Source organism: Stegostoma tigrinum, chromosome 18 (genome assembly GCF_030684315.1).
Source record: "Stegostoma tigrinum isolate sSteTig4 chromosome 18, sSteTig4.hap1, whole genome shotgun sequence".
Taxonomy (NCBI): domain Eukaryota; kingdom Metazoa; phylum Chordata; class Chondrichthyes; order Orectolobiformes; family Stegostomatidae; genus Stegostoma; species Stegostoma tigrinum.
Window position 1 is genome coordinate 17,682,880 of NC_081371.1, and position 115,059 is coordinate 17,797,938.

General features: G+C 42.0%; 1 protein-coding gene across 4 annotated transcripts; it reads left to right on the plus strand.

Annotated features, from left to right (window-relative positions):
* The first annotated feature begins 36,620 nt into the window (after positions 1 to 36,620).
* On the plus strand, positions 36,621 to 114,736 carry LOC125460743 (rho GTPase-activating protein 8-like). 4 transcript variants are annotated; one of them, XM_048548568.2, is made up of 14 exons: positions 36,621 to 36,969; positions 47,417 to 47,548; positions 65,221 to 65,326; positions 66,121 to 66,264; positions 71,127 to 71,214; positions 72,668 to 72,799; positions 79,581 to 79,667; positions 84,257 to 84,355; positions 88,233 to 88,343; positions 90,350 to 90,423; positions 93,916 to 93,993; positions 97,194 to 97,322; positions 109,919 to 110,022; positions 113,142 to 114,736. In XM_048548568.2, the coding sequence occupies exons 3-14, from the start codon at positions 65,299 to 65,301 to the stop codon at positions 113,337 to 113,339; spliced, it is 1,272 nt and encodes a 423-aa protein (XP_048404525.2). In that variant the 5' UTR covers positions 36,621 to 36,969; positions 47,417 to 47,548; positions 65,221 to 65,298; the 3' UTR covers positions 113,340 to 114,736. The 4 variants fall into 4 exon arrangements, with proteins under 4 accessions (XP_048404525.2, XP_048404524.2, XP_048404523.2 ...); XM_048548567.2 differs by having other exon boundaries at positions 36,621 to 36,965; XM_048548566.2 differs by lacking the exon at positions 47,417 to 47,548.
* The last annotated feature ends 323 nt before the right edge of the window (positions 114,737 to 115,059 follow it).

Sequence of the window (115,059 nt, forward strand, 5' to 3'; positions counted from 1 at the left end):
TGAATGGACAGCCCAGTCGCCATGATCACGGAAGACCAATCCACTGAGCTTCATTTGGAATGTGGGAGAACCAAACAAGAAGTATATTGAGAGGATAAAGATTCCAGATGAGCTGCCTGTGCTTCATTTACTGAATTCTTCTGCTGTTGTAATGGGGCACCAGGCTATGGGTTAAGTTAGGATGGCCAACAGGACAGCGGCAAACCACACAATCAAAGGTGGGTACTGCTGATGTAAGTATGAGCCTCAAGATGGAGGTGCTCCTGGCAGAGCTTCTCAATTTTCTTTATTCATTGCTGTTACCCAAGCAGATGTTATTACTGGAAAGCCCGATCCCAGCCTGAAATCTGGCTTGATGGATTTTTTAAAAATTTAACAAGGTGGTGTTTCGCTTTCAAAAACACACAATGCTGTAGATTCAGTTTTAACCAGAAAACAGAAGTTTATTACACAAAAGTAAAAAAGATAAAATAGATAAAAATCAAGCTACTTGTTACAATTGAAAGATTTCAAAATACACAGTAAAAATTACCAGTTCCATCTCACCCAACAGTGTAATTTTACAGGTTCAAACATGTGATGCAGTTACAATTAAAAGACATTTGGACAGGTACCTGAACAGGAAACGTTTAGAGTGATATGCGTCTAACACAGGAAAGTGTGTCTGCTTTGGTTTGGGAAACTTGGTCAGCATAGATGAGTTGGACTGAAGGATCTGTTTCCTTGCCGTGTGATTCAATGACGCGATGAGAGATTGCTCCTCTATCACATCTATAGGTTTAACTTAATTGTTTCTTCCAATTCTTGGTCTCAAGAGTTTAATAGTTTTTTTTCCCTTGATTAGTCACGCATCTGTACTTAAAATTTTGGCTTCAAATAATCCCTTCAGGGCAGTACCCAAATACTTCTGGTCTGGAGGTTTCAAATAAAGCACTTGTGCTGAGGAACCCTATTTCCTAACTTTTCTGAACTAAATCCTTTCTCTGGGAGAAAATGTTTCATAGATTAATCTTCAAACAGAACTTCTACAAAATGAAAAACAAAAGCTTTCCAAATTCTAAGTTTTTTACCAAAGCAAACAAAACGAATTCCTATTTTCACATGAAGAACTCCCTCTTGCATCTTTTTTATTATATCATGGTTCAAGAAATACAGACAAGTTAATCATTAAACCCTCTCATACACAAAGAGCAAAAACCCACTTGTCACTGATTCAAAATCCAAACACTAAAACCATGGGATGTGGCATTCACTAAGCCAGTGTTTATTGCCTATCCATAATTGCCCTTGAAAAGGTGGTGAGCTACCTTCTTGAACCGTTGCAGTCCTTAGGGTAGACCACTGTGTTACTGGAGAGAATTTTCCAGGATTCTGACCCAGTGACAGTGAAGAAATGGTGATATAGTGCCATGTCAGAATGGTTTGTGGCTTGGAAGGGAGCTTATATGTGTGGTTCTTACTGGATATAACTTTTGCCCTTGTCCTTCTAAGTGGATGAGATCACAGGATTCAAAAATGCTGTTGGAGAAGCTAGATAGTTCTGGCAGTGCATCTTGTACCTGGTGTACACTGCTACCATTGTGTATCAGTGGGTATACGAATGAATGCTGAAGGTAGCATAAGTGATGTGAAGTCAAATGGACAGCTTTCTTTTGGATGGCATTAAACTTCTTGAGTGTTGCTGGAGCTGACCTATCCAGGCAAATGAAAAGTATTCCATCATGTTCTTGGTTTATACTTTGTTGGCGAGGGACCAGCAGTGGGAAGACAAGAAAATATGTTACACACTAAACATATGTGCTTCAAAAACTGATCTCATTGTCATAGTATTTACATTGCTGGTCCTGTTCAGTTTCTGGTCAATTGCAGCACCAGAATATCAATTGTTGGTGATAAAGCATAAGCTGTTATCTCGTACAAACCTAACTTAATTTAGTTTGTCAATGGCATTACACTGAAATCTATAGCTTGAAACTTGTATTTGCCAGCCAGAAGTGGGCTTTCCTTTTCAAGAGTTCCAGAAAAAGAACAATTTAATGAAGAACTAGTTGAAACGAAATCCCTATTGTGTGACTCTGACTTTTTGTATTGTGAGCATATGTAAGTAGCCAAGCTAGTGTAACTTAACCTTGAGGGCGCAACTTACAAAAGAATGCTGGAGTTGAGTGCATGAAAGACTTAAGCAGAGTAAGTAAAGGGGTGTGTGGTTTCTTTTGTATTTCTAGTCTTCAAAGTAAAAGAAAGGTCTTTAGTTTGTGCTAAGGTCTTTAGTTCTTTTTTCTTCTTTAAAAATAATTTCTTTTAATGAGGTAAAAGAATGATTACAATTGTGTAAAGAGTGAGGAATTCTTCACATGCCAGAGATACTACATAATTAATGAATGAAGGTGTGATAATGATGTCAGGCCAAGTGATGGATTGCTGCTGTAGGATGTAGGAGCTATTGAGAACCAAGGCGATCCAGAGCAAACCATCTGTAGTATATGTTTGTAGCTCAAGGAATCTTAGATCTGAGTGAGGAACAGGGTGCCAGGCAACAGACATTGCATCACACCAGGGAAGGGAACCGTTAGCTGGACAGTTAGCTCTAGGTGATTCCACTTTGGTTTGTGATCAGGGACAAGAAGGTGTGACTGCAGGTGAGGCAGGCATGCGGTCCTGAGGATAGTGTTCAGGGAGTTTTGACCCCTGCAGTTGTCCAACAGTCATGATGTTCCTGCAAGCTGTATAGATGAGAGCGAGGACAGCAGAGAGAATGAATGAATTGGCCTTGGCACATTAGTACAGTGAGCCATTCAAGTGGAGGGAAGAAATAGCAATGTTATAATAGCAGTAGGCCATATAATCAAGGTGGTCAATACTGTTCGCTGCATGAGTCACAATAGCTATGTGTTGGTCACCCACTACCAACGGCCGGAGAAGAAATTGTAATGGTAGGGGAGCGATCCACTACTGTCATCTACTTTGGTACCAATGGCAGTGATAAAGGAAGGAAGAAATTTCTGCTAAAAGATTTTCAACAGCTAGGAGCTAAATTAGAAAGCAATACCTCCAAGATAATAATCTCTGAATTATTTCCACATTATTCATGGGTGTGGTCTTGTGTAAATAAAGCTAAATTTGTGGGTTAATATTTGATGTGGGAGAAATGAATTTCAATGCATGGGGCACTGGCACCAGTACTAGGTTAGATGGGAGCAATTCCAATGGGATGGGTTTCACTTGAACATTATATAGCCTGTGTCCTCATGAATTAAACAAGTAGTAGAGGGGAGAAAATGAACTTTGTCTGTGTAATTGCTAGTAAGATAAAAGAAAAAGGACAGTTAAAGAAGGATCTTTTATATCTTTAAAGATATAAAAGGGGAGAAGTCAAAGTAAACAAAGGCTTCTTAGACAATGATATTGGGGGGAAAAAAAGGGAACCAGGAAATGTCCAAGAGTTAATACATTTTGTGCAGCAGTCTTCACGAAGGGACTAGTAACATTCCAAAAATACTAAATAATCAAGGGGGAAACGGTGACAGGGAATAAATAAGTACAGCAGATATCACTTGAGAAAAGGTACAAGTGAAATGAATGAATCTAAAGGCCAATAGGTGTTCTGGACCAAATGGGCTGCATCCTGGGATATTAAAGGAAGTAGCTACAGAGATAATAGATGCGCTAGTAGCTTTCTTTCAAGAATCCTTACATCAAGGGTTTTCCTTATTTATGTTGGCAATCTTTTAAGTTCCACAGTTGATGTTGAAGACTCCCAGGGTAACTCCCTCCCGACTGTAAAGAACTGTGCTGCCATTTCTTCTGGATCTGCCTGGCTGCTGAGCCAGGATCAACCACAGATGGTGACGAAGATGTCTGGGACATTGTAAGACATGATCCTTGAGCATCACTAGATCAGCGTCTTCCTTGACTATTCTGTGTGACAGTTCTCCTATTTTTGGCAGGGCCAGCGGAGGTGGGTTTTCCATTGTCATTTCCAGTGATTAAGTTGATGCCAGATGGTCCATCTGGTTTCTCTATTAAGTTCTGGATGGCTTGAAAATATTTTTGATGTAGGATCACACATAAAGACATAACAACTTAGCTGCTCGCGCCCATGGAAACCATCTCTCTAACTATAAGATCCTGAGAGAACGGGAAAAAAATTCAGAAGGATAAAAAATGATGTTCAAGTTTTAAGTGCTTCTAGTTTGAAGCCTGCACTTGCCATAAATGATTTAATTTTGAGTCTTTTGTCCCTGAAGCAAGAAGCAGCAAGTGTGACTTTTAGGCATAAAGCTCAATAACATGTTTGCGGCATCTCATTATGACGGCTGATAAATACATACTAACTGAGTCAGCATTGCAATTTAACAGAGCATGAGTTAAAATGAATGTGTAACCAGGATTGCAATTACGTTCTGGGAAGTGAGCCAATACCTAACTTCTCAGATGTTTTATGCCATGAATACTTAAACGAAATATTTCTCGACGTCATTAAAATTGTCTTACTGTATTTGCAAAAAAAACTCTCAATAAGCATGCATGCTACATGACCCTCAATTTCCTGTAGCTGATAAACTTAATCATAAAAAGGTAAGTTTTGAATAACATCAGGAACCTCCCATAAATTTTCCCATAATATAACACTTACATTTTTAGACTTTCATGTGTTCAAGTTGATATAATGTCTCTCTTGTTTGGTGCATAAATCTTGAGACATGGTTCTTTGGACCAGAAAATCTCATGTTTAATCTTTAACTTGTGGAGTTTAAGCTGATCTTAAATAAGGCAGTGATTAGGTTTCTACAATTGACTTCATTTCCCTTCAGTTGGCAAAACAGGGAAATCAGTAAGGGTCCCATTCCTGATTAATTTTTAGCCAACGCTACACTGACTTAAGTGAAATATTGGGTACAACAGTTAGCAGATGCAACGTTGATTACCCCAAAAAGCAGCACTATTAACCCTCGCCTGCTTGCAAAATACAAGCCTTGTGGGGCCCACTAATTCTAATGATGACGGTCTGGAGCTCAGAGCTAAACGGTGATTACGCATCAAGCAGAAGTTGAATGTTTATATGAATCAATTGCTTCTTAAAACTAGCCTGTAATACTTAAAGCTAGCCTGTGGTACTAAAAGCTAGCCTGTGGTACTAAAAGCGAGCTCATGGTACTTAAAGCTAGCCTCTGGTACTTAAAGCTAGCCTGTAGTACTTAAAGCTAGCCTGTGGTACTAAAAGCTAGCATGTACAACTTAAAGCTAGCCTATGATATGTAAAGCTAGCCTCTAGTACTTAAAGCTAGTCTGTAGTACTTAAAGCTAGCCTAAGGTACTTAAGCTAGCCTGTGGTACTTAAAGCTAGCCTATGATATGTAAAGCTAGCCTCTGGTACTTAAAGCTAGACTGTAGCACTTAAAGCTAGCCTATGGTACTTAAGCTAGCCTGTAGTACTTAAAGCTACCCTATGATATGTAAAGCTAGCCTCTGGTACTTAAAGCTAGTCTGTAGTACTTAAGCTAGCCGATGGTACTTAAAGCTAGCCTGTGTTACTTAAAGCTAGCCTGTAGTACTTAAAGTAGCCTGTAGTACTTAAAGCTTCCCTGTGGTACTTAAAGCTAGCCTGTGGTACTTAAAGCTAGCCTATTGTACTTAAAGCCTGCTTGCGGTACTTAAAGCATGCCTCTATTTTGTAAAGCTAGTCTGTAGTACTTAAAGCTAGTCTGTAGTACTTAAAGCAAGCTCATGGTACTTACCTCACCTTCCTGGACCTCTCAGTCTCCATCTCAGGCAACCAGCTTGTAACTGATGTCCATTTCAAGCCCACCGACTCCCACAGCTACCTAGAATACACCTCCTCCCACCCACCCTCCTGCAAAAATTCCATCCCCTATTCCCAATTTCTCCGCCTCCGCCGCATCTGCTCCCACGATGAGGCATTCCACTCCCGCACATCCCAGATGTCCAAGTTCTTCAAGGACCGCAGCTTTCCCCCACAGTGGTTGAGAACGCCCTTGACCGCGTCTTCTGCATTTCCCGCAACACATCCCTCACACCCCGCCCCCACCACAACCACCCAAAGAGGATCCCCCTCGTTCTCACACACCACCCCACCAACCTCCGGGTACAACTCATCATCCTCCGACACTTCCGCCATCTACAATCCGACCCCACCACCCAAGACATTTTTCCATCCCCACCCCTGTCTGCTTTCCAGAGAGACCACTCTCTCCGTGACTCCCTTGTTCGCTCCACACTGCCCTCCAACCCCACCACACCCGGCACCTTCCCCTGCAACCACAGGAAATGCTACACTTGCCCCCACACCTCCTCCCTCACCCCTATCCCAGGCCCCAAGATGACTTTCCACATTAAGCAGAGGTTCACCTGCACATCTGCCAATGTGGTATACTGCATCCGCTGTGGCTTCCTCTACATTGGGGAAACCAAGCGGAGGCTTGGGGACCACTTTGCAGAACACCTCCGCTCGGTTCGCAATAAACAACTGCACCTCCCAGTCGCAAACCATTTCCACTCCCCCTCCCATTCTTTAGATGACATGTCCATCATGGGCCTCCTGCAGTGCCACAATGATGCCACCCGAAGGTTGCAGGAATAGCAACTCATATTCCGCCTGGGAACCCTGCAGCCCAATGGTATCAATGTGGACTTCACCAGCTTCAAAATCTCCCCTTCCCCCACCGCATCCCAAAACCAGCCCAGTTCATCCCCTCCCCCCACTGCACCACACAACCAGCCCAGCTCTTCCCCTCCGCCCACTGCATCCCAAAACCAGTCCAACCTGTCTCTGCCTCCCTAACCTGTTCTTCCTCTCACCCATCCCTTCCTCCCACCCCAAGCCGCACCTCCACCTCCTACCTACCAACCTCATCCCACCTCCTTGACCTGTCCGTCTTCCCTGAACTGACCTATCCCCTCCCTACCTCACCACCTATACTCTCCTCTCCACCTATCTTTTTTTCTCTCCATCTTCGGTCCGCCTCCCACTCTCTCCCTATTTATTCCAGAACCCTCACCCCATCCCCCTCTCTGATGAAGGGTCTAGGCCTGAAAGGTCAGCTTTTGTGCTCCTGAGATGCTGCTGGGCCTGCTGTGTTCATCCAGCCTCACGTTTCATTCTCATGGTACTTAAAGCTAGTGTGTAGTACCTAAAGCTAGCTTATGGTACTTAAGGCTAGCCTGTGGGACATAAAACTGGCCTATAGTACTTAAAGCCAGCCTGTAGTACTCAAAGCTAGCCTATGGTGCTTAAAACTAGCCTGTAATACTTAAAGCTAGCCTATAGCACTTAAAGCTAGCCTGTAGTACTTAAAGCTAGCCTGTGGTACTTAAAGCTAGCCTGTAGCACTTAAAGCTAGCCTGTGGTACTTAAAGCTAGCCTATTGTACTTAAAGCCTGCCTGTGGTACTTAAAGCTTGCCTCTATTTTGTAAAGCTAGCCTGTAGTACTTAAAGCAAGCTCATGGTACTTAAAGCTAGTCTCTGGTACTTAAAGCTAGCCGGTAGTACCTAAAGCTAGCTTATGGTACTTAAAGCTAGCCTGTGGGACATAAAGTTGGCCTATAGTACTTAAAGCCAGCCTGTGGTACTTAAAGCTAGCCTGTGGTACATAAAGCCAGCCTGTAGTACTTAAAGCTAGCCTGTGGTACATAAAGCTAGCCTATGGTACTTAAAGCTTGCCTCTATTTCGTAAAGCTAGTCTGTAGTACTTAAAGCTAACCTATGGTACTTAAAGCTAGCCTGTAGCACTTAAAGCGAGCTCATGGTACTTAAAGCTTGCCTCTATTTTGTAAAGCTAGTCTGTAGTACTTAAAGCTAACGTATGGTATTTAAAGCTAGCCTGTATTACTTACAGCTAGCCTCTATTTTGTAAAGCTAGCCTGTGTACTAAAAGATAACCTGTAGCACATAAAGCTAGCCTGTGGGACATAAAGCTGGCCTATAGTACTTAAAGCTTGCCTCTATTTTGTAAAGCTAGCCTGTGTACTAAAAGATAGCTTGTAGTACTTAAAGCTAGCCTGTAGTACTTAAAGCTAGCCTGTGGTACTTAAAGCTAGCCTATTGTACTTAAAGCCTGCCTGTGGTACTTAAAGCTTGCCTCGATTTTGGAAAGCTAGCCTGTAGTACTTAAAACAAGCTCATGGTACTTAAAGCTAGCCTCTGGTACTTAAAGCTAGCCGGTAGTACCTAAAGCTAGCTTATGGTACTTAAAGCTAGCCTGTGGGACATAAAGCTGGCCTATAGTACTTAAAGCCAGCCTATGGTACTTAAAGCTAGCCTGTAGTACTTAAAGCTAGCCTGTGGTACTTAAAGCTAGCTTGCATGTCTCAAAGGCAAGGGGTGTTCTGGCTGCAGAAAGGGCTGGAAATGATGCAAGTGAAGTTAATGAGCAAGGTTAGCCTTGGAAAATTTTACAATAGGCCACAGTACTGGAGGCCTTGCAATATGAAATAGACAGGAGGAGATTGTCTTCCCTCAGAGGAAGTCTTCCAGGAAGAAACCACAAAGTCACTGAGGACAAAGTGCCAACATGGTGAACGCCAGCAGTCTAGTTGTGGGTAAGGTTGCTAAAGTTTTAACTGTTTCACATGAATTGTCAGGGTGAGTGATTTTCTGATACAGATAATAAGGTTGTACACAAATTCTGTTGAAGAAGACGCAGATGAGAACTTCAATTTGGCATAATATTGTAAAAGGCAAATGGGCATGTATATGTAGATGCTTGATACCTTGGCAGGCTTGCCATCTCTGTTAAGGATCCAGGTGGTCCATTCTTTTCTTCAAGCTCTATAGCAATCCAGTACAAGTGAGTAGCTGGACAGGTCATTTTAGAGATGATCACATTGGAGTGAATTTGGGGTTACATATCGGACAGACCATGTAAGGATGGCAGATTTCCATCCCTAAACCAAACAGATTTTTACAACAATGATTTCACAATTACATCACTGAGTCTATTTCATAATTGCAGGTTTATTAATCGAATTCAAGTTCTATCATGGGGTTTGAACACAGTCTGTTAGACTAGGCCTGTACATTTATCGGTCTAGTGGCATTACCACTGCCCAATCATACTCCTGCATAAATGAGGTGGAATTTCCATGCAAATGTTACTATAGTAACTCTTTCTGTGCACACACTGCCTAGTTTGGTGGCTTTACTATAGATGTGCTCCAAGTCCATGGTGGGGCTGGCATTGGGCGCTCAAAGTGGGGATTTGGAGTGGCAGTGGCATAGGGGAAAAGAGGTCAGAAACTCAAGTGGCACCTTATAAGGGATACCAAGACAATTAGAGGTGGTGGAGACATTGGGGTGAGTGGTCACATGTGGGAATAAATAATCTCTTTTGCTATCGTTTCTAGCATTTACAAAATCAGTTTGGGTGGCAAAAAAAGCCAACCATTGGCAGCACACACATGGCAATCAGAAAACGAGTCTGTTGTCAAATGACTGAGTGTATGTTATGTAGAATAAGATAAGACCAGAGACAGTGAAGGGGAAAAGTGGATAAAGTGATCACAATGTGTGATTAGCAAGGAGATGTGGCTGTAGTATCAAATTTGTCCGAGTATGTGGTGGAAGGGTTTCAGGACGGAGAAGATTACCAGTGGGCTGCAGTGGGAGAGGGATCCACTGAGGTCTTTGAGGAGGGAAAGGGACAACTTCTTCAAGGTGGGCATCCTTGGAAGAGATTTTGCAGTGGGGTTATAACTCACTCAGAGATAGCAAGAACTGCAGGTGCTGGAGTCAGGGAGTCAATACTATGTGGAACAGGAGGAGCAGAGCAGGACAGGCAGCATCAGAGGAGCAGGAAAGTTAACATATTGGGTCAGGACCCAAAATGTCAACTTCCCTGCTCTTCTGATGCTTTCAGATCCTCTAACCCTACACTGTGTTCTGAAGAAGGGTCAACAGACTTGAAACGTTAACTTGATTTTCTTTCCACAGGTGGCCCCAGACCTGCTGAGTTTCTACAGCAATCTCCATCCATCCTAGGACAATCCAAACAGAGACACGCATGAGAATTCCTAGAAGCAAGGCATTCCAACCGGAACTCCATCAACAAACACATTGATTTGGAGCCAATCTACCATCCTCTGAGAAAAAGAACAGGAAATGACATCACCAACACAGGAAATGACATCACCAACCCAAGGAAACCTAAACAGATAAATAGAAAGCAGGACATAACACCAGCGCTTCGTCAGAGGCTCACTGTTGATGTTACCTAGATGGTGATGAAACATCTGGGAACAAACCTTCAAGCTCAGTGAACCAGCTTACATCCGGAACAAAATAAAGACCCACTCTTTTGTGGACCGAGAGGAGGAGAGCGCTGTGTTGGAGGTGGAAGGAAGACGTCGGGTTGGCTGTGCACCCTTGCAACCAGTGGATCTTAATGCTGGCTTCGGCCTAACGCTGGTTCAGGGGAGCAGCCAACCTGCAACGATGGCTGCGGCACGTGCTCGTGCCCCAGGTCAGGGGGTCCGGAACACCATCCGTGTTTCCATGAAGAAGGTGGATGAAGGTGCACCTGTGGACCGCACCTTCTTCGTGAAGAGGGTCCTGTTGGACTGTTGTGGGTTCGCTGCTGTGGACATTTACTGCCTGCAGGATTTCCCTGAAGGAGGTTTTTACGATGTAACCTTCAGGAGTGCCAAGATTTGCGAGTGCTTCCTGGAGGTTCTCAAGGAGAAAGGAGGTGAGGGCCCCCTCTCTGTATTGACCGCTGTCCCGCTGTTCGTGATGCCAGCGCAGAGGAGCCGTATGGTGACTGTACACATGTACAACCCACATGTGCCAGCAGATGATGTCCTGACCTTCCTTGAAAGGTACGTGAAGGGGCAACATCATGGACCCCTTTGCCATCTGGACCAGTAAGAGGCAGGTCAACGTGACTCTGAGGACGGGCGCAGATGGGAACATCGTACACCCACCGTCCAGCTTCACGATCGGCGGGAGCAGGGGCTACCTGACCTACGCAGGGCAACCTAAAGTCTGCCATGCCTGTGGTAGGTCAGGTCACATGGCGGCCGACTGCAAAGCCACCATCTGCAGGAACTGCAGGGAGGAGGGACACCTTGCAAAGGATTGCCCACAAAGAAAAAAGCTGCAACCTTTGTTGGAAAGCGGGCCACATCTATAGGGCATGCCCGCAGTGGGGGACCACCTACGCCCAGGTCGCTGGCAGGGGCAATGCGGGGCCAGCCCCCCGGAGGAGAGGAAGGCACCAGGGCCTTGCAAGGACCCCCCTAATGTGCAGGAGGGCCAGGTCGTGCAGGAGGGCCCAGCCCCGCAGGATGGGCCCGAGGCCAGCAAAGCGCCCCTGCAGGCTCCGCTCCCCGCCGACAACCCGGAGTCGATGGAGGCGGCGACAGGCGACCCAGAGGAGTGGATGACGGTCTGGAAAGCGAGGAGGAAGGCGCGTCGACAGGCCCAGGAACCGCAACCATCAGGCGGGAAAAGGCAGCTACAGGGGGGGCTATAAGAGCTCCTCTGATGAGGGAGATTCGGAGGAGGCCCGCCCAAAGCAGAAGCTAAAGATCTCAAGGGATCTCTAAAGATCTCAAAGCAGCACCCCGCTTCCAGGTAACGGGAGGCATCCTGAGGCTCTCTCCAACACCCAGTCATGTGCCACTGCGGCCCTGGAGGGCCCCCCGGAACTTCCAGGCGGGAAGGAGGAAACAGCACGTCCCCAGCCTGACCCAGAGCCAGACTCTCCTGCCTCTGTACCCCCGACAGGGGAATGCCACCCGGAAGGCAGCATGGACGGTTTCCTGAGCCCAGAGAGCATTCAGCAGTTAGCCTGGGCAATGGGCATGAAGGGACAGATGGAGGGGCTGGACCTTGGACTTGGGGAGGGTACTGCGGTCACTGCCCACAATGGGGGTACAGGTTGCGAGCATTAATGTGCGCAGCGTCAAGTCCACCGCAAGATGTGTGTCCACGTTGGCCTACCTGACCACCGTCATGGCAGACCTCCTGTTTCCGCAGGAGTGCAGGATACTGCACCTCAGCAGATACGGGAAATGGTCCAGCGCCTGGACCTGTGGGCCTTCCATCTGGTCAGGGGGTAACGACTGTCGCTCCTCGGGCCTGGCTATTCTGCTGCAGGGGTGCAACTTCACCATCTCGCAAGTTCAGGAGGTGGTGCAGGGGGCGCCTCCTAGTGGCTGACGTCACCTGCAGGCACACTCCCCTGAGGCTGATCAATGTGTACGCCCCAGTGGTACGGAGTGAGCGGTTGGCCGTCCTGCAGCGGCTTCCACCCCTGCTGGCTACGTCCAGGCCGGTCATCCTAGGCGGAGACTTCAACTGCATCATCGATGCAGATGGAAGATCCAGCGTGGGGACAGCGGGTGGGGGGAGTCAACTGGACATCACGTCCAGATCCCTGATGGGCACGGTGAAGGACGCCAAGCTGCTTGACGTCTTCAGCACCCCTGCAGACGGAGCGCAGCGGAGGTACACCTGGTCGCGGCCAGACGGGTCGAACCACTCAAGGATAGACTTCCTGTTTGTGTCATGGGCGTTCTCAGTCAGGTCCACCGGCGTCAAGCCGGTGTTCTTCTCTGACCACTGCCTCCTGCTGGCCGACTGTCACTTACAGGATGACCAGCAGGCCGGCAAGGGGACGTGGAAGCTCAACTCGACTCTGTTGACCCCAGAGAACGTCGAGGAGCTTAAGAGGGAGTACGGCGGTTGGAGAACCGTGAAACCCCTCTTTGAGTCTCCGGGCGACTGGTGGGAGACGGTGAAGGAGAACATCAAGAGGTTCTTTGTCCTCAAGGGTGTTCGGAAGGTGAGAGAGAGGCGGGGAAAGCTGTCGCGACTCCAGAAAATGGTGCAGCACCTGCTCCTTCTGCAGTTGATGGGGGCCGATGTCATGGAGGACCTCCGTGAGGTGAGGGGCCAGCAAGCCTCGCTCTTCGCCGCAGAGGCCTCCAGGATAATCTCCCGGTACAGGTTCCGCTCCGTGGAGCAGGACGAGATCTGCTCATGTTTCTTCTTTCAGAAGGTGCACAAAGAGAGCTCTGTGCTTAGCCAGCTGAAGGAGGACAACGGCTCGGTGAGGTCGTCTCAGCCCGACATTTTGAGGATCAGCAGATCCTTCTATGCCAGACTGTACAACGTGAAGCCCACGGACAGCACGGCCTCCGAGTCATTCCTGTCATCTGTCACGGAGGCCTTAGATGAGGGCACGAGGGAGTAGCTGGACCGGCCGATATCCCTGGACGAGCTGACCAGAGCCCTCAAGTCCTTGGAGAGGAATAAGACTCCCGGGAGCGACAGCTTACCGGTCGAGCTGTATTCCACTCTGTGGGACCCGGTCGGCCAGGACCTGCTGGAGGTGTACGATAGTGCGCTTCGGGCAGAGGAAATGTGCAAGTCCATGAGGAAGGGCATCATCACCCTCATTTACAAGAGGAAGGGGGAGAGGGAAGAAATTAAGAATTGGCGTCCCATTTCACTATTGAACGTGGACTACAAAATCCTGACCAAAGTCATAGCCAACCGGGTCAGGTCTGTCCTGGAGTCGGTGATTCACCCTGACCAAACCTGTGCTGTGCCGGGCAGGAAGATCGCTGAGAGCCTCGTGCTCATCAGGGATACGATCGCCTACGTGCAGGACAGGCGGGTGGACACCTGCCTCGTCAGCCTGGACCAGGATAAGGCCTTCGACAGGGTCTCTCATGCTTACATGAGGGACGTCCTCTCCAAATTGGGGTTCGGGGAGGGCATCCGCAATTGGACCTGGCTGCTCTACACCAACATCGTTAGCGCAGTCTCGATCAACGGGTGGGAATCGGACAGTTTTCCTGTCAGATCTGGAGTCAGGCAGGGCTGCCCGCGCTCTCCTGCCTTGTTCGTGTGCTGTGTGGAGCCCTTCGCTGCATCCATCAGGAAGGACGTGAGCCTGAAGGGCGTGACTATCCCAGGCAGCGGAGGCCTTCCTGTACATGGATGACGTCACCGTCTTCTGCACCGATCGTCGGTCGGTGAGTAGGCTGTTGGGCCTCTGCGGCCAGTTTGAACTGGCCTCGGGTGCCAAAGTCAATAGGGGTAAGAGCGAGGCTATGTTCTTCGGGAACTGGGACGACCACTCCTTCATCCCCTTCACCGTCAGGTCAGACTACCTGAAGGTGCTGGGTGTTTGGTTTGGTGGAGCTGGGGCGTGCACTAAGACTTGGGAGGAGCGTATCACCAGACTGAAGCAGAAGCTGGGCAGGTGGACGCTCCGGTCCCTCTCCGTTGCGGGTAAGAACCTGGTTGTCAGGTGCGAGGGGCTTTCGGTACTGTTGTATGTGGCACAGGCCTGGCCTATTCCCTGGACCTGCGCCGCTGCAGTCACCCGGGCCATCTTCCACTTCATTTGGGGGTCGAGGATGGACCAGGGACACCATGTACAAAGACCTGGGAAATGGGGGAAAGGGTGTACCGAACGCCACCCTCGCCCTGATGGCTACCTTTGTGTGCGGCTGCATCAAGCTGTGCGTAGATCCTCAGTACGCAAACACCAAGTGTAACTACTTACTGAGGTTCTACCTGTCCCCGGTGTTGCGAAGGCCTGGCCTCGTTGCCCGGGAACGCTCCGAGTAGTTGGACCATCCCGTACCACCTGTCCTTTGTGGAGAAATTTTTGAAGGGAAACACCTTTGACCACAAGGCCGTCAGGCAGTGGTCAGCATGTAGTATCCTCGAGACCCTTCGGGAAAAGGAGAGGGTGGATCCCGTCGTGTGGTTCCCTACGCAGACTGCCAAAGTCGTTTGGCAGAATGCCTCATCGCCAGAGCTTTCAAACAAGCACAAGGACATTGCTTGGCTGGTGGTGAGAGGGGTTCTGCCAGTGAGATCCTTTATGCATGCCCGGAATCTCTGCGCCACCGCACGCTGCCCTCGAGGCGGCTGCGGGGGGGACGAGACTGTCAATCACCTCCTTCTGGAGTGTGCCTATGCGCAGGAGGTCTAGAGGGGGATGCAGTGGTATTTGTTGAGGTTCGTCCCGAGCAGCTCCGTGACGCAGGACTCCGTGCTCTACGGGCTGTTTCCCGGGACGCACACCGAGACCAACATCAACTGCACCTGGAGGACCATCAATGCGGTGAAAGATGCTCTTTGGTCTGCCCGCAACTTGCTGGTCTGCCAGCTGAAAGAACTGACCCCAACCGAGTGTTGCAGACTGGCGCACTCTAAGGTCCAGGACTATGTGCTGAGGGACGCGCTAAAGCTTGGGGCAGCCGCCACCAAGGCGCGGTGGGGAAAGACCACGGTATGAAACCCTTCGTCCAGAATAGAAAAAAGGGCCCTATCTGTTAACTGGGCCCAGCTGGCACCTTCCCCAACTGGTCAGGGGGCCAACGGGGACTGTGCGGGGAGATGACTGCCGGGGTATTTTCTTTGCTTTGTTTTTTTCTTCTTTGTTTGTTTTTTTTCCTTTAGTTGGTGTACGTACCCCCAGGTAGCCCGGAGCGGCTTGCATGACTGGGTAGGTGTATAAATATGGTTTTTTTTGTACGTCTTATGAATAAAGTATATTTTTTCAAATTAAAAAAAAAGGTGACAAAACGTCTGAGAACTAACCTTCCAGCTCAGCGAGCAAACTCACATCCAGAACCTCAACCTGAGCTACAAAGCTTCTCAAAACTCGCTAGCAATTTCCATTTTTGACCCAAGACCTGCTGCCTGGATAATCACTGAAACCTCAACTCAAAGGGCAAGAGCCAAATTACAGCTCTGAGTATAAAGACAAAACCGCATCTGCACAGTCATCAGGTCAGACACTTGGCAATGCATGAACTTTAGAGGGTGCACAGAGTCAAGGTCAGCATGTGGTGAGTCACTGAGCACAAGCAAGCCACAAAAGGAAAAGAGAGTTATTATGCCAGTTCACCAGAGGGCTTTGTTGCAGACATATTGTGCCACAGAGGACTCAGACTCTTTGATCGGGGGCCCTACACAAGAATGATGAAGAGCTGTGCACTGAAATGCATGCTGGCTTGACATTGCTGCCAGTCAGCCTCCTGCGAATGTCATGAAGCAGGGAGGAATCTGCTCCAGATCAACGCAAGTCTTCACTTTGGAATGCAAGAGAATGCAATGATGTAAAGATGGATTGAAAATGGGAAGTTGCGAAACAATTGTGTTACGGGAACCAGATTATGAGTATCAGTTCACAGGCAATTCAACTAAAGTGGAGGTGTCCTACTGCCTACCACTCCTCTTCCTTCCAAAGTGGCCTTGGAAGTCCTGAAAACGAGTTTTATGGCCTTCCTGCAGACCACCATACACTTGGAGATGTGTTCTGCCAAAAGTTCCAACAAATGGTCCATGAAGTAGAATATTGCCCCAGGATGCTCATAGTTTGCACCACAAGGATCCCAGTGGCAATATTGCTTTCATTTTAAGAACAATGTCCTTGAATGTTCTGGTGACAGGTTAGAATTGTGCATAAGGTGCATGGAGGGTGCTGGTTGGCACCCAGCATTTGGCTTGTTGTGATAGGCACCAGGATGGTGGGCATGACTGATTGCTGTTGTTCTATGGGTAAGTTCTTCCTAAACTGAAATCAGAGGTGACACGACAAACGCAAGACACAGTATATAGTTCCCTTACAAACTGTAGGGTGAAGATATAGTGGCTGCTGCCAGGATGAGGCATGGGCTCAACTTGAGAGAATCTTCTCTCTGAGCTGGACCTTGATCGAGTGGTAGCCTTTGTGGTTATAGAGTACCTTCTCAATAATAGACAGGGACTCTAGAGTCACATGCTTGTCATCAACTGAACAATTTAGTATCCTACCAGACTGACAATGCCTTCTCTTCTTTTCTCCAGCCATCTAAGGGTCAGTGAGAAGAAAATTAAGTTCTTTCTCCTGATCTAGAAAACGTCTGGCTACCTCCTTGGGATAGCGATTTGCACTAAAACATGAAGTGTCGCTAATGTTATCAAGAAAGGTTGACAGGAGTACGAATTAGTAACATTAACAACTGCTGACAGTGCCACCTTCACCCTAATGTGCAGCTTGCAGAATCAGTGACTACCTCTTGTTGAAATGCAGGAGCCTCAGTTGTAACTCTTGGTAGAGGTAAAGGTTTGAAACGTGCTTCTTACAGCCTTTAGCATGACCTTTTAATGAGAATCTTCATCCTCTGTACACCACTTTCCATCTTTGCTTCTTCCTGATTTCCAAATTGGGCTGCAGTCCAACAGAAACTGCATTATTACCCCTACCAGTGAAACATGACACACAGGCCAATCAACATATCTGATTTCCTTATTTGGATTCTTGGACATTGCCCCTTTAAAAATCCCAAAATTTAGTGAAGCCCCTTGAATAGCACAGAGCACAGCACTGTGACTGACTGCCAGAGCTCATCATCTGAAAATCGATGGAAGTCCTTGAATGCATGTTCAGTCCAAAGAAATTAAGAATCAGCACCAATTAGACCTGTTTGCTCTAAATGTTAGGTCATGCATTGAATCAGCTTTAAGAGTGTTTTCCAACCTGCTCAATCATCAAGTTTGCAAAACACAGGGCATGGTCACAATGGTGACTTGTCAGTCAGGAAGTTGCTAATTTCAAAGAAGCTTAATTTCAAACCTGGAGACCTGTTCTATTAGTCCAGGAAACTTGCCCTATAGGGGAATGTTCCAACATGCCTGCAAAGATGCAGAGGAAGTGAGTCACCAGACTCTTATTGCCATAGGCAGTGCCAGGTCTTGGTGCAAGGCAGATACAGCTTCCTTGCCTATGTGGCAGGGTGTAGGTAGATGGGCAGAGCTGTTCCTCGTCCGACTGGCATCCATCCCTGATTTATCCTCTTCATCCTACATAAAAAAATGAAGAATGATCCCAAAAGATAATTCACATAAAGGAACTGATTCTTTTTCCCCCCGGTATCATGGATAGATCAAGAAAGTGGAATACCTTAGTGGGAAAAGGGAAAAAAGGCAACATGTATAAGGCAGCCAGATAATACGGATAAGGGGTGATTATCAGTTAAATTGGCAGAGGCAAAGATAATTTTTACGTCCATTTTAATGTCATATTGGTGACCTAATGTTATTGCAAGTTTCACCACAAAACTGGAGAACATTAGACAGAACACACGATTTGATATAATGCATTATCATATTTCTTTTGCTGGTTTTCACCACCTGATTTCCACAAGTCAAGGATAACCACTTGAAAAATTTAAGCTAACGTCAGAATTATATATTTTAAGAAAATTGACCTTCAATGTACATCAGAAAAGATGATTCTTTTTGATTGGTTTTGATCGTTTAGCCAAATAAATGTTGGGTTCCTAAATGTGATTGTTCACACTGGAGAAAGACAATTCTTTGAGCTTTGTCAACTTCATTCCCTTTCATTTGAAGTAAAATCAAATAAAGGTGTCCCTTGTATCTGTTGATGCTTAATTTTGAAGATTGGAAAGATTTATTCACTTGAAATATTAGAAACAAAAGATATCATTCTTTGAATTGAGCCACAGCAGCATTAGTAGTGCCATGAGCAAGAGGAGAAAGCCTACTCAGGATCCTCATCTTTCAGTAAAGTAGGAAGAGGCCATTCAGCCTCTCCAGGTCCGTTCTATCATTCAAATAAATTATGGCTGATCTGTCCATCATTAACCTATGTTAGCTCCAAATCTCTTGATCCACTTACCGAGTAATAATCTATTAACATAGAAACAGAAAGTGCTCAAGAAACTCAACAGGTCTGGCAGCATTAGTAGAGAGAGAAACAGTTAACATTTCCAGTTCAATATGTCTCTTTCTGAAACTTTGTTCCGGAAATGAGTTCCAAAGAAGGGTCATACTGGAGTCTAAAAGTTAACTCAGTTTCTTTCTCCACAGATGCTATTGAGTTTCTCCAGCACTTCCAGTTTTTATTTCAAAATTCTGCCATCTGCCGTAATTTGCTTTAATAAGAATTTATTGATCTCAGTGTTGATAACACAATCTATACTATTCATCAGTCTTTTCATGCAAATAATTCTGGATTTCTACTAGCCTTTGCCTGAAAGGTGTTTTCTGGTTTTCCTCTATTTTATTATGTTCTTTCATTTCAATCAGCCTGTCAGAGAAAATAGTTTACCTACATCTACCCAAATCCTTTTAGCATTTTAATCCCCTCAATCAAATCTTCCATCAATCTTCTGTGTTCACAGAACTCTGTTGGAAAATACATTAGCACCTGGACAATAGATTATGGCCAACTGCCTAGTATTACCAGCAAAAAAGCTACATGGGCACAATTATGAAAAGGTTTACAATCCTGTGGGAATAGATTTTCAGTCATCAAATCTATAACATGACCAAGAAACAGAAAAATGGGAAGAAAACACATTAGGTTTCATCCACGTTTATTTGAGTAATTCAGTTGCTGTAACTGCTGACAGAGTGGCAGATCAACTACAGTGAGGCAATCTTTTTTAGAATACATACCCACATTTCAGAGCACCTGGCAACTAATTGTTTTCATGACTAAATGTGGCACTGTTAAACTAGCACTGAATTCCACAATCAATAACATGCAGCAAAATATGGCATCAGTCCCAGTGCACAGTGGAGACAATTCTTCTACTTTCCAAATGGCTGCTACATATATACAAACACACTCATGCTGTCACCTGGCCATACAGCGAGTTTCACGCATTTCAATCCATTCTGAGCAGTAGTAATTATTTATTTAACCATCACTCAGACTTTGAGGAAAAGAAAATACATAATGATTAACTTGTTTAGTTCCAATTCACAAAACTGATTTGTGTTGCTAGATAAAACAATTAGCTTTTGACAGTAACCTCTTGTGTCTTATGCCAATGACTGTGTATTGTTTAGTTCATATTCATTTAAACTTTAGCTATAGAGTTTCAAAGGTATCAAAGGAATCTCGAATACAGTCTAATTCAGGGAGGAAAAACATTTGATCGTATCAAAATACTAAAGAGAAAAGTAGGTCACTCAATAATCCAAAGGAGAGAATGAAGGCTTTGTGGAACTTGATTTGTGGTGGAGTCTGACCATGGAAAAACAGAATCTGGTGACAAGGAACAAAACATTCAGATAAAATACAAAATAAATTAAGTTGCTGGAAAATCTCAGCAGGTCTGGCAGCATCTGCGAAGGAAAAGCAGAGTTAACGTTTCAGGTCTGGTGATCCTTCCTCAGAACCAGTTGCTGCCAGTCCTGCTGAGCTTTTCCAGCAACTTTGTTTTTGTACTTGATTTACAGCGTCCGCAGTTCTTTCGGTTTTTACGACATAAATTAAGCCTGACAAACCTCAAAGAGGATAAAGAACTAGAAAAACTTTGGATAAAGCCCAATAATAAATGCTGGTGTCAGGATGGCAATTAACCTGTGTCTGGTCCATTACAGTGCAGGCAGCACGCAGGCTTTGTGCTGCTTGTTTTTGCCAATGATGCAATCTGATCTGAGAGAAGACATGCTGCTCTCTCCTGGCACAAAGAATATCAGTCACTTCTCTAGCTCAACAATGAATGGCAAACTGCTCCAGCCTGGAAGAATCCCAGTGCAAAGAATCTTAGGGCCATGGTCAGATTTACAACCACCTATAGGTTCATCCTCACTCTCCTCTGAGATTAAAGGTTTATCTTTTGTTTCATCAGTTACATGAAAGTCAGTTGAGCCCAGTTGGCTGCTTTCCAGTGTAGAGTGGCACTAGCAGAGTCGGTTCAATTCCTGCACTAGCTGAGGTTACCATTGAAGGACTATCCTCCTCAACCTCACCTGAAGTGTGGTGACCCTCAGGTTAGTGAGAGAACAGCCCTATGATCTAGTAAGCCTACAGTGACTTGGCTTTATGTGGAATCTCCCAAGTATTGCTTCTTAAATCCAAGGTGCTTTCTTAAAACTCTTCATTTACAAAATTATAGATGTACACATTCTCTTAGTCTGTGGTAGAGCTTATGGTTCCTTCTGGGTGTTTCTACATAACTGAACCAAAATACTGGGAATGCTGGAAATCTTAAATAAAAATAGAATGTGCCAGAAAAACTCAGCAGCTCTGGCTGCAGTCAGTGGAGAGATGAACAGAGTTAATGTTTCAAGTCCAATGTAACTCCTTAGAAACTTTGAAGAAGTGTGGTACTGATCAAAATGTTAATTGTTTTTTCCTCTCCATAGATGCTGACAGACATTCTGAGTTCCTCCAGCATTGTCTCTCACTTATTCATTTGTCCTTGACATCATCATTATACATCAGCATCATTCCACATTCTGCTGATGACTCATTCTTCTATATTTACAAGAGATGGCAGATTGCTGTGAGCACCACCTTTGTAAAATGGCATTGATGCACACGTCGCTCTGGGCTTATGTCGTGATAGGAGATGATCCTGTCTGAATAAGGCTTCTGCCTGTTGTAAGAATTCTTTCCTTTTCTCTTCTTCCCCTTTGGAAACTGTTCATTATCTTCGTGCTGCCTCAGTTCCACTTCTCTCTTGCCCTGTGAGTCAAGAATAATGGTGACTACATTGCTCATGCCTGGGAGCAAATGGTTTGACCAAAACTTTGAAGTCGAGAGCAAGGCCTCTCTGTGTGTTGCAGTATCCCCAGTCAACTTTACCAACTTTATCCTAATGTCCAAACCACCCTTACATATGAGTCTAAACCCAAAGCAATGTGGTTGCCTCTTAACTGCCCTCTGGGCAATTAGAGACAGGCAATAAATACTGTTCTAGCCAGCGATGCCCACATCCTGTGAATGAATTTAAGAATAGAAGAACCAGTAGAAGTGAATCAGCAGCTAACCTGACAGCACTGATTGGTGAGGGTGGAGCTGTTACTGCTGAACGCATGCTCAGCTGTGTGTGCTGAAGAGGCATCTGTTTTGTTTTTCCTGGTACCAAATCAGCTTTATACACTGATTGATGGCACTATCTACTAACTTTGCATTCTTCCAGTGTGCACTCATCGCCCACACTCTGATCTCCTCTAAATGTCATCCAGCATTTCTGTCATTAGATGATTGCATGTTTGTGTGTGTGCTACTTTGGGACCAAAATGGCACCCATAGCAGCAAAAGGCCAGGCAATACCAAACCAGCTCCCCTATATGGAAAGCACATTAAATTTTCATCACTTTGTGGCTTCACACTGAAGATAGCCTCCACTGTGTTGGAAAGTACTATCACCTTGATGAATAACAAATGGATTCAGAATAAACCTAGCAGCTCAAAATTGTCCATTCATGAGGCACTGTGGGCCTTCAATATCAGCTGAATTGTATTCAATCACCTGACATCTTCCTCATGTGTATTAATCCTGATTCCACGAGGAGATGAGAAGAGCATTTCAGGAGCCATTTCAGGCAAACCAAAAATGAAGAGCAAACAAGAATCCAATTGCAAGCTAAACAGTGGAAACTTCATGCTACAGATAGAACTAAGCAATCTTACCACCAACAAATTAGCTCTGAAGTCCTATCATATCCAGTTATTATGACAGTGGACAATAAAATAATTCACGGCTAGAGAAGGCTTCACAAACCTTCCCATTCTCAACGATGGAGGGCATAGCCGGCAAATACAAAAGACAATATTGGCAATTACTTTCAGTCAGAAGTACCACGTGGATGATTCATCTTGGCCTACTTCTGACGTCTCCAAAATCACAGATTGCAATTTAGTTCACTCTAAGTGATATAGGGAAACGATGGAAAGCATTGGATATGGAAAATGTTAACAACATCCCTAACAACAATCAAGCTGTAGTACAGAAGAATTGTGCTCCAGAACAAACTGTGTCCCTTCCAGTGCAACAACAACATTGGGATCTACCTGACATTGTGGAAAATCCACGGCCCAGCTGTGTCCTAGCCAAAAAAAAGCAGGACAAATCCAACCCAGCCAATTACTGCTACATCTGTCCTATTATTAAGACCACCACACTGAGGGAAAGTATTATCATCAGTACTGCCAAGAGGTACTTGCACAGCAATAACTTACTCAACCTGAGTTCAGTGAGGGACCCACAATGATACAAACAGTAAAAAATGATGAAAATTAGTGATGGTAGTGGTCTTCCAGAATCCAGGCCATGATCCAATTTGAAACCTTAGGAAATTTTCACAACTGGTTCCATCAGGACTCAGAGAGATGCACTGCTAAACCTAAACATAGCTCTATTGGTTTAAAATCGGATCTTGACTGAGGATTTTGAAATTGACGGGAATATCCTGACACAGCTACTTCATCTCAAGGCAATCCTTAGAAATCCTGGCATCCTGTGACCATGATCCAGAATGCCGGGTGAGATGCATTTCCACTCAAGTTAGTTGAAAATAATGGTGTTTCAACTAGGCTGTCGGAAAAGGGTTATTAACCCCCATCAAGGCTAGTACCTCATCCTCGTCACTCCAAATGCAGCCAACCTTGCTCGATTCCTGTGTTGCTGTATATGATTGATTCTTCTGGAGGACACAGTAATACTCCAAGAGGTTATTTGAAGCCAGCAAATGCATTCATTGCAATTTGATAGTTTCTGAATGCCCATAATTGTAAAAAAAGAGAATCTGTGCTTTTTTAAAGCAGTGTTTATTTTTCTGAATATAGTAATACTACTGTTGCAACAACATATCTACAATCTATAATGGGCTAGGTTTTGTGCTAGAAGTTAACTCAGTAATGTGCAAATTTGGCTGCAATTTCCAGCAACTGTACATGCATAGATAAATTCATAAATGAGGACCATTCTGCATGGCATAGTGCACAATGGTTATCACTGCTACCTCACAGCACCAGGATTCAATTCCAGCCTCGGGTGACTGTGTCGAGTTTGCATGTTCACCCCTTGTCTGTGTGTGTTTCCACCAGATGATCTGGTTTCTTCCCACAGTTCAAAGATGTGCTGGTTAGGTGGATTGGCCATGATAAAAGTGGGGTTATGGGGATAGGTTAGGGTCTGATTCCATTGGGATGCTCTTTAAAAAGTCAGTATGGGCTGAATGGCCTGTTTGCTATAGGAATTCCGTCTGGAATGCATTTGCCCCCCCAAGATCATGTGAAAAATGTATCTTACCAAGAGTCTGTCTTTTGAAATACAAGGAATGGCAGGAAGTTGTTATATTTAGCTGATAACTAAACACATGAAACTGAACAGAAAAGATGGACCTCTTCTATTCCATTTTCAGTATGTTTTTAACGGTGTGGTTATCATAACTAGCACCACATAACTTCTCTGGCACTGAAAATTAATGGGCAAATGTGGACACTCATCCCCTCAGAGTCTAATTATTATTGGAGGTTTAATTTGATTTATCTTCTATTTTATCTGTCATAATTTAAATGTTCTATCCTCTTTATTTCACACTCCATCATAATGTGACATTGAATTAATTTTGCTGACTGGCACTTCCTGGTTCTGACTACACAGTCAATAAATCTTGCTCCAATCTGATTGATTTAAGGCAATATCCTGTTAGTACAGATAGTAGATGATCTGCAGATGGTGCTGCTATCTCTATTAGAGAGCAGTTCAAAAACCTGTAAAATATTTTCATGGACAAGTGTGAATGTAACTTGTCAGTGTTTTTGTTCACTGCTCACTGCAAAATCCAGCTCATTGCTTTTAATTTATCACTAGCAGATGTAGTGTTGCATTTCTCACAGTGATCAGAGGATGTGCTGTTTCATAGTATTTTTACAGCAATTGAAACAAGAGTTTCATTTGGTAATGTGGCCAAAATAAGTCAAATTTAATTCTTATTAGGAAATATCCTGAGATTGCTACAGGGACTTTATTATGAATTCTGCCTCCTCGTCTATTTTTGTGTGTGATTTAGCAGTTTTAGTTTATATTTATGTTTTACTGCTTTTAAAACTACAGCAAAATGACAAGCAAGCTGTGTGTTGGAGGTGGATGCTTAGTATTTAGTAAGCTAGTGCCAGACAATGGATTTTCTTGGAAATAGTCTGAGCTGTGTGGCATAGGAAGCGATCCTGAATTTTCATTGCGATGTTTGGAACAATTTGGGGTTAGGTAGCACTGGGAAAATACTAGTGGGGAACCTGTAGTATTTAACTACAATCTAATTCAGTTTTATGATTAGTTTGCAACGTCTTACATTATCCTGGCCAATTTGTTGCCAGGTGATGATCTAATTACCAATCTACTCACTATCTACACCTGTCCTTTCTGTTTGAATATGTAAATGTCTGTACCTTGCTCTCTAAATGCATAACTCTTCCTTTGGATGATACTTATCAACCGATACTTATTGCACATGGCTTTTTCATTCATAAATATCCTCATATTACACTTCACAGAATCTATCTCCATAGCTCTTGATTGCTCCTTAATCTTCTCTCCTCTACCATCTTTTAGTTTAATTTTAGAAGAAGTCTGATTAGCTCTCTTGGATTTTATTTCTCTCTAATTCTCCCTTCTAAGTTTTTAATCCTACTCAGTGTTCCTTTTTAATTTGGCTTCTCCTACTGTTGCCTCCTTTGACCATCATTTCCTCTGAGGCTCTCTTTTGCAACTGGAGCTTCTCTCCCTTCTTAAAGTTAACCCTTTGCCACTGACTTATTTTGGGTACATTGCTTTAAATTTGTTGCTGACCACACCGTTCTCCCTTTTTAAAAGAATATATTAGGGACATTGATTTCCTTTGAAATTGATCTCGCCATTGAATTAATCTGGTTGCTGAGTTTTTAGGTCATTTGCAAAGTGTTGGAGAGTGAAGATCAGTGAAGTCTGCAGCTTTACTTCATCATCGCTGTTTCGTTTTGTTCCAATGCTCATATCTGCCAAGGAAATCTTTTATTCACCTTCGCTTACTTCACATGATTATTAGCACCTGAGGTAAGATTTTATTAAGATTGCGATGGACTTCTTGAAACTCAACAGCCATACAAGTTGATCATACATTAGAGCGACTTTTTGGGATCTCTTGAAAGTTATGGACTATGCAGGGCCTGCATCCAGCTGGACCAAGAGGTGTGCTGTCTACTGCAAAGTAGTTTACTTTTTGGTCAACCTGTTTGGGCATGTTATGATACACGTCTGCAGAAGGTGAGACTTGAAACTGGACCTGTAGCCCAGAGGTGGGACTACCACTACTATCACAAGACCCCAGAACAAATTGCAACTACTCATGTTAGTGAATAGTGAAAGACAGTATCAACAACACCCTACTGCATAGGCACTAAAACTGATTCATCCTGTGTTGCCCAAGTCAAGATATTATTGACTGCAGTCTACAAACTATTTGTTTACATTTGTTCTACCTCATCTAGAGGAGATCATTACAAATTCAGTCTGGTCAGTCTCTCAAATGCCTGGTACTGGTTACATTGAAATGGTCAAATGACTACGAATGCCATCAGTGTAAACTAAAATTAAACCTGATATTCCATGATAGAAGAAGAAAATAGCGGTGGTTGTGATGCTGATCAATGTTATTGAGTGATATGCCTGACCAATAACACCGTAGGGTTCCTTTTAGACTGGATTTGTTTACAACCAACACAGATATCTTCATGTTTCACATCAAGTTAATTAAATAGGACATTTCCTGTTTAATACAGAGGAAATCTCTGCTCTCAGTAACTCATTTGGTTCCTATCTGTAATTAAAATGCTTGTGATTGTAAGAACAGCTCAACAACAAGAAATAGCTATGCCAATGTTTCCAAACATCTTTTATTCCCTGGAGTCAATTTTGAAATTTGAAGTTTGTTTTGACCACCAGAATACAAGAGTTGTTCGAGGATGGGGCATGGAGACTTGCTGTGAGGGATAGGGACGGAATTATGAGAATGGCATCACTATTTGTAAGGCAGCGAGGATGGAGTGATGACAGTGAAGGGGCAAGGGGTGTTGTGAGGAAGGGAATGCATTATAAGGGTGAGGGGGAGGGAGTGATGTTATGAAAATGGGGGGTATTTGAAGGTGAAGGGTGATGTTAAGAGTGGAGGGACTATGAGGAGGAGGGGTAATGTTGTGATAGTGGGGGGGTTTAAAGGGGAGGAGTAATGTTATGAAAGTGGGGGAATGAGGGGGAGGGGCGACATTAAGAATGGAGGCTATGAGGGCAAGGAGTTGATACTGAGCGTGGTGGGAGGGTGTGCCAGGGAGGGGGAGATGTGATGAGAGTGGGAGGGTGTGAAGGGGAGGGTTGATGTTATGAGAGTGGGGCGATGAGGGGGAGGGGTGACATTGAAAGTGGGGGCTGTGAGGGGGTGGGAGTGATGTTGAGAGTTGGGGAAGGTGTGCTGGGGAGTGGGACGTATGATGGGGAGGGAGTGATGTTATGAGAGTTGGAGGATTGTGAGGGGGAGGTGGTGAAATTATGAGAGTTGGAAGGTTGTGAGGGAGTGGGGTGATGTTAAGAGTGTGGGGGCTGTATGGGGGAGGAGTGATGTTGTGAGTGTGGAGAGATGGGGGGTGAGTTGAGATTGGTGGGGTGTGAGGGGGAGGGATCGTTGCTATTATGATGGACGCTGGGAGGCTAAGGGGGCGGTGATGTTGAGAGTGAGTGTGCGTGTGAGGGGTTGGGCTTGATGCTGAGAGGAGGGTGGGGATGTGCCGGGGAGTTGTTATGAGGGTTGGGGGAGTGTGCATGGGAGGGGAGATGTTAAGAGAGTGCAGGGGTGTGGGGGAGACGGTTGATGTTATGAGAGTTAGGGAGGTGTGCAAGGGAGGGGGAGATTTTATGAGAGTGCGGGAGTGTGAGGGGGGTGATAATTTTAAGTTTCGGGGAGATGTTATGACAGTGCGGGGTTTGTGAAGAGGAGGTAGAGTTGTGTACATAGGAGAGAGAGGGATGTCTCTATTGCAAATGGCCTGGAGTCTATCAGTTGTGAGAGCAGAGAAAGGGAGGTTGGGAGAATGAGGAGGAAGTGGTACAATGGGACAGGTGGTGTCATTGTGCCAGTGGAACGGTTTTCATGAAAAGGGACATACAACATAGAACAGTACAGCACAGTACAGGCCCTTCAGCCCACGATGCTGTGCTGACCTATTCTCCTACTAGGATCAATCTACCCTGCATACGTTACATTTTAGAATCCTCCATTGGCCTATCCAAGAGTCGCTTCAAAGTCTCTAAAGTATCTGATTCCACTACCACTGCCGACAGCACATTCCACACGCCCAGCACTCTCTGTGTGAAAAAGCTACCTCTGACATCTCCCCAATACCCTCCTCCAATCACCTTAAAATTATGTCCCCTTGAAATAGAACATAGAACATAGAAAAGTACAGCACAGTACAGGCCCTTTGGCCCATGATGTTGTGCCGTGGAATAATCCTAATCCAAAATTAAAATAACCTAACCTACATTCCCCTCAATTCACTGCTGTCCATATGCACGTCCAGCTGTCGCTTAAATGTCACTAATGACTCCGCTTCCATGACTACCACTGGTAAACTATTCCATGCGCACACAACTCTCTGGGTGAAGAACCTCCCTCTGACGTCTCCTCTATACTTTCCTCCTGACACCTTAAAACAATGACCCCTCATGGCAGTCAATCCTGCCCTGGGGAAAAGTCTCTGGCTATTGACTCTATCCATGCCTCTCATTACCTTGTACACCTCGATCAGGTCACCTCTCTTCCTCCTTCTCTCCAGAGAAAAAAGTCCGAGCTCAGTCAACCTCTCCTCGTAAGACAAGCCCTCCAGTCCAGGCAGCATCCTGGTAAACCTCCTTTGCACCGTCTCCAAAGCCTCCACATCTTTCCTATAATACGACAACCAGAACTGGACACAATATTCCAAGTGTGGTCTCACCAGGGTTTTGTAGAGCTGCAGCATAACCTCACGGCTCTTAAACTCGATCCCCCTGTTAATGAAAGCCAAAACACCATATGCTTTCTTAACAACCTTATCCACCTGGGTGGCAACTGTGAGGGAGCTATGCACTTGAACACCAAGATCCCGCTGTTCCTCCACACTGCCAAGAATCCTGCCTTTAATCCTATATTCAGCATTTAAATTTGACCTTCCAAAATTCATCACTTCGCTTTTATCCTGGTTGAACTCCATCTGCCATTTCTCAGCCCAGCTCTGCATTCTGTCAATGTCTCGCTGAAGCCTGCAATAGCCCTCGATACTATCAACAGCACCTCCTACCTTTGTGTCATCAGCAAACATACTAACCTACCCCTCAACCTCCTCATCCAAGTCATTTATAAAAACTACAAAGAGCAGAGGCCCAAGAACAGAGCCCTGTGGGACACCACTCAGCACTGACCTCCAGGCAGAATACTTACCATCTACAACCACTCTCTGCCTCCTGTCAGCCAACCAAGTCTGAATCCAGACAGCCAAATCACCCTGTATCCCATACCTCCTGACTTCATGAATGATCCTGCCATGGGGAACCTTATCAAATGCCTTGCTGAAGTCCATGTACACCACATCCACTGCTCGACCCTCATCAACCTGTCTCGTGACTTCCTCACCACTGGGGGGAGACACTGTCTCCACCATGAGTGCCAAGATTTCTCTGTCTTTTTGTTGGTATCCACCTCTAGCTACCTGGTGAAACAGTTGGAGCAGACAGCGAGTGCATTTTGCTGTTACCCACGGCCTGCAAAGCCAATCTTCTAATTTCAATAAGATTCAGGGAAACCTCATCTTGGTTGACCACCGCCTCATTGGCAGGACTTGACGAAGGGTTCTGACCCAAAACGTTGACTTTCCTGCTCTTCTGATGGTGCCTGACCTGCTGTGTCTATTCAGCTCCACACTGTATTGACTGTGGAAATCCAACCACAGCTACATTGCTAAAGTACCTTTTGGTCTGACTGGCTCATTAGTAATTGCAAAGTGGGTGTTAATGGCAGCCCTGGCCAACATGGAACTGGACTCATGGGTAGCAGATTGTGAAGCTTTATGGATATCAAAAGCAGACTCCTGGAAGGAGCAGGGGATGAAGAGATTAAAGGTTGTGCGGACGTTGAGTACCTTTAGCAATCAGTGTTTATTCTGCTTCGATGTGCAGGAGATCTTCTTCAAGAGATGTCTGCAGCCTCCCACTGAGAAAGTCTTAGTTCAGTCATGTCCAGGAAGCTAGTATTCTCCCAGTAAACTGTATGCTGTAGGTATTACCTCCTGAGATCTGGCTATCGATGTTGATCATTTCTGTCCTTTGGTGTGAAGAGAAGGCTGCTCCTGCTGCCATCATTTTAAGGTTGTTATTTCTCTTATCCCTTATTGACGGGCCCAAGTAGAATTGTAGAAGATGCTTTTCTGCTGTTTGAAGGCAGAGAGCTGGGAAGTGCAGGCTACAGTTTAAAAAAAGTACAAAAGTAGAAGAAATTACTTCTAAAGTGTCAGAAATCCATTGCAAATCTGTAAAAGCGCACTTTCAAAACAAGTGCTGTGAGTAAGTGCATTCAAAGAAGCATCAGAGATAACAAGGTGTAGAGCTGGATGAACTCAGCAGGCCAGGCAGCATCAGAGGAGCAGGAGAGCTGACATTTCCGCTCTGGACCCTTCTTCAGAAATTCCAGACCTGAAACATCAGTTTTCCTGCTCCTCTGATGCTGCCTGCTGTTTCATCCAGCTCTACACCTTGCTATCTCAGATTTTATAGCATTGACAGTTCCTACTATCTTCCAAAGAAGCATCTGTCCTGATTCATTGTTTGAAGGCATTCCAGCCTGTTCGCCCTATAATTCCACTGTGTTGCACCTTTCTGCTTTTGGTGACTTTCACACAGTTGGGAAAACCTATACAGTGGTCAAATTGAAGGGTTAAACTGTCATTCAGCAATTATAAATCAATCATCATTCCATTCATGTCATCAATCGATCATTCATGTCCCAACTATCCTAAGAGTTTTCCTGCACACCTTCACAAAAAGCACTGGTTGATTGTGGTGTTGGAGGGTTTCTGAAGCAATGGCACTATTAGCTCTGTGTTTAATTGCTTGCATAGACCTCAGCACTAACCCTTTTGCAAGTTAAAGCAAAGCTACTTGAGTGAGACTCAGGAACTCATCCCGACAAAGCCAGGTAGATGGATTGTACCTTCAAGATAGGAAGAACAATACAGAATAAATGCATTTTGACATCTTTTCAAGATTCATCCGTTCTATTAAGAAGTTTTAAATATTTATTAATCATTGTAGCATAAGAGGAACAACAGCAAATGACATGTAGAAAACCTATTAAGAAACTATTAACACTTCATGCATCATCTGATCTGCTTTGTCCTCACTTTTCAGACTAAGATCTCCATTATGCAAACCATTTCCACTAGAAGAGATGTGATTCCATCCTGAAGACAATATTACACATGCAACATGGATTGAGATATAAAAACCAAAAGAACTGCAGATGCTGTAAAGCAAAAACAAAAACAGAAATTGCTGAAAAAGCTCAGCAGGTCTGGCCACATCACTAATGAGAAATCAGAGTTAACACTTGAGATCAAATGACCCCTCCTCAGAACTGAAATGAGATGTGCTAATTTTTGTGCATTTGTTCTTATTGAGCAAATGTTCTATGTGGTTTGTGTGTGTGTGTGTGTGTCAGATACTTTTGTAATAGATTGTCATAGATAGACTTTTTGTCATTTTTATCAATCCTCTTAAAAAGACAGCTCTCTGCTCTGTTATCACCTTTCCAAGGAGGGCTTCAGTATTGGCTCACCAGACCCAACATGATGAGTGGTTTCTGATCAGAAATGATACATCAGCACACTCAAGAGGCATAACTGATGGTGCAGTAGCCCACCGGTTTATGCTAATAGATTGACATCCTTCCAATCTTGCTAATTTTTTTTCAAGGATCACATATGAGGTTACAGATGAGCACATTCTGCTCCCTATGCCAAGAATGACATTGTCATTTGGGCTTGGGGATCTGAGTGTCTTCCAGCAGGTACATGCAAAATGACAAATCTGTTGCTTATTTTTGTTTTAAAAATATTTAAAAATAATTTAGCGCCAACAGATGAACATTTCAAGTATCATAACAAGGTGTACAGCTGGATGAACACAGGAGGCCAAGCAGCATCAGGGGAGCTGGAAAGCTGAGGTTTCTGGCCTAGACCCTTTTCTGAAGAAGGGTCTAGGCCCGAAACGTCAGCTTTCCTGCTCCTCTGCTGCTGCTTGGCTTGCTGTGTTCAGCTGGCTCTACACCTTGTTATCTCAGATTCTCCAGCATCTGCAGTTCCTACTATCTCTGAAACATTTCATGTGGTTTCTGTGGCCACCTCCCTGCTGTAATGTCACTACTCAGAATGTACAGACTTGCACATGCTGTGAAGGCTGGGACAAATGCAGGTTGGGCCTTGTGTTTATTCCTTGTTCTAGCAAGTCAACCACATCATCACAAAGCATTTCAAATGCCTCAGCAGTTCCTAAAGGAACTAGTAAAACAGGTTTATTGTGCATATCAATCATTCTCTTCCTCCCATTTTGTGCTGAAGTTGCAAATGCATGACTCAAATTGGTTTGCTCTCTGTATAGAATCCAAGAGAAGTCAATATATATTAAATAAATAAACACTTCAATTTATACAAGCCAACATATATTCTCTAAGTGTGAGGCTGGATGAACACAGCAGGCCCAGCAGCATCCCAGGAGCACAAAAGCTGACGTTTCGGGCCTAGACCCTTCATCAGAGAGCTCAGAGAAGGGTCTAGGCCCGAAACGTCGGCTTTTGTGCTCCTGGGATGCTGCTGGGCCTGCTGTGTTCATTCAGCCTCACATTTTGTTATCTTGGATTCTCCAGCATCTGCAGTTCCCATTATCACTCACACATATATTCTCTAAGTACCTTGCTATATCTCAAAGCACTTTACATGGTACGAGTGTTTCAAGGTATTTACACAGTTCTGTGTAGGCAAATTGAGCAGGCACTCTTTCCTACAAAACAGATAGATTAATGACTAAATTTGGTAATGTTGATGGTGAGAACAACGTTTATGTGGACAGCAGGTTTGCCTTTGTAACCTTTAATATCTACTTATGAAGCTCAGATTCATAAGGCAGCACCTTTTTCTCTGTACTGTACAGTTGTCATTGGATTGCATGCCCAGGGTTAGCAGTGGAGATTGAACATACCCATCCGCTTTCAAAGGCAACATTCTATCAATTGAGCAAACATACCATGGTCTACTATTTTCTTAAAACATGGAATGGAATTCAACGCCCTGTGCCCAAAGTATGTTTGGAGGTGGGTGAGGGATTTAATCAACTGGAAGGTGCTGGGTGAGGATCTCATCACCTTTCTGCTGCTGCCACAATAAAAGTTGCTCATGGAGGGCCTTCCCACCCCTTGTCAATTAAGGCCCTTGCGAATACAAAGATTTATAAAAATATTATATTTTAAACCATCTATTTAATTCAACACAAAATAGAAGGATGATAAGAGTCGTGTTGTCTGCATCAATTTTTGCCCATCAACAAGCTTGGGTGGCTGGATTAATAATGGGACAGGGAACGCAGGTTGAGATTTATTGGAAGTTAGGTACAAAACACTAATGTCTGAAAAAAAGGCAGGAGCAGCTGAGCTATGGACAGACTTTTGGTGTCCATACTCTTACACAGAAAGGGAGGAGAGAGGTCTCAGACAGGCAAAGACTGCAGTTGGTATGATCAATGGAGAGAAGGAGACTGTAAGTCTTTGTTGTTAAATAAATGTTTTACAATTAATACTGTAAGAAGGACTTAGGATCATAGAAAAGGGAATTTATTTCAAATTGTGTGGCTATTCCTGATGTGATTTCTTTAAAGATATCATTAAAAGGTCACTTTGTCACTGGAATGTATGTTTTGAACAAGGTTTTCTGTATATCACATGACTGCCTGCCTTGATAAACCCTGCTTGAGACTGTTATGAACAGCTGCTGGCTTGGAAAGGTTCTTGTTTTGTCTTGTCAACTTGGACAAAAGCTAAAAACAAGGTTGAGTCTGAGGAAACTTGCAATTAACAAGGTGTGGAGCTGATCTCTCTCATTTACTGAAAAGAAAATTCTTTAAATCGCTTCAGGGTGAAACCAATTTGTTCCTTTGAAACAGTGATTATGAACAGCTCGAGAATGTATTCCTGAGCAAGCTGTATCTGTAAGACTCCAGAGACAACTGTGCATGATCAGTGACTTGAGCACATGGGCAAGAACATCAGAGCAAGAGCCATTAGAACATCCTACACTTTATCCTTTTGTCTTCAAGAATAACTCATTGGTCATTTTTCTTCCCCAGAAAGCCAAGCTCTGCAGAGAAATCAGTTTTTTCCTCATTTCCTGATGCACGTCTGTAGGTGTTTGCCTGTTATGTTTGGACATATTTAGAGGGGCAAGCTGTACTTCTATATTAATGATGTATATTATTGCATCTCTATTGAATAAGTTTTGTTTTGATAATAAGCTATGACTGTGTCGACAATGTTACTTGTTATAGATAAGGCATTGAATTAGCAGATAAAAACCGAAAGAACTGTGGAAGCTGTGAATCAGGAACAAAAGCAAAGTTTCTGGAAAAGCTCAGCAGGTCTGGCAGCATCTGTGAAGGAAAAATCAGAGTCGACGTTTTGGACCCTTCCTCAGAACTGCTGAACTTTTCCATTGAATTATCCATCTTGGGAGGGGCAAAAACATTTATGGTGTGACCCATGACTAGTGGAATCAGTGATAGTGCACTCCTGAAGACTCAGTCATACGATTGTGAGCTATCATGCAGAATGTGGAGGGCAGTTTTTCTGGAGAATTAGATACATCCTGTGGCATTTTTAAGACCCTGGAAGATTTGTCCTTGCCTCATTGCTGATATTTAATTTGAAACACCTCCAAAAACAAAGTGAATCATTTTTCATTGGTCATTCAACACTACAACTTGGCCAAGCAAGAGATGTGGATCTGTTAGAAATCTGGACTTTTTCCTACAAAGACATCGATCCTATGCAATATGTGTTATATGCACGCTTGTGTGTGTGTGCCTGTGTATGTGCGTGATTATCTCTCATTTTATGGCATTAATGATACTTTTTTCAGTAGTTTTGTGTAATAGCTCCTATTAAATGATATTTGGTGGATGTTGCTTTTGGTTTTTATTATGGTAAAGGTGGTAAAACCTGAAATCTAGTTGTTGCAATTCCTTTAATTTGGCCACTGGGAATGCAAATTTTTTTAAGGTGCTAGTCTCTGTCGGGATATGAGAGAGGATCATTTCTTAGGCACCTAAACATTGTCAAGGCATTTGCTGAAACCCAGAAAATAGTCTGAACAAATTAAACAAAGATTGCTGGAAATCTGAAACATTCTTTCGGTTTTTACTGTGTATCTGTACCATTCTGAATAAGGCAGTGAGGAGCAAAAACAAGGCAGAGATGCTGTAAGCATCCAAGCGGGCATGAAGTGAATGAGTACGATATCAGCAATAAAGAGCCCTGAGATGCATCCCACTGTAGTACATGAGAATGATGCCCATCCCCATTAGATTACAAAGGAACCTAGTAGCAGCATTATGATGCAAGGCCTTGGTGCTCTCCAAAATGCAGCATTCAAGTGAAGAAATCTATTGTGAGTGTCTGAGATATGCCATGATGATATGGTAAGGTTGGTGCCCATTCATTGCTTAGTTAAGGAACTGTCAATTACAAAAGCAATTGCAAATTTCAGTATCCACGTCAATCACAAGCTTTGTGTGGTTGGAGAAATCATTTTTGAAGACTAGGAATTTGAAAAAGTGTAAGTAAAATTTAATAGTAACATAGTAGCACGGTAATGAAGAAAAATTTAAGACCTGTGGCCAGGATCACAGGAAACTTGAGGGGCAAGATTTTGAAACCAGAGTGGTAAGGGTGTGGAACACCCTGCCTGCCAATGTAGTTAACTCAGCCACATTAGGGGCATTTAAACAGTCCTTGAATAAGCATATGGATAATGATGGGATAGTGTAGGGAGGGGCTTAGATTAGTTCACAGGTCGGCGCAACATCGAGGGCCGAAGGGCCTGTTCTGCGCGGTATTGTTCTATTGTTCTATAAATGGAAACTGCTGAAGAAACTCAGTATGTCAGGTAGCATCCGTGGAATAGTCTGAACAATGTTTCATTTTTTCCACAGCTAATGTTTTAAATAGTCGTAATAGCTGTACAATGATGCACTTTGGCAAAGTAACTAACCGAAAGAATTGCAGATGATGCAAATCAGAGACAAAAATTGAAATTGCTGGAAAAGCAGGTCTGGTAGCATCCCTGGCTGAGTAAGGGTCACTCCACTGTAAACAGATGCTGCCAGGCCTGTTTTTCCAGCTATTTCTATTTTTGACAAAAGAAACTACTTTATTTCTGATGTTAGCAAAATAGAAAAGCCCCATCTCGTATGATTGATGATGACTACAAATTTAATATCCCAATTTCAAAGCATACATGAAAAGTGTTTACTCTTGACTTAATTTTTAAAGATATTTCACTTAAATCGTTTTAGTTTTAATTGCTTTAACTCGAAAGCATGACGGTCAGAAATGCTCACTCTCTCTGGTGAATTTCTGACAACGCTTCGATGTGAAATCAGCAAAGCAAATGCCGATTGGCTCAAATTGTTTTCTCTGTTACATCTACCGCCTCCCAGTGTGGAGGAATTCATTAAGGGCATTTTCAGTCGGCCAAAGAAAATCGAATTCGTTCCCTTTAAAAGAAAATAGCTGGAAGAATGCGTTGGAGGAGGTGTGTCGGAAATACTAGCTTCAGTACTGAACTGCTGTTACTCTCGGGGAAGAGTTTAGGAAAGTCCTCTCAGCAAGTCTGAAGTGGAGTTGGAGCATTGGCCAACTTGTGTTTGCCTGAATGCTGTCTCCTTGCCAACCGGGTGAGGTCGGCGACCACTTTTTGAAGAGCTGCTTTCGCCGAGGTCTGCGTTATTTACCTCCTTCTACAATCCTCGCATTTCAAAAGTCTTGCTGGAATTTGTTCCTGTGCAACTGAAAGGAAAACAACACACGTGCGTTGTCTAGGGGTTACCTGGACGGAAAGTCTGTGTAGGTAAAAGCGAGGCTTTATTACTGAGACTACCCTGTGCAAAGTCTGGGCCAGGGAGTTTAAATAGATACATTCTTATATTGCAGTAGATAAATACTGTTACCGGTGTGCTATTGTCTCCCAAAAATATTTTGATTAGGCAATATGAAATGTCTGTCTCTATAGTGCCTTGCAAACGAAATTTGCCAGCAAATATTTTTGGGAGTTGAAAGCCTATTTTCAGAAACAGCTTGTTTATTTTGCAACAATGTCGTTGATAACTTGAAGAGGTACATTTTGTATCCCACTCGTGAGCTGATTAGGCAAGTCACCGACTGTGTCCTTTTGCAGCACACATCGTGCCATTGTTAACAAGTATATCATATCTTAAAATACTCTGTTTTAAGCTGTGCCAAGTTCTTCAATAATTAACATTAGTTGCTTTGAGAGTGAGGCAAGAGTTTTCTTCCCCATTCCTGCAGTGGGCAGTGACGGTACGTAACACCACACAATATGACCAAAAGGCTTCTGGAGTTGACCTATGTCTTTATCTCCAATCAACATTTGCACAGTGCGGTTTCCACAATATTATATGAGCTAGCGATCAAGCACTAGAATCTTGGAGGTCACTGAGGAGCAAGTCAGATTCATCAGGACACTAGTCGAAATCACTGCGAAGTAGAGTGAAATAGATCAGCATTACTGACACAAGACAGGAGAGAGAGAGAGAGAGATCCCTGACGTCACAGGAAGGCCTGAGAGTTGATCATTTAGAAAGTATCTTAGCAATGATTCTCTTTCCCCAATGTTAGGGAATTAGTGTAAGGTGCTTGGTAATTAAAAGTTTGATTTACTTTTGATGATGAAGATTAAGGAAAGCACCATGGCAGCAATGTGTACCGTTTAGAGATGCTGCAACTCACCAAAACTTCTTTTCAGCACCTTCCAAAGTGATGGCCTGTGCTACCAAGAAGGACAAAAGAACTGGATGCTTGGCAATACCACTACCTACAAGTTCCTGTCTGAGCCCTAAACCATCTTGACCTGGAACTAAATTCCATTCCTCCATCGTGCTAGATCTAAATCCTGAAACTTCTTTCTTAGCAGCACTGTGAGTGTACCTACTGCTTGGGATAGCAGCTCCCCTGAAGGGTATTTAGGTTTGGGTAAGAAATGATGGCCTCGCCAGTGATACCCATATATCATGCAAAATTTAAAAAGAAATCAATTAACCTTTAAGTGTTTAACGACAACAGAAAATGTGAGTATTTGGTGAGTTTTTTTTATTAATTGACAGATGATCGGAAGGGCAGCTTTTGACCCTTAGAGTGCATAACCTGTTTCACGGGTGAACTCCGGGTAATTTCCTATGTGCTGGATAGTTATTTATATGTTTTTATCTGTCAAAATGTTGTGAGCTACTGCAGCCAAAGCTGTGGACTTTGCCGGCTGCAGCTCAAGCCGGGATGCAATGTGTCCATGAGCAGGTAGCAACTTTGTAGACCTGGTCACCCTGCAGCTTAAGCATATGCAAGGGGAGAGACAATGGGTGATCACCAGACATCAGGAAGAAATAGCCAGGTAGTGCAGCGAAGCATTTCATTCCCCAACTAGTATTTGGTCCTGAATAGTAATGCATGTGATGGCTCAGTTGTATAGGGAGCATGAGGAAGACTATAAGACTCATGGAGTCAAACAGTATGGAAATAGACCCTTTGGTCCAGTCAGTCCATACCAAACATAATCCCAAACTACACTAGTCCCACCTGCCTGCCCCTGGCCCAGATCCCACCAAACCTTTCCTATTCATGTACTTATCAAAATGTCTTTTGAACAATGGTAATAAGAAATTTGATAAACATTTGTGCAGACTAGAATCAGATTGGTTTATTTCCTTCCTGGTGCCAGGGTTGTGGATGTCCTTGAGTGACCGTAGAGCACACTGAGGGGGACAGTAGAGAGCCAGGAATCATGATTCACAGTGGTATCATCAAATTAGGTGGAAAGAGTGGTGTGGTGCTACAGTCTGAGTATAGGGTTTTTCAAAGTTAATTCTCAAAAGAAGACTGACTCCCATTAATTGGGGTGCATTCTGGTGACATCACCTCTGTTAAAATGTTTTAAAAATAAAAATTCTATGGTGATGGCATCATTTCTGATCAACCGAATAATGTGGTAGAGACATTGCAAGCTCCAACAAGTTCAAAACAAGTATGTGATTGTTGCACAGCGTAAGAGGTTACAAGTTTAATTTCTGTTATCCTAGTGGGGCAGAATATGTTATTGTGTAACATCTGCCACAGAATAAATATATCCAGTTGATGACATCAGATTTAAAGCATGGGAATACAGCTGTCACAAAATTGAGACAAAAAGAGAAGTTGCTGGAGATACTCAGCAGCTCTAGCAGTAACTATATGGAGAGAAAACAGAGTTAATGTTTTGGGTCCAGTGACCCTTCTTCAGAATTCATAGTAGCTAAGGAAGGGTGGTGTATATATGCCCAATACAACGGATTGGGAAATGGGTTAAGGAGTAAAAAATACATGGAGATGGATCCCAGATGGAGAGAAAACAAAGGGATGGATTTAATTTTGATTGTATTGTCAGGGGTATTTTACAGTAAGAATACAATAAAGTACAGTGGAAAAACTTTCACTTGTCACGATGAAATGGTGCCATTTTGAATAATTTAAGAACAAGGGGGGAAAAAAAAGCTTGAAGAGAGTCCATCAGTCCTGAACAGGCTCATCACCTTCAACAATGCCTGCACCACTATCCCTGCACTGTTGCTTCACCACCATCTACTGTAAACCTGACCAATATCAAAGTCGCTGATCCTCGGGCACCATCTTTGCTGCTGGGCTGATACTCCTCTAATGATACAACCAACCAATGTCAGCGTCACATCTGTCGCTGCTGCGCCCACCTCATTCATCCATGTTACCGTGATGTCCTCCTGCGGTTGCTTCACCGAAGACCCCTCTGGTGTAGCAGCTGCTGATTACGGTTTTTATGTTTGCCCTAGAAAACTAAATAGGCACTCACTGTCCTCCGCGCTGGGGAATCTCTGCATTTGTGGTCTGCACCCTGGGCTCAGCTCAAGACCACATGAGGTCTGTATCCTGGATCTGCTGGAGGACCACACACTGGGTTCTCGCCATTGACAATACCATTGCAAGCTCAGGACTAGTTAAGTAAATGGCAATAAAAGAAAAGAGATGGAAAGCAGTCAGAGTGGATTAGTTCTGGCACAGGAGTCCTACACCACCGCCGCCTTGGCTTACCATTTCCTCTAGTCCAAGGGGAAAGGAGAGCTGATGGGCACCATGCTTTGGCTGTGCTGAAAGCAGTCCATGTGATGACTGAGTCAGAGGTGAGGAAGAGGTTAAGGGACATGGGAGAAGGTGTTCGTGTTCTAAAATTATTGAACGTTTTTGGTGTCAACATTGCATCTTGTTGCGATGATTCTATGCATTATGATTGCTTGGAAGCAATTTTTTTGTTTCAAACTTCCCACCTCAACCATTTAGCTTGTTTATTATTTGCCAGCATTAATTACCCATCCCAAATTTTTCGGGAAAAGGTAGTGATGAGCTGTGTTCTAGTATCTCTGGAATCCGTATGCTGAGGGTCTCTCTCAATACATTTGGGAGGGAGTTCTTGGATTTTGTCCTTTTTGACAGTGAAGAAACATTATAATTCCACATTAGAATGAGGTATGACTTTGAAGGGAATTTGCAAGTTTGTATTCTTATGCCAGCATTGGCCTTGTTCTTTGAGGTGGTGGATATTGAGCTTTGGAAAATCTGTGTAAAAATAACAGAAATTAAACAGTTACTTCACATTTGGCTTTATGGAAGAAGATGCAGAGAATCTTCCCAGAAATGCTGGCTGACTAAGGACCTGTGTAACTGAAGAGCTAAAAGACATTAGTATTAATCAAAAGATGATACTTTGAAAAATTAGCTGACCTGAGAATTGATAAATCTTCTGGACCAGCTGAGCTTCAGCCAAGCGTGTTGAAGGAAGTGGTTTGAGACATATTGGATGCATTGGTGATTACCTCTCAATCCTGAAAGGTACCTGCAGACTGGAAGGTGAGAAATGTGACTAATATTTAAGAAGGGGTGGTAAGAACTACAGACCCAACGTTTCTGGCATTTTCCCTCATACTGATATCTAGATATTCATAAAGGACATGATAACTGAACACTTAGAAAAGAATGTCAAAAATTATGATATGGATATGTGAAAGGGAGCTCATATTTGACAAACTTATTTGGAGTTTTTTGAGGATCTTAATTGTAGTAGAGGCAAAGGAGAATCAATCAATGTTGTACATTTAGATTATCAGAAGGCTTTTGATACAGTCCCACAAGGAATGTTTGTGATTAAACTATAGAGCATGTGAGATTGCAGGGAATATACTATTACAGGTTAAAAGTTGGTGAGTAGGATAACAGAGTAAGAGTAAACAGATCATTCTCTTAATGGCTGTTTGTTCGTGGGTCAGAGTTAGATCCACAACAGTTCACAGCATGCAATGTAAATGATTGGATGTGGGATCCAGTTATAGTATTTTTACATTTGCAGATTACACCAAACTGCGTGGGAATATAAATTTGAGGGCAATGCAAGGAAGCTTCTATAAGACTTGGGCAGGCAACGTGAATGGGCTAGAACATGGCAAACAAAATAAACTGTACAGAAGTGCAAAGTTACCCACTTTTTAACAGAAAAAGCAGAAAGGCAAGATAATTTTTATATGGTGAAAGATTTGGGAGTTTTTGAAGGGGTTCGGGTGTCCTTGTCCACAAGTCACTGGAAGCCAACATTTATGTGCAGAAAACAATTAGGAAGGCAAATGGTATATTGGCATTCATTTCAAGTTGGGGGTTTGAGTAATAAAGCCTTGCTTCAGTTTTGTGTTCTCTTGGTGAGACCTGATCTAGAATGTTGTGCCCAGATTTGGTCTCCTTGAAGGAGGGATATATTTGCAATTTAGGGATTGTAGACGCTGTTCACCAAATTAATCCGGGGGGGGGGGTCTCAGGCTGATTTTGAGGGGAACGTCAGGAATTGGGTCCGATTTCCCAGAATTTCAAAAAATGAGTGGTGACCTAATTGAAACTTCAAAAGCTTCATACAGAGCACATCTGGGTGAATGTCTTATGTTTATTTCTTGCCTGGTGACACTAGAACAAGGGCGGCGTAATCTCAGGATAAGGGGTAAGACTTTTAAGAAGTGATGGAGTATTTGTTCATTCAGAGAGTGGTGACTTTTTGGAATTAGCAGGGCTGTGGAAGGTGAGTCCTTGGGCATGCTCAAGACAGAAATTGAGACATAACTGGAGACTAATGATATTAACGGATTCGAAGATTGTGTAGGAAATTAGCATTGAGCCATGAAGGCTAGCAGCAATCTAATTGAATGGTAAGGGTCTGGATCAGTGAGCAGAATAGGCTTCTCCTGTTATGAGTTGGTGCAGTCCATCTTTTTCATGAGCTGTAGTGATGGATGGAGTGAATTTTTATGGTGGTGGATGCAGGGCTGATCAAGCAGGATTTTTTTCTCTTGGATGGTGTAAACTTCATTCAGAGCTGAATTCAAAGAAGAAAGTAATGAATATTCCACCACCCTTATGACTTGTGATGTGTAACTGGTAGAAAGAGTTTAGGAAGACTCTGTGAGTTAGTCACTGCACAACATCCAGCCTCTGACCTGCTCTTGTAGCTGCAGGATTCATGTGGCTGGTCCAATTAAGTTGCTGGTCAATATTTTCAAAAGGATGTTGACGATGGACTTCAGTGGTAACTAAATGTCAAGGGAAGATGGAAATGCCCTTTTGTTGGAAATGGTCATTTCCTGAATGAGTGATATTTTCAACCAAATCTTTTATTATCAGTCCTTGTCTCTCCCTTCCCAACTTAATGCTAATTTATGTAGTGTACTTATTTGTAAAACATGCTTCGGGTATTATTTTTGTTAAAGGGACCTTTTATGTTCCTCTCTTTAATACCTTAGCATTGTGCTTCAGGTAAAACGTCAATGTTGGAAAGTCCAACCTTGTACCATTTTCTTGAGTTGAACTTGAGGACTTGTTTTTGCACAATTAACTGGAATTTTTTAAACAACAAAGACAAACGGTAATTGCCTTTAGTTGGAAGCTCCTCTTTTTCTCACCCAGAAATGCTGGAGTCTGATCAGCCCATTTTCATTCCAAATGCAGCATCTATTTCCAAATAGACTAAATATACATTTAAAACTGAGGGAATTTAAAATATCCCAGTAATAGAGCCAAAAGAGAGATTTTTTTTCTTTTTAAAGGAACTGGTGAATGGGCTTAAGAAGGAAATTCTCTTCAGATAGACCCAAGCATCTTGTAACCAGTAGTTGTTGGGTCAGGATGGGAATCCGGGAATTTACATAAGAACTAGGAGCAGGAGTAGGCTGTTTGGCCCTTCGAGTCTGCTCTGCCATTCAATAAGATCATGGCTGATCTTTTCGTGGACTCCGATCCACTTACCAATGTTCTCACCGTACCCCTTAATTCCTTTATTGTTCAAAAAAATCTACCTTGGCTTTAAAAACATTTACTGAAAGAGCATCAACTACTTCACTGGGCAAGGAATTCCATAGATTAATAGCCCTCTGAGTGAAGAAATTCCTTCTCAATTCAGTCCTAAATCTGCTCCCTCTAATCTTGAGGCTATGCCCTCTTGTCCTAGCTTCACCTGCCAGTGGGAACATCCTCTCCACTTCTATCTAATCTATTCTCTTCATAATTTTCTATGTTTCTATAAGATCCGCCCCCCCCCCCAATCTTCTGAATTCCAATGAATGTAATCCCAATCTTCTCAGTCTCTCCTCATAAGCCAAACCCTTCAACTCTGGAATCAACCAAGTGAACCTCATTTGCACCCCCTCCAGTGCCGGTGCATCCTTCCTCAAGTAAGGAGACCAAAACTGCACACAGTACTACAGGTGTGGCCTCACCAGCACCTTTTACAGCTGCAACATAACCTTTCTGCTTTTAAACTCAACCCCTTCAGCAATGAAGGACAAAATTCCATTTGCCTTCCTAATTATTTGTTGTATCTGCAGACCACCCTTCTGTGATTCTTGCACAAGGACACCCAGGTCCCTCTGCATAGCAGCATGCTGCAACTTTTTACCATTCAAGTAATAATCCTTTTTACTATTACTCCTACCAAACTGTATGACGTCACATTTATTTACATTGTGTTCCATCTATCAGACCTTTGCCCACTCACTCAACGTATCTATGTTCCTATGCAAAGTTTCACAGTTCTCTGCACACTTCCCTCTGCCACTCATCTTCGTGTCATCTGCAAACTTTGACACCCTACACGTGGCCTCCAACTCCAAATCATTTATATAAATTGTAAATAATTGTGGTCCCAACACTGAGCCCTGAGGCACACCACTAGTCACTGATTTGCCAGCCAGAATAGCACTCCATTTATCCTCCCTCTTTGCTTCCTGTTAGTCAACCAATCCTCTATCCGTTGCTAATACTTTACCCCTAACACCATGCGTCCTTATCTTATGCAGCAGCCGCTTGTGCTGCACCTTGTTGAAGGCCTTTTGGAAATCTAGGTACACCACATCCACGGGGTCCCCATTGTCCTCCTGGCGTAATTTTTTCATAAGTTAAATTATGTAAATAGAATAAGGTGTCTTTTCTTTTAAAGAATGGATGAGGATCTTGAATAGACTGGACTTATTATAAGTCATGATGGCAGTGTTTTAAAGTTTTTTTTTATTCGGGAGTGAAATATATTCCATTCCCCATCACTCTTACCACTTAACACCAATGCATGTGCAATAAAAAGCTTATGTTTGATATTCTTTGGAAACAGCTGATTGTTAAGAAATTGTGCGAAAGCTGATTTTTTTTTTAAGCATGTTGTCTTTTATTTTTGTAAGAAATGATTTGATGGTGCCTGCTTAGCACTTTCTTTTTTAGTTTATGAAATGTGAAGGTTTTGTCCAGAAATGAAACTTTCTGATAATTTTTTTTTTTAAACACCAGCCTGTTCTATTAGTGCAGCAGTCTCATAATTCAAGCCAGTCTTCCTGATTTGCTGTCCTACTTTTCCAGTTGGCTGAATATTGGATGAATTTATTGGTACAATTTACTTGCCGCAAAATTCTCACTAAGGCAGTTTTGCAGTTTGCTTCTTGAATGATATTGTGACCTCACCACCGCAAATTGCTGCTACTATTCTCACCACCGCTACTTAGCCCTCGTGTTTTTAAATTAATTGCGTTCTCCAGCAAATTTGAATGTTTATTTGGATGGAGAAAAGTAATAATTTCTGGATGTTTTCACGTAAGAGTTTCATGTGTCCAGCGTTGTGCTTTACTAAAACCAACATGGAGTCATCAATTGCCACATTAAAATGCTCAAAAACAAAATTATTTGAAGTGGTAAACCACGAAACAGTTGACAAGATGTTCAGCAATTGTTTCTACGATGTTGATATCATCCATCCTTTAAGCAGATCGAAGGAGCATTTTTCTTCCATCTGAAATAATGGGAACAGCAGATGCTGGAGAATCCAAGATAACAAAGTGTGACGCTGGACGAACACAGCAGGCCAAGCAGCATCTCAGGAGCACAAAAGCTGACGTTTCGGGCCTAGACCCTTCATCAGAAAAGGGGGAGAGGGAGAGGGGGAGGCGGATCTATCAGGTTCTGCCTGACCTGACTGAGCAACTTCATGGAATATTTTCTTCATGCTGCAAGCTGTTTGTAGTTTACAAAACAAGATTGCTGTGTGATGTGCTACATTTGGGAAATGTTAAAAAAAAATCAAGGTTGGCTGTTCAAAGATAAACTTTACTTATCTTTTTGAGTATTTTAATATTCTACGTGTTATATGTTAGCCAATGCTCAGATGATTAAATGAAAATTTCCTGTCCGCTTCAGACCTTGTTGACTTCCAACCCTTCGAACCAATCTCATCGTTGTCGCCTCAAAGTCATTTTTTTTTCTTTTTTTTTTTCCTTGGGCCATGAATCATGATGTTACCTTCCAACTTGTTATTTAACTTTGGCAAATTTACTGAAGGAGCCCTAACCAACATCAGGAAAGCTGTCTTCTATGATTATGGATTACGCAGTGTTTTCTGAAGAGGGGTCCCGACCTAAAACATCAGCTTTCCTGCTCCTCTGACACTGCCTGACCTCCTGTGCCCCTTGAGCTCCACACTGCATTATCTCTGACTCCAACATCAGGAGTTCTTACTATCTCTGTCCTGTATGGTTGATGCTTTCTGCCTCCTCAAACTCAACGTGTGAGCTCCTCAGCCAATGGCGCTCCTCCACTTGTCACTTCCAACAAATAATCCCAGTGTAGTTCCACTCCTCCTTACTGAAATGTAACTGAAACACGTTCAGTAATTGCTTCTCTTTCTTTGCTTCCATTCCATACTGCCCCTCCATGTTTCTCCAACACGTGATCCTTTAATTGCTTCCATGTTTATTCGGTCCCTTTCTCCTCCAGATGTTTGCTTTGTATGGGTTCTGCCTCACCCAGTCCTTCAAGTTTGAAACACTTATCCTTATCCTTTTTTAAAGCCTCTGGCTTTATACTGGCCTAACCCTGCATTTCCCTTCAGGAATCAGAAAAGCCTCTACCTCTCAGCATTTTGAGTTCTGTGCTATGCTATTTTTTTTCTACTTATCACCCCTCTGACAGTACAATCCTGTGATCCACTTTTAAAGTTCTTCTTTGTAAAATAACTAAATCTACTCATTCACTGACACTCCTGTCCAAGGAATGGAGGGGAAAATCCACATGGTCTGCTTAAAACATGGGAGCAAAAGACTGGGGGGAGCATGTTGGATGAGTGAGCCAAATCCTTTCTGTAGATGAGCCCAAATTGCTTAAGAAATTAAACTGATAAGTTTGAAGCATTAATTTAGCTTAGGCAGTATTATTATAGTAGCCATTACAGAACCTTTGCGATCTGCAGAGGTTTATATATTGAAGGCAATAGCCTCTTTTCCCTCTGCAAAATTTGTAGAGAGAATTTTTCTTCTTTGTATGAATTATTGAGCCATGTTGAGGGCGGCATGGTGGCTCAGTGGTGACTGCTGCTGCTGAACAGCACCAGGGATCCAGGTTCAATGCCATCCTTGGGCAACTGTCTGTGTGGAGTTTGCACTTTTTCTGTGCGGGTTCCGTCTGGGTGCTCTGGTTTCCTCCCACAGTCCAGAGATGTGCAGACTAGGCCGATTAGCCATGGGAAATGCAGGGTTACAAGGATAGGGTAGGGAATGGGTTCGTTCGACTCAATAGCCCAAATATCCTGCTTCCACATTGTCGGGATTCTTTGTACAGCTGTACTTGGGCGGGGGGCGGGGGGGGGGGGGTGCGGGTGGAGAAGGAGAAGAGATAAAAGACATAACTGCTGATACTGTAAATCTGAAACACAGAAATTGCTGGAGAAACGCATCTATGAAGAGAAAGCAAAGTCAAAGTTTCGATTCCAGTGATCCTTCTTCAGAACAGTCTTTATATGATAGAAGGACCTAAGCAGCATTTCTTAAAGGTCATCTACTTGAGAGGTCAGTATTCTTGTAACCCCTCCGTAAGGAATAGACAGAAAACTCTGGACAGTGCATAAATGCATTTATGGCTTAATGGAGCTCTTCAGGTGTGGTATTTTTCAGTGAGGGCAGTTATATTAACATTTTAGGGTGCACACAATTGAAGGTAGATTTGACTACGTTCTTTTGGCATTAAAATGAAAATCTTTCAGACATCTTTATGATGCGTCTTAGTTTTTTTTGTAGAATGGGTGCAAGTGAATTTGGGGGGGGAAAAAAGGTTATCTGTCAAAGTAGGAAAGAATTCAAAATTGGCAGTCAAGGCTCTGAAAATTTCAGCAAGGTGACTCAAATCTGATTTCATACTCAGCTAGATAATTGGTCTTTTAGTATACGCAAGAAAAGGATCTTCATCCTTCATCCCGATCGTTTAATATAGACTGTAAGTAGTTCAGGTCAGTTTTGCTGTCCTTTAAACTGATGCATTTATTCCAACACTTGTTTCCAGTGGGTTAGCTAGTCCTTTTTATGTGAATATGTTACGCTGAACATCATAAACTCTTACCTTGTATAGTAACTTATTTATGTGGGATCTTCTCAAGTGCGTTTTGCCTTGCTGTATATTTGTTATATTGTCAGTATTATTCCTTTTTAAGGTGCTCCATTTTCCTTTTATCCAAGTCTTGTTGAACACACTCCAAATGAATTTACTTTATCCGTTCTCTTGTTACTTTCAAGTTAACCTTTTTGAATAAAGTATATACCTGGTTCTATGTCCTTTTTAGACTTTTTTTTTGAAACACAATCTATTGACAAAAAGATCGTATGATTGCTGATTCCTTAGTTTGCCACAGCTTCTAGTTTCTGTAAATTGTCTAAGCCATTTATGAATTCCAATTCAAAATGAGTTCTTCATCTTGTTTCTTCTTTACAGAATTAGATCATGAACCAGTCATGCATTACACCTACCTCTTCATCTGATTCTGAACCATTACAGTCTCCCAGTTCCTATTAGCTTGAAAACCTCTGACCTTGCATATTTCTCCTATATCTTCAGAGAGCAAGCTATTTTCTTCCCCTCTGTTCACTAACATTTCACTATTTCACATTATGACCATATTAGTTCTGTGTAGCAATTTATTTCTCACATGCTCATCTCCATTTGCTTCCCAGATATCCATTGCATACTGAACTCTATTTGCTCCTTGCTCTTTTTTATGAACACATTATTCATTGTTGCTGCATTTATAAGTGTCTTTTTACTGTTTGAACTCTTTAAGATATTCCTTTTTTTTCTAATTCCCTATTGATACAGAACTTTTCAATTCTGGCATTTTATTGCTAATGCTTCCATGTATATAGATATTAATACACATTTCCAGCTTTATAAATGGTCTTTTATATGCTTGTTTCTATTCTCCAGTCGTATGTAAGTGAATTTCTGTCTTAACCTTTGTTCTTAGAACATAAAGAGAACAATCTTCAGTGCAAACTGGTTGCTAACCTTCTCTCCACATCTTCCAATTTTCACCCCCACACCTCAGGAACGACATACTGGCGCTGGAGTGTTGCCCAGCGGAGATTCACATGGATGATACTTGGAATGCTAGGTTTAACATACAGTGAACGGCTGAGGACCCTGGGATTGTATTCATTAGAGTTTAGAGGGTTGAGGGGAGATTAATAGAAACTTACAAGATAATGTATGGCTTGAAAAGGGTGGACGCTGGGAAATTGTTTCCGTTAGGCAGGGAGACTAGGACCCGTGGGCGCAGCCTTCGAATTAGAGGGGATAAATTTAAAACTGAAATGAGGAGACATTTCTTCAGTCAGAGAGTGGTGGGCTTGTGGAACTCATTACCACGGAGCGCAGTGGAGACCAGGACATTAAATGTCTTCAAGGCAGAGATTGATAAATTCTTGATCTCACAAGGAATCAAGGGCTACGGGGAGAGTGCAGGGAAGTGGAGTTGAAATGCCCATCAGCCATGATCAAATGGTGGAGTGGACTCGATGGGCTGAATGGCCTTACTTCCACTCCTGTGTCTTATGGTCTGAAGATAGTTTACATGATTCTTAATTGTTGCCTTTAATGTTATGTGTAGATTTTTGACTCAAATTTGGTTTAGATGTGGCCTGTATCTCTTGTACTGATTATTTTTATTTCCGTGTTATTAAGTTAGCATTGGATTTTTATTCAGCTACACTTTTGCAGTTTTCTGGAAGAAATAGCCTGTGAAGTGCTAGCTGTGACCAGACAAGCACGTGGAATTAAGACACCTGCTCAACTGAATGATAAACCCTAATAGTCACACAGCTGTCTTCTGGCTCAGGCTAGGCTATTTCTATGTTGTAACTTCTGTTTATCCCTGGCCTTTTTTTTTAAAATTAATGTGTAATTTTGGTTCTTCCTTACCTGTTTGAACACTAACTTCAGACCTTTCTGGGAAAAAGGTGAGACCAGACTTGTATATCATAAGATAAATATTGTTTTTTTCAGTAGTAGCAGAGTGTTTATAAGTACTTTTAAGTCATGTCTGAACAGCTCGTAGAGCTTGAACTGTAGGGGAGCTAGCAGTTTTCAACATTGCCAACATGTAGAAAATGATGCTTAAAATTTCCGGTGATTGCCAGTATTTAAATAAATTGCAAACTAACAATCACAAGACTTGAGCAATGCCTCGAATGTTAATAGCTGAAGGGATTTTCTGGTAAATAATCAAACAGGCAAACAGAAATGTTTGTACATGTGCGGAGGAAGCTGCTTTAGATCAGAACATTTATAACTGCATAAGTTCTGAAAGCTTCATGGAGCAGGACACAGCTGTTAAATTTTCATTGACAGTTTGTCATTCATTACTCGCAGCCTTATTGTGAGCCAAGCTTTGAAATGAAGTAAGAATTTGCAGAAAGTGACCTCATGTTGAATAGCAAAAAGTCTCTTGCAGATCCTTTGGTTTAAAATGTTTTGCCAAATTTCTATGCTCAGCAGGATACAATGATGAGACAACACAGCAACTATTCTAAAATGGAACCTTTGATAAAATCCAGTTTAGTAAAACGTATAGCTCATGCAAAGTTAGCAAGACCGTACCATGCAAGTACATAAAGCACTGAGCATGATTAAAACTGGGGTTTTGTCAGCATTAAGCAAACTAGCCACGAATGTAGGTTTAATTGAAGAACCATGGACAGCAGATGTCTGGTTAACTTATTCGGTGCAATGTTATGGACTGAATAATGAATCATTGATTAGTTTTTTTTTAGAAAGAGACTCAGTGACACTAGGGAGGCATAGTTACTGAAGTGTTTTCTCTCCATTTAATACCATGTAGAAGCTCAATCCTTCCACTGCAGAAATAGTAATTATATACTGCTGGACTTGGTCCAACTCCCTTTTGTGAATTGTTCCCTATTGATCACCAATACTGTGCTTGTGTCGGAGCTGTCACTACTGGAAGTCAGCCTTTAATGTTGCAGAATAAATAAGACAGCTGTATCTTGCTTCCATTGCCACAGAGTACCTGTGGAAAAATTTTCCTGCCCTGAACTAGAAAATTAAATGGCTATTATTGGTTGCATGGACGACATTTTCTTTTTTGATCCGTACCAAGCGTCAGGAAAAGTTCAGGGCTTGAAATGACAACTGTCATTTGAACTTCTGAAGCATTTAGTGCACACAATATTATTCTTGTATTTCTGTTGATTCTCTGGAATCAATCAAGAGTATAAACGCTGATTTTTTTTTAATGGCTTGTAACTGAGATGCATACACAAGCTGATCTGTGTTGGGATAGTATATTTCTTTCATAGTGTTACAAGTACGAAATAGCAATACGGTTTGCACTCAGTCTCTCCATCAAATGGCTGTGTGTGTGTGTGCGTGCGCGCGCGCGTGTGGTACAACCCTCTCCCAAAGAATTGTTTTCTCATGCCTGTGCCCAGTAATGCCACTAGTTTTAACAGTAAATATGTTGGTTGAAGTGACCTGTCAACTGTTCTTAAAAATAAAAAGCCTACTTTTTAAGATTTAGTTAAACAGGTTGTAGGACTGTACTGTAGTGTATATGTCAACATCCCCTCCCTTCTGTTAAGAAATGTTAAGCTTTCACTAAAATTGGTCTCAATTTTTCTCAGAAATGCACATTTTAATCGCTTAAGTCAGCACATAGGATCAAACTTGTGAAATGGGATGTGTTGTCAAGATGACGTGTGATTTAAGGCATGCTCACCCCACACCACAGGGTGGCCGATGAACACACGAGTCCTTCGGAAATAAGAATAAAGAATAAACCTGATTTGAATTAAAAGTCATAACTGTAGTGAGATTGCGTTAAATGGCTAAAGCAAGGTTAATCTGACCTCATACTAATGAACAACCTCTATTAGCTACTGTATAGACAGGAGTGGGTGGAAAGTGTTCCTGAAACTCTCCCTCTCAGCAGTCATCACTGACTTATGATGTTCATTAGAGTAATCTTTACTTGTTATGCTATATCTTCCACCCCCCCCCCACCAACCCCAGTCTTTTGTTCTATCATTTCTTTTAAGTCTGTTCATGTTTAACTAATATTTGATTAAACTTTAACACTCCTCTCACTCCATGACGACATGTTTTGAGACTAAGACTGTTTCTGAATGTGTTCTCAGTCCGTTTTGGGAAGGATGGGCCATAAGTGATACATTTCCTACCAGTAAGAAGGTACATAATCCAATGCAAGCAGTGTCACCCTGGGCATACCCAACAAGGTGACCTGTAGGTAACCGCTTTGGAAGGTAAATGAGCAACGGATTTGGGTAAAACCATCGGCACCTGGACTGCAGAGCGCAAGAAACTGTGAAAGGTGTTCATAGTTTTCACCTTCTAGGTGTTGTCCCTCTCTGAGACCATAGTGCATCATAGATGAAAATACTGTGGAGATACTTAAAGCTCTATCAAATGCAATTAACTTATTAAGTACTTAAGTGAATAACACACACTTCTAACTACTGGGGATATCATAATCACTGTCTTTCACTCCCCTGATTTCTGTAACTAACCCCAAACATCATTACCCCAGAGAGTTGGCAGCTGGCCAGGCTGAAACTCTACTCGACACCTTCACCACGCCTCGTAGGGTACTTCTTGCAGTGCGAATCTTTGAAGTTCTACTGAACAGTCAGGAGCTTTTTGGCTACCTTTTTATAAATGCCAAATAAAAGATAACATAGTTATCTTTTGGAGGTTGAGGAACACAGAGGAGCAGGAGAGTTGACATTTTGGGTCGGGGCCCTTCTTCAGCTTTCCTGCTCCTGATGCTGCCTGGCCTGCTGTGCTCCTCTAGCTCCACTCTGTGTTATCTCTGACTCCAGCATCTGCAGTTCTTGGTATCTCTTTACCAAGTATATGGCTTATTTGGAATTATCTGTGCATGTGACCAATCCTGAGTATTTTATCCAAATGTATGCCTAATTTGGTAGAAACAGCAGCTGCTGAATTACTGCAATCTTAGCCCTTAGTAGACTTGAATGACTCAGCATAATTTCCACTCATATATCAACTCATTGTAAAGCCTCATCAGTTCCTATTATCTTCAGCATTCTCCTACCTCAGCGTCTGGAGAAAGTGAACCTTGTTTGAACCCCTCAATTGGGAGGATGATCAGAGGAGAGTGGTTTTGCATAGCCTGAGTTCTAGATTCAAGGTAGAAATACCAAGGCTGTATCTAGAGGTGTAATGTTGCTTGAATTTCAAATGGAACTGTGCACCTTGGATGGATGTTCAAAGAACTCCAAAAGATTTGACTCATCGTGGCATCTCTTCAGCACAGCACCTCTTGATGAAAAGAATGGAGCATCTGACTGTACCTGCTGTTATACTTGATGTGGAAGTGCTGGGGTGGGCATGGTAAAAAAATTGCATCTGAAGAAGGAGCAAGATGCTGAAAGCCTGTGCTTCCAAACATACCTGTTGGACTATAACCTGGTGGCATGTGATTTTTGACCTGCTGTTGTACAACAGTGGAGCATCAGTGGGACTGGGGTAGAGGTGCAGCTCTATCAGTGAGTTAGTGAAAAGAGACCAGAGAGGGGGATCACACAGAAACTTATAAAATTCTAACAGGACAGGTAATGTTGAGGAAGTGGGGAGGCTGCAGACACGCTTGGACAGGCTAGGACGGTGGGCAACGAAGTGGCAGATTAAAAATGCCTGCTGTGAAAATCTGAGTTTATGTGCTTTGTTGGTAGAGGCATAACTTATTTTCTAAAGGGGAAGAAACTTCAGAAGCACAGAGGGGCTTTTTTTTAAAAAAAAGTCCTTCGTAGGATGAAGGCATCACTGGCAAAGCCAGAATTTATTGTCCATCCCTAATTACCCACAGGGTGATTAAGGGCTAACCAACTTGGGCTTCCTAGTTCAGGATTTGCTTAACATGCAGGTTCACTTGGCAGTTAGGAAGTTAAATACAACATTTTAGCATTCATTTCAAGAGGACTATAATACAAAAGCAGAGATGTACTGCTGAGGCTGTATAAGGCGCTGGTCAGATCACATTTAGAATATTGTGAGCACTTTTAGATCCCTTATCCATGGAGTGATGTGCTCTCATTGAAGGGGGTCTAGAGGATGTTTACAAGAATGATCCCAGGAATGTAGAGTTTGTCATATGTTGAGCGGTTGAGGACTCTGGGTGTATACTCAATGGAGTTGAGAAGGTTGAGGGGGGAATCTTATTGAAACTTCAAGTATGCAGATTGTCAGTTTCTCTGCTGTGTTGAAAGATCGTGGCTAGACCCAAAGTCACTACCTTCCAAAAAATCGTCAGTAATAGTGACATCATCTTTCTTGTCCGCTGTGTCATCAAAGAGCAAATGCAGATCTAACGTGGTATCCTGTGGCTGGTCACCATGGTGTCGACATGGGAAAAGAATGGAAGGTCTGGAAAATTTACTTGTGGTCCTAAAGGTGGAGTCAATGAAGGATAGGTTGTAGTTGTGAGTAAAGAAAGTTTAATGGCAAGATGACCTTCTCCATTCACTAAAGAATATGGTGAATTGGAAATGATATATAGAATGCTGTAATGAATGTGAATTTATAGACAAAGTGTAGTATGCAGCGGCCTGCTAATTTTGACTGAAGTACCTCCTAGACTTTGTAGTCACAGGTTAGAGGGTTGAAGAAAGTGAGGTTTGGGCCCAGAACATTGTTGGAAGTAACAGACACACTCGCCCTCTGTCTAAACAAAACGTATGGTCTGGCCATTATCAAAAATGTTAGAAGCTCAGGAGCTGTTTCAAAGTCCTATAATTTTTCCGAGGGAAAATAATTTATCTTGATTTTAGTCAGTGTGTTTCTTGGAATGGGAAAATACAGTTGAGATTTTGTTTTTTGCTGTAGTTCTGAGCTGATGTTTTATTTTGAAAGAGTGATACTCAGTATTCATCACTGAGATATTTTCTCACCAGTTGGGGATGTTTTCTGTTGCACTGTGAGCAAGGAACAATGGTGGTGACTGTGCTATCGTCCCATTATCTGTGATTTCTATGTGGGCTGGCTGGGTTGCAGTTAAATTGGACAGCCTCAGCTGTAGACCCCAGGGGAAATCTCTCTTTCCCCAGAGAAGCGACTTGTGTTGCTTATGGATTTCAGCTTGCCAAGTTATTTTAACAGCTTTGTACCTTCTCAGGATCTCTCTGATCTGTAAGAGATCAGAGAGTCTCATCCAAGACAATGCGGTTTAAGATAAGCTCATCTAATCGGATTATGGTATTCTGCTAAGTGCTGGATGTCAGTTACAAAAAACTCCACACTCATTCCTGGTTCCTGACCGTGCAAATAAACCCTATGCAGTCAATAACTCTTATACCTTTAGTCTAAAAGAGGTATTGAGAGCTTTTAATAAAAGCAGCATGTATTTAGAATGTTTCTGCATTTATCTCGAATTGGGCAAGAATTGTATCAGCAACATTAGTAATAGTGCATATATGACAGTAACTTGGGCTTTATCAAGTTTGGGGGAGAGACCTGAAGTGTTACAGTATAAGGTAAACTGCCCTCTGAGACACCTAGTCTCGGCAAACTCCATGGTCCAAAGGTAGGTAGGGATTTGGGGAGTTTTATTGAGCAAGAGATCAGTTGCCACTGATATGCGACATGGTGAGATCACGTGTTCCTAAACATTGAGAGTTTAATTAGTTTGCATTCCGTCATGGAGTAATAACTGTTTTCAGCCATGCTGCCTAGTGTGGCCTATGTTGGAAGGCTTCTAGTTGTTCTCCTGCTGCACACAGCCTGCTCAGTTGCAGAGCTTGTCTCCACCAGTATCAACAAAGCTAGTGAGCGTGCCTCCACTTCGGCTTCAGGTCATCCTCAAGAATTCATCTTCTGCTGCTAACTGCTTTTGAAGGTTTGCACTTCAGCCACTGAGTGAGGAGTCCACTACCACTGTCACCATGTAGTGAGATCATACTGAGATGGTAGAGTGAGTGGGTCTGTCATGTTTGTTGAGCAACAATTTTTTTTATCAACTATTTACATAAGTGAGTAGGAGCGAGTATCCCTAGAATTTTATAGGCTCAGTCCGAAGTTGAGCTTTGGCTCTTGTCAACAGGCAACACTGCATACCTTATCAAAGTGAAGTCACCCATCATTCCACAGGAGCATTTAGTAACTCATTAAATAGTTGTTCTACAGAGGGGGATCTCAGTATTAGTGATAAACTGGCATGAGAATGGAAGCAGGAGGAATCTGTTCCAAAGGAGACCAAATGCATCATGAGGTCTGGGACCAGCTATTGGTCATAAGACCATAAGACATAGGAGTAGAAGTCAGGCCATTCAGCCCATCATGTCCACTCCACCATTTAATCATGGTTGATGGGCATTTCAACTCCGCTTCCCTGCACTCTCCCCGTAGCCCTTGATTCCTTGCGAGATCAAGAATTTGTCGATCTCTGCCTTGAAGACACTAAATGTCCCGGCCTCGACTGCACTCAGTGGCAATGAATTCCACAGGCCCACCGCTCTCTGGCTGAAGAAATGTATCCTCATTTCCATTTTAAATTTACCCCCTCTAATTTTAAGGCTGTGCCCGCGGGACCTAGTCTCCCAGCATCCACCCTTGCTAAGACATATCTTGTAAGTTTATATTAGATCTCCCCTCAACCTTCTAAACTCTAATGAATACAATCCCAGAATCCTCAGCTGTTCATCGTATGTTAAACGTACCATTCCAGGGATCATCCATGTGAGTCTCTGCTGGACACGCTCCAGCGCCAGTATGTCGTTCCTGAGGTGTGGGGCCCAAAATTGGACACGGTATTCTAAATGGGGCCTAACTAGAGCTTTATAAAAAGTCTCAGAAGCACATCGCTACTTCTATATTCCAACACTCTTGAGATAAACGACAACATTACATTCACTTTCTTAATCACGGACTCTACCTGCAAGTTAACCTTTAGAGAATCCTGGACCAACACCCCCAGATCCCTTTGTACTTCTACGTTACAAATTTTCTCACCGTTTAGAAAATAGTCCATGCCTGTATTCTTTTTTCCAAAGTGCAAAACCTCGCATTTGCTCATCTTGAATTTCATCAGCCATTTCCTGGACCACTCTCCTAAACTGTCTAAATCTTTCTGCAGCCTCTCCACCTCCTCAGTACTACCTGCCTGTCCACCTGTTTTCATATCATCAACAAACTTCGCCAGAACGCCCCCACTTCCTTCATCCAGATCATTAATATATAAAGTGAACAACTGCAGTCCCAACACTGAACCCCATGGGACACCACTCGTCACCGGTTGCCATTCCGAAAAAGAGCCTTTTATCCCAACTCTCTGCCTTCTGTCAGACAGCCTCAATCCAAGCCAGTAGCTCGAACACCATAGGCCCTCACCTTACTCAGCAACCTCCCGTGAGGCACCTTATTCAAAGGCCTTTTGGAAGTCTAGATAGATTACATCTACTGGGTTTCCCTGGTCTAATCTACTTGTTACCTCTTCAAAGAATTCTAACAGGTTTGTCAGGCACTACATACCCTTACTAAATCCACGCTGACTTGTTCTAATCCGACCCTGCACTTCCAAGAATTTAGAAATCTCATCCTTAACAGTGGATTCTCGAATTTTACCAACAACCGAGGTTAGGCTAGTCGGCCTATAATTTTCCATCTTTTGTCTTGATCCCTTCTTAAACAAGGGGGTTACAACAGCGATTTTTTTTTTCCAATCACCTGAGACTTTCCCTGACTCCAGTGACTTTTGAAAGATCACAACCAAAGCCTCCTCTATTTCCTCAGCCACCTCCCCTCAGAACTCGAGGATGTAGCCCATCGGGGCCAGGAGATTTATCAATTTTTAGACCTTTTTAGCTTTTCTAGCACTTTCTCTTTTGTAATGCCTATCACACTCTACTCTGCCCCCGACTCTCCTTAATTGTTGGGATACTACTCATGTCTTCCACTGTGAAGACTGACGCAAAGTACTTATTAAGTTCTTCAGCTATTTCCTTATCTCCCATCACTAGCCTTCCAGCATCAATTCAGAGTGGCCCAATATCTACTTTTGCCTCTCGTTTGTTTCTTATGTATTGAAAGAAGCTTTTACTATCATTTCTAATATTACTAGCTAGCCTACCTTCATATTTGATCCTCTCCTTCCTTATTGCTCTCTTTGTTATCCTCTGTTTGTTTGTTTTTGTAGCCTTCCTAATCTTCTGATTTCCCTGTGCTTTTGGCCACTTTATAGGCTCTCTCTTTTTCATATATTTCCTGACTTCCTTTGTCAGCCATGGCTGTCTAATCCCACCCCGGATAATCTTTCTTTTCTTTGGGATGAACCTCTGTGCTGTGTCCTCAATAACACCCAGAAACTCCTGCCATTGTTGCTCTACTGTCTTCCCCACTAGGCTCTGCTTCCAGCTGATTTTCGTCAATTCCTCTTTCATGCCCCTGTAATTACTTTTATTTAACTGTAACACCATTACATCCGATTTTTGCCTTCTCTCTTTCAAACTGCAGACTGAACTCTACCATATTATGATCGCTGCCTCCTAAGTGTTCCCTTACTTCAAGATCTTTTATAAAGTCTGGCTCATTACATAGCACTCAGTCCAGAATAGCCTGCTCCCTTGTGGATTCCATCACAAGCTGTTCCAAAAAGCCATCCTGCAAACATTCCATGAATTCCCTTTCTTTGGATCCACCAGCAACATTATACACCCAGTCCACCTGCATATTGAGGGCCCCCACGATCACCGTGACCTTGCCTTTCTGACATGCCCTGTCTATTTCCCAGTGCATCTTGCGCCCTTGGTCCTGACTGTTAGGAGATCTGTACATAATGGGAGTTATGGTTTTTTTGCCTTTGTGGTTCCTCAACTCCACCCACACAGACTCCACATCCTCTGACCCTATGTCATTCAGTGGTCTGAACTTGAGTAACATGTATTGGAGTGGTTTCACCACTAATTGCATTTCTGGTATGCGTGTATGTCACCAGTGTAGATTTACACACCTGAGTGGGTCAAATCAAACCCTGAATCCAGCAAAGATTTTAGAGCAACAGTTAATTGGTTTGGTCACTGCCATTCCCGTAAAAAAAATGTCTAGCGTTGCAGCAGAAGACCAGAATCGCTCTGAGACTATCAAAAATCAGTGATGTCAGAATTCCCAGCAGTTTCTCATCAGGCAGCAGTAAGCACACACGAGGATCCGTGCCGCCACATCAGTAATGGGGATGACCTGGTCAACAGCTGAACAGTGGATGGGAAAACATTCCAAAACTACTCTCGCGAAAGAAGCGAGGAGAGGAGAATCTTGGTGGTATTAGTCTGCATGACCAACAGAATAAGATTAAAGATTATTGTCCTCCTCAAATGGAAAATCATGCTGAAAGTCAAGTTCCTTGCAATAGGAAAATTTTGTACAAGTCCATGACAACAGTTGAGTTGATGAGGATGGATTGGAATTGCAGATCAATAAAGTTCAACATAGACATTTAATGACCTTGACACAGAACATAGTTTATTTTTGTGGGATATGTTCAAGTCCAATTGAACTGATGAGGTAAACAAAAGCCTGCAAAGAGGTGATACTTGATTGTAATTATACCAGGAGGGTCAAACATTTGTTTGTCACCCTGTTTTTAGAAGTGTGCTTCAACAGATTATTCAAGGATTAGGTTTGTCGTGGATTTTTCTTGCAGAAAATGCATTCACATATCCTGGAAATACATTCCCTACCCTCCTTGACATTTTCTGTTGTTTTGTCGTCAAATCTTGGGATCCCTTGTAATGCACAAACTGGTCATTCACAAAACATGGAATGTCCAGTTCAGTGGGTGGAGAGGAAGATGGTTCTGAAATCAGAAATCAGATCTAGAGTGGGATCTTTATGCCAACGTGAATCAAAAATGAACTTTGCAACAGTTGCCAAAGACGATGATTTTGATGCTTAAAAAGTTTGATAGGGATTTAAAGGTATCCTTGTGTTCGGGCCAATTATGTTCTCGTTGATTTAATTTGAATTACCTCTTTATTTTCACACTTCAAAGGATCAGTTTTGCAGATATTACTGATCTTGACAGAAGTAATAGCGGAGTTGCAATCAATATTATAAGATTTGTTTTTTTTTCCTCCTAGCGGTTGATGTTCTAAACTTCCCAAATAACTAGGCACAGCCACTGTTTCTGCAAAACTAGCTTAATCCAAATATATCATTAGTGTTTAATGTTTTCAATGAAAATATTATTTTTAGATTGGAGCTATATGGTAATATCCTTTCCCAGGACTCCACATTGATAAGTGAACTATCCTGTTCAGATTAAATGATGCTAGACCCTACAACTGACCTGTCAAAATTTCTGTGCTCTGCAACATCCCTTGGGGCTGTTTATTAGTTTCATTAAAAAACTCTGTTACGGATACTGTCTGAGGACAGTATTAGGCTTTGTTGCGATTTCCCCTGCAGTCAAATAGCTTCATATGAAAAAGAATCACCTTGCTGGTGTAAGGTAAATTCACCCTAGTCTACCCAGACCATAGGGCAGCTCCCTCATTAGAGGGAGAACCTGCTGGTGGCCTAACAGATGAAGCGAGAGGTTGAAGTGAAGGGTCATTCATGGTGGCCTCTGCTATCGCGGAAATAAAACCCATGCCGTTGGCATCACTGTGCATCATAAACCAACCATCCAGGCAACTGAGCTAACTGAGCCCTGCAGGTGTGGTGAGTAGCTGGAATAGCTTGATTCATGGAGCAGTAAAGTGGAATGTGACTGAGCTGGTAAGCATTGAGGGACTGTTTAATTTAATTGAAAAGATAGAGAGTAAAGGTTCTTTGTGGATTTTAAAATCTCTCGATTATGTTTATTTTTAATAAGCAAATTGGAAAAAGAAATAAGCGACAGTACTGAAAAGTACTGTTTGCATTATTGAATACTGCAAAAAGCCTAATGCAAGTGTCTTCATAGAATGGTTGCATTATACCAAATAATTGTGGCAGATTAAGTATTGTCACTGAAATATTAATACTTCTTTTCTCACATCTCTGGTGACAGGCAATTTATTTATCTTCTATTATGCTTCATGAAATCCATTTGAGAAGTAATCAAGTTGCGAGTGAACTGCATTTTATCACTCTGGCAACTGGTTTTAAAAGGAATCCTTCAATTTAAAAACCAAAAGAGGTTCACTGTTGTGAAAGGGTACATGCTGTGCTGTACATTTCATTTCAATTCTGTTCAGCCAAGTAAACTTAATGAAAGCTTATGATCTGGTAAATATATCATAAGTGAGACGCAGCATTATCGTGGAGGAACAGAAAATGTACCTTCTTAAAAAGCCGTCAATTTCCAGTATCTGCTGGAACAAAATGTTTGTAGCCTTCAAACATACTGATTACTTTTACTAATATTTTGCATCTTTCAAAACTTTTTTTTCTATAAAGTAATTGAAAATCTACAATTATTTAAATATTTAGTGGTATTTTAAACAGTATTGGAACCAGCTTATGGTTTTATTTGTCCCTTCTTGCCCCATGTGTCGGAAATTGAGTTTTGAATTTGTCATAACTTTTGTTATCATTGTGTAGCCCTTGTGTAGCTAGATCAGATGTAGGATATTGAATTCTCCTCCTGAGTAGGCTCCTGGTGGAGTGGGGATACCACCCACTGAATTCATCTGCCACTAACCCATTGCTTTCACTTCCTGATAGATAGATCCATCATTAGCGCAAATTATCTGCGATGGTGCTAGCTTTCAGCAAAACTGGAGCCACTTAAAGGTTCTGCATGGCTTTCAGAGCTGCAGAAAAGGTTTGACCCAGTAAATAGATGAACCACAGAAATTTAACTGCTCTGAAATTAAGTGCCCTGAGAAGGGCACTGAGCCTGTTTTGAATGAGGACATAGAGGCTTTCATTGCAACTTGTATTGTGTAGTGTAGTGTAGTGTGGCAGTAATGGAACAGCTTCATTTCTTCTTCAGCATTCCCTTTGGATTGAGGATGACTTTATCTTCTACTCTGGTGTTGTGGATCCTGAGTGTCAAAGCAATCAACGCTGATTGGTACACCATGCTCTGGGTGGCACGGGTGGTAGTTGCTGAGGTGGGTGGGTAGGTAGCTGACTGTGGATTTTGCGCACGCCTTCTGCAGTTTGCTGTTGTTCTCAGTCTGTACTCAATGCTTGGCTCCTGTGTAGATACTTCTCTGAATCGGGTGGTCTTGGCAAGCGAGGCCCATGAATCCATGTGATGTTACAGTTTTATTTTTGTTCAGGAAAGACTTAAGGACATCCATGAAAAGCTCCCCTTCCTGACTTGGTAACCACTTGCTTGGAGCAGAGAGCTCGTATCGGAAGTAAATCATGTGCCTCTTTCCCCCAACAATGATTGACTGTAACCAGTACCTCAGTGCTGGGGATGTTGGCCTGGGACAGGACACTTGTACTGGAGTACCTATTCCTGCAGAGGCATGGCTGGTGATGTGTCAAGGAATCTGATGTGTTTGTACCTTGTTAAAGTTTCTGATGCATATAGGACAGCTCTAACTCTGCTGCCCTACAAACAGTGAGACTAGCGTCAGGTTTGAGATCTTTGCTAACAGACACTCAGCTTCCAGTGATCCTCAGACAGCCAAAGGCTGTGATATTGAATTTCATTGTCAATATCTACCCAAGGTATGGGAATTGATCCATATTTTCTAATGGTTTGCTGTAGACCCTGATGGCCAGGCAACAGGTTTGTGTGCTGGGAACTGGCTGGAAAAAGGCCACTTGTCTTCCAGTCCTGAAGCTCACTTCCTTGCACCTTGGTGAATGCATCAATGATTGTTTTGGAACTCGGCATCTTAGTCTCTGCACTAGCAAAGATTGTCTGTAAGCTGCAGCTCGATGAGCGGTGGGATGGAGTTGGTTCTGCACTGCAGGTAGAATAGATTCTCACTAGCCCTGTAGATAAGCTGCACTCCAGTTGGAAGCTTCGTGGATACGGGATGGAGTGTTGTGGCGAGAAAGATAGTGAAGGAAATTGGTGCGATTACCTAGCCTTGCTTGACTCCAGTTTTTCCACTCATTAGATCTGTTGGTGAGGACCATAGCTGCCTTACCATCATGCAGCAAGCAGAGAATGGAGATGGCTTTCCACGTGCAGCCAGATTTGAGGGCCTCACTCTATACTCCTTCTCATTTGACAGAGTCAAACAACTTAGTGAGGTCAAAGGCATCCATGTATAAAGCCTGTTGTTGCTCTCTACGTTCTTGCTGTGATGATCATGGTGAAATACTGAAAGTAAACAGAGAGACTGTCTCTTGATGGATGGAGCCTGCTTCATGACTGATGGGAGATTTCCAGCCATAGGCAGGAGGTAATTGAGGTGAATCTTTGCAACGACTTACCAGTAGGAGATAAGACTAAGTTTCAGTAATGACAGAATGGTGATCTTCTCTGTCTGCCACAGAGAAGGTCATCACAAAGCTTCTCGACTTGTGCCATCATGGGGAACAAGTGCTGTTTTTGACCGTCACCAGCTTCCTGCAGAGGTCTCGGAGCTGAGGTTACAGTCCTCAAACCAGCACAGTCATTTTCGGGCAACATCTGTTATTAGGAAAATGCTAATGTCTATCATAAAGGATGCAAAGCAGACGATTTTAGAAATATGTAATATAATGAAGCAGAGTCAACATGTCTTCAAGGAGGAGAAATCATGCCGGACATACGTACTAAAATTCTTTGAGGTGGTAACAAGCAGAATAGATAAAGGGGAAGCAGTGGATATACTGTATTTAGATTTTCAGACGGTATTGGAAAGGTACTACAAACTACTACTCCTTAATAAGAACCCATGGTGTTAAAAGTATATTAGCCAATCCTCTATCCGTGCTAACTAAAAGAAGATAGAGTTTGAAATGGGGGACATTTTCAGGATGACAACCTGTAATGGAGTGCTGGGGCTATAGCAATTCACAGTATGTATTAATAACTTGGATGAGGAAACTGATGCACTATAGCCATGTTAGTGGATACAGAAATAGACGAGAAAGCAAGTGGTGAGAATGACCTAGTCTGCAGAGGGATATAGACAGGTTATGCAAATTGTCACAAACTTGGCAGGTAGAGTAGAAGGTGGGAAAATGTGAGGTTATATACTTTGGCAGGAAGAATAGGGGCTTATTATTTTAAAATGGAGAATAACTGTAGCAAAAAACCCTTGAGTGTCTCAAACTAGTATCCAAGTTCAGTGGGAAATTGAGAAGGGATATGCAATGTTGGCCTTTATTTCAAAGGAAATGCAACGTGAAAGTAGCAGGTTTTTCTTAGAATTACAGGGCATTAGTTAGACCACACGTGAAGTTTTTGAATAGTTTTGAGCCCCATAATCTACGAAAAGATATACAGCTGTTGGAAGCAGTTGAGGGGATGTTTACCAAGCTGATACCAAGTTGGAGTGATTATCTGCCTTTTAAGGAGAGGTTGTTTAGGCTGGGCCTGCACTTGTTGGAATTTAAAAGAATGAAACATCTTGCACAAGACACACCAGGAGACTTCACAGGGTAGACGTGAAAAGGTTGTTGCCCCCGAGGGGGAGTCTAGGAGAGGGCATAATCTCAGAATACAGGGTCACATATTTTAAGATGGAGATGAGAAATTTCTTCTGTGCCAGTGAATCTATGGACTTCTTTAACACAGAGGACTGTAGAGGCTGAGTCATTTAAGTGTATTCAAGATTGAGATAGACAGTTGGTTTTTCTAAATCAATAAAGGAATCCAAAGTAATAGAGAAAATGCAGGAAAGTGGAGTTGAGAGTCGTCATGTCAGCCATCAGCTCATTAAATGGCAGAGCAGACTTGATGGGTTGAATGGCCTATTTCTGCTCCAGCATATTATGGTCTTATGCTAATAGGAGGATATTACTTTCCAGAGTGGTTTTTTTCTGATTTTGGATTTTCTGAAAGAGTCATAAATGGTACAGGAATAATTTTGAATTACTACCATTGTGAGCAACTGATTTTTCTATTTAGATTGAACTATGGTAATGATATGAGCCGTTATGAAACTAAATGTGTTTATGAATGACTCACTAACTTATTTGTGAGTCAGGCATGCGGTGAATTGTGACACAGCACACATACCCATTGTTAGAGAGGAGGGAAAATCATTGGTCATAGACTAACGTAATCTCCTTTTGTTTTTAAACAAAATATTTTTCTTTTCAGTTTCTAATTTAATCAAAAGCTATTTCTTCACTGGAAAAAGATAATTGAACGACATTCAGGGTGACTTAAGGAGCTGACATGAACCTGGAGCAGTTGGCTGAGAAAGGTAAGTGGAGATAGGGAGTAATGTTTAACTTTGCAAGTGAGTTCAGCTCTCTGGAATTTGACAGCAATGTCAGAAATGCCTACATGAAAGCCTGTGAGGTGTGAAATAATTGCATTTGGGGCTGTTGGTATCACCAGAGCTTTTTACAATAAAGATGTTAAAATGTAACTTGTGAACATCCTGAATAACGAGTCTAAAATGAAGGCCGAGTACAGCATTTTTCTTTCGTAGTTTTAATTTCTTTCTATTCGATAGTAAAGTTCACTATTTTCAAGCAATAACACAGCCCTTCATTAACTAATGCAGGATAGTGGATACAGATTAATGTTCTTTATTATGCTTAGTAAAGCCTAGCAGAAGCTCTGTGCACTGGGACGATAACATGATCCTATTTCTTAAAGTTGGTGTTGTTTCGTTGTGTATGTGAATATAAAATGCCCGTCCTGCAAATTTTAGCTTTAGTTCAAATTTTTTTTAAAAACTGTCGACTCCTACCTAAATCTAGGGGAATTATTGCTATCCCTAGACCAAACGTGTTAATAAGCAGCAACAGAAATAGTATGAGGAAGCTTTTTCCAAAAGGAAGATTACGTCAAACTGATGATTGACATACTGGGAGTGAAGTGTTCAGTGTTGTGGTGAAAACCTTTCAAAAACAAACATGAGTGTGGTGGGAAGACAAAAAGTCTCATATTCCTTCCCTGTTAAAACCTGCCCTGTTAAAACCTGAGTAACCTAAGTATAGTGATGGTACATAATAATCTAGATCCTTTTGTTTGTTTATTATTTAACAGAGCTTTGCAAAGATGAGGAAGAACAGAAAATTTTGAGTGGTGCAAGTTCAGTTTCAGTGCTTACTCCATTTGCTGCAGTCCCTCCCCCAGATCTCAGTCATCCATTTTTTGATGTTGCAAGGCATGGAATAGTGCAAGTAGCAGGTGGGTAAATAGAATTTAAATGTCCTCGCTGTTTTATGCATTATGGCACCAAGGATTTTTACCGAGATTCCTGTTTATGGAAAATGCAAAGAATATATATAATACGAGATAACAGCTGACATGGTATGAAACAATACAACAGAATTACACTACAAAGGTAATCAAGTTAGAATTGAAGAAACAATGAAATATGCCTCTTTAATGTGATTGACTTCAAATCCAAATTATATTGAATGTCGCAGTATTGCAACAGTAATAGAATGCAGGCCGTGGTGTGAGGTTAATTATTGTCAGATAATGTGGCCAACCAAAATAAAGATAAGTAACTACCCTTTAGAATCATGTACCACCCCTAAACCCCTCCCTTCACAGTTAAGTTTAAGGAAATATGGAGCATCTTTTATAAAGTCAGTGTGGAAGTCGATAACGTAAAACAGTGAAAAACACTATTAAAAAATAGCTGGAAAATCCCTTGTGGCTGACTCTAGCTGAGTGAGATCTTGAGAAGCTGTCATCGCAGAAGGCTGTGTCTTGTAAGAATTACTTACCTGTTAGACTGAAATGATTAGGAGAAAATAAATCCTCCTGTCCCAGTATGACCCACGGATAAATTGTGCAAATCCACCCTGTAACAAAAGTCATAAAGAAGATGAAATCATGCAGCTGTACAGGAATTATCAATGGAAGATGTGAAATTTTACTCATTCTGCTATTGCCTTTCTTTCAGTCCTTTCTCTACCATGTTGGTCCAGTTCTCTCCTATTCACCTAACTGGCTCTCGGACCAAAAATTTCCTTTGGCCTTGAAGGCAACATTCAGGAGATGAATTTACTTAAGTTTGCATGTACTTCTGGCAACTGTCCATTCTGAACTCCTTTGCTTACAATTTTGTGTGTATGCTACAAATGGATGGTGGTTGATTCCTGTCTCGCAGTCAGACTCGTTCTCAACAGAGAATTAAATTATTAGGTAATGCAATTGATATATTTAAAATCAAAGAAGGTTTTGGCAAACCAATCTGATTCTTATCTATAATTAAATAAAATGGCCAACGCAAATCACTCTGTTGGTTTATTCCATTAAAACCGATCATGCGCTGCAATTAGGAATTTATGTCCTGTCACTAGTTTTTGTAATTCTATTGAATGTGGTAGTGAGATCAAAAGGAACTGGATCACTTCCACTTCCTCTGAAAGTGAGTATGTAACTCTTTTGTCTCTACCCACTGACTGTGTGACATCAGTCATAGAGTTCTTGTAGTACACAAGGAGGCTGCTCAGCCCATCGAGTCTGCACCAACCCTCCGAAGAGCATCCAACTCAGACCCAGACACTCACCATATCCTCATCACCCCACACTTACCATGGATAATCCACCTCACCTGCACCTCCCTTAACACTACGGGCAATTTAGCCTGGCCAGTCCACTTAACATGCACATCTTTAGAGTGGGAGGAAACCGGAGCACCCGGGGAAACCCATGCAGGCACGGGGAGAATGTGCAAAAACACCACACAGACAGTCATACAGTCATGCAGCGTGAAAACAGATCCTTCAGTCCAACCAGTCCATGGCAAAGATATTCCCAAACTAAACCAGTCCCATCTGCCGTTCCTGGCCCATATCCTTCCAAACCTTTCCTATTCATGTATTTATCAGAATGTCTTTTAAATGTTGTAATTGTACTCCCATCCATCACTTCCTCAGGAGGTTCATTCCACGTGCAAACCACCCTCTGTAAAAAAAATTACCCCTTGTGTCTTTTTTAAAACCTCTCTCCTTAAAAATGTGCGTCCCCAGTCTTAAACTCCCATCCTAAGGAAAAGACAACTTTGATTGACTACATCCATACTTCTCATTATTTTATGAACTTCTATCAGGTTGCCTCTCAACCACCTAAACTTCACTGAGAAAAGTCCCAGCCTGTCCAGCCTTCTGTACCCTCTCCAGCTTAATAATATCGTCCTTATAACTTGGTAACCAGAACTGGACACAGTATTCCAAAGAGGCCTCACCAATGTCCTGTACAACATCAACATGACATCCCACCTCCTATACTCAAAGGACTGAGAAATGAAGGCAAGCAGACTGAACACCTATTTAACCCTCGAGGCTGGAATCAAACCGGTGACCTTGGTCCTGTGAGATTGCAGTGCCAACCCCTGTGCCACGTGCAGCCCAGTCAAGTGGGTGGAGTCACTGACCACTTCAGAACCATTACGTATACAACAGGTTGCTCCAAACACAAGTACATTGTGCACAGCAGTTGCTGTACAAAATTGGAATTGAGTATAGGAGTTGGGAAGTCGTGTTGAGATTGTACAGGACATTGGTGAGGCCTCTTTGGAATACTGTGTCCAGTTATAAGGAGGATATTATTAAGCTGGAGAGGGTTCAGAAGGCTGGATAGCTGGGACCGAGTATAAATTTGCAGATTACCAGTAACTTGACCCATTAGCTAATACAACCTAATCTGGGTATAAAATGATACCTCTGCAGCACAGATGTGTTTTGCATTAAGTCAAAGCAAGGATTTTTACAGAACAGGAATAGTAGCAGACAGTATCCTAACCTGTGATAATGGGAACTGCAGATGCTGGAGAATTCCAAGATAATAAAATGTGAGGCTGGATGAACACAGCAGGCCAAGCAGCATCTCAGGAGCACAAAAGCTGACGTTTCGGGCCTAGACCCTTCATCAGAGAGGGGGATGGGGAGAGGGAACTGAAATAAATAGGGAGAGAGGGGGAGGCGGTCCGAAGATGGAGAGTAAAGAACATAGGTGGAGAGAGTATAGGTGGGGAGGTAGGGAGGGGATAGGTCAGTCCAGGGAAGACGGACAGGTCAAGGAGGTGGGATGAGGTTAATAGGTAGATGGGGGTGCGGCTTGGGGTGGGAGGAAGGGATGGGTGAGAGGAAGAACCGGTTAGGGAGGCAGAGACAGGTTGGGCTGGTTTTGGGATGCAGTGGGTGGGGGGGAAGAGCTGGGCTGGTTGTGTGGTGCAGTGGGGGGAGGGGACAAACTGGGCTGGTTTAGGGATGCAGTTGGGGAAGGGGAGATTTTGAAACTGGTGAAGTCCACATTGATACTATTAGGCTGCAGGGTTCCCAGGTGGAATATGAGTTGCTGTTCCTGCAACCTTCGGGTGGCATCATTGTGGCACTGCAGGAGGCCCATGATGGACATGCCATCTAAAGAATGGGAGGGGGAGTGGAAATGGTTTGCGACTGGGAGGTGCAGTTGTTTGTTGCGAACTGAGCGGAGGTGTTCTGCAAAGCGGTCTCCAAGCCTCCACTTGGTTTCCCCAATGTAGAGGAAGCCACACCGGGTACAGTGGATGCAGTATACCACATTGGCAGATGTGCAGGTGAACCTCTGCTTAATGTGGAAAGTCATCTTGGGGCCTGGGATAGGGGTGAGGGAGGAGGTGTGGGGGCAAGTGTAGCATTTCCTGCGGTTGCAGGGGAAGGTGCCGGGTGTGGTGGGGTTGGAGGGCAGTGTGGAGCGAACAAGGGAGTCACGGAGAGAGTGGTCTCTCCGGAAAGCAGACAGGGGTGGGGATGGAAAAATGTCTTGGGTGGTCGGGTCGGATTGTAAATGGCGGAAGTGTCGGAGGATAATGCATTGTATCCGGAGGTTGGTAGGGGTGGTGTGTGACCAACCTCCAGCAACCTCCGGTTGGGTGGTACCAACCTCCGGATACAACGCATCATCCTCCGACACTTTCGCCATTTACAATCCGACCCCACCACCCAAGACATTTTTCCATCCCCACCCCTGTCTGCTTTCCGGAGAGACCACTCTCTCCGTGACTCCCTTGCTCGCTCCACACTGCCCTCCAACCCCACCACACCCGGCACCTTCCCCTGCAACCGCAGGAAATGCTACACTTGCCCCCACACCTCCTCCCTCACCCCCATCCCAGGCCCCAAGATGACTTTCCACATTAAGCAGAGGTTCACCTGCACATATGCCAATGTGGTATACTGCATCCACTGTACCCGGTGTGGCTCCTCTACATTGGGGAAACCAAGCGGAGGCTTGGAAACCACTTTGCAGAACACCTCCGCTCAGTTCGCAACAAACAACTGCACCTCCCAGTCGCAAACCATTTCCACTCCCCCTCCCATTCTTTAGATGACATGTCCATCATGGGCCTCCTGCACTGCCACAATGATGCCACCCGAAGGTTGCAGGAACAGCAACTCATATTCCGCCTGGGAACCCTGCAGCCTAATGGTATCAATGTGGACTTCACCAGTTTCAAAATCTCCCCTTCCCCCACCGCATCCCAAAACCAGCCCAGTTTGTCCCCTCCCCCCACTGCACCACACAACCAGCCCAGCTCTCCCCCCCCCCCCCCCCCCCCCCTCCCCACCCACTGCATCCCAAAACCAGTCCAACCTGTCTCTGCCTCCCTAACCGGTTCTTCCTCTCACCCATCCCTTCCTCCCACTCCAAGCCGCACCCCCATCTACCTATTAACCTCATCCCACCTCCTTGACCTGTCCGTCTTCCCTGGACTGACCTATCCCCTCCCTACCTCCCCACCTATACTCTCTCCACCTATGTTCTTTACTCTCCATCTTCGGACCGCCTCCCCCTCTCTCCCTATTTATTTCAGTTCCCTCTCCCCATCCCCCTCTCTGATGAAGGGTCTAGGCCCGAAACGTCAGCTTTTGTGCTCCTGAGATGCTGCTTGGCCTGCTGTGTTCATCCAGCCTCACATTTTATTATCTTAGTATCCTAACCTGTAATGTATTTTGGCTGAAAAATCCTATTGCTGTCTCTTCTGGATGTATCATCTCTTTTTAGCTTTATAATGTTGCAAATTGAATTTAGTCTGGTTTCTTTCCAATTAGGTGATGACAATTATGGAAGAAAACTGGTTATTTTTAGCAGTTGTCGAATGCCTCCTTCCCATCAGCTTAACCATCGGAAGTTGCTTGAGTAAGTTTCAAATAATCTTCTGTGGCAAAATCTTTCATTCATGATCCCAACAGTCCCATTGGTATTTCCGCACTACGGTTACTAAGGGTGATTATAGCAACTTCCTCTCTTGGGGGATTTGTTTGCTTTGAATTAAGCAACTTTTTAAACCTTAATTTAAGCACATTTCATGCTTAAAATTAATTTTCCACAATTTGTACTTCTGCAAAATAGGATTTTGTCAAATAGGTGATGAATAGGATTTTATTTAAAACAATTTTTAAATTTGCTTGACAGTATCCCAACAAGTTGAGCCCCGCTAGCATATTAGCTGTACTGGTAGACGTGACTATCGTACTGCCATGTACAAACCGGTTGGAATTTGCCAACCTTGACTTCGAATTTTTCATTCTGCATTTGAATTTAAAAATTGATCTGACAGTGCCACCTTGTGGTTTGTAGTACATGTGATATCGGTGTTCTGATGAATCTGTCTTGATTCTTATTTTCTTAGTAGTTCCTTTTCCATGCCCCATTATATGTATTCCCAGCTGAGTCATTGGGGAAAATTGAATTTGTTGTCACATTAGCCACACTGTGTACATTCAGGGTCCGCATGAAATCATATAGTTGTTCTTTCCCTTTGTTTAATCCTCCAGAAAAGCCATCAGAAATCATCTGGGTGAAGGAAAGGATTTTACTTTCATTCATTTATTCATTCATCAGGCAATCCATATTGTAAATAATTCATAAAACTAAATATCTTAAAATGTACTTCGCTGTACCTGAAGTTTGTTTTTTCCTATCATGAGTTAACTCTGATTTCTATCTTCAAGCAATAGATTGACCTTATATAACTGTACAGTTTCACAAAATTGGCTTGAAATTTGCTGCCTGAGCTCAGTAGTGTGAAAAACACTGATCTGGCTTTGTTTCATTTAGTGGTGTGAAAACTGCATTTGATAGCACTTGCTTTCAAATCCAATGTTCTGTCAGCTATAATGTTTGCTACTGTACCCATTGATAGCTACAGCAATCCCTTTAGAATTTACAGATAAAACTAGAGTTGGTCAGGACAAGGAATTGGTTGGGGTTGCAGACCTGGCTGTTATTGCCATGGTGCACGTGCAGATGTTAGATGAGTAAAAGGTTCAGTTGGACAATAATTCAAATGACATCCCTGCTGCAACCATTTAATATTTCCATTAAATAACAGTTTAGGCTTAATCACTAAAGTGAAGTGATTTGCTTGTTGGTGACTAAAATCTTATAATTGCTGCAAACATTCTGTGGGCAAAGTTTGCTCTTATTTTAGATTTGGGTGGCAACTTTCCAAGAATCCGTCTCTTGCAAATGTATTTTTTGAAATGTGCACTCTTCTCTATTCAAAAATCAGTCTCTGGCAAAATAGAAAAGTAGCATTGACATTTCATTGCTATTGCAGTAATATGCTTTGCTTTCCCCACTGATGCAGATACCTGAAGTACACTCTGGACCAGTATGTTGAGAGCGATTATATTCTTGTTTACTTTCATTACGGGCTCCGGAGTAGCAACAAACCATCTTTAAGTTGGTTGCAGCATGCCTACAAGGAATTTGACAGAAAGTAAGGCAGTTTGTTCCATATCGTTCAAAATGGATCTTTCTATGTTTTGCTTGTGAGTGGTGTAGGATGAAGGTACCACTTTCTTTGTAGTAAATGCCTGGGAAAACAAGCAACGAAAGGAGTGCTTGTTTTTTTCCCCTCATTTGCACCCAACAAGCGTTTTGTATCATTCTCCCACAATTACCTGGTTCTGATCTCCTTTTTCAGCTTGTTGAAGATCACTTCAATTGGTAGACTTGGAAGTGTGTGTGTGTGTGTGTGTGTCTGTGTGTGTACTTTTCACAGAGTTCATGGTGAGCGAGATGTGTGCATCATCAGTTCAAGCATACTGTCATATTAAACAGATTATGTAATGGTTTCAGCCGAGAAGGTGTGAAGGGCGTTATTCCTATAATGGGTCAGGAGCTCTGAAAGAAGGTGAGCTTTCACTTTTTTTAAGGCAAAGTAAATGCAGCTGGCAGCAAATATTAATACTAATGACATCTAAAGCTTTAAAAGTAAAATTGATAGTTGCCCAACGGAGACCAGCTTTATATTTCCTATTAATTGAGTTGATTTGCTATGGTGGGATTAGACCCCATGCCCCCAGAACATTAGCCTCAACAATGGATTACTAGTCTAGTCACACTGCCACTGCACCACCGTCCTTTCCATGCTGCTGATCAGAGAAAAGCCAAGATTAATTTTAAATGGTACTGATTGCATACGGTCTTTATAAAAAGGGAAAATGTTGAATTTATGTGCATCTTTTCCATCCACTTAGGAGAACAAAGACAGCAAATGTGTCAAAGCATCACTATAAGATGTAGGAGCAAAAGTAGGCCAGTCTATTATTGCTTAAATAAAGTGCCCAAAACTATTCGCAGCTTTCAACTATGGTCTGACTAGTGTAGTTTTCCAAGACCTCCCTTTTTTTAAAAATACTCCATTCCCTTTGAAATAAAGAGTAGCCTTTCATCCACAAGAGCACACAAATCCCTCTGCTCTCTAAATTTCTGCAGTCATCATCGATTTTTAAATATTATTCATTCCCTTTATGCTTCCTACTTCCCACATTTGCCAAGTTTTTGCCCAGTCGCCTAACTTACCTACATCGCCCTATATACTCTGAGTGATTCTCACCACTTCCCTTCTAAGCTGTTGTTATCACGTCTGCCAATTTCACTATAGTACATTCATTTTCCTGAAGCAAGTTTTATTGAAATAATATTATCAATAGTTGTACCCCTAGCAGTGATCCCTGGCCAACTCCATCTTGCCATCCTGAAAATGCCCTTATCCCAACTCTGTCTCCTATTAGTTAGCCCATCCTTCATACATGCTAATAATCCTTCAACATCATGGGGTCTTATTAAGTAGCCAAATGTGCATCGCCTTTCAAATGCCTTTTGAAAATCCAAATATATTACTTTCCCTTAATCTATCCTGCCTATCACCCCCTCGAACAATTCTAATAAATTTATCAGGCAGGATTTCCCTTCCATGAAGCCATGCTGACTATAATCGATCATATTATGCATTTTAAATACTCTGCTATTAATCCTTTATAATAGACTCTTAACGTTTTCTCAATTGCTGGCGTTTAACTAACTGTCTGTTTTTTGCCTCCTCCCCTTTTTAAATAAAGGTGTCACATTGGTAGTCTTCCAATCCACTGGTGCTTTTCCAGAACCTAAGGATTCTTAGAAGATTACCAGCAGTGCATCCTCTCTCTCTAGCTGTTTCTTTAAAATTCTAGAATACATCCATCAGGTCCGCGACTCTCGTCAGTCATTAGCCTTTCCCATTTTCCCAGCACCTTTTTCTCTCGTAGCAGTTAGTATAGATTTACTCCTCCCCCTCCTTTTGCTCCTTGATTATTTAGTAATTTTGATGTGCTATTTATATACTCTGTTGTGAAAACTGAAGCAAAACATTTAATCAGTTCCTCTGCCATTTCCTGATTTTGTTTTTTCATTTTTATTTCCCTAGCCTTGTTCTTTTAGCAGCCTGTGTTAACTTTAGCCCCTCTCTTCCTTTTTTGTTTATATATTTAAAGAAGCTATTGCTGCCCATCTTGATATTACTTGCAAGTGTACTCTCAATGTTTAGAGGTCTCTTGTGGTGCAGTAGTAACAGCCTTAGCTCCAGGTTTGGATCCAAGTTTCATCTGCTCCAAAGGTTCATAATAAAATGTCTGAACAACATAACATTAAAAAAAGTCTACCCCCAAAGTGTATCTTCACCCTATGCAACCAAAAAAGTTGCTTTTCAAATGCAGTCGCTGTGGTTTTGTAAGTGAACGCGGCAGCAAATTTGTACTTGGGTTACTCTTGTTTCTGTTTTCTATTTAGTCACTTGAGTCCAATTAGGCCTTCAGCCAGATCACAACTGATTTGTTACATAAATCATTGTCTTCTCCTTTGCCAAATATTCCTTAATATCTTTGGCTACAAAAGCATATCAATCATTTAAAGTGATACAAGTAAAAATTCATTGTATTCTAGAAAATAATTGCAAATTATATTCTAATGTGCAGTGAGAAAAGATTTAATGAACAATCTTGTTGTACTGGGTCTCTTGGGGAAGAGCGATCATAATGTGATTAAAATTCTTTGTTAGGCTTGAGAGTGAAGTAGTCAAATCTGAAACTGGAGTCCTAAGTCAAAATAGTAGCAACAACGACGCTGTAAGACGCGCTGGCCGGGATAGATTGGGGAACCTTGCTCAAGGGGTTGATGGTAGAAAGGCCATCATTTCATATCTAAAGAACACACACCCGAATTACAATTATTCATTCCTTTCTGGTACAAAACCAAAAGTGAAAGTAGTGAGCAGTGACTAGTGGGTACGGCAAGGATCAGTGCTTGGACTCCAACTATTTATGATTTATATCAATGGCCTGGTTGAGAGAACCAAGTGCAACATTTTGAAGTTTGCCAATGAAACCAGACTGGGCAAGATTGATCATTGTGAGGAGGATGCAAAGAGGCTTCAAGTTGATTTAAACAAGTTGTGTGTGGGCAGATGCAGTACAGTGTGGATAAATATGACGTTCTACCTTAGTATGAAAGACAGAAAGAAGGAGTATTAGTTACTTAGTGATCTATTGGGAAGTGTACATGTACAAAGGATTCTGGGTGTCTCCCTTTGTACACCAATCAATGCAAGTAGAAGGCAAATGGCAAATTGGCTTTCATTGCCAGACAATTTTAGTTCAAAAGGTAGGGATGTTTAATTGCAGGTATATGGAACCTTGAGACCACACCAGTCTCAAAGATCTCACTGGTACTGCATGCAGTTTTGGTCCCCCAACCCAAGGGAGAATATACCTGCCATTGAGGGAGTGCCATGCAGGTTCACTAGGCTGACACCGGGGACCATGGAGCTGTTGTACAATAAGAGATTAGTTTGAATAGGCCTTTATTAGAGTTCAGAAGGATGAGAGGGGATCAGATTGACATGTATAACATTCTAACAGGGCTGGAATACTAATGCAGGGAGGATGCTTCCCAGGTTGGCAAGTCTAGAACCAGGGGACACAGTGTCAGAATGTGGGGTAGATCATTTTGGACTGAAATGAAGAAACATTTATTCGCTCAAAGGATGGTCAACCTGTAGATTTTTCTACTGCAGGAGGCTGGAGACCTTGCCACTGAATATATTCAAGAAAGAGATTGCACATATTTTTAGATATGAAAGGTATCAAAGGTGTATGGAGAGAAGGCAGGAATATGGCATGGAAATAGGGAGCCAGCCATGATGACATTCACTGGCAGAGAAGACACCTGCTCCTAGTTTATATATTTCTACTTCAAATGTTCAGTCATGTAGGATGATTTGTAAATTTTGTAGGCTTTTTATTTCATTGTAATATGATCTGTTACCCATTTTAATGGTTCATGGATATTTTCCTTGACATCTAGAACTCCTATCCTTAGGATATGAACTAACTCCTCATCACACATTTGCTGTTGATCTTCCTAATGTTCTGAGACAACACAGTGTGGAGCCTTCTGGGGTCCCAAGCAGAAACATCAACTTTCCTGCTCCTCTGCTGCCTGATCTGCTGTGTTCATCCAGCTCCACACTGTGTGTTCTTTCGACTGTAACATCTGCAGTTCTTGCCATCTCCCTGATCTTCTGTTCTTTTTTCCATTTAGCCTAATGGTCCAATTCACTGTGGACAATCTTTGACATATTGCCTTGCATATATTTTTCACTTTGAAGCTAAGAGCTACTTGATAACCTTTTCGTGCAAAGTTTGGCTGTTAATTTAATCTGACTCGTGATTGATTTCTAAATCAAATAGTAACATCTCCAAACAGTAATGGCATCACTTGCAAGGCAGCTAATTTTTTTTTTTGTAGATGTAGATTGAGGGATTGAGAGACCCTGAGGAGCTCCCCTTTTTCTTCCTTGAATAGAGTTTCTGGATTTTCTTGTCCACTTGGAATAATAAGACAGGATCTCTGGTTAAATTTTTCACTTGCAAGGCAGCATGTCCTACTTTGGCATTCTCCCAGGGTCTTGTTGTGTCTGCCTAGACTAAATCCTCAATTTCTGGAATTGCATACACAGCAGAAATTTTATGACTTGGACAAGAGTTCCACCAATAGGCTTTCACTTGAAGCAATTGTAATGTGTCTGCCCAAAGTATCAACCAAGGGTCCTCTTTCAGTTGCAGAGTCTGTTATGAATTATTCTTTCTCTAATATTTCTTATAGGGCTTCAAAATAAAGTATGGTTAATGTGACTTGTATGAGAATTGTAGAGAAGGAAGAAAGATCTGTCAGTTGGCAAAGTCTACCATTTTTTAAAAATTGATAGAACAAATGTGTTCTTGAATGCCAAGTGCTTTGAATTATTTTGAGCAAAAGTACAGTTTGTACCATATCACTTTGGTTTGTAACTGGGGATATACTAAGAGTACTGCTGGTGTGCAATTTCTAACTTGTATTGGAAAATTCATTTTCTGCCAAAAGTTGACATTTTAAAGAAAGTAAAGTGATGTAAAATTATCTTGGAGGCTGAGAGTTTGAAGTAATGAGCCAGAGGAAGCTGCAAATAAGTTTGTGCTCTGAAAAAGGCTTTGAAAATTTTCTGGAGCTGTCTCCACTTGACAAAAAATTCAAGTATATTTTGTATTGATCTTTAGTTTCTGTGACTCCAACTATATTCAGCCCAAAATTAGTAACATCATTGAAGATGTTTGTATCCATGATGGACATGAAGATAAATCCGTGACTTTTTTGCTGTTTTGTGAATCAGAAGTTCACTGAAATATTTTCTTATCTCCTGAAGCCTTTTGTATCAATAACAGCCCGGAAGCATGAAACAGTTGACAGCTGACCATTCTCAGCTGAAAAATATGAACAATGAATGTCATGTCTTTTTTTTAATCTATTGGAAGTTGTTGAAGATAATGCTTGGAGTTTTGAGCAGGATCTTTTAATAAATAACTGAATACACAATAAATACATTGATGGAAACAAGAGTGAAGAACCTTGCATGGACAATTCTTAACTACACTGAAATGCCACTGTGTTTAGTTGTGTCCTATGATAACCGGGAGGTCGTAGTCACATTACATATTGATGACCAAAGTCCATCCCTGCGAACTCAACTTCGCAATGGTTGAGTTGGTAAACGCACTTGCTAATACGGAGCTAATTCAAAAAAAAAAATCCAGTTATAGAGTCCTAGACATAGAACATATACAACATAGAACATTACAGCACAGTACAGGCCCTTCAGCCCTCGATTGTTGTGCCGACCTGTCATACCGATCTCAAGCCCATCTAACCTACACTATTCCGTGTACGTCCATGTGCTTATCCAATGACGCCTTAAAAATGATAGACAGCACAAAAACAGGCCCTTTGGCCCAATTCACCCATAACAACCAGGTTTCCGAAATTGAGCTTGTCCCTTTTTGCCTGCGTTTGGCCCATATCCTTCTAAACCTTTCCTATACATGTACCTGTCCAAATGTCTTTTTTAAATGTTTTAATTATACCTGTCTGTACCGCTTCCTGTGGCAGCTCGTTCCATACGCTCACCAGTCTTGGGTTCCTTTTGAACCTTTCCCCTCATCTTAAACCTATGCCATATAGTTTTGGACTCCCTGGTGAAAATACCTTGGTTATTCCCCTTGCCTATACCCGTCATGATTTTAAAAACATCTGTTACTTCACCCCCTCAGTCTCCTGTGCTCCAGGGGAGAAGTCCCAGCCTCTCCTTGCAACGCAAACCTTCCTGCTGTAGTCGTGTCCTTTTGTACCCTTTTTCTGGTCTAACTACTTCTTTCCTACAGCAGGGTGACCGGAATTGTATGCAGCAGTCCAAATGTGGCCTTACCAATTGTTACACCTGTTCAAGACAAGATGTCCCATCTCCTGTACTCAACGCTCTGACCGATGAAAGCAAGCATACCAAATGTTGTGTTCACCACCCTGTCTACCTGCCGCTCTACCTTTTTAAGGAACAAATGTACCAGCACCCCTAGGTGTCTCTGTTCAACAACACACCCCAGAGCTCTACTATTAACGGTGTAAATCCTGCCCTGGTTTGTCTTACCAAAATGGAACACCTCGCATTTACCATTCCATCAATAACTTAGGTTGTTACCAAAATTTGGCTGTGATGCCTGTGATTAATTCTCGTTGCCTGGTGATTTCAAACGTGCTACTAAAATTTCATTTATTCCCAAGCCAGTATTAATGCAGTGATGTGAAACTACAATAAGATAACTTTTATTTTTACGCTCCTTTGTTTCAAAGATGGTTTTCCTTTATTCTAGATACAAGAAAAATCTCAAAGCCCTTTATGTTGTGCACCCGACAAATTTTATTCGAATCCTTTGGAATATTTTCAAGCCAATTATAAGGTATGTTTGGTGAACATGGTCTGTCATATCACTGGTTCACACCACCAAGAGCTCACATTCTACGCTGTAACAGTCTGAGATTCTGCAGTGAAAGACAGGAGGTTTAAGATTAGGGGGTTTCCGAGATTGCTGACAAAGGTGATGTAACAAAGCGCATTGCACTAACCAGGCGTACCTCAGGTTTCTTTTTGAAGCTGAATTGTTGATTTTCTGGCTGCATTACACTTGTCTCTGTCAATTATATGATGGAATTGGGCAATGATTGCTGACAGAATCAGAAGTACAAGTGGCAATATCCCTGATTTGGGTCTGACTATTCAAATGAGTGTGAATCGATACAGCAGTGTTCTAGTCGCAGGAGAAACCTCACAATTCACAAGCCCCTGAGCCTTTTAGTGATGTTTATAACGAAGCAGAGTCAGCTGACTGCAACTTCCTCTGTGTCCCTCCCTCTCTGTGTCCCTCCCTCCCTCGCTCGCGCTCGCTCTCGCTCTCGCTCTCCACTCCCAGTTCTTTTTATCTATAAACTCTGCAACCCAAGTCTCCGATCATGAGTTTGAAAGCTCCTAATTCCTCTTTGCCAACCCCAACCTCCATCTTAATTTTTACAAGCACTTATTCTCCCATTCTGTTTGCAATGCTGCAGACTTTTTTTCTTGTCAAATGATTGTAAACTGAGACAGGTGTTTGGCTGCTGCTTTACACCAACTCCAAAACAGACCCAAAGGTGGATGTGAATTTGTAACAGTTTGGTGTCAAGAAAATGGATGACTGTCAGAAAACAAGCTGCAACCAGTTGATGAGTAGCTTCTTATGTTGGCTGGTGCTAGGTGACTGACAATTTATATCTTTTTGATGACTGACTGACTCCTGCTGATGCGCTATTTGGTTTGGAGCCGCCTCCTGTCATTTTAATATAATTTGACCATAACAATTAAAGCCATTGCCATATCAAACCTGTCCTACCATTCAGTAGGCTGATAGGACTTTTTTTTTTCCTCCACTTCCTTGCCTTCCCACCATCTGTCTCCAACCCTCTGCCTCGTTCACCGCCGCAACTCTTGCTCATTGATCAAAAATCTGTCTAATTCAATCTTAAATATATTCAGGACCCGCCCTTCACTACTATTCAAGGAGGAGTGTTCCAAGTACTAATGATCCTCGGAAGAAACTCCTTCTCATCTTGGTCTTGACTGGCTGGTCCCATCTTTTAAATTATGCCCCCTAGTTTGAGGTTAGCCCGCAAGGAGAAATATCATCTCGGCATCAACTTTACCAAGCTCCTTCAGAATCTTGTATGTTTTTATAAGGATGCCTCTCAGTCATATTTAGTGAGAATTGGCACACTGTTCGATCTTTCCTCATTAGCCAACCCCTTAATCTTAAGAGTCATTCTAGTGACCTTCTTGGAACTGCTCCCAATGCAAGCGTGACCCGCCTTAAGTAAGGAGACTAAAACTGTACGCAGTACTCCCAGATGTCGTTTCACCTGTAACCTGTGTAGTTGTAGCAAAACCTATTTTCTTTTATACTTGAACTCCATTTTGTAGTTACGGCTGTCACTCTAGTTGCCTTCCTAGTCATTATTTTTTGTTCTTCATCCTGTCAAAGCGAAAAGGCTCATTCTCCCACAATACACTGCAAAAGTTATTTTGTCTGTTCCCAATTAATGTTTTTATGTTACTTTGTAAGTCTCTGAATCCACCTTACACCGTGCCTTCCTATCAGTCACCTGAAGGTTTTCTTCAATACTGTTAGTCTCTTCATCCAGCTCCTTTATAGAGCTGGTAATTGGTTGAGGCTCCAGCGCTCATCTCTGTGGTACTCCACTTTTATTACAGTTTTCCAACCTGAAAATAATCAATTCATTCTGTTTCCTGTTGGTTAGCTAAGCCTCCTACCAAGCTAATATATCACCTCTGGAGCCCTGAGCTCTTACCTTGTACAATAATCTTATGTCACCCTTGTTAAATGCTCTTTGAAAACCCCAAAACACTGAATCTACTAATTACTATGTATCCACGTGAGCTTGTTAAATCTTCTCAGAACTCTAATAGGTTGTCAAATACAATTACCCTTTCAGATAAACAGAGTCCATATTGTACTATGATGTCTAAGTGTCTTTTTACTTCCTCCTTAGTGACTCTAGTATTTTCCCAATGATACATGCTAAATTGGCCTATTATCTCCCTTCTTTCCTGAAGAGAGATGTTGTATATGTGGACTTCCAACCTGTTAGGACCTTTCCAGTACTTTGTAAATTTCCAAATTTACAAGCAGTGCAATCTCTATGCCTGCAGGCCATCAGGTCCAGCAGATGTCATAGCCTTCCTTACCTCCAAAGATCATTATCTAATTTTCTCGCTCTCGCTCTCTCACACACATTTTGTCTCTTCATTTTCCACTATTGTTGGGAGTCTTTCTGTGCCTTCTATTGTAAATAAATATACAAAATCTGTTATTTCCTTATTATTAAGGGAGGCAGTGGCCTCCTAGTATTATCGCTGGACTGTTAATCCAGAGACCCAGAAGTGTTCGAGGGATTGGGATTTGAATCCCGGAAATGGTGGAACCTGAATTCATTAAATATCTGAAATTAAGGATCTAATGATGACCATGAATCTATTGTCGATTGTCAGGAAAACCCATCTGGTTCGCTAATGCCCTTTAGGGAAGGAAACTGCCATCCTTAGCTGGTCTGGCCGACATGTGACTCCAGACCCACAGCAATGTGGTTGACTCTTACCTGCCCTCTGGGCAATCAGGGATGGGCAATAAATGCTGCTTGGTCAGTGATACCCTCATCCCGTGAATGAATAAAGATTAAAAAAGTGAAAGTCCCTTTTCACTCTCTGAAGGACCAGCTCCCACTAACAATTTTCTCTGTACTTGCACACAATTCTGCTATTTTCTCCCTTCCAGTTTCTCTTTTCCCTCTTGCTTTTCTTTCTTAAGTTGTCCTTTTTCTGATTTCAGAAATATGCCCAACCTTCTGAACTAGTCCTGATCTCTGCAACATTGTATGCATTTTCTTTCAATTTGATGTCATCCTGGCCTTTTATGGTTAGCTTTGGACTGTGAGCCCTTCTGACAATCATTCTTTCTCAACGCAGTATATCTGCATTGAGGGTTACAAAATATCTCCTTGTAAGTCTGCTATTGCTTCTCAACTATCTTGCATATTAAAGTATTTTGCCAGTCTGTCAATTATATATTTGTACCCATAGAATTGTACTCATTTGAGATTAAAATTCTGGTTTCAGAACAAGATTTCTCACCCTCCAGCTGAATGTGAAATTTAATCAGGTTCTGATCACTCTGAGATCCTTTTAATATGAGTTCATTTAATTGATTTTTGTCACACCACACATTACTAGATCTAAAGTAGCCTGGTTGGATCTGCAATGCATTGTTCTAAGAACCTTTCCTAGGAACCATACAGTCTTATGAACTCATTCTTCATCTAGCTTTGCTGATTTGATTTATTGAATTTGTGAAGATTAAAATTGAACATTATTATAGAAGTTTTCTTATAAACTACAAATATTTATTGGTTTATATCTGCAAAGTACTCCCAATTTCTTTCCTTTGCTGTTTCTAATCCAGATTATTTCTCAATGCTCTGCTGATCCAAGTCTCTGTTAGCAAAGCTTTCCTGCCTCCTTTTTCCATTATTCCTGACCTCCCAAATATCAGATTCCCTTAAATAATCATGCCCCGAGCATAGTCACTTTTTGCCATTACAGTGCATGCTTGCAGTTGTTTTGTGTTGGTTTTTCTGCTGGTCCACAGTGTGTTTCAGATGAAGTCATTCCATGCTACAGCTCTCTCTTTGCTGAGTACTTGTGCCTGTGACCTACAAATCAAAAACCTTTGCCTCCACAGTAATCTTTTGAGTTCAGCTCTCTGGGCTTCTTTTACTCAATTCCAAATTGCTTCTAGGTCAGGCTCTCCAGCCCTAAACTAAATGTCTCTAATGCGGGCAGGTGACACAGCCTTCAGGATATGCGTTCTTGCCTGTAGAGCACAATATCTCCTGTTTAATATACTACCCTCTCCAACAACTACATTCATTTTTTACTTTTTCTGCACCATGGTGCTGCAGCTGACTGGTATTAATTACTGGCTGGCTTCTGGTTTTCAATTTGCAGTAAGTTGGTCTAGCTGCTACTCACCAGATAAATTATCAGCGATCAAGAGTTTTATAATTCATTTTATTTTGTGCATAGTGAAACTGTAAATATACAACACATACAATGTCTGCAACTGTAAATCCAGTCTATTCAATTGCTGCAAATAGAAGAAATTAAATCTAAACAAAAAATATATATTTCAGGGTGTGGCAAACCTCAAAACACAACCAGCAAAGAAACCTTTTGCTTGATGTACAATGTTTCCACTTCCAAAATTAGTGAATCACAAGTATTTTGTGAGAATAAAATCATCCCCTTGTCCTAAAGCATTTTTCATAGAGCTGATCTGTATAACAAATTCAAAAATTGGTTGACAATTATATGTTTTAAAATAACAAGTAATTCTCAGAAATGGCACTTTTTAATGTCTTAATTCATTGTCTAATTTTCTTTCAGTCATAAATTTGGAAAGAAGGTAATATATGTAAATTACTTAAGTGATCTGAGAGAACATCTGAACTATGATCAGCTCATCATTCCTTCTGAAGTAATTAGGTATGTATTGAGATTTTTAAGGGCACTGATTTTGTTTTTATATCAAGCGGTGTGGGTGTCTTTTGTAACTTTGCATCTCGCACTGCTGCAAGGCATGAACTGTGGGAGGGTTTAATCTCATAGGTTTTCCTTTCCTCTCTTGCTGTTGTCACCTGTTCCCTGAAATTGAAATGCTCTGTTGCTGGAGGCATTTCATAAGGCCAGCTGTGAATAGATGGAATGCCTATGCAACACAGCTTGTTGAACTTAAATAAGGAAGAGCAATAACATTTGAGTTATTTTCCTTTTTTTTTAAACTGTTCTCCAATGGTAAATTGAACTCTTCCAGATTTTTATTTAATTACTATGACTTATCCCTTCACAGCTTTGGATTCCCTTTAAGTATTCTATCATAACTTCAAGTTATCTTGAAAGCCCCCTGCAAGACCTTGAATTTGGCAGTGTAGGATCAGCTATTCCTTGTATAATTGGCCAGATCATCCAATGATGTCTTGGAGATCAGAAGCAGAACCAGAAATTGCTGGAGAAACTTAGAAGCTCAGAACATTCTGAAAAAGGATCACTGGAGCCGAAACGTTAACTCTGCTTTCAGTCCACAGATGCTGCCTGACCTGCTGGATTTTTCGAGTAATTTCTGATTTTGACCAGATCAGTTTGAAAGCAGACTGTGTCATGGTTGGTCATTGTGCTCCTGATGGATTGAGATCCTTACCAAATGTTAACACTTGGTTGCAATATCACTGTTTCAGAGAACCTAAGTGAACAAGTATTAACGAACCAATGGCATTATATATCACAGGACACATCATATGATTGCTTAAGTTCAGTTTCCCTCTCCTCCAATTTCTATACTTTTCACATTCAAAAAATTACACTAAATCTGCCAACATGGTAACACAATTTTAGGTTTTAATAAAAAAAACTGAAAAGAGATTTTAAGTTTTAAAAAAATGACACAATCATTGGTGTTATGGATAGAACAATATAATACAAATGTAAGAAAGGCATGCTAAATCTCTGTACAGGCCTTGACTGGAGAATTGCTGATAAATTTAGGTAACCAGATTTTTGGAAGGCCTGAGGCAATTGAGAGGATGCAACGAAAGTTTACGATGGCTGTAGGGTTAGAGTTAGTTGAAGGATTTCAATGATGATAGGCTGCAGAAGCTCACATTGTTCTCTTTTTAAAGTAGGTTAAAGAAAGACTTGGTTGAGGGCTTTAAGAGAATATAAAAGGACAATGTGTTTCCACTGTCATAGGGATTCACTAACATAGAAATTTAGAGAATAGGCCATTCATTATGACCATGATTGATTCTGTTCTCTGTTCCTCCTTTCTCCCCATATTCTTTGGTCCCTTTTAGCCCTATGAATTATCTATAATTTGTTCTTGCAGACATGCAATGTTTTAGCCTCAACTGCTTTCTGTGGCAGAGAATTCCACAGGCTCACCGTGTTTTGAGTGAAGAAATTTTTCTTCATCTAAATTCTAAAATGGTCTACCCTGTAACCTTATGCTCTGACCACTGAGCCTGGACTCCACAGTCAACAGAAACATATCTCCTGCATCTAGCTTGTCTAGTCCTGTTAGAATTTTATTGGTTTCTATGAGACTCTTCCCACCACCATCCCCAACCGGCCCCCAACTCGTCATTCTACTAGACTTCAGTGGATATAGCCCTAACCAATCCAGTTTCACTTCATACGCCAGTCCCACCATCCCATGAATCAGTCTGGTAAACATTATATTCTCGCCATTGCCAGAACATCCTCCCTCGGATAAAGAGACCAAAACTGCATTCAGTACAACAATTGCGATCTCCTCAAACTGCCATATAATTGCAGCAAGCCATCCATGTTCCTAATATGCAAATCCCCTCGTTATGAAGGCCAACAAACAAATTGCTACCCTTCACTGTCTACCACCACTGAATGCTAACGTTCAGCGACCTGTGTACTAGGACTCTGCTGTCATTGCACCTCTCCCTTTCCCAACCTGTTGACATTCAGATAATACTCTGCCGTCCTATTCTAACTACTGAAGTGGATAACCTCACATTTATCCACAGTTTGTCATCAGCAATGCATTTGCTTACTCAAGTAACCGGAGGGTAAAGATTTAATAGAAGTAACAAGGAGTCCTTTTGAGCAATTTTTTTCTGACACATTACAAAAGGATGGTGGAAAGATACAAGTAATTATCACAATGAAATATACTTTTAAAGGAAATGAAATTGCAAGTCTGTGAAGAAAGACAAACGGAGTAGAATAAACTGGCAAACGCTTTCAAAGAATTGGCAGGCACAATGAGTTTCTGTGTTGTATGCTTCTGTGATAGGCTGTTCTCCCTTTTGTTGATGCTAAGCTATTGTAAAACCATTATATATAATTTGATTTAACTTTGTTCCTAAAGATCTCTGTTTCCTACATATTCTACCTTGAGGTTATCAAAACCAAACACAATATACTAACTACTGAGTGACATTTGAACGGATAACTATAAACATTTGATAGAATGTGGGAACACTTTTAATAAAGTGATAAATGCTGTTGTGTGATATGACATGAGCCAATAAAATCTATCTGCTGGACTTGCATCAGATTTATTGCTACTTTTACTGTACCTTTTTAGGAAGAGAAGAAAAAGGCAATAACTTGCTGTATACACAAAAACACTATACTTGCTGTGAATGGTACTAGATTTGGAATGATGAAAGCTTGATCGTTAGTCTGAACCATTGAATTGAGCAGCCGTTAATCACAGTGTTTGAAGAAAATCTGTCCCAGTTTACATTGAGATGGCTGTTGAAATAATATTTGTTTTTGTTTGAAATTGGAGTGTTTTCAAGATGACCATAGAAGCTATCCTGTGTATAATTGAAGCTCTGCTAGTTGATGTAGGTATAATTTTGCACTTTGTTTTTTTTTGCAGAAGGTTAAGTTGATTATATTTGCATTGGTTGAATTGTTTGTTTTAACAATTTGGAAACCAAGGTGTGAGTTAAGTTTTTGAAGTATGTGTAAGAGTATAATGTGATAAAATCAACCTGCTAGCTTTAGCTTCTAGATGCATTTCTGCATTTTTCCCAGCCCTGTGAGGAGGCGTGAGATGTGTGGAGTTGTTCTGCCAGCTAACTGGCCCCTTTTACTCGCATTAGGAAATATTTTGCTTGAGCTCGTGGTGGATTTATCTGATTCTTTCTTTGTCTCCCTTTATTCTTTGCTCTTCTGTCTCTTTTCCCTTTCTTCTCTCATTTTTTTTGGCTTTAACTTTTTTCTTCTGTATTTTTTAACACAAAAGTAAATCCGGCTTCCCAGGAATGTTAAATACAAGAATTTGAAAATGATGTTGAATTTCTAAAATACTTTGGACAGAACATTAGTTGTTCTGTACATGCAAAAGCAATGTTATTTTGTGTAAAAATTCATTGAGGTGGTAATGTGATAGAGCAATTGTAGTTACAAGCAAAGCTGTGAAAGATTTGGACATTTCCACAAGAGCAAGGCATGTAAAAGAACAGAAAATCTAACAGAAACTTTGAAGCTTTATGAAATGCTTTGGATGAACAGCTTTTTTTCTAATTTGTTAGCCAGGCACAGCAAGGTGTGCCTGAATTCACTGATTTTAAATTTTGGAGCAATTTTCAGAAATCGTTTTAAGTCTCCAGGTGTACAGTGAAGTTGGAGCTCACCATCCCCATAGAAGGAGGATGGCTGCTGTACAATTTAGAGGTACAGTTCCTGCTGGTTGAAATCACAGGATGGCACTGAATGAAATTCACTGTGTATCTTCCTCTCGACAAGTGTTCTGATGGGGATTTGAAGGAAAGATTGTGGTGGAGTAATAATTATTCCTGACTCTGTATCTTTCTATCAGGTATGATGAAAACCTCAGAGCATCTCAAAAGGGAGGACCACCTCAACCAGCAAAGTCACCCCCACCTCGACCTCCACTTCCCCAGCAACAATTTGGAGTCACTCTGCAATAGTAAGTTTTCATTTGTTTCATTCCTCTTTGACCGTGATTAACTTTACAATGTAATGTTAAGACCATGTTTCCTATGTGGAAAACATTGGGATGCGTTGCCAAGTCGACCAATTCTGAAAGAATATAATTGCAATATATTCAAGTTAAATTAACAAAAATGATTGCTCTTCTGCACGTTCCACTCTTCAAGATTCCGAGACCCTAATCTTTATGGAGGTGGCCATGGAGATTGTGTTGACCTGATTGGATCTAAGGATGGCAGAGCCTGTTGTGTAGATCTGCCTACCTGGTTGGGAAGAAGCCCATGATCAGAGGACTAGGAGCTGTGGCAGGGAAGTTTCTTTTTGTTTGGAAAGGCAGGGAAATGCTGAAGGCTGCAGAGGTGGAACATGCCTCTTGCCCTTGAAAACCCACTTTAGCCATGGAAACAAGTAGGTCCCACTTATTTCAATGTGTTTTCTAAACTGCAGCAGCAGTTGATTCCAAATTGGCGTCACAGTTGCACTTGCCCAGTTTGAGCATGTGTTGAATATCTACGTGGTGGAACTCCCCAAGCTGCTGGTTATCCCTCACCATAAAACGGTAGCAAGTGGGTGTTTGTCATGTTTGGGGTCAGGTTACATGCATTTCACATTTTCATCTCTTTCAATTATATCAAGTCCAGAGCCACTTTATCAAACACTGTAGTCTTGTTCTATTCACTTTTCTCCATTCCTGTGGTATATTCAGCGCAGTGTGACAAATTCTTATGGAAAGAAGGTTTTCTCGAATTCCTAGGGTGGATGATTTCTGATTCTTTCAAAGTTATTTAAAGCTCGTTAACAGTTGGGCATCTGTTATGTCAGTTCTATTGGAGCAGTAGTTCAAATAAATGAAAATGTAAAATAAAAGCCCAAAACAAACTTGAAGTGACACTTTCAGGAAATGCATATTTATTTGCAGCAAGAGCTTCCTTACAAAGCTTTTGTTGAAGGTAGGTTGCAAGATCATTTCAAAGGACTGTTAGAGGAGTTGCACACATTGCTGGGTCATTTAAGAACACGCCAGGTACGGACTGCAATTTTCCTTCCCTGCAGTACTTTAGTGAATTAGTTTTTAGTTCCAGATTCATTAGTGGATTTCAGTTTTCATTATCTGCCTGTACCTGCATCTTTTACTTCTGGGTGCCCCTTCAAGGGTCTGTCTTTGGCCACCGTGACTCTTCATCTGATGACTACCCTTTGCAACAGAATTCAAAAAGTTCCATCAACAACCAAGTGTCCTTGGCGTTACCTGTAGCACCACGAACTCCTGTGTGTCTGGCAGACTGCTTGTCTTTAGATGAGTCAAAATTTCCTGCAATTAAACATTGTGAGAAAGCTAAAACTATTACCTTTAGATCCATTGTGTTACTACTGATTCCAGGAAACTCCCAGTCCAGTGCCTAAAGTGAAGCAGGCTATTTAATTTGAAGTTGACTTTAATCGTGCCCATTACTCAGGCTGCTTTCTTCCACCTCTATTATATCATCTTGTTCTTCTCATTTGAGTCATCAACCATCCACAATTCTTCAACCCTCCAGTTCTGACGCCTTGTGCATTCCTCATTTCTTTTGCCCCAAGATGTCTGCATCATAAGCTGTCTCAGCCTTTCTATACTTGCCACTTAACAGTTTCTTCACAGTTCAAGGAGGCAGCTCAGCACTATTGTCTCAGTGGCAATTAGAGATAGGTAATAAATGGATTAAGTGGTTCTCTTTGCAGACCTCCCTCCCTTTAAGCTGGGGCAGAACCAGCTTCATCACCAAGGTTTTGTTCACTACATGTCTCCTTCATTGGCTTGTGGTCCAATTAACCTATTGTGAAATGCCTTGGGACGATTTACTATGATAACTACCTGAATCTAAATTCTTCTAAATTAAACTTTCCACAAACACTTTGCCTTTCGTAACATATCTTAGATTTTTAAACAATGTCCATGCAACTAACCTTATCGGATGTGCCTGTGTTACTTCTTTAAAATACCAGTCTCCGGGACAAGGGAAATGGAGATCTCATTCCTCTGGTGGTGAGACAGACTGTTCAGTTCCTGAAGCAAAAAGGTATGTTTTCTGCCTTGTTCCTCTGTATTAACAATGTTAAGAGTGTTGCCTTTTATGGTGATTTATCTTTGAAGCCTTACCCCTCTCCAAGAGTTTGAATTTGAAAACATTCACTTGAATCTCTCTTCTATGTTTGACCAGCTACTGTGTTGTGTCATTCCTCCATCTTTGTCCTTTAATTTATCAACTTCTGGCACCCACTCCTTACTCTTTCCTCACGTGGAAATTGTGTTGCAGTCCATGGTTTTAGCTGCACCAAGACAATTCATTTCATTTCTGAAGCATTTCAAGGGAAGTTAATCGCATGGTGCCTTGGTGAGACTACAGCTGGAGTAGTTTGTGCAGTGTTGACCTCCTTATCTAACATCGACATGCCGCTCACCGGAGAAGCTCACCAGACTAATTCTGAGGAAGGGTCACTGGACCCGAAATGTTAGCTCTGTTTTCTCCTTCACAGATGCTGCCAGACCTGCTGAGCTTTTCCAGCAACTTTGTTTTTGTTCCTGATTTACTGCATCCGCAGTTCTTTGGTTTTTGTTGGACTAATTGCTGGGATTGTTTTAGGAGGAATAATTGAGGAGACTGAGTCTGAGTCTGTGTTCCTTCGAAGAACAAGGGCTGACCTCATTGAAATGAACAAAATTCTTAGTGTGATAAGGTAGAATAGAAACAGCTGGTGCTGCACAAACACGGATCTGTCAGCATCTGTGCGATGTGAAACACCTAGCGTTTTGAGTCCAATGTGCCTCCTTGGGACGACAAGATGGATGTAGATACCATGTTTCCAAGTGTGCTCTAGATCCAGGGCCTGCAGACTGCAAACAAGGAGCGGCTCATTTGGGACCGAATTGGGGAATTTCTCACCCTGAGGGTATTTAAAATGTAGAATTGGCAGTTCCAGAGGGCTGTGGAATCTCAGTACGGAGTACATATGAAACCAAAGAAATCAGTAGATTTCTCGATATTAATGACATTGAAGGGTATAGAGATTAATTGGGAAAATGTGGGTAGGCGATCAGCTGTGACCTAGAATATCAAGGAGTTGAATGTCCTACTCTATACCAAGGTTAATTTTGTGTCAATATTACTTAGTTCTCAACGAACCTCCGGCCCATTATTATGTAGCTCCCCACCAAGTTGAGTGCCTTCTATCAAGTATGTAATCCTCCTTTGTTAGGAAGCAGGAGAAAGCTTGTAGACTGGGTGTTCCTGTCTTACTGTTGCTGCTGATCTTTCTAGCCTTTTTTAAAACATTATGGTGATTATAGAACAAAAGAGAACAAAGAAAATTACAGCACACGAACAGGCCCTTCGGCCCTCCAGGCCTGCACCAGTCGAGATCCTCTGTCTAACCTGTCATCTATTTTCTAAGGGTCTGTGTCCATTTGCTCCCTGCCCATCCATGTACCTGCCCAAATATATCTTAAAAGACGCTAATGTGTCTGCGTCTACCACCTCCGCTGGCAGCGCGTTCCAGGCACCCACCACCCTCTGCCTAAAGAACTTTCCTCCTCTCATTTTGAACTCATGACCTCTGGTAATTGAGTCCCCCACTCTGGGAGGTGGGTGTGGCGGGGGGGTGTAAAAAGCTTCTTGCTATCCACCCTGTCTATACCCCTCATGATTTTGTAGACCTCAATCAGGTCCCCCCTCAATCTCCGTCTTTCTAATGAAAATAATCCTTATCTATCTCTTCATAGCTAGTGCCCTCCATACCAGGCAACATCCTAGTAAACCTCCTCTGCACCAACTCCAAAGCGTACACGTCCTTTTGGTAATGTGGCGACCAGAACTGAACACAGTACTCTAAATGCGGCCAAACCGAAGTCTTATTCAACGTCTTGACCACCCTATTGACCTGCGTTGCCACCTTCAGGGAACAATGGACCTGAACACCCAGATCTCTGTGAACATCAGTTTTCCCTCGGACTTTTCCGTTTACTGTAAAGTTCGCCCTTGAACTAGATCTTCCAAAATGCATCACCTCACATTGGCCCGGATTGAACTCTATCTGCTCAACTCTCCAGTCTATCTATATTCTGCTGAAATATTATGCTCCTGAACTTTGTATATCCTTTTCAAGCATCAAAATAAACATTCAATATGCTTTTGATTGCATAGTCTTTTGTTGAAGCTAAGTAACTTTAAACACCTTAGACCTGTATAATTTATTACCTTTTTCTCCTCCTTGTTGAGGGGCATTTTGCTTTTAAATCATTGTTTGACGTCTTCTAATCATTTTAAGTATGATTTGTCTGGAAGTTAACCTAATCTTTCTTCTTTGTTTGACAAGTTTACTGATAGGGGCCAATTTTTACCTGAGCTAGGCAGCATGGTTGGGTTGATAGAGACATTATAAACAGATGTGCTGCCCCTAACACTATCTCATCCACTACTGTGTTTCCGAGAATGCTCTACTGTGTTTGCCTAGAGACTGCCTGAATTCAGTGGGAATGCTGGGATCCTATTCAAGTAGAACCTGGATTTGGTTTAGAAACAAACCTATGAATGCCATCTGTGGTAGAAATACAGATAACCATTTACAACCTGAAACTGTTCTCTGGGTCAATGTCAAGGACAGGTTTTTTTAATCTCAGTGCTGAGAATGGGTTCAGAATTGCATGACACATTATTTTCCTAGAATTTATGGCTACTTATTGACAGTTGCTTAAAGGTAGTTAGATCTTTGGTGTTTCTGATCATTCTTCCCCACCACAAGCCCACACCCTCACCCTCCCCCTCACCTTCTATTTCATACATCTTTCAACACCGTGTACTTCCAGATTGAGGGCCAAAGCTTCCAGGCATCACCCTTTAATATGATTGCAAAGAGAGTTACTTCGAGGCATTAAAAATATACAGCCTGAGATCACCTTTCGCTCTAACTTTCTCTCTCGGTTCCTCATTTCACAGTCCTGTTGAAAGTCTTTTGTTCGACTTCCCCAAGTGAGTAAGAAATGTTGCAGTAAATGGTGAATAACAGATGTTTCATGATTTCCAGGAAAAGCACTATGAGTAATGGCTGACAAGTGTAGTGCTGATGTTACTACTGTTCAGGGCTATAATCTCACTCAAACTTGGGGTTTAAAATATGTTTTAACACTTTTTTTAAAACTGTCTTCCACGGTTGATACTTAAACTGTCTAATCCCACTACCGTACCCATCATTCTCGATTTGAAGGAACATCAAATTTAACCAAACTCGTATTGCGTCTGTTTCCACAATATGCAACATGGCTACTATACACTGGTAGTTGTACAAATTGGCAAGATCCTGCATGATGTCTTGCTCATTTTCATGAATTCATGAAAAATTGTACTTCCAGCATCACATTAACCACACATGCCAGGCTGTTGACCAGTAGGAGGATTTTGAAGAACACTCCCATATTTATCTTTTTTCAAAAATGTATTTAGCAGATTTATGATGTAGTAATATTGTTGCTGTAAGAGAGCACAACTTGCTGAAAACTTCTAATATTTTATTTACAGCACTTAAAACTGAAGGTTTATTCAGAAGATCGGCCAATATCCAGGTCATCAAGGAAATCCAGAAACAATACAATCTGGGTAAGTGTCCAGCTGGCCATCTGTGTCACTGTAATTGTCAAAGCATTAGTTTACAATACTGGAAGAGAAATAAATAAGATGTGGAATGCCTAGCATTCTGTGACCTTCCTTTTCTGTTCCATGTATGCATTTGGTAGTTTACTAGAGCTGGTTGTAACTTTGCATGGTAATTTTTTTCAGTTCACCATTTATTGGAACGGTATTGATCAGGTGATGAGGGTTTCACAAGTGTGGAATATTGATTTGATTCTCCATGTTGCAACAATGTTAAAACATGCTTTTTATACTGGTGCACAGTTAGATGACGTTCTGGATGACCAGACAGAGTGAACTGGTTCCTGAGTGCTTTTTATACAAATAAATTTGAACATTTCCTTCTTAACCCCATTTCAGCTGAATCAGACATAAGTGACGCTTTCAGCGTCTGAGCAGGATAACAAGAAGACTCGTGTCTATAAACATTGGAAGAGCTAGCTTGGATGCCAATCACTCAGAAGCTGAGTTGAATTAAAGACACTGGGACATGAAATTGTAATACCTCAAAAAAAAATTTTGATTTGGACTTCAACTTTAAATATTGAAATTTAGCATTTAATAAATAATCCACATGTAATCCATTTCTGGCATTCTGTGAGAATGTAAAATTTACAGAACACAGTTGTGTGATGTAAGTTTGTGAGTTAAGTATTATTATTGTTTATTTTATAGTTTGGATTTTGAACTAGTGGCATGTGGGTTTTGCTCTGTGTTAGAAGAAGTTGAATAATTAACTTGTCAATCTCTTTTTGAAATCATGATTTTATGCTAATATGTGTCCTCAAGCAGCTGACTGGAATCATTCTGGAGTGATAATAGTTAGTTTGTGTTGTTTACAATGAAGAACAAACCTTGAAAAGCATTAGCTCACTTTTGGTTTAGACAGATCACTAATTTTATATTTGCCTTGTCTGGAATAAAATCTATAGTTTGAAGCAATTCACAGAAAACCTGACTGGAATCAAATGTAACAATGGGCTTTTCTGGAGAAGGGAGTCATTTAGGAGATCGATTACATGAGTGTAAAGCTTTTAGTTTCTTCATTTTGCATAAAAATGTTTGGTTGCAAACATGAAAAGGTTATTTGAATGTAATGAAGTTTAAACTCAGCTGTGTAAATAATCAAGACAAAAGCTATCAAATTCTCAAGACCATCTAAAGAAACGGTTAAATCAAACATATAGATGTGATAGAGAAGGGATTTCTCATTAGTAGTTGAGTACTGTAAGGGGATGAGTTGGGATAGATGTCTGTTTCAAAATCTTTTGAATTGTCATATATAAATAGTTTGATTTTGTTTTGGTTTATCTTCATTACTGTGATAAACATCTGTTTTATTGTTAAAAACAAATCTGCCAAAAGACCATCCCTCTATATTAACTTAAGAAAATGATCTGTCAAGCCAGGTTTCAGCCTGAGAGCAAACTTGTCCAATGATAACATCAGCTGAGGTTGTACCAGTTCCAAGAGTAGTTAGGGAGGAACTTTTAGGAAGGCTTTCAATAGGTCACTTGGTACAGTTCAGAGGTCACTGAAAAGCAGTTCCAGGGGCACAGCTAGACAGAAATGAGGCTGAATCCTGGGTTTGGAATGCTGGATTTTAGCTGTCCTGCAAGGAAGAAGGTGGGAACGATTGACTAGCTGTGTAGCCAGGGCTCGTAACAAGTGCTGGGGAGCTAGGAAAGTGGGAAGGTCGCTGGTTCCCTGGTAGAAACTCAGGGCCTGGGAAGAAGCTTGTGGCCATTAATACTTTAGTACACCTGAAAGAGTAGGGGTTGAAAAACCCATAGGCAACATCTGCTTCATACAACTCAACAAGTTTAGGGAAAAATCCAGGGACATATCTAGCTTGGTGAAGCTAGCTGCTGGTGAAAACTTGCTGCTGTGCCAATGAATAAGTACCAACGGGTAGATTGAGTCAAAGGGAACATGACCCAGGATCCAAGGCTGATTGACCTAAACAGGAGCAGGCATTGTGGCTGTCCATGTCAGAGCAGTTCTTCAAATGGAGTTTCAAGGCCAAATCAGCAAGGTCAAAGAGTTATGATCTATTAAACCATCACATTTGCATGTGAGGATATTGAATTGATTGAACAAGTTTGAATTTGGTCTACTCCCTCGCACAAGTTCATAATTCTTGAGGAATGGACAAACCAGATGGTGTGTTATTATCATCTAGCAATTCCTAACTTCCCACTAATTGACAGAGATTAAAAATATAATGGGAAAGGATGAATGTTGAGGATTGGAGCAATAAGTCCAGAAACAGCAGGGAGCAACACAACTGAGGCATTGGGAGTGGTAGGGAAAAAGTGAGCATAGAGGGTGAGAACAATCAAAACCGTTATAAAAATATAGGAATGTTAAGTTTCACATTTGGAATGTGAAGTGATAACAGGGAGTGGTGGAAAGGAATGTGCATTCCACTACAGGAATAACAAAACTGGTGCTTGGGATACTCTGATCTGGGAGTATTGCAGGGGGGATAGCAAAAAACATGAGCACTGGGGGAAGGAATCATGGTTGGAAGGAGATGAAGAATTGTGGCATCCAGGTCAGTGGTTCTAATGTTTGATAGAAGCCAGAATGTGATAGGACTGGAATTGGGTGGGGGATAAAAGTAGAATGGCAGGGTGTGGGATTAGGGAAGGGTGTTGAGAGTTTCCGTTGAGGAATGAGCACTGAGGGTTTTGTTAGGTATGGATTAACTTGAACAAATGTAGAGAACATCTGGGTGACCAGCATTGAGTAGGGGTGGGCACTGATGAGGAACCAAAAGGAATGGACAGTGGGGTTGGGATGGAGGTAGAAGCAGGAGAAAGGCAGCAATGCTGGTTGGATTAACATACTTCGGGTGAGGATGCTCACAGTTTAAGCAGCATTGCTGATGATACAAGAGGGTGGCCAACTCACTCCGGTAAGTTTGTAGTATATTGGAGATTATAGTCAGGAGAATACAATTCAGCATCTGCGAGGATGCCAATCAATCAAAAAAACGTTCAACAGAAACTAAAAGTTAAGTATTTATGGTAAGAACAGATAGATAAACACAAAAGGTAATTAGGAATGGCAAAATATAAAGTATGCATTATACGTAAAATTTGTGCTGGAAGTCTTCTGTCACTCTAATCTTTTCACAGCATCATCAATTGCCTCTTTTCCAGGAAAACTGATTAAATTTGAGGAGTATGGGGATGAACATATTCCAGCGGTCATCTTGAAAACTTTCTTCCGCGAGCTTCCGCAACCACTTCTGACCTCTCAGGTTTATGACCAGGTCCAAAGCATTGGAAGTAAGCTAAAGTCGTCTTCTCTCTCACTCTACACCTTAATTCAAGTGCACAGTCTGAAACTGGGGTGTTATTTTTGCTCCATCTGATTAATGTTTGTAAATATAGTGTGCAGCTGTCTGTCTGGAAGGTCTGTCACATGATTCTTTTGTGTAACCACAGTTGTTTAATTTTACCTCCAGCCTTTGGTTTGTTGATGTGATGTGAAGCCAGTTAGAAATCTGTCCATGCTATATGGTAATGTAATCTCATGTCACAGATGTGGTTGTTTATTTGACATTATTTAGTCACATGAACTGACGTACAGAAAAAGTATTGTATTGTGTGCTAACCAGACAAATCATGCCTAAGTACACCAGTGGAGAACGATTACAAATATGTGAGGGTATGAGCTACTTAGGAGAGTTCATAAAGAGTTACCACATTCTTGATTTGAGCAAAGATATGTCAAGTTTAGGGTGCCAATGAGCCTAAATTACTTTCTGCATGCAGATTGAATTCTAGAGATCGGTGAAAATACATTTTTTTTTGAGGGCTAGTTGTATATTAACAGTATGGATGCTTTTGTAGCACTGTCTATAATTCAGGGAATTTTGCTTACGTTTAGACCCGAAGCTCCGCCAACGTTATTTTCTCAACCATGAGATGTCCAGGAGGTTCTCTGATTGGTGAGACTTGTGACGTTGATACTGCAGACAAATTAGTGAAAAGATAGCAGATTGAGCTCCCCACTCCCCGTGGAGGAGAAATAATTATGTTATTGTCTCATCAGTTCAGTGACACTATTCTGTAAATGTGTGCTCCGTTTGTTGTTAGGAATTCAGTCGCCTTGGAGAAAATTGCCTGTGTTGCTTTCCTCCACGATGGCAAGCTACGGGGTTCCAGTCTGTGGAACTGGATACTCTCAACCTTTGGTGTGTGAGGTATAACTCATTCAAGCAGGAGTTGGCTGTGCCAAATGATCTATTGTAGACACCAAAACGTGTAATACACAGAGGAGGAATGGGCAGTCAGGAAGGCATCAGTACACCCTGAAGTAAAGTTTAAAGTCACGTGCTATGGAAAAGCCATTGAACCTCTGTGTGAGGTGTTAAATTGATGTGTTCACTTCACACCTCATTTGATAGAGTAAATTCTGGAATTCAACGATCAAGCAATTATAAAGTTTACCATCCTCTCAGTATTTTGCAGCACCTCCTTCAAGTTGGTCAGGATGCTACTGACAGTAGTGCCTTGCTCATGTGTACGCAGTGCACGCACATTACATTGGGAACAGTCGCATTGACTGCTTACCTCATCAATAGCTGCAGACACTATTAGGTACTCTACTATGGTATGAAGTCCACCTGACTTTCAAAAGGTCTGAAGCTTCCTGAGCCATAATGTTACAACTTCTATTGAGATCAATAACATTTTTTTAAAATTGAATTTCCATTGACCAACTCGAAAGAGTCAGATGGCAAGGTTTCAGGTTTTTAAGACATTTATTGTAACAGACGAATTAAAAGCAATTTCGATCAAACCCTACTAGTAAGCAACCAAAACTCTAAACTGTAGAAATGATTTTAAAAAAAAAAAGAACCACAGATTCTGGAAATCTGAAACAAAAATAGAAATTGCTGTAGAAATTCAGGTCTGGCAGCATCTAGGGAGAAAAAAGCAGAATTAACCTTCAAGCTCTGTGACCCTTCATTAGAACACTGAACTCAAAACATTAACTTTGGTTTTCCCTGCCCAGACGTTGCCAGCCCTGCTGTGTTTTTCTGGCACCTTGTGTTATTGAAATGGTGGCCCTTCCCAATAGCCTCATGTGACATACATAAATGTCACAAAACACACTTCACTGGATTAAAGTCTTCGTAGGAAATAGCCCACTCCCAGATTCTAAAGGGTTCATGTCTTGCTGCTTAACTGAGTTGTAGTAGTAAGGTACTGTCAAAAAGCAATGCCTACATTTTTTGGAGAATTTCCAAACCAAATACCAGAAGTAAGGGCTGCCACTATGATTTTTCACCCTGCCTTTATTAGACTAAATCTTCCAGGGATTTTAGATTGCTACAGGATGCATCTCTTCCACTAGACACCATTCTCCATTCTACATTTCGGCCTCACAGCTCACCGAGAATTCCTGGCCTTCTCCCACTGCCAACCCCACTAGCTGTAACCATTTCTCATTCTCTGTCTGTCTGTCTCCCTTACTCATGTTCTCCCTCTGTCATAAATATCAGAGACTCTGTGTCTTTCCAGAGTTAGCCTGGCTGTTCCTGCCTTTTCCTTTTAGCGAGGTGTGCTTTGCACTTTGCTCTCAGTAAGTCTTTCTCATCCTGGGTCTGCTGTTTCTGTAGTAACCAAGCCATTGATAGCCTAAGTTCACAGCTGATAACACAATTTTTTCTATTTATGCATTTTATTTTGAACATGGCAAACTGTTGAGAGCATCATCACCTTACAAAACCTTGGATTCATAACAATTTTGTTGTCAGTAGCAGTGGGTGCACAAAACTGCCTCACTCATAGACAGTCTGGGCCTGCTCTGTTTAATAAACAGTGACAGTTTGTCCTTGTTTATTTTGTGCTTTAATGTAAGTGTCTATGTACAAGAGATGGGCTAGAATGATACGGTTCAGAAGACATAAGAACGGAAGAACACTCTTCTTTAATGCACCGCTGTTTAGTTACATCATGTCTGATCTGATAATCCACAACTCCACTTTCCTGCTTTTATTTAAATCATCTTTAATCCCCTTAATGGTTAAAAAAATCTGTATGTCTCAGCCTTGAATATACGTAACCCAATGTTGACAGCACTCTGTGTAGTAAAGAATTCCACTGATTCATTGCGTCTGAGAAAAGAAACTCCTCTTTATCTCTGTCGTAAATTGGTAATCCCTTACTCTGAGTTTATTCTTCTGGTCTTAGACTCTTAGACAAGGAGAATCAACCTTTCTGCATCTATCCTGTCAAATCCCCTCAGAACCTTCGATGTTTCTAAGAGGTTTCCTCTTATTTTTCTAAATTCCAACCTACTCAACCTCTCCTCATCAGAAAATCCTTCAATACCTGGTATCCGCTTAGTGACCGTTCTCTGGACTGCCTCCGATGTCAATATATCTTTCCTTAGATAAGGAATCCAACACATTCACAGTATTCGAGCTGTTGATTGACTAGTACCTTGTATTATTTTTGTAAAACCTCCCTCCTTATTTTGTTATTCCGTTCCCTTTGAAATAAAGACCAATATTCTATTTACCTTCCCTATTACCTGATGAACTTGGATAACTTTGATTTGTGAAGGAGGAACCCACGCCCGCCCACCTCCCCCACTTGAATCCCTTTATGCTGCACCTTCACACAATCTTTCCCTGTATAAATCATATTCAGCTCTTCTATTCTTTCTGCCAAGTGCATAACTTCACATTTTCCCAGGTTATGTTCCAACTACCGTGTTTTTGCTCACTTAACCCATCAGTAGACTTTGTTTTTCTCGCTGCCTGCCTTCTCCTCTCTCTTTATGCCATCTGCAAATGCAGTGATTGTACATTCACTCACTTTCCTCTTCCAAGTCACTTAATATGTATTTGAAATAATTGTGGCTCAAACACTGATGCCTGTGTTACTCGACTAGTTATAAGTTGTGAGCTGAAATTGTCTCCTTTATCCCAACTCTCTTCTATTAGTTAGCCAGTCCTCAATTTGTGCTAATATATTACTCCAAATGCTATGGTATCTTATTAAAGCCTTTTGAAAATCCAAATACATTGTATTTATTGGTTCCCAATTATCTACCTGCCTGTTGCCTTCTCAGAGAATTCTGATGAGTTTGTCAGGCATATTTCCCTTTTGTATATCCACGCTGACGCTGCTCGATGGTATTACATATATTTCTAAATGCTCTGCTATTATGTTATTTATACTAGACTCTTTTCCCAGTGACATGTGTTAAGCTAACTGGCCTGTAGTGACCACTTTTATTTTTAATTTAACCTTCCTTTTTGAATAAGAGTGATACTTTGTCCGTTTTCTGTTCCCCGGGATTTCTTGAAAGATTACTTACAACCAGTGCCCCCACAATCACTGAAGCGACTTCCTTCTAAAACCCTCGGATACAGCCCATCAGCTTTTAGCCCTGTTAGTTTCCCTAGTGTTGGATATTGAGCTTATTCTGTCTTCTCACCTCCACCCTCCACTTTAACCCCTTAGTTTTGTATTTTTGGAATGTTATTAAGTGTTCTTTCTCATAAAGATTATTCCAAAGTATTTATTCAAATCCTGTGCTGTTTCCCCACTTATCATTTCCCCAGCCTAGTTCTCAAAGGTGCCTATGTTTGCTTTGGCCTCAATCTTCCTTTTTATTAGATTTAAAGAAGGTCGTACTCTCTGTTTTTGTTATTTGCTAGTTTGCCTTTTAGATTTAATTTCCTGCTTCTATATTTGGTCGTCTGGCGAAGTTTGCCGATGATATGAAAACAGGTGGACAGGCAGGTAGTACTGAGGAGGTGGGGAAGCTGCAGAAAGATTTAGACAGTTTAGGAGGGTGGTCCAGGAAATGGCTGATGAAATTCAACGTGAGCAAATGCAAGGTTTTGCACTTTGGAAACCAGAAAATAGTCCATGCCTGTATTCTTAACGGTGTGAAAATTCATAAAGTAGAAATACAAAGGGATCTGGGAGTGTTGGTCTAGGATTCTCTAAAGGTTAACTTGCAGGTAGAGTCTGTGATTAAGAAAGCGACTGTAATGTTGTCGTTTATCTCAAGAGGGTTGGAATCTAAAAGCAGTGATGTGCTTCTGAGGCTTTATAAAGCTCTAGTTAGGCCCCATTTAGAATACTGTGTCCAATTTTGGGCCCCACACCTCAGGAAGGACATACTAGCCCTGGAGCGTGTCCAGCAGAGATTCACACGGATGATCCCTGGAATGGTAGGTTTAACGTACGATGAACAGGTGAGGATCCGGGGATTGTATTCATTAGAGTTTAGAAGGTTGAGGGGAGATCTAATAGAAACTTACAAGATAATGTATGGTTTAGAAAGGGTGGACGCTGGGAAGTTGTTTCCGTTAGGCGGGGAGACTAGGACCCGTGGGCACAGCCTTAGAATTAGAGGGGGTGAATTTAAAACGGAAATGAGGAGACATTTCTTCAGCCAGAGAGTGGTGGGCTTGTGGAATTCATTGTCATGGAGCGCAGTGGAGGCCGGCACATTAAATGTCTTCAAGGCAGAGATTGATAAATTCTTGATCTCACAAGGAATCAAAGGCTACGGGGAGAGTGCAGGGAAGTGGAGTTGAAATGCCCATCAGCCATGATTAAATGGTGGAGTGGACTCGATGGGCTGAATGGCCTCACTTCCACTCCTATGTCTTATGGCCTCATCTCTTGTTAGCTTCTAAAACTTGCCCAGACCACCGGTTTACCACTAATCTTTGTCATGTTGTTCCAAGTACTATGTGTATTTAAGTTAAGGGCTGTGAATTTTACCTTCTCCTCCTTACTCTATTTGCTGCTTTCTTTAAATTTCTCTACATTTTGTCCCTTCCCTTTCCTCTGGGTACACTTTCAAAATAGTTGCCCTGCAATGCTGCCATATCCTTTTGTTTTCTAGGCAAACATAATCTGCGTCCTGAAGTCTCCTATGCTCTGGTTAGTTCAAAGATGGTCCTGTGTTGACTGGTTTGAAGGTGGGGTGAGGGTTTGTGAAATGTAATGTGTGTGACCTGCCCACTTTGACCAGCCTTCCAGCCGAAGCAGTGGAGGAATGGCATCGGGCTGTGGGGCACTGTTGTCCAATTTGAAGCCATTAAGTGCCCTATTCTGCCCTATGGTTAGTTACCTGGCGCAAGAGGAGGCCCACTCCAGGAGGCTAATCCGTCATGGACAGCATGACAGACAAGAGTGTGAGGTGGGGAAAAAGGGTTAATCTTTTGTAATTTGCCTGGGCAGTAAGCCCTCCCATCAGAAAAAAAATCTATCATCATATCATAGAATCCCTACAGTATGGAAACACTTTGGCCCAAAAATTCCACTCTGACGATCCGAGCACCCACCAGACCCATCCCCATCCCCCACCTAATCTACACATCCCCCAACACTACAGGCAATTTAGCATGGCCAATCCACCTAACCTGCACATCTTTGGACTGTGGGAGGAAACTGGAGCACCCGGAGGAAACCCACACAGACACGGGGAGAATGTGCAAACTCCACACAGACAGTTGCCCGAGGCTGGAATCGAACCCAGGTCCCTGGCGCTGTGAGGCAGCAGTGCTGACCACTGAGACACCGTGCCACCCCAAGTACCTGCTCCTAGTTCTTGGGTTCAGCTGAAATCATAGGACTTCACTGCCTAACACACACTGCACTTCACAATATTCACTGGCTCTGGTCCAAATGAATCCCGCTCCAGCGTATGTTTTGTCATGATTAGATTCCACACAGTGTGGAAACAGGCCTTTCGGCCCAACAAGTCCACACTGCCGCTTTGAGCATCCCCCTATAACCCACACACCCCTGAACACTACAGGCAATTTAGCACAGCCGATCCACCTAGCCTGCACATCTTTGGACTGTGGGAGGAAACCGGAGCATCCGGAGGAAACCCACACAGACACGGGGAGAATGTACAAGCTCCACACAGACAGTCACCCGAGGCTGGAATCGAACCCGGGTCCCTGGCACTGTGAGGCAGCAGTGCTAACCACTGAGCCGCTGTGCCACCCCCATCATATTTATGTCTCTGTAGACCCTGTTTTGTTTCTTGTGTCAGCAATTTGCTTCACAGCCTGGGATTTGCATCTCGGTTCAGTAGTTGTCTCCCTAGCAATGTTAACTGGTTCTGGTGTGACAAATTCATTACCATGCTCCTTGACATTGATAATTTTGGTGTTTTCTTAATGTTATCTGCCTTTAACTGTGTGTTGATTTTTCATGGCCACAGCATGGCAAATGTGCAAACACAACTGGGGAGGGACAAAAAAGTTCCTGACTCTGTTCTGAGTTCAGTTTGTTTGGAAAATTGTTGGGCAACTGAAGCCCCAGTGTACTGTATAGTGAGCAGAGGTGAGGGCTGTGTATGATGTGTTAATTGTGTTTCTGTATACTTATCAGTGTATCCTGATTTAATGAACTACTTTATATAACACTCCCACAGTTTCAGGACTTTGAGAAGTTTGTTACAAACATACACAAAATAAACAAAGTCCTCCCACAGATAATTGTTCCTCTGTATCCTCTCTCGGCACTCCACGATAATTTCTCAAAGTAGCACCTTCTGGGAATCCTTGGTATATATCAAAACCTACTCACTAGTGACAGCACATTAGTTTTGCGAACAATCCTGTGTGTATCAATACCATCGTCTACCTATTTTTTTAATATTTACACAATTGTGTGGCAAATTCAAAGATCGAACTTTGCCTTGTATTCTAGGAACTTCCAATTCCTCTAGTGTGGAGCAACATCATGAGTGCATGTGTTTTATAACCTTGTTGGGGTCTCTTATTTGAAGAAGAAATCTGAACACACAGCAATTATCCAGCAGATCTACACTACGGATTTCATGTGTTTAAGACAAAACACATTGCCGTTTATACAAAGAGAGCTGAAACAAAATAAACCATTAACTTCACACTATAACCTTAAACGATGCCATAAGCTCAGCTTTATGCTTCCCCAAGAGTTTCCTTATCTTGTGAAATCTTAAAGTTTTATTTCTCTCAGACCAACCCAAATGGTAACAGCCCCTCTGGAATTTCCTGTAATTTTCCTTTGAGGTACAAATTATACAGCAGTCCTTCCATTCACTTTTTTGGCTTGAGATTCTCCAATATCTTCAAAACACCTCATGACTGGGCCTCTTCAGCTCCACGTGCAGGCTGTAGACAGTTCGCACTGCTGCCATGCACACACACAGACACAGACACACACACAGAGACACACACACTCTCTCTCTCTCTCTCTCTCTCTCTCACGCACTCTCTTGCTCTCTCTCTCGCTCTTGCCCTCCCTCTCTCTCTCTCTGCAGGCTGGAGCAACCCGTCCAACTGTTCTTCCCTCACAAAGCCCGGACTAAACTATTTGCTTATGTTTGCTTACAGCAAACACACTGATTCATTAAGTAAAAAGGCTGCAACTGGATCTCTTCCCTCCTTGAAGTGACATGCTTCCAGGTATTTCAAACAAAAATACAAACAAATTATTTTGTCTCTAGTACAACTCATTGATTCTGTAACCTATGTGAACAATTTCTACTGCTATTAGATTTTGACAACTTGTCCAGACTCCCTGATTCCATTACAAACTTCAGGAATGGGTTATTCATCGACTGAGCTGGTTTTATCAGTTCCCCACTTTTACAGTAAAAGTTTAGAATAAACATTTTGTTTTTCATTAAAACTTATGAGCTAAATGTTCACAAAATGTGTGTGATTTGACATTCAGCATTTACAGACTTATGTAGATACTAGAGTTTAGAGCTAGCTCTAATCAGTTGAAATGTAACAAGAATATTATCTTATAGTCAGGACTTGGGGCCATATATTAAATCTTCCATTGCTGTTGTAGATTTTCTGCTGTCATTTATCTCTTGAAAAGAACTAATGGTTTTCCAAGTAACCTGCAAGGATAAGGCAGTGAGGAAAAATGTTACTGGTACAGTGTGAAATGAACTGAATCTGCTATTGCAGAGATAAATACATGACGAATGGGTATTACAATAAGGCTCAGTAGGTTGCTTAGTTTCTGTGAAAGGGCTGAGGGACATCTTGCAGGTTCATAGACATCACTGATGATCTTTCACCTTGCCTGATATCAACAGCTTGTATTGAACCAAGATCAACGGTGTTTGAGTTGAATTAGGTTAGTGTTTTTACATCCATCAAACAAATTTGGAACAACTGCCGTTCAGTCCATAATTTGTGATTGGATTCAAATGTAGCTGATACTTGCAGAAGCAGTTTTTTTTTTGGCCTGTTTTAAAATAGAATCCCTACAGTGTGGAAACAGGCCCTTTTGGCCCAACAAGTCCGCACCAAACCCCATCCCCAACCCCAATCCCCTAAGCTACACATCCCTGAACACTATGGGTAATTTAGCATGGCCAGTCCACCCAGCCTGCACATCTTTTGGACTGTGGGAGCAAACTCGCACAGACACTGGGAGAATGTGCAAACTCCACACAGACAGTCACCCGAGGGTGGAATTGAACCCAGGTCCCTGGCGCTGTGAGGCTGCAGTGTTAACCACTGGTTTCATTACATTTCAACAGATTTAAGATGCAGAGGTTCCCTGTCCTGCTGCGTCTAGTATAAGTGTAAGAATCAGAAATGACCCTTCTAAATTCCACCCTGTGCTATATTTTGTACGAATGGTTTGTTCAATCAAGGCTGCTAATGTGGGTTAAAGATGATAAAATTTGTTGGGATTTTTGCTTCTGTTTACCACCTAGTGGCCGGCTTGAGAAGCAGTTATTTATGCATGGGCTTGTCAGTTGACACCCAGGCTCGCCTTGATGCTGGTATCCTCTCAGTCTGCTGGTACACATTCTACACGTCATAAACAGGTCAACTTACTTAGAGCTAAACTGTTTCAATGCTCCTCTAAGTACTGAAGACTAACGGGGTCTGCGTACCTGCCAGTATTGTCAGGGGAAGTGCTGAAGGACTGACTGTACCTAATTGTATCTCAGCGTGAAGCCTTCCCGTTAGGACACATGGAGAATAATCTGGGGTGTTACAGTCAGTTATAGCTACAGTCAGTATCTCTGTCAATATTTCTGTATGCTGCACACAAACCGTCTGAAGGTGATGTTCGTAGTTCTTCCAAGAAACACGAAAGTCCCTTATCAAGAGAGGGAAGAGGAGATGGTAATATTTGAATTCTATGCCCCTGAATTCAGAAGGAAAGGAAAACTTGTCTTGATCACAGCTAGGTAATCTGTGTCCAAAGTTGCACATGTTAGTGTAGAACCACAGACCCCTACAGTGTGGAAACAGGCCCTTTTGGCCCAACAAGTCCACATATGATGCCCAGAGGTCCTTTAGCTGATCGGTTATCAGTTGTGGTTCACACAAAGGGCAGCTCCCTGAATGACTGACGTACCAGCAAGGATGCTGGCTTCGATTTATGGAGAGACAGAGTGAAGAAACAAAGAAAGAACAGAACTCCACAGGCAACAAAGACTCCTTTTTTTTGTCTTTATAATTGACTGAAAATTAGACAATTATGGAGGCAGAGGCTACATTTTGCATTAGTTGTTGAATGGAATGCTCCTTTTAATAAAATTACTGAACGAATGGTCTTGAAAAAAGATTCTGGTTTCAGTGCATCTTCCCCCCCCCCCCCATCCAGATTTCCTTAAATAAATGTCAGCAAGATAGCTCCTCAAAAACTGCTCAGTAATTAAATTGATGGCCCCAGGGCTCTATAGTCTGTGGTGCTGGTTCTGAAGGTCCTGTTTTAATTTAAATATTTTAAAGCTGCAGACACTCCCTTGTTCGCTCCACACTGCCCTCCAACCCCACCACACCCGGCACCTTCCCCTGCAACCGCAGGAAATGCTACACTTGCCCCCACACCTCCTCCCTCACCCCTATCCCAGGCCCCAAGATGACATTCCACATTAAGCAGAGGTTCACCTGCACATCTGCCAATGTGGTATACTGCATCCACTGTACCCGGTGTGGCTTCCTCTATATTGGGGAAACCAAGCGGAGGCTTGGAGACCGCTTTGCAGAACACCTCTGCTCAGTTCGCAACAAACAACTGCACCTCCCAGTCGCAAACCATTTCCACTCCCCCTCCCATTCTCTAGAATGACATGTCCATCATGGGCCTCCTGCACTGCCACAATGATGCCACCCGAAGGTTGCAGGAACAGCAACTCATATTCCGCCTGGGAACCCTGCAGCCTAATGGTATCAATGTGGACTTCACCAGTTTCAAAATCTCCCCTTCCCCTACTGCATCCCTAATCCAGCCCAGTTCGTCCCCTCCCCCCACTGCACCACACAACCAGCCCAGCTCTTCCCCCCCCCTCCCCCCCCCCCACCCCCACCCACTGCATCCCAAAACCAGTCCAACCTGTCTCTGCCTCCCTAACTGGTTCTTCCTCTCACCCATCCCTTCCTCCCACCCCAAGCTGCACCCCCATCTACCTACTAACCTCATCCCACCTCCTTGACCTGCCCGTCTTCCCTGGACTGACCTATCCCCTCCCTACCTCCCCACCTATACTCTCCTCTCCACCTATCTTCTTTACTCTCCATCTTTGGTCCGCCTCCCCCTCTCTCCCTATTTATTCCAGTTCCCTCTCCCCATCCCCCTCTCTGAAGGGTCTAGGCCCGAAACGTCAGCTTTTGTGCTCCTGAGATGCTGCTTGGCCTGCTGTGTTCATCCAGCCTCACATTTTATTATCTTGGAATTCTCCAGCATCTGCAGTTCCCATTATCTCTGACATTTGGCTGACTTTTGTTTTTTTTTAACTATAAAATAACTTTGTTGAATGTGTTATAATGAGATCTGTTAATGCTGATCAGTAAATGGGAAATCTGTGTTATTAAATCAGTTTTCATTTTTTAAAAAAATGCCCACGTTGCTATGCTTCATCACTCTAAATAAGAATAGTTCTTTCACACGGTGCATGTAGAGATGAGTCTCTGCGCTGATCTAAGTCATTATTGCGTTTGAACAGCAACTGGGAAAGCCTGAAGTACAGTTAAGAAGAATGCCTGGGGATGAAGGGTAGAAGCTGAGTTATGTACACCCAGATTAAAAGTCTGGGGTAATCCTGGGCTGTTAGAGACAATATGGGGTGTGGGTGGGTGGGAGGGAATCTTTGATCTGTTCCGAAGTTAGTAAGATAATTATAAAATTTAAGTAAGAGTGGCTTTAACTGTCACTTCTGAAGTTCCAAGATTGACCTTTTTTCCTCCAGTTCCACAATTCTCAAAGGTTATAGAGGTAACTACACAGTAAATAGAACAATGTGTGGAGCTGGAAGAACACTGCAGGTCAGGCAGGGGTCCTGACCCGAAACATTGACTTTCCTGCTCCTCTGATGCTGCCTGGCCGGCTTTGTTTTTCCAGCTTCACACTATGTCATCTCAGACTCCAGCATCTGCTGCTCTTGCTGCCTTGGAGCGAAAAGCTTTCTCTGTGACACTGACCAGCTTGGGGAGGCTTTTATCAGTAAAACTGAAGAGGTCCAGCCGCGGTCACCTGAGAGTGCTTCTGCTGCTTAACTGCTGATTGCCAACTCATTGTGAGAAACTTCATACACGCATCACATCATCACCAGCTTCCTTCTCCATGGATACTCCCCCAGCCAGCTGGAATGAATGAGGCAGAACCTCAACATGGGGTCTACAGGCAAAGGATCACCTTTTATGATGTATCTGAGCACCAGTGCGTCCAGTAGCTCAGGCTATCACATCAGGTTACTGTTGATAATCTGCAGCCTCCTGGAATAGTACCTCTCACGTGGTGCAAGTGGGCACATATGGTTAGCAACTGGCAACATGCACGTCACAGCTGTCTTTGTTCATATAGTTGACTTGAGCTTTAACTAATGCATTCACTTTTGTTTTAAAAAAAAATCTTTCTAGGTGTTGAAAGCAGTCTACGGGTAACTCGATGCAAGCAAATAGTACAAAAACTTCCAGAACACAACTACATTGTCGCAAAATACTTGATATGCTTTCTTAACATGGTGAGTATTGAGTAAGAAATCATGCAATGCTGTTTGTCATTTATAAAGATTGACATTTCATTGGTTGTATATGTATGTGGTTTTAAGTACAGTGGTATGCAGTAGAGTAGAGGATCTTAAATAAGATCTGTAAAGAAAAGTTTGCAGAATCTTGGCGAGCTAACACAATCCTGATACTCCGCCACAGTATTTACAGGGTGTTCACCAACACCAACAGGAAAGTGGGCACTGTGCTCCTTGGTGCTGTACCTTAATAATTCTCCCTCCCTCCCTCACCCACCTCAGCATTTCTCATTTATTTTTGTTAGACCATTGTTCCTCTGAAATAAACAAACTTTTCCTTTAGGGGAAAAAAAAGTTCAAATTCCCAGGGCCTGAGTATCAGCTCTGGATGATGGATGTCTGTGGCCCATTCAAACTGGGATGGGATAGTAATGGAATTGGGCCTGGTCTCTTTCTCTTTGAGGACCAGTTTTCAACAGAAGTGGGCAATGTGACTAACTCTTCCCCTCCCTCACATGGAAACATCACAGACTGCTACATATTAGGGTCCTTGGTGAATGCACAACTCTGCAGCATTGATGTGCTATTTAAGACATTCATAGTCTGTTAGAGGGAAGAGCTAACATGGTATACGTTTATTATTAGAAATACCACTGAAATGCCCAAGATTAATAGCTATTCGTGTTAATGTCTAGGCAGTTCTGAAATTGAATTCTAATTCTTCAGCCTGTTGATTTTTTTTTTAAAGCAGAGATTCTGATAGCGATACAAACACATTAAATTGGGAAAGCAATTGAGATCATTACTGAATTTTGTACTCATCTGAATTAATTGCCTGCAGCCCCTCCTGCTGAAACTGCTATTTGTTTTATTATTTCGAAACCCGATACAGCATTTCTGCAGAATGGTCTAGATCCAAAACGTTAGCTTTCCTGCTCCTCTGATGCTGCTTGGCCTGCTGTGTTCATCCCACCTCTACACCTTGTTATCTCAGATACAGGTGTCTAGCTTCCTAGGGGGACGCAAAAGCCCACTACTTGAGTTCAGTCATGATAGTTACACTCTCAAGGACAGGAATTTTCTTCTGTGTGTTGTTCTTCGGAATACTGCTTCTGCCATCTTTTAACAAAGTCTTTGATAGTTTTTCATTGCTTTCCTTGCCAACAATTTATTCAGCTCCATCTTAAAAATATCCAGTGCTAGGTGGAAATGTGGGATTTGAGTTGCAATATGATTGGCTATAACCTTATCAAATGGCAAAGCAGGTTTGAGGGGCTAAATGGCCTATTCTTGCTGATAATTTGTATGTAAACTGCATGTTTTTAAAAATGCAGTAATCCTTCAACAATCCTTGGCTTTTAAACCAGTCCCTTTCCCATTTCAGCCCATAATCAAACAGACAGAAAAATAGAGATACAGTCTTTACACTCTTTATAAAATCTTGATGTAGTTGATCTTCGTTGGCCTGAGAAACACTTGAACAACACTTAATGGTATTCTGTTTTTCAAAGACCTGGCAGATCCCATCACTTCACACCATTCGTGTAACATTATTTTTGGAAAGCGTTTGTATATTTGGAAGCATTTCTTCACCATGGTTCAATGCTCATGAAGAGACAGTGATGCAGACCTTGTAACGATGGTGTCTGATGAGTTCTCTGGCTGTTATCTCTGTGCCATCCTGGGCCGTGAAGTGTCAGTATGAGTTTTCAAAAGCCTGTTTGTCCTGTGTAGTGTGTGTGTTTCCTAGGAAGACAGCATCAATCATAGGGCTGACATTTGTTGCCTATCTTAATTGCCCTTCAGAATGAGAGGTGAATTTTCTTCTTAAATTGCTACAATCCACTCCATATAGATACGCCCCCACAGTAATTTTTGGAAGGACATTGCAAGTTTTTAACGCAGTAACAGTAGAGAAACAAAGATGTAGTTCCAAGTCAGCATGGTGTGTGCCTTGGAGGGGAACTTGGAAGTTAGTGGTGTTCCCATGTATCTGCTGTCCTTGATAGCACTTCTGAAAATCGACATCTCCATCAAAAGAGGCTGCAGTCTGTTTGATAGACAGTGTACGTTACTGCCACTGTGCGTCGGTGGTGCAGGGAGTGAACTTTTAAGGTGTTGTATTTCACTGACAGTCAAACAGATAACTTTATCCTGGATGGTGCTGAGCTGCTTGAATGCTGTTTAAGTTGAACTGGATAAATGGGGAGTATCCCATCACACTCCTGACTTGTGCCCTGTTAGTCATGCAAAGTCTTTGGGAAGTTACGAAGTGACACTTCAGAATTCCTAATCTCTGTCCTGCTCCATAGCTGTATATTTACAGGTCCATCTCGGTTTCTGGTTAATCTTAACACGCCGGAAAGTTGATGGTAGGGGATTTAGCAATCATGTATTCCAGTGAACATCAAGGAGGCAAGATAAGGTTCTCACTTATTGGAGATAATCTTTATCTGGCATTTACGTGATGTAAATGTTTCCTGCAACACCTCTTCCCAAGCCTGAATGTTGTTCATGTCTCTCTGTGTGTGGACATAGGCAGCTTCAATATCTGAGGAGATGCAGCGTACAGCTGGGTGTTGTGCAACCATCAGAACAGCCCCTATTTCTTCCCTTGTGATAGAAGGAAGGTTATTACTGCAGCAACAGGTGATGGTTGGGCCTAGGACACTACCCTGTGAAACTCCTGCAGAGATGTCCTGGGGTTGATGTGATTGACATCCAACAATGCCAACCAATAGAGAGCTTTTCCTTTCCTTTGAAAATAGCCATTTTACATTAAGATAAATTTGAAAGATGTGAGCTTTGTAATATAATTAGCCTTGCAAGTGGGAATAATAGGAATGAGTATCTAGAATAGTTAAATCAAAATAATAACAATGAAGTATGTTTAGAAATATATTCCTTGTTTCAAAAGCATCTCTAATTACAGATTATCCCAAACCAGATCGAATCTCCAACCACTCTGTATCTTTGCCCCATACCCATGGCAGAACAACAATCAGACTAGTCTTGAACAATGGCAACGGTTAATTAACCAGGCAGTTAAATTTTCATTTTTGCATTGACAACCCAATGTTTTTAACATATTGTGAAAACCGAATTGTGTCTTATAGGTATCCCAGGAGAGTATCTTTAATAAAATGAACCCATCAAACTTGGCCTGTGTCTTTGGAGTGAACCTGATCTGGCCCACAGAGGGACCTGCAACTTTGCATGCTCTAGCTCCAATAAACATGTTCACTGAGCTACTGATTGAGTACTACAGCCAGGTCTTCAGCTGCAGGATTCTGCCCAACGAGGTGCTGCCATAAACTCTATTATAAACACTGTATCTAACCTCAGTCAACTGATCTTAATGGGTACCCATGTTATTGATGGAAAAGCCAACTGCTGTAGTCTGTTCTGTATTTTATGACATTGCCCTCTGACCCTGATTGAATAGCTCTCACGTTTGGATGCTTGAATTTTGTTTGTCTCTTGCTTCTTCACCATCTTTGTATTAGCAAGTGATAAAATGATCAGATGTTGGTTCAACTGGCTAGTTAAGTGCCATTCAAATTGTCCTTGAATTCTCTCTATAAAATGAGAAAACTGATGTTTAAAAAGTCAATATTTTTGTCTGTACACGTGGTAGGCTTTTGATGGGCCTGTTAATTTTCCTTTTATTTGTCCAGTTCTAGTTTTGCCTTTGTAGTAGGGGAGGTGCAAGTTTGTCCTTTGCCTGCTGAACTGTGGGTATGTGTAGTTCAGGGATTAAAACAAGAAAATCATATTTCTTAATATTTAACACTTGTGGAAAAACCTGCAATTTCTCATTATTGTCAGGACAGAATATTAATGTGACTCACACATTTGTGCCAAAAAGCAGTATTAATCTTCTGCTGCACATTGTTGTTAAGGGCTATGAGATGCCAATGTTTCCCTATCCAATAACATTAAATGTAAAAGAGTGATCTGATAAGAGTAAATAAGGCCAAATGTATTTAATGTCACTCAAGTTTAAGGGCACATTGGCTTCCGAAGCTAAGGGAGTGGTAGTATTATGTAGTGTCTGCAACAAATGTAGAGACCAGTAGTGATGTACCTGTTAAACCAGAAAGCTTCAACACAAAATGTTTCTTCCCCTGTGCTAGTTTTCCTTTTATATTCTGCTTGAGAATTCTCATACTGAGCTCTCAGTGACCGTTATTGCTGAAATATGAAGACTTAAGTTAAAATCCTGAAATGTTAGCAGCTGAGTTGGGACCATTGACGTATCTTTCACGTCGCACTATTGCAGGTGTCAGACCAAACAGTCTCCACTCTGCACGCTGGGTTTGCTTCAGTTTGAAGTGCAAGAAGACCAGCCTACTTGTGCCATGGATTGACAATTTGTATTTAAATGGGAAGGAAGTTTTTTTTTCATCCACTATTTATATTTTTGTTAAATTAATAAAATGTGACATTGACTCCACTGTCTGATTTTGTAACATTGTTTTCTTGTATTAGAATAACAAATCTGGATCTTTCTGTCCTAATCGTTCTTCTGCCCAGGGTTTGTGATGGTTGCTGTTACTGTGGTGATCATAGCTGCTGGTTAAAAACAGCGGTGGTAAAATATTTTATAATGCTTTACAGCATTCTTTTTAGCGCATAGCTATCTCACACTTCAGTGAAAATGTGGTTCATTAAATCATCACGAATAAACCAATAAACTAATTACAAGGTTCTCAAGTGAAAGAATGAGGAATTTTGTTACTTGCAAACTTCAAGTCATAAAACACTACATCGAACACAGAGGCCGTTCTTAACACTTTGTACCTAGTACAGCCATGACGAATAAAGGCCCTGCAGTTTTAAAAGGCCCTGGAATTGTTGAGATTACGTTTTTTTTTTAAAACCTGTGCCCATAATTGTTTTAATTGATGAGTTGTATTCTCTGGTTGCAAAATATGCAGGTAGGAGTTGCCAGTGAATGGATAGTACTATAAATATTTGATCAGAGGAACCAGGAGACCAAGAGCAAACCTTCCAGTTCTGGAATATAGGTCA

Excerpts from the sequence above, each read along its gene's own strand:
- LOC125460743 (XM_048548568.2), top strand. The coding sequence starts at position 65,299 with ATGAACCTGGAGCAGTTGGCTGAGAAAG. Across the intron at positions 72,800-79,580 it reads TACAAGGAATTTGACAGAAA|ATACAAGAAAAATCTCAAAG; the intron begins GTAAGGCAGTTT and ends CCTTTATTCTAG. Across the intron at positions 93,994-97,193 it reads CCAGAAACAATACAATCTGG|GAAAACTGATTAAATTTGAG; the intron begins GTAAGTGTCCAG and ends CCTCTTTTCCAG.